General features: G+C 38.4%; 6 protein-coding genes, 2 long non-coding RNA genes and 4 pseudogenes across 22 annotated transcripts; 8 read left to right on the plus strand and 4 right to left on the minus strand.

Moving 5' to 3' along the window:
- The first annotated feature begins 23,840 nt into the window (after window positions 1-23,840).
- Window positions 23,841-25,194, plus strand: LOC126786847 (uncharacterized). Of its 3 annotated transcripts, none has more exons than XM_050512802.1 (2): window positions 23,841-23,988; window positions 24,087-25,194. In XM_050512802.1, exon 2 carries the CDS (start codon window positions 24,169-24,171, stop codon window positions 25,102-25,104), a length of 936 nt encoding a protein of 311 aa, XP_050368759.1. In that variant the 5' UTR covers window positions 23,841-23,988; window positions 24,087-24,168; the 3' UTR covers window positions 25,105-25,194. The 3 variants fall into 3 exon arrangements, with proteins under 3 accessions (XP_050368759.1, XP_050368761.1, XP_050368760.1); XM_050512804.1 differs by having other exon boundaries at window positions 23,895-23,905; XM_050512803.1 differs by having other exon boundaries at window positions 23,935-23,950.
- Window positions 25,195-28,201: 3,007 nt separating this feature from the next.
- LOC126788153 (uncharacterized) lies at window positions 28,202-30,443 on the plus strand. The gene is made up of 2 exons (XR_007671339.1): window positions 28,202-29,897; window positions 30,059-30,443. It is a non-coding gene; the product is annotated as an uncharacterized LOC126788153 (long non-coding RNA).
- A 277-nt stretch (window positions 30,444-30,720) lies between these two features.
- Window positions 30,721-33,578, minus strand: LOC126787420 (heat shock 70 kDa protein 1-like; annotated as a pseudogene).
- A 7,202-nt stretch (window positions 33,579-40,780) lies between these two features.
- On the plus strand, window positions 40,781-41,314 carry LOC126787421 (uncharacterized). Its single transcript, XM_050513313.1, has one exon. It carries the CDS (start codon window positions 40,781-40,783, stop codon window positions 41,312-41,314), a length of 534 nt encoding a protein of 177 aa, XP_050369270.1.
- Window positions 41,315-48,786: 7,472 nt separating this feature from the next.
- Window positions 48,787-51,330, minus strand: LOC126787422 (uncharacterized; annotated as a pseudogene).
- Window positions 51,331-55,306: 3,976 nt separating this feature from the next.
- Window positions 55,307-57,668, minus strand: LOC126787932 (dof zinc finger protein DOF3.6-like). 6 transcript variants are annotated; one of them, XM_050513853.1, is made up of 4 exons: window positions 57,482-57,668; window positions 56,343-57,294; window positions 56,174-56,264; window positions 55,307-55,361 (listed from the first exon to the last, which is right to left on the minus strand). In XM_050513853.1, exons 1-4 carry the CDS (start codon window positions 57,530-57,532, stop codon window positions 55,343-55,345), a joined length of 1,113 nt encoding a protein of 370 aa, XP_050369810.1. In that variant the 5' UTR covers window positions 57,533-57,668; the 3' UTR covers window positions 55,307-55,342. The 6 variants fall into 6 exon arrangements, 5 of the variants coding, with proteins under 5 accessions (XP_050369810.1, XP_050369814.1, XP_050369811.1 ...); XR_007671296.1 differs by having other exon boundaries at window positions 55,323-55,361; window positions 56,174-56,272; XM_050513857.1 differs by lacking the exon at window positions 57,482-57,668 and having other exon boundaries at window positions 56,343-57,440.
- Window positions 57,669-60,643: 2,975 nt separating this feature from the next.
- LOC126788792 (uncharacterized) lies at window positions 60,644-69,516 on the plus strand. 3 transcript variants are annotated; one of them, XR_007671426.1, is made up of 3 exons: window positions 60,644-60,943; window positions 61,418-61,481; window positions 69,283-69,516. It is a non-coding gene; the product is annotated as an uncharacterized LOC126788792 (long non-coding RNA). The 3 variants fall into 3 exon arrangements; XR_007671425.1 differs by lacking the exon at window positions 61,418-61,481 and adding an exon at window positions 67,973-68,036; XR_007671424.1 differs by lacking the exon at window positions 69,283-69,516 and adding an exon at window positions 62,731-62,964.
- Window positions 69,517-72,040: 2,524 nt separating this feature from the next.
- Window positions 72,041-77,037, minus strand: LOC126786673 (U-box domain-containing protein 13). Its single transcript, XM_050512570.1, has 4 exons — window positions 76,664-77,037; window positions 74,909-75,025; window positions 74,107-74,559; window positions 72,041-73,701 (listed from the first exon to the last, which is right to left on the minus strand). Exons 1-4 carry the CDS (start codon window positions 76,934-76,936, stop codon window positions 72,505-72,507), a joined length of 2,040 nt encoding a protein of 679 aa, XP_050368527.1. The 5' UTR covers window positions 76,937-77,037; the 3' UTR covers window positions 72,041-72,504.
- A 5,047-nt stretch (window positions 77,038-82,084) lies between these two features.
- On the plus strand, window positions 82,085-88,300 carry LOC126787423 (uncharacterized; annotated as a pseudogene).
- A 313-nt stretch (window positions 88,301-88,613) lies between these two features.
- On the plus strand, window positions 88,614-94,281 carry LOC126789133 (uncharacterized). Of its 5 annotated transcripts, XM_050515209.1 has the most exons (14): window positions 88,616-89,005; window positions 89,084-89,150; window positions 89,240-89,327; window positions 89,438-89,482; window positions 89,731-89,827; window positions 89,975-90,058; window positions 90,191-90,228; window positions 90,365-90,430; window positions 90,531-90,590; window positions 90,861-90,912; window positions 91,001-91,222; window positions 91,739-92,009; window positions 92,133-92,286; window positions 92,369-94,281. In XM_050515209.1, exons 1-11 carry the CDS (start codon window positions 88,708-88,710, stop codon window positions 91,087-91,089), a joined length of 984 nt encoding a protein of 327 aa, XP_050371166.1. In that variant the 5' UTR covers window positions 88,616-88,707; the 3' UTR covers window positions 91,090-91,222; window positions 91,739-92,009; window positions 92,133-92,286; window positions 92,369-94,281. The 5 variants fall into 5 exon arrangements, with proteins under 5 accessions (XP_050371168.1, XP_050371169.1, XP_050371166.1 ...); XM_050515208.1 differs by having other exon boundaries at window positions 91,001-92,009; XM_050515210.1 differs by having other exon boundaries at window positions 91,001-92,009; window positions 92,172-92,286.
- A 419-nt stretch (window positions 94,282-94,700) lies between these two features.
- On the plus strand, window positions 94,701-96,208 carry LOC126789135 (nucleosome assembly protein 1;2-like; annotated as a pseudogene).
- A 1,079-nt stretch (window positions 96,209-97,287) lies between these two features.
- Window positions 97,288-101,779, plus strand: LOC126789132 (probable disease resistance protein At4g27220). Of its 2 annotated transcripts, XM_050515207.1 has the most exons (4): window positions 97,288-97,867; window positions 97,959-99,188; window positions 99,699-100,859; window positions 101,442-101,777. In XM_050515207.1, the coding sequence occupies exons 1-4, from the start codon at window positions 97,347-97,349 to the stop codon at window positions 101,527-101,529; spliced, it is 3,000 nt and encodes a 999-aa protein (XP_050371164.1). In that variant the 5' UTR covers window positions 97,288-97,346; the 3' UTR covers window positions 101,530-101,777. The 2 variants fall into 2 exon arrangements, with proteins under 2 accessions (XP_050371164.1, XP_050371163.1); XM_050515206.1 differs by having other exon boundaries at window positions 97,959-100,859; window positions 101,442-101,779.
- Window positions 101,780-144,179: the final 42,400 nt, after the last annotated feature.

The raw sequence follows: 144,179 nt of genomic DNA on the forward strand, positions 1-144,179 counted from the left end.
GGAGAAGAAGAAAATACACTGGCGTTCTTGGGAGTGTATGTGTATTCCAAAAGAGAAAGGTGGATTGGGCTTCAAACATTTGTATGCTCATAATTTTGCCATGCTTGCTAAGCAAGGTTGGAGAATAATGCAGAACCCTAATTCCTTAGTGGCACAGATTTATAAGGCGTTGTATCATCTTCACACCTCATTTCTTGAAGCTGATATGGGTGAAAGACCTTCTTATTCATGGAGAAGCATTATGGAGGCTCGACCGATGTTACAAGCAGGCATTACATGGCGTATTGGGCTAGTCGTACCACAGCTATTTGGTTTGATGACTGGATTCCAAGTATCTCTACTAATGAGCTTTCCAGACCACCGGATACGGTTTTTGACTTTGTATCTGACTTCATTGATGAGCATACCAAAAGATGGGATAGGGTTATTGTTTATGCATGTTTTCCTGATGATGTAGCAGAGAAGGTCTTAACTATTCCTCTTAGTAGCAAGTCTCTGGTTGATCGACCTTCTTGGAAGTTTGATAAACGAGGGCATTTTTCAATTAAATCAGCATATAAAGTGGCATGTGACTTGTATTTTGGCCACTTCTTGGCCTTTACTTCGAAGGGGGATCCGTACATTGCTATTTGGAGAGTTTTATGGAGGACTAATGGTCCAAATAAAGTTGCTATCTTTGGGTGGCGAGCAACACATTTTTTACTTTCGGTACGAGCTTCACTAGTTCACAAAGGATACAATGGAGTGTTGGAGTGTGTAGTTTGTGTAGTGTGTATTGTTGGAACATTTTTTGTTTGATTGTCATGTGGCCAAGTCCTTGTTCTCACAGCCACCATTCTCATTTCCGGATTCCAACTTCTCATAGAAAGATTGGTTTCTTGACCATGCTAACTCTCTTACACCGGATCTGTTTAATAGATTTTTGGTGTTGTTATGGTATGTGTGGAAGCATCGTAATGATATTTATTGGAGGGATAAGAGACAGACTAGTCCTCAGTTACTTGCTGCAGCTATGGCATGGTATAATGAGTATTTGAAGGCAAATTCTTTCTCACATCAAAACCAAGTGAACAAAGCCAATCGGCGGCAACACTAGGTTATTCTTGCTACTGGTATAGTCAAGCTCAATACTGATGACTCTTTCTTACCATCGAGCGGCTATGGAGGGGCTGGTGGTGTTATGCGGGATTCTCAAGGTGGGTCCGTTGCTGGTTTTGCTCACCGTTTGGATTTTATCTCGTCGGCATTTCAGTTGGAGCTTATAGCTATTTGGTATGGGATGAATTTTCTTACTACTATAGTAGTATCAAAGACAATTATAGAGTGTGGTTGTATGGCCGTTGTTCAAGCGATTAATTCGTTAGTTCGTGATCTCTCTCCTATGAGTGCTTTAATCTTTGATATTCATAGTATGCTAGCGGAACATGTAGACTTTTGTGTTCAATTTGCTCCTAGGCATACTAATGTTGTAGCTCACAGACTAGCTGGGTTAGGTTTTGACTCAAACGTTCATGTCGAATGGTTTGCTAATGCTACAGATCTTATACTGGATCCCCTTATGTACAATTCCCATTGTATTCAGTAATAAAATTCTTTGTTTCCTAAAAAAAAATGAATAGCACATAAATTATATATCTCTCACATGAAGCTAGTATGTATGTAACCGGCCAATATATATTACCAATCTCTTTAATTGGCTCTTGATCGATGTTGCGTGCATTAATTCCTATATATATATATATATATATATATATATATATATATATATATATATATATATATATATATATATATACAGTCTCTATCCAGAGTGAAGCTTCACTCTGAAATTACAGAGTGAAGTTCCAATTTTGACACACTTTTCGGTCAAAATTTTTCACCATAAGCGATTCAATATTGAGGTATGCTATTTAAGATCATCTCTACAAAATTTCATCTAATTCGGACATCGTTAAGGTATTGAAATTAGATTAAATCAATGAATGAATTAAAATTGTTTAACGTGAACCGTTCGTGTAAATCTCAATTTTGAAAGCTCAAACCATTGTCAAATTGGATGAAACTTTGTAGAGATGATCTTGAATACCATACCTAAATATTGAATCGCTTATAGTGAAAAAATTTGACCAAAAAGTGTGCCAAAATTGGAACTTCACTCTGTAATTTCAGAGTGAAACTTCACTCTGGATAGAGACTATATATATATATATATATATATATAATGCATGCGTGATTATAAGGGTTTGGTACTGATCGATTATAATGCTATGTATACGTACATGTTGTGTATTATATCTGATCGAGCTAAGTTCATTAGACATATACGTACAAACACAGTAGTAACAGTTCTGTATTGGCTATAGTTTCTTTCATGTATATATTATCAGGTAGTGCTCTCTCTCTCTCTCTCTCTCTTCTGGGTATTTGTAAACAGTGTAGACTGTAGAATAGATGATATTCACTATGTTGTTAATCTCTTTTTAATTTCTTAAATCAATTGTGTTTTATGATGAACAGTTGAAAACTCGTCTTTGATTTCTCATAGATTACTTGATAAATTTTCTTAGTATTACCATTTTATGTATAAACCTGAAATTTCTCATGTAAATCTATTAGGTATTGTTCTAAAATTTGGTTTTTGGTCTGGCCTGTTGTGCTGCTTCTCAATCCACTATTTGTTCTTCTTTCTCTAGTTTAAGTTTGTTGCTTCTATTGTGCTGCTTCTCAATCTGTTGTTTGTTCTTCTTTCTCTGGTTTAAGTTTGTTGCTTCTGCATTTGTTATTGCTACTTTAATATTTAGGTCATTGTTAAGAAACATTTTGGCTATCTTTACATGTGAAAAACCCAAGGCATAACAACTCTCCACATGATTTTCCACTCAAAAACGTTGCAGAGCCTCTATCTAAAATCTAGAGAGAGAAATTAGATCTAAAACCTTCATCTCTCTTCCCCCTTCTCTCTTACCTAGATTGAGATCCCTCTAGATCTTGATCTTGGGACTGAGAATTGGGGGAGGGGTTCCTCTTTAGCCTGTTTTGCAATCTTTTTTCATCATTTTCATCTAGCTATTATGATATTTCAGTGATCTTTTGTACCCTATATGGTGATCCTTTCGGTGATCTCTTTTACCCGTTGTGGTTATTAACTGGCTATGTCCATATCGGGAGGACCTCGTTCCTCAATTGCCCTTTCAATTTTACAATTTCGATAATCAATCTCATCCAGATCTATGATTACCCATATCCGATCCATTATGTCTCATCCACCTCTACCCATATTGCTTTAGAGGTTTCCTATGGCTGCAAGTATAAAGTGCATGTCACTTACCTTAGGAATTATGGGTGCTCTTTGGGATTAAGTGTTTCACCCCTGTTCTTCCATCGGTGTTGTCGGTGTTCTTGGTCAACATTCTGGTTCTAGTTATGGTTCTTGGTTCTATCTCGGCAGTTATGATCCTCTGTTGCTTTGTGTGTTTATGGTGGAGAGAATTTGCATATTGGGTCTCATATGATGGGTGTTTTGAGATTCGATTGTCACAGAAACATCAATGCATTCCCGTGTGGTGCTACTTTCGCTACATGATCGACAACTTCCAGTGGTTAACTGTGGTTGTTATGGTTGTATGACTTTTTCTAGGGTTTTTTTTGTATTGTTTGGGTTACAAGAAGGTCATGATTCTTTTGAAAAAAAAGAAGCTTTTAGTTTTCATTGGGTCCTATATATAATGTGTAACACCATACATGAATACACTATTATTAGACTTCCTCTCATTTCGATCACCTTGGCATGACCATTTATTATTCAAACTACATTCCATATATAGCTTTAAGATACCTTAATATTTTGAAATTAATTCTTACATGTAGGCAGTAGTCACAATTATAATCCACATTACACGTTGACGATGTTGTTGAAGATCCTTTTGATTAAAGTCCAAGACTAAAACGAGTTATTATGTTGAGACTTTAGACAATACTGGTATAATGGTTGGTCTTGTGTCATACTTGACATTAACATGCTATTAGACCATGTTCTCTTCTAGTGTCTTCAATAATTCTTGTCATGACCGAAATTTGGTTTGCTTATCTCATCCAATTTAGGCATCTATCAGACTATCATCAAGTGTCCAATGTATGGGTCTTGCCGTCTTGGGTTCCTTATCTCGCACAATCTAGGATTGTTATCAACAACTGTCTTTCGTCTTTCCAAATTTCTAATATAGTAGGAATTGAGGTGAAACTTCATTCCTCGTGACATCTAACATGAGGAGAAGTGTTGGAGATAACTGACATAAGAGAACGACAAATACAATATAACTTACAAGTTAGTGAATCATATTCAATTACATTAATACCCACAACGAGATCCAATAAAAAAATTGTTACAGGTGGTTACATTTTGATCGATGTGACGATAGGTCATGTGCCATGTTTATTACTCATTAATGGATGTAACCGAATCACAATTTAATTATAATTTTCACATAATAGGAAGCCAAAAAAAAAAGTTAACCTGTAGTTATGGTCAGATTTCACAATAATCTGCTTCTATCTCTCAATTCATTATGGTATGTCGTCATGAAAACTACCGTGGGAGTTCCAAATCGAGTCAGACCATGATTCATATATAATTGGAAAGATATGAATGTCTATTTCTCTGTAGGATTTTACAGATCTTGATTTCGATACTCTGATAGAAAGTTACGATCGTTTGAGTGATGAGAGGTCATAGCTGACACCTGCTCGGGTTCATTAGCATTCATGGAGAACTCAAGTTTCATGACACAAATGCATCAATTTTAATACATCAAAGCCAATGATTCATATGAAGATGCAAAAAGTACATGGATTCATACTTTTACAAAAGATATTTCAAGGTTTTCTCATTCCATATCAAGTTAGGAGTCTTAAACCAAGTCTTACAAGGAAACTAAAGTCAAAGATGAGCAAGAATCTTCCCTATATAAAGGAGCACAAATTTCATATGAGATGAGGTCTCAAGAGCACAATATAGACGCCAAAGGAGCATAGACCATCTATCTATCTTCACAATTCCATTCTTTTATGTTTTTTTTTATTATGTTTTTCTTAGTTATAGTTTGTTAAACCTTTTTCTATAATTAGGATGATGTCATATCATGATTTTTTTATGTAGTTTGATGTTTCATTGATGGATTTATAGTTTTTTTTTATGATGAATTCTTAGTCACTATTTAAATTGATGCTTTATGTTCAAGTTTTGTGATTGATCACTTTAGGGCTTTGCATATAGTAATTTAGAAGATGAATTTGAGGCGTACCTGCAATATAATTCAACTTAACTTATTGTGATTAAGAGTTGTGAATTACATTATTGTCGTACCTGAAGTAATGGTTTGCATGATTCTCTTGTTTTCTAGAACGTAATGAGTCATTCATGTTACATTTATGCCGTACATGGATAGATTGCATGCTAGGATATATGACATTTGCCGTACCTGGAGAGTATCATACACTTACGGAAAACTATGGTGTAAGTGCCGTACCTGAGCTTAGATACGAGAATTGTCATCTAGAGATACAAAAGAATCCATTAGTTGCATTAATACATAAATATGATTGTTATTGGTTGATTCTAATACCCTAGGTTCTATCTTGTTTGTTTTTTTATTTATAATTTGTTATTTGAAAACCTAAAATCTATATTTTTAGTTTAGATCAATTAAGTTAGGATTAAATCGATTCTCAATCCCTAGTTGGAACACACTAACGATAATTCGTGCGCTTACGAGTTTTAATTAAAATTTCACAACAATGACAAACTGATGGAGACTGTTAAAATTATATTTGCTCAGATTAAAGTCATCTATTGTATTTAGAATCCCACATTAGAAAACCTACTTTATTTCAAGTTGCATTCAACAAAGCACAACTTTACCTCAAAACTGCTTTTAAATGACCATTAAACCAAGTGGCGTAGCTATGTTAGGGCCCAACCGGGTTCGGACCCTCCCTACGTTTTGCAACATTTCAACTTTGCTTCCATAATTAGCTAGTTAATATTAATTTTGGTTTGATTTTGGCTTAAATTTCTCATTAAAAGCAACCAATTTGAATGATGAGTTAGCTCTATTAAGAAATATTTTTATTAAATTGGTTAGTGTTTATGACTTATTAATTGAAATAGGTTAGAATTGATTTATTTTAATTAATGGATTCACCAAAACAAAAATCGTGAAATAATAAATGAATAAGTCGCCAGTTTTTTTTACTTGTACATTTTTAATTTTTGATACAAGTATTGAAGATGTATATATAGTATAACTTTGCTTCATTCGAAGATGTTCATCTTCTACATTAAAACTAAACCAAAGTTTGAGTCAGGTAATTCAACATATATATATCTATACGGTTTTTATACTATATCTTCGGACCCTCTAAAGGTTCAAATCCTAGCTTTGCCACTGATTATACCATAATAAATGAATGGAATCACGATACCCACTCATTGTGATTGACTCAAACCTAGTTAGGGGATATCCTCAAGGATCCACACTCTCCTAGATAATTTATGACTTAGAACCCAACTCGTTGTCCTTAATTAAAAAACAACCATTGTCCCCGGCCCTTCTCCGAGCTATAGATCAAATTGAAGCAAAGTTGAGCCCTCGTTCCTCTCGGCAGCTGGCTCGAAAACATGTTTTTGTCAATTATCATAGAGATTGATGAAACAAAAAGAGATTCACCTAAGAGATGCTCCCACAATCTTTACGCCTAAAAGATGCTTCCCTGATCTCTAAAGCTCTTGTCAAGCACTCTCGTTGTCGCCTGAAAGACGTTCCTACATACAATACAACAACAAAAATTTCAATTAGCCACCAAATTTTGTCACGACGTCATTTGCCGTCGCCAATAGTCATGAATTTGCGACGGCACTACCACGACGATCACTCCGTAACAAAATTAGATACGACAAGAATTGACAATGGCTAAAAACTAGTAAATTTGTGACGACAATTATCTCCCGTTGCAAAAATAATGACTTTGCGACAGCCGAGTTACGTCGTGGCAATTGGAAATAATGTTTACCACGACAGACAAAAAATGGTGGCAAATTTGATGATGGGTTTGCAACGGCATGGTTCCGCCGTGGCAAATATTATTGACATATAATTGTTTTGTGCTATCAAAGTACTAAAACTAAAAGAACCACAAAGTTGATATGTCACAAATTCTCCATACATATTAATAACTGTTGTGTAAAATTATGAACCCAATCGGCCTTTATATTCACCTCGGTTAAATTGGTTTTCAAAATAAATGGTTACGCTTCCTAAGAGAAGAATTATGAAAAAGGCTTTAACGATCCAAAATTTTTGCACATTTTGAGACACTTGGTTTCCACGACTGATGAAAGCGTTGACGGAACGACAAAATAAGTGTCATGAAATGGAAATATATACGTTTTAGTGATAGTTATTTTAAGTTTATAGTTGACCATGTTGATCGAAACTAAAATGACGACTAAGACATATAAATTTTCTACCATAGTAGTATCTTCTTATAAGGGTCACATCCAACGGTTAATTTTGTGAAATTATTTTTACAATATGTTGGTCACTTTGAAAGATACTACAACCTATAAACATAATAGACATACACGGATTTTGGGTGATCAAAGTAATGAAACTTAAAAATTGATAAATCTAACATTACACATGTATTCAATACGTATTATTAAGTGCCATGTCAAAAATTGAAGTTGCTCGGACATTGCTTTCAATTTGGTCAAAACAATTAATTTAATATTAAATTATTCTCCCCTATGTAGAGCTCCATTATAGGGACACAAATGTTCTGAAATGTTTACCAATGTTGATACATCTCGTCTTCCCGAGTGTGTGAAAATTTTCTGAGAATTTTTTGAAATTCCGAGCTTTTAGTTACAATTTTTATAAACTCTTTAAAGTATAAAAGAATTATACTATATTAATAAGGAGTATATATATATATATATTAATAAAGAAAGTAATATATATATATATATATATATTAAAAACTCTGAAGTATAAATTATAGAGTATAGACTATAGAGTTTAAAGGTTGACTTGGGCAAAGTCGACATTTTTCTTATAAATAGAAAGAGGAGAAATCCTAAATCGCACACACTGTCGAGCTCCTCAGCGCCTCCAGGTATCTCTCTCTCCCTCTCTTCTATCCCTTCATACCACCCGCAACCACCGCCGACCACCGTTTCCCCTCACCACCACCACCAGGATGTCGACCTCTTGAAGCCCCTTCTCAGCTCTCTCTTCCTCCACCACCCACACTCGTTCATCTATATCCACTTTCTCTCTCCTATGACCCATGTTTCTCATCTGTTCTCACAAATCACATACCCCCAAATCGGGCTCACAAATCATTCAGACAAATCTCAGAACTTAAATGGACTTCTCGCCGTCATTTGCTAGCGATCTCTCCACCGCTTCCTCGACCTCGCGGTTGTGACTCTGATAAGACCAATCTCATTGGTGCTCCTCGAGGCCGAGAAGAGATGGTCGAGATGAAAAATCTGAGGTGGGTTCCAAATTCAATTTCAAGACGATTTTGTTCTTCTGTGATACAAGCTTGCTCTTCCTTTACAGATCTAGGAGCTATAATTCTCATTCTTCCCTTTTCGTATGGTTCGTCAAGATGTTTGTGGACTGTGGTGCTAATTGTTCCTCTGTTCAATTTTGTTTTCTTATGTCAATTAAGTATGAGTGTGCCAAAACCTTCGTACTCAAACGCTGCTAAGGTCTCTTAATCTCAATATTATCAGTTATACGCTGCCTCCCTCAAATGTAAGCCACTACTTAAACCCATCTTTCTTCTCTTTCTTTTGTTTATTGTCTTTCCGTAATATTTATTAAGTATGGCCTGACCTTTTATCAAATCGGCTTCGATTCTTAATGGAAAAGCATGCATCTTTTTGTAATGTTGTTGGGTTTCTGTACTTGCATCTCATGTTTGATTCCTAATGTGCTCTCAATTTGAATTTGTGAGCTTTTTCTTCTTCGTCTTTGTGTCAATGAACCAAACTTTGGCATTGTCTCAATTTCTATGAGGAGTCTAGTTGTTATGATTGGGTTGTTCCATGAAGAGGAAGAGACAGAAGATTGAGTTGGTATTTGGCTGTTGTTCCCTATGAGTGACTCTTCTTGATTATATGATGGTTGGATATTTAATGTTTTCGTATTGGTATTTTTTAGACTTAAATCTTGATTTTGTGGAATGCTTTGTGTAGTATATGATTATTAGGAGTTCATGACCGACGGAATGGAATGCTTTGTGTAGTATATCTTTTCTGATTGTGGTGCTCTTCTTGTATGCTTATGATTTTTAATATACCTGTTTGGATTTGCTCATATGAGTGACTCTTCCATTTACAAGAGTCATGTAGTTTGTTGTTCAAAATTTGTTTGCAATGTACTGGCTATTGACATGTTCAATTTTGCACACCACTTGTTTGTATAAATGCCTCATTTAATCTGCTAAATCCTTATGTGCAGTCATTGACATATTATACATTGAATTTTTCATTTGCAAAATAGAAATATGAGACGTTGTATTGTGAAAGCAATGCCAGCTCTTGTCTTAGCCTGCTGAAGTTTCTTCCTTTTGACATTGTATGCAGATCTGTAGATGATTATATATTTAACCCAAGCATTTTGGTGATGTAACTCATTTGGAAAATTCTGCTGTAGGTTTAGTCAGGTGCACACAGGTTTAATTTATTCCACTTGACTTCCTTGAGTTCAGACATTCTGGTCATATCTATATTCAGGGTTCCCACAACGTTAGCATGGTAGCATTTTAGTAATCTTTGTTTCAGTTTAGCTTACTCTTAGCTAAAGGAATGGTCGATGTTGACATGATGACTCTTGTGATTCAAGAGATGAGTAAGGAGTCCCAACTTTAATTAAAACGTTGGTACATGAACGAGATGAGTAAGCTTTTCTATCTTCCTTCACTAATGTGAAAAGATGAAGCAACGCATTAATATGCATGCACCCTTGATAAACTGTTGCTTCCACAATTGTACTTGTGCAAAGCAACGTACATGAGGTTTATTTGCCTTGCACCAAGTATAACATGTTTTTTTTTTTGAAATAATCTTAAGTTACATTTCTTTTTTTCTTTTTTTTTTCTTTTTCTGATACTGTTTGAGGTCTGTTATGAAATTTGAATTTGTTTTTCTAACATGAGTTGATGGTCCTAGAATTAATTTTCCAGGATGGCTGCAATAGATTACACTGTTTATGCTAGGCCATCTACACCAAGGAGGCAAGGACTGAAAACTCAAGTTACAAGTACTTTTATCTTATACCTTTTAAAAAAAACTATATCCACACACCATTCATGTATTGATACGGTTTATTTAGGAGACCAATCTTTTTATGTGTACCTCAGGTCTTGATTCAATCCAGAAGATAAAAGTTTCTACTTTAGTTATACTTATTATGCTTATTATTACCTAGACTGTATTAGTGTACACAATTTTTTGTAATACTCCATGTTGTTGCTACTAGAACAAGCCCTCCCTCTTTTTTTTTTTTTTTTTGAATACATGAACATGTGGCCGAGGGTATCATCATGTAAAGCTTGAAGTAGAGGAAGAGTTGTATTGTACTATCTTGTAAACTCTTTCGTAATAGCTTCATATTTTTTAACATTCATGATATATTTTTAATGATATTTTAATAGGTTTAGTACCAATTTGTAAACCTATTATCTAAAGAAAAGTGAAATTTACACTCCAACAATTACAATCCACACCCAACTTATTTTTTAATAATAATTCATCCCAACTCTTTTTACACTTCCTGAAGTGCCCTCAAAGTTCTCTCTCTACTGTATTTTCAGAAACCACGACATATATTTACTGTTGCTTTTTTCTCCGACAGCAAATTCCGATTGAGCCAAGTCCCGCCTCACTGTATCTCCAACTAACACCCACGAAGTTCAATTTGGGAGAGGCCCAGACAAAATCAAGAGCTTTCAATCATTACAAGGTCAAGCAATACAGAGATCAGAGTTCAAACCCATCCATTTTACGATGACCGAACTCTGAACTTGTCGACATTATCATCCTCGAAGTTTCATACCTTCAATTACGACAGTTAATTTGCCTTTTTGGAAGAAAATTACCTTTAGATGCTCTTGGAATTAAACCAATTTTCTGTGCAAATGATTTCTGGTCTTTTTTCTGAGACGGGTCTTGCTTGGAGACTGAATTTGTAGAAGATTGATCACATGATGCTTGTAGTTGAATACACAGATTATCTAGCTTATATTGTTTTGTAAGTTAATTTGGTTCATCTTCATGGTAGTTGGCATTAGATAAGAACATACATGAAAGTTTCATTCTTCTGTTGGAGATATCCATCGTAGAAAGAAATGTAGAATTTTTTCTAACTTGCTTCTGGAGAAGAAAGCGAGAATGCTGGGAGAAAGAATGGATTTTCAAGGGCATTTCAAGGAGTTAAAAGAGAGAAGAGGAAAAATATTATTATAATATTCAAGAGGAGCGTAGATTTCAATTCTTGGAGTGTAAATTTCACTCCCCTATCTAAAATATGATACCTAGTTGCAAAATTTGCATGTTTTTATTTATTTTTTGAATAAAATTTAGCCTTTCGCTGCAGTGATATTTTATATATATTTAATATATAAAAATTTGCGACGACAATTTACTGTCACCATGTATTAGAAGCATTCGGTGGCGTAACCACATATTTGCGACGAAAATTTTTAGTTGCAAACTATCGCGACATAAAATTTTTACCGTCGCTAAATAAGTTGGCAACGGCTAATTGCCGTAACAGTTGAGTTTTGCCACCCACCTATACGCAACACATCAATTGCCGTAGCGATGCCGTCGCAAATGAGCATTTGCGACGGCAAATCGACTTTTAGCTACAGTTATGTACCGTGGTGAATTAGAAATTTTTTTGTAGTACTGTCACACTGCCTATTAAAGGTACATTGCTGCCCTTCAAAACCTAGGATTTTAAAATTCTCTACCAGATTCTCAGTGGCTCCCATAGTTTCATTCCTTCAAGGCTTCAACTGTGTTATGATTGTTACCCATTTGGGTACAGATAGTGGATTAATTAGACTTTGGTAATCCTTTGGCAATTTTGTGTTTGGCCTAGATTTTCTGGTGATCAGGTATCCAAAAATCTTGAAGGAAGTTCTTAATTGTTTTGATAGAAAAAAGAAAACACAGTTATCCATCTTTGTGGTCGAATCATATTTGTGTTAATGGAAGTATGGAACCATGCATGAAGACTAAATGTAAAGGGGTAATTTCTTTATTCGTGTCGCATATCTAAGCTTTTTTCTTTCCATAAGGATTCATCGATCTCACATATTTGGTTCAAACTTTGATGTTTATATATATTCTTCCATGGCAGCCCATCGCACTACCAAGAACAAAACCCAAAAGAGATTAAAAAGAAGGGAAAAATTCCATCGTTTACATCTGCTGCTGGCATGGCATAACAAATTAATAGCTTTACAGAAGCTTCAGTATCGATCACCAGGTAAAGACAGCTCTGCAGGTTTCGTGGCTGACGAGTGTGTTCTTTGGCTCTGTCCTCTAATCGCGCACTGTACTACGTGGATGACCACCTTCATTGAAGACTGAAGAAGACGGTGATCGATGCCTTCAGTATCTATCCCCATTATTTAATCTGCAGCTACATAAATCATGAGAGATTACATTGAAGATTAGTAAATCGCTATTGATCGCGTTGATTGGACGACAAACGTCTGTCACTTCCATAAGTACTTTGATTTCTTATTCACATTTCTAGGGAACAAGGGAGTAGTTTGGAAATCCAAATATAAGGACTATACGTACATTCGATTCATTTTAGGTAGTGCTACACCCTCAATTTAAGGTATCTCTCATTACATAAGAGATTATATATGTTAAGTTTACTAAGTTTCACTAGGAAAGATGATTAAACATCGGTAATTTCCTCGTCAGACTACTAATTAGGGAAAATTTATAGGAATCATTGTTATAACATGAATTGATTACTTGTAGAGAATAAACTCATCGTAATAGTTTTTATCTTATGAACAACTCACATATCATAACTAGTATTTCATGATCCAAATTCTGCCTCTCACTTAGAGCATCTCCAACAGTTCCTCTTAAAGTTCTTTATTATAGAGGATGAAAACATCAAATCTCTAAAAAAGCCTAAATTTCAACAACTCCTCTATTATATTATATAAAATTAAATACAAATGTGTATAATTAAATTAAAATCAAATTAAATCTCATAATGCTATAATTTATATCATGATCAGAGAAATAGTGATAAATCATTCATTTTTGGGGTTATTTTTTAGGATAGTTGGGGAGTGAATTTTTTTTGTTAAGAAATAAAGTTTAGATATAGTTTTCAAAATTATACGGATTTTGAAAAGGGAGTTTCTATTCATACCTCCCAAAATGGTACTTAGACCTCCATTTGTTTTCTTAGATAATTTTGACTTAGTCAATGCATATGAAATTATCAAAAACAATTCTTAACTTATCTATTCTAAATTACAAATGTAGATAATTATCCTTAATATTTATTGCTAGAAAATCCCAAAATGGGATATCAAATTGCATAAAATGATTTAATTGATTACATTTTTTTTATAAACATCATAAATCAAAAAATTAAATGTAGATGATTAACTTCAAATTGAATGTACACGATTTAATGTATAAACTATATGACTATCTAAAATTTTTCTCATAAACTTTGATTTGAGTCAAAGAACAAAATTCGTTCATTAGAGGTTAAAATATTTCATATACGTTGATGTTAATTCTTGGTAAGTTGCATATATATATATATATATATAAGTGAATGAAAAAAATTAGTCTACCAATTTTATTATAAATTTAGAAAATAAGTGGAAGAGTGAATTAATTCAAGAAGATAGTTTATGTGATTATTATACATTTTTCAAGTTCTTTACAATAAATAAATTTGAAATAGAGTATGAAAAAAAATTAATTAATAGTAGTCTAATTTAATATACCAAATTAGATATGCGGCATTTTAGGAAAACTATGGATGTCTAAATAACATTTTAAGTATCTATAAGAGCAAAATGGAGGTCCATTGAGTAAGGAGGTCTAAATACCGTTTTTAGAGGTATGAATAGAAACTCCCTTTTGAAAATTATACAAATCTAGAGATAGATTTTGTTTCTCTCTCTCTTATCACTTTTTTTAATTGATATTTTCCTTCTATAATAGAGATTATTTTGGTTTTAGAGGAGCCGTTGGAGATACTTTTAGTGGAGTAGTCTCCATTAGACAGATTGATATAGCACACTTCTAATTTTTCAGGTAAAAATTATTATTTTTTAAATACTTAAAATTTAAATAAAAAATAACCCTTTTTTTGAGCTCCGATCAAATGACAACAATTAAGGATGATTCTAGATACACCTCCATATTTACTATATATACCTAATTAATTATTTAAATCTTATTTTACCCCTTCTATAAACTTGATAGGAGCACTTTGTGCTACGTTCTTAATATGTTTTTACCTCCATTTGTACTTTGCTTAGCCCTTATTGTTGTATTATCGAGTCATTGAGTCACAATAGAAGTCTTGGACGGTATTGGATGTGTCTTTGTGCTTAAACGAGTTAAAAATGAAGAATTGGTCTAGAGTCATAGTTTGAGTAGGAATCCTTATAGGACTATGAAACCTAGTTGAATTAGAAGTCTTCATCTTTCTACGTTTTGGTCGCATTGGCGATATCTTGAGAGTCATGTTTGCATTAGGAATCCTTGTTAGACTAGGAAACGTACCATTTTGGAAAGTCCTACTTGAACTCAAACTCTTATTACGAAACTTTCTTAAATGAACTTCCTTGTTTTAATAACTTACTTATTCTAGTAAGTTTCCTTTTTGCAAATTAGAAACTTTTCTAATCTAGTTGAGCTCATCTATTACATGTGTCTTTTTAAGACAACAAATATCTAGATTAGGACATGATTTTTGAAATGTATTATATCTTACTATTGATTTTCTTTTCTTATTTTCAGGTTAGGATTTAAGAGATAATTCAAGACAATTAAATGATGATTCAGCCGTGCAAGATAGGAGATGAAGATAAGGCACGAATTGGAGAAGAAGTAGGAGATCAGTCGTGCTATACAAATCAGAAAAGAACAAGGAATCCGTGTGGCACTTGAAGATGAAGACTCACGGCTTGAATACAAATCCACAATGGAGAAGGAGTCCAGCCATGCAGCCCATGAGAGAAAGAAGGAGAGAAGAGCTTGTTCTACAAGGAAAAGAAGGGCAGCCATTCGATCTAATTAAAGAGAAAAGATCTTAGCCGTGCATATATGGATCAGCCCATCAAAAACCCTAGCAGTCTCTCCTCCTCCTTCCTCTATATAAAGACACAGTCTCCCTTCATAAAATCTATCTCCATTCTCTCACAAACAAAGCCGAATTGCTGCCTAAATACATCCAGAAAATTCAAGCCAAAAACCTTCATCCACATCACCAAACCGTGCTCATCCTCTTGCCTCTCCATAATTGAATTCATCTTTGCTTAATCCTTCAAGGTTTCTAATGTGTGATTCATCCATGGCTTGTAATTTTTATTTAGGTTTTCTGCAATTTTTGAATTTATTGTATGAATTCTTGAATGTTATTTTCGGTTTTATATATGAAGAACATAAATTCAGACTTATTTGGTTTTATGTTTTGATTGTATAAACTCATGAAAGATGTACGAGTCCGTGTATAATAGCTATGGGCAGTAGGGTTTCGAAATTAATTTAGGTTTTATTTCAATTAATTCCTTGAATTCGTACATCTAAATCAATACTTGAGGAAGCCAAGGCCATGGTTCTCCTAGGGTTGCGATTTCATTCACCAAAGTGTTCATTGATTAAATATGCGCTTCGTGTTTCAATTATTGATACTTGTTTAGAGTTGTGATAGTTCTAGGAATTTGCATGCTTAATCAAGATGAGTGACGCCATGTTTGCTTACATGTTTCCAATTCGACTTAATGTGCTTATGTGCTACTTTGTTGTTTAACTAGTACGCTTCGTTATGTTGAACTCTTTTTAGCATATGTTTAGGATTGAACGCTTTGTTGATTCTAAATATTTAAGAATTCTTAACGATTAGATAAACCGCTTCGGACTCTAATTAGAATTGGAATTGAAATGGACTTAGAAATAATCGAAAATACTTGCTGCCTATATGTTGTTATATGCGTGTCATACATGTTTCTTGAGTGGAATTCGTGTTTTGGTTATGTGATGAATGGTTGATCAATTGTATATAAGTAATTTAGGATTTATTTTAAGTTGTAGTTTTAGAATCCAAATCAAATCCCCCCATTAACATGATAAGTTTTGAGGCTCTTTTGATTCCCCGGACTGAACGATCCATGCTTATTCTATACTAACGATGATGTTTTTCAAGATATTTTATAGATGTTCTAACAAAACGCTCTATCAAAACTCTCACCTTAATTTTTTTTTTAAATCTCTCACATTTACAGCTTCACATTTTCAATCTACAACATACTTCTATTCTCCATTGAAGCATATTATATTCTGGGAGTTGAATCAAATTCAATTTAACATTTGTTGTAGTAGAATCGTACAGTGTTAGATTGAAAAATCTTATTTCTAATTTTTCTATTGTGTTCATAATCTTCTTGTTAATTAATTTTATGAAACCAATATGTATTAATTAATAAAAATATGAGATCGTTGTTTTTAATTTGAAGTGATTAAATCTTATGTTGTTACATTGAAACATAAGAAGATGAGAAATTGAGAATGAAAAAAGAAAAATAGAAGGAGGTGTAGATAGATTTAAAAGGGTGAATATAAAAAATTCTAGAAAAAAAAATGATGATAGCGGTTTAGATAATAATTATGAAAGTGTAACTGGAATCACTTAACAACTAATGAATAACTAAGGAATAAAAAAAACTTTACCATCAAATAAATGCATAAAAAACACATAATTGTTCCGGGAGAATTATTATTCTACCCTTGTGTGTGTCTTAGCCTAATAGGTTTCATGTTAAGAGATAGATTAGCATCTCCGTAATAGATTAGGACTCTGAATCCTACGGGATTGGGGTTTTGTAATGCCTATATATAGGCCCCCATATCATTCAATAATACATAATTATTTCATCCTGAAACATGTTATCACGCACTTTGCACCCTTAACTTTTAGAGCCCTAGAAATTTTTTTTCTTCTCTTCTCCTCCGCCGGCCTCTGGCATCTCCTCGCCGGCGCACCTCCTGCTCGCCGCCGCTGCAGCCCCCGTATCGCTACCCCTGCACGCAGGCACGCAGCCCTGCACGCTGCCCCTGCAACATCCCCGCACGCAGCCCTGCATGTAGCCCCTGCACGCAGCCCCGCATTCCCGCAGGGTCTCCTCCGCATTCGCTCCGCAAAAACATCTTTTTGCCCCGCAAGACCCCGCATCAAAGGATTCAAAATTGCTCCTCCCGCATATCTACACGAGAAACGCGAACTTCACAAGCAAACTCTTCGCTCAAGTGAAGCTATGCCCGTCTTCTCTACCCTTTTGGGCCTATGGCCTGTCGAGCACAATAGCCATTTGGGCTTCTTACTATATTTTCTTTTCATTTTCCTTTTTTCTATTTCATTATTTAAATGTTCATTGGCACGTTTTTATTTCTAACGATATTTCACGTGCTCGTATAGGTAAAATCATTGCTCGTCGTACTATGGTGATGACATTCATGCAGAGATGGACGATACTTTTGTCATCTACATACGATTTTGATCGTATCCTCCCAAGATTTTTATGTCATCGGATGAAGATCGAAAAGGAATTCATCAAGCAACTTCATGCATGATGATCGATTTGCAGAGTAAATTAATTATATGCGGTCTATTTGGCAGACCAACAAGTATGTTTTTCTTAAAATTGCTGTTTTTGAACATATATACATAAATTATCGGGCGCTATTAGCCTTTTTCATGTCTTCTTTCCGACATTTCTTATAACGCCGATGAGACCAAAGAGGGATATGATTCCCCTCTTGGTCGACGTTTTTCGTGTGACGGTCCTGAGGGAGTCACGTTATTATTTAAAAGGAAAGATATCGATTTCGTGTGGTCTTTTGAGTGCACCGCTGTTTTGGGTGCGATCATGAGAATCGCCGATATGCATCAATTATTTTGTGACCATATACATCACAACTCTTCTAATTCCGGTTACATACTTAATTAGTTTTGATTATTTGAAACCTATACAACCCTCGTTTTCTCATGGATGCGTCGTCATCACGACTGTTATTTGAATGTTTGAGTTTTCTTAAACTCATGTCTATAAACGATAATCTCAAGGTCTACGTACTCATTTATTTGAGTTGAAATTCATTACTCTGAAGCAGCACTATTTGCTGACAAAAGATAAAAAAAAACACATTCTATGGGACACACTTAAAGTGATTCAATAAACGTCTATGGCGTTGTATTACCAGAGTTGACCTTGAAGCATGCTCCACATCCGAGAAACACATGTCATTTTTGACACCTGTATCTATTTCTTGAGGGAATTTTGGAGATGGAAATGTAACATTCTTCCATTCTCAAATAAGCACATTTTTGAGTCTCAGGCTAAGGCTCCGCCCAATCCGATATGCAAGATTTTGTTGCTACAGACTTTTGATTAGTCAATCTATTTTGACTATGTTTTCTGCTTACTATTTTTCAAGTATGACGTTGGCATTTCCATGATTCTTGCTCGACTTTAACTTAAGTCGTTTATTATAATTGGAAGTTTGTTTATTAAATATTGGTATATTCTATAAAATTTCTCGTATTTCTTGTTTACAAGATGGACTCGTGAGAATTTTATTTGCCTTGGCTTAGCATGCATGGTCAACGTTTGCAACTCACGTGGGGCCGCTTTTGGGTTACATGAGACCCCAATAGCACTACATTGTGATTTTGGAACTAAAAATTTGGAAAATGGACCTCGAAACGTCAAAATTGACGTCGTTTTTCCCGGTTATTTTTCTGGCGTTTCCGGAACATTTTCCGGCGTTTTGCCGGCGTATTCGCCACCTTCCGGCCATTTGCCGGCGTTTCTGGCACCGCTATCCGGTTCCTAACGGCGTTCCCTGTCGGACCTGAAGTTACGGCCTCCATACCAGCCAGCTCCGGCCGCCGCCGGCCGGATTTCCGGCAATCGGTCCCGCTGGCTTCCAGTGAGTTTTTTCGACGATTTTTTCGTCGTTTCTCATCATTTTTCCGGCATATTTCAGGAGTCTTTGCTGCCATGTTTTCCTAGTCCAAATTTCACCCGGTTTTGAGTTATTTTGACATGGTTTTCCAGTTAAATTTCCGGTTTTCTCCAAGTCGTTTTATAGCTCAAATGATTTTATTATTATTGGTGACCACCCGCACCAATTGGATGGTTTTTACCACCCAAATTGATTGGTATTCAACTGCTCCAATACCATGTTTTTCCAACTCTTAAGTTGAAGAATGTAGTTATATTGCCATGTGATACACTCGATGAGATTGCACATTTGTTTCAATCTCCCCTCTTACAATATCCTACGACGTATTGTCTAGAGAAGTTCACCGCGTCGTTGACTCTCTTAATCTTCATTTTGAGAATGTCCCGCTGTGAAATCGAGTGTCTTGCTAATTGCGTAACCACCCACACTATCCTACGGCGCAGGTAGTTATTTTAGGGATCTCGTGCGGAGATTGTGTTCTATATCTTCATGCCTTGCTAAGTTTTAAAGGCCATACATGCCAATGATGGATTTTCATCTTGATATTTGTGTTAAGAATGGAGAGGAATAAATATGTCAGATTTCATTGACAATAGCTTTTTAAAGCTTAGACAGTAGCTTTGTTCGCTTGCAGACATAGCGTTGCCTACATGCAGCAGTAACTTTATGTAACTCAAGATTCTTTGAATCATGGGTTTAGTTTTGTTGTCTTCTCGGTTTTGACATGATCATTTTTGGTTTGAACGAGATATGATGATTTGAGTTTTTTGAAATTCACATGATCATCTATTTTTCATGTTCACGAAGCGATTGGAGGATCACCTTACCCGTGCTCCACATGGTGAGGCTGAGCCTGCCCCTCTCGGCGGCTCCATGGCATTCAGGCCGTCGGTGGCGGCATCCCCTCCTTCACAGGAGCTTGTGATGCCTCCCGTGTTTTCTAATGCCTCCATAAGAATCTCTGATGCCCATCGCTCACTTTACAAAGCTTGTTCTTTTGCTAGATTTCAAGGAAGTCCTTATTTGCTAAGGCTCCAACCGAGAACATTCCATTCTTACGAAGTATTTAAGGTGACATTAGTGGACCCTATCCAACCGAATGCAGACATTTTTCGGTATTTTTATGGTATAGGTTAAGAGCATCGACGCGTTGGTCACACCTCGCTTTGCTTTCCACAAGGAACGCTGCATTTGCTAAGTTTTTTGCTATGATCATCATACTAAGGGCTCACCACCTTTCCCATCCTCTCAAATCTATTTGATTGGATACCGTTGGAGAGTTCACCTCCACGACCTTGATGATTTCGGTTTGCATGTCTACTAGGATCGTCGTTGAACATATTATTCCTCATGTTCATTCACTGTATGATCTAGCAGAGCTCGGACTTGGTTATGGGTACTAACCTGCCGATTTTTGCATAGAGATATGTAATGATGTTGCATGCAGCGACATTTATTCGTTTTAGACCCACAATTTGCCAAGCGTTTAGTGTGTACCAAATGGTTACTGGATACAATCCCAACGTTCTTTTCATTAAACGCCTATTTGGTTAAAGTTGTTTATGTGCCTCTATTATAGTTATCTCAATGGGTCTACTTGAAATGATTAAGTATTCTGGTTGGTTATGATTTATGAATTACCAACACTTATCCGATATTTCCAATCTACAACCGTTGATCTCTATTCTACGATATTAGCAAACGGTCACTTTGATGAGACATACTTCCCGTCGTTAGGGGGAGATATGGAATGCTCCCATTCCGGTTTTAACGCCAGGAATTGACGTGGTGTGGCACTATGTCTCATTAAGATCCCGCACTACTCAAAGTGAGCAAATGTGCAACGCATTATCTACCTCCAGAAAGTCAAAGATTCGATGCTCAATGACTTTACCGATATTGCGAAAACGACGAGATCGCACATAAATGCTGTGATGTGCCGGTAAGGTTGGAACTCTTAGAATATGGGAGAATTTCATATGACCTTGTCCTAACACCGTTGGCACCATCCCTGACAGTGGGAAGGAAGCCGGCGATGGAACCATCGTACACTGTGGTGTTGTCGGCGCCCGTGGTATTGCACCACAAAACAAGGGCGGCAAACGCAAAGATGGACTAGTAAGGGTCATAGCTTCGGTCTTGGCTCCTACCTAGATGAGGGGGAGACTATTATTCTCTGGAATAAAAACCAGAAAGAAGTGAGATGCGTAGGCACAAGTATTTCGCCCATCATCAAGAGATATTCTCTAAACATGTGTATCAACTAAGTTTTTGTGGGACGCTACAGACTCCTTTTGTTGATGATTAGAGAAGAATAGAATTCTCACAAATTGATCGTATACAGCATGCGCGTGTGTTTAATGGATTGATCTCCCATGATTAATGATGTATTCGGTTATGCTCTAGTTGTAAAGCATCAACGATGAGCAACTTGACCGAAGTGGAAAGAATCAATACAAGCTGAACTAGACTTGTTATATTGGTTGTTGTTCGTAAGTGTAATGAGAAAGATGAAGTCATGCGATATATGCAGGACTTATGGCGCAAAGATTGTCTCATTTTCCTAGTATTGACTACGATGAGTTATATTCTCTCGTTATCGACATAATTGCTTTCTGCTACTTGATCAGTAGTAGTGTCCATGAAAACTGATTTGCAGCATATGATAGTGGTCATAGAATATCTGTAAAGGGATTTTGATACAAATATGAGAGTGCCCGAGGGACTTTAAATGCCTACAGACCACGGAGAGCTTATGTAATCAGATTGCGACGTTCGAGAGAATGTAGTACAATCAGTTGCAAGAAATCATACCCATATGTGTTCATATGAAAGCTATTTCTTGATTCTCTCTTCCGTCTAAATATAGATGATGAAGAGATTCAATGAGCTATAGATTCATATATGTAAGTGTTGTTGGGACACTATTGCTTTCATTATGACGTGATTAACTCTGCGCCTATACATTGTCATTGGACTTGCATTGCTACTTTGACATGGGTTTAGTTCTACACTTAGTGAACCAACAAAAATCCTATCCACACCAACGCCGCCAGCAGCTCCAGCAACATCAACGTATTCCTTGGTGTAGCAGTCGACACTGGTAGCATAGAGGATGCGTACGGTTCCATCTCGGACCAAAATCAGTCCTTCATTGGTTCATTCCCCCATTTATTTGAGAAAGACACATTGAATGTGACAAATCAGAATCTGTCCAGTTTCATAGGTCAACTTCAACAAGACAGCTCGCTCGATGAAATATGGTGAAATTGGTACCGTTGGAAAGGTCTATGTGTCTACTTTCCAGGGATACCAACCATTTGTTCATAGCTATCATATTGAGTGAGGTATGGCCGTTTTAGCAAAGTAGGACAGTTATGTCCGGAAATTTGTAAGTCAGTCAACTTCGACAGAGCACTGTGAACTGCTCCGATCGGATTAGGTTGTGAACTTTATTTCATTGGAAAGCCACATGTGTCTACTTTCCAGAACATTTTACGATTCACTGATACCTCTTTTGACGAATAAGTTATGGCCGTTTAAGTGAGTGAATGTCATTCTATCCGAGAATCTGATCTTCATTGCAAACTCTTGTTTCGAGTATCTTGTTTCCTAATATCTAAGTTTGGCTAAGTATAGCATGTATGATCTAAGGATGTGTGGCTAGATTAATGATTAATCATTAGCCCTAAACTACGTTTGAGAAGCATGTAATAAACGTTGTATACGTTGTTCTTTGTACTCCATGATTATGGCACTAATCAGGGGGAGTTGTTCCGTAGACTTCAGGAGGAGTCTACCTCACATGATGGTATCAAATGTAGACGGTGTGTTGTGCTCTTTTTCCATTCGATCAAGCTTTTGTTTTTACCTAAGAGGTTTTTATTTTCCTTGACAAGGTTTTTACCGAGGCAACGATGTGTGCACCATGCAACCTAGACATGCGATACAAGGGAGAGTGTTCTGGGAGAATTACTATTCTACCCTTGTGTGTGTCTTAGCCTAATAGGTTTCATGTTAGGAGATATATTAACATCTCCGTAATAGATTAGGATTCTGAATCCTACGAGATTATGGTTTTGTAATGCCTATATATAGACTCTATATCATTTAATAATATATAATTATTTTATCCTGAAACAATAATATTGATTTTTAAATTAACAATGACTACCGCACATAATGTGATCAGCTTACATTAAGAAACAAAATCACTTTGAAAGATGACACACAGTCACTCCTTTTTTGTTTTTCTTTTTTTCCTTTTTTCTTACCTGCTTTTAAATCAATAAATGGCACACACGCTTTTGCAAACCATGTGAGTCGCTTTCCAACCGTTAAGCCCACGCACATACTCCAATCATATAATATTTCAAGTATCTTCTTCCTTCAATCTTTCTTGGCTCTTATAGCAAAAGCTGCAAAACCCAAAATGCATAAAAATCAAAAGCCTATTTTGTTGCTCAACCATTTCCCTTTTGACTTCTGCCCCAGAATGATGCATAGTTTATAAGCAAAGATTTTACTTTCCATTGGTTCTTCTCTACCCCCTCTTCTGGGTTGTTGACTCTCAAAGACTTTAAGGTCTTCGCGCCGAAATTTCACCAAATCACTCTGATTTTCCTCCTGGTCTGTGCTTCAAGCAACTTTCCATTAAGGATTTTTTGGTGTGTGAAATTCACAAATTACGGTACTTCTTTATAGTTTTCTTATTTTGCGGGGAATATAAATTTGATTACTTTTTCTTGTGGGCTTTGGTTTACAGTGACAAGTGAGAGAATCTATAGCTATGAGGCTATGGTCAGTCTAAGGTTGGTTGTTGTGGGGATGCAAAATTTCAGGGTAAGATGACATCTTTGAGTGGATTAGGAATTGGCTTGAGCTTGGTGTTTGGGTGCCTCCTATTGGCTCTTGTGGCAGAGCTTTACTACTTGCTATGGTGGAAGAAGAGAATCACAAACAGAGAGATTGAAGATGAGAATTACACTAACCAGCCAAAGGTACTCTTCAGTTGCTTTAAGAAGCCCAACCCTCTGCAAACCATAAACAACAACAACATCAATTCTGGGGAGAATGTGAGGAACCCAGATGCAAATTCTGGTGAACCAGATTTGGAACTGGGTTCCAGCAAAGATTTGTTGTTGAAGGCCAATTATGGAGAAGACAGTGTGGAATCAGAGCTCATGAGACTGCACAATCTGGCTGGCCCACCAAGGTTTCTCTTCACAATAAAAGAGGAAGAGAAGGAGGATATGGAATCTGAAGATGCAAAATCTAGAAGAGGTTCCAGAACAAGGAGTTTGAGTGATCTGATCTTGGCTGTGGACAACCCTTTTCTCACTGCCCCTTTGCCTTCTCCACCATTAAAGTCTTCACCTTTGAACCCTCTAGAGTCTTACAAGCACCATGGATTCAACCCTCTATTTGAATCCTCAACAGAAGCTGAGATGAACAGGTTGAGATCTTCACCACCCCCAAAGTTCAAGTTTTTGAGGGATGCAGAGGAGAAGTTGCTGAAGAGATTGATGGAAGAAGCAGAGAAAAGGGCATCTAGAAATTCTGGGCCTGCTCAAAATCAAGATTTTGGTGTAAAAGCTCCATCTTTTTCGACATTGGGGACAGAAGAAAGAGATGGGTCTTTTATAAGACTCATTGTTGGTAAGAACAAGGAGAGTCAGAGAGAGCTTCATTGTGGTTCTCTGCCACAGTTTCCTTCAAGCTCTTCCCAGGTACTCCCACTGGCTTCTTCTCCTCTAGGTCCGTGTGAATTAAATCTCCATTAATTTACTTAGAGATCTTTGTCAATTCTATTCATCTGTTAATTAGTTTTCCAAGATTGTTCATTGTGTTAATCTACGAAAGGTTGAAAGGTCTTTTTTTTTTCTCTGTTCTTCTTAATCTTGTTATTACTATTTCTTACTTCAGTTGTTAAGGTAGGGTAACTTTGAATCATCCGAAGCAGTTTTTTTTCTGAATGAAGAATTATAGACAGAACTGACATCATTCTGCAGAGTGATTTAAGGTGTTTGCTAGTTCAAGTGGGAAACTTGTGGGGTAATCAATTCTTTCCATTATTCCATGTGTCCTGGGGTTTGTTAAATCATAACTCATTATCATGAAAGTACTCTCATTCCTTCAAGGAGATAGTGCTTCATCACTTTTTGATTCTTCATTGGGTTATTTACACAATAAGTATAAAGTTACAAATTTGAATATAGGTACCAGTCACCAGATTGTATGATGTTTGGCATAAAAGGGTCCTGAAATTCTATTATATAAGGGGCCTAGCACTCGGAGGTTATTGCAAGTTTGATCATGGTGGTTAGGTTTGCTTTTACAGAGTGCAGTGAAATTCATTCTTAAGCCAATTTGTCAAAAGTGTACAACGGATGCTAACGACTTTTGCACAATATGGTGCACAGCTATCTGCATTTTGCATTGTTCCGAAAGCAAAACAAGAAAAACTGGATACTAGTGGAATTAGAGCCTTTTCAACTACAGGTTGGAAACTTGGACCACACACCCGCCCACACACTCACATTACTAGCCGGCTGATTCAAGAATTTTTCTTCTGATGAATAACGCGTTCGTTCTCGTATCATGCAAGCTTCATTTGCTTGCGTTCTTGTTCATTCCTGGTCCTGTTTAGGGCATGCTATGAAGCATCTTGCCCACAATCTCAAGAAGACTAACAGAGCACAAAGACTAATGGGTAGTTAAAGAGTTAGCTTGTTAACGTTATGTTGAGTTAGTTGCCATCTAAATTCTCACTGTCCCCATAAGGTCTTGATAGAACTCACAGAAGTTGATCCTATTGTGTGAGCAATATGCATGTGATGGATTGGTATAGATGCTAGAAGGGAAGTAGAGTACATATCATTGAATTGGAGAAGAAGTTCGCGTTATCAAATCTTGAGGTTAGGAGAGTTAGGGGATTAAGGCTGGTATCAATTTATGATTTGCCTTGTTAATCACCAAAAAGAAACTGAGGAAGTGCAAAACCAACTTCAAGTTCCCTAAACAAGAAGTAATGTCATTGTCATCACAAGACTTAGCCTAAAAGGTTGGTCCAGCCTCAAGCATATATCAATTCTCCAGTCTTGAAGATATGAACATGCAGGAGCATCTGGTTTCATTAATATGCAGCTTTGATTTGGCTAATTAACTTTCGTGGTCCTAAAACCTGCTGTCAATTTATTTGGCCCATTTTCGTATAAACCCTTGAGAGTTGTTCATTTCAGGTCATTTTCAATTTCTTCAAGTTTGTATGTAAGAATTTATGAAAAAAGAGCACCTAGCCAACATTATCTATGTCTCTCAAAGCAGACATTTATTATATTGTTAAACTTGGCCAGAAATTTAGGCGTATCTGAGAACTTAGTTATCCTGGTCTCTCATGGTTAGAGAAACAAACAATTGAGAGTTGTTCCATATATAAAATTGAAGGTTTTTTGTCTCACTTGCATATAAGAATCAGGGTGCCTTTGTAGTTTTGCTATTGACGTGAAACACCAGCAATCACAAGAATTAATGAAGGAAGCTAATCAAGCTATATATACCAAATTGCTATTATGTATCAAGTCCAGGAAGTAAGTCGGCGTGGTGTAAATATTAACCAACTCTGGATTTTCCGTTGTCTGTTTCTTTCATGCGTACAAACATGAAGTAAGACGGGTTCAAATTCTTACCACATCTCGTCTCCTGGAATAGAAACAAGAAGTAACATTTACGAATGCTAGGGTGGACCTAGCTTAGAGACTAAATTTTCCACATCCGACAGAGAAAGAAGCCACTAATTTCCACGATATTGAAGTTTAGGAGAAAATATTTACGCTTGATAAGTTGGGTTTGCCAAACTTGATAGGGCATTAGTGAATATCGTGGTTGATTGCCCAACATTTCAAAGTCGGCATTGGATCCAATGGTTTGGTTGTAAACCACATATGGATATAATTGGTTTGTCACGAGAACAATATGGATCAAATAATTGCTTTGGACATCATTGGTTGCGACGCCATTTTTCATTTTTGATGAAGCAATTTGTCCAATTTTGCGATTATCTTGGTTGCAAGAAACAAGTTAGAATATTGCAGGATACAGTGGAGTGCTGTTTGAACTTTTGGATTAGAAAGGGTTCATCCACCAACTTAGTTTCTTTGTGATATGCAGGATATAGACTAGTCCATCAACTTGATTGAGATGTCGAATGGCAATAGAAAATGAAAATTAGTTGTACTACTACGACCCTAGGAGTATACGAGGTATATTTTTGTGCGCTCTCATCACAAGGGGGATAAAAAGCGAGCTTTCTTACTTCTCCTCAAAGTGATAAGATTAGTAAATTAAAACGAAGTTGGTAGTTGATTATCATCAAGAAATGAGATCATGAGTTAACGATTTAATATTCGCCGACTAGTGCTATCTTGCCTCACCACTTTTGCCGGTAGATGCTAATCGATTTCGATGAAGACATGGAGTTTGCATGAATTGTCATGTGTTCACACTTCACACTACGCCAATAATCTATTCATATGACATTCCAGACTGTCTAAAATTTTCTTAAACTCTTCAAACAACAAATAATAGAAGATACGCTGCCTCCAAATTTAAAGTGTAAGAATCTCAAAAAATTTGAACATTTCTCAAATTTGAAGAAGAGGAGTGAAATTTACCCTCCTCATTTACATTTCTCAATTGGGGGTGGAATAATTGAATTTGTCTTAGAAGTTGGAAGGTGGGGATCAGACATACGTAGCCGAACCTGGAAGCCCTTGTCCAGGCCCCAATTGTTGGGTTTATAATTAGGCCCATTCCAATTCAGCTGCGTCTTTTCTTCTGGAAGAAGGACCTCGAGCATCTCTGCAGTGAAGCAAAGTAAAAACCTATTGCCTTTGGCGATTAATCAAGACGATTCGGTAATTCACTCTTCCTTCTTTTCTCAACTCTCATTTCTATGCCGCTGATATTAGGTCTTGGGTTTTCCTTTACAACACTGTACTTAGTTGAAGAGAAACCTTGGATATTGAACGTGCTTCAGTTTTGCTATTAGTAAATCTGACCAGATTTTGCCCTTGTTCAAGTAGTTCTTCAAATTGGTCAAATTAATGCTTGTTGATTTACACTGTAACTCTGGGAGAATCAATGGTTGCTCATTTCCTTTTGCGACTGAGCTTTTGTGAATTTGTTCTGCTTCATATACCAGCCCATATCAGTGCTGGTCTTGCAAGCCTTACAACACTTGCTTAAACTTGTTCTGATGGTTGAACCGAATGCATCTTGTCGGTATTCAAAAGATGGGGCTTGCTTGCTTCTCGTAAAGTGAACTATAAATTAAGTACTGTAATGTTTACAATGTTTATTATGTTGCATTTCAATCATTGCTATACAGGTTCTGCTGGGTTTTGGACATTACATACATTTGGTTCTTTATTCATGGTTTATCAGAATCTATTGCAGTTTCGATCCTTGTGGGGTGCAGTTAGCAAGAAATAAAACATGGGATACTTGTTCATATGTCGCCATGTCGGACAAGAAAACAGATACTGCATCTGAAGAGGCTATGCTTTACTACTAGTCTTATGAATTTCATTGATATTAGTTGTTTCTGTTAGTTGATTTTTGGTCAGAATTATAGAGCTTGCATTTTTGTTAGTTACTTGGTTTTTCGGTTTGATGAGTTGATGCGGATGATAAATTTGTATAATTATTTTATTGAAGAGTTTTAGCAGCTTGTAATAGATCCAATTGTGAAAAATGAGGGTTTCTTAGGGTTAATAAATCTTGCAGACCAAATCCTTTTCCGACAAAAAACATTTTTGTGCATGAGACCTAAGTACCTAACAATTTGAATTCTTTTAATCTATGCCTTGGCTCTGGAATCAATTAGTTTGTAGCTCTCAAAGACCATCCTTTATACCTTTATTCGTGGGGTAGATTGGTAAATTAGATCGGCATCCCTATTCTCCTATGGTTTTGGATTTTGGATTGTGAAGATCTACCGTATTCCATTTTTATTATAGTCTTTTGAATGAGCTATGAGTTCAGTTGAAGTACAAATCAATAAATGATGCTATAGTTGCTAAACCAACATTATTTGGATCAATCTAGAGTTACAATATAGCAGAGTCAGGGTATAGGAATGACTTGCTCAACTTGTTTATCATAAGTCTAAGTCTGTCTTTAGATGGTATGAGGAGACTGATCCTAATACAGGGACAGACTGAATACTTTGTGCTGAGATTTACATTCATGGATGTGCAAACTCAAAATTTTAGGTTTTCTCTTGTATCCTACATGTACACTCGTGCATAAATGTCTGATATGCACCTAGGATTTGTGTCCTGGTTTCACCAATTAAGTAAGCTCGACAGTTTCTTGCTTTCTCACTTATTTGTGTCAATCACAGAATGGGCTGCAAAGCAAGTTCGATATACATTAATACAAAGAAATTTGGTTCTTTTCACAAACATTGCATGAAGGAATGGTAACAGTTCTCAGTTGTTTGGCTCTTAAGAGCAACTGTGATGAGAAGTGTGTACGGCAGAAGGTTGTTTTCAGTATGTGCATGGAGTCTCAGGTACATTTTGAGATCTCTGTTTTAGATTCGGCATGTTCACGAATTCTTTTCCCCCTTTTATTTTCTCATCCTTTTCTATTAGGCTTAAAATCAGTCCCTCTCCTCAATTAGCAAAAGTTTTCCATAGACTTTTACTAAAATGTCTGGCCCCTTTGTTGCAGAGCATAAAAACCAAGTCAATGGGAAGCATCAATTACCACGTGCAAAGGCTTAGCAGGGGAAGGAAATAGTTTGTCTTGTTGAGAATAGCTTAATTTTAATGCTTCATTCTTTGGAGTCATCGAGTGGCAGATGGAAGGTAGGAAAACACTGCTCTATTGTTGCACTTTAGAATTTCAGATAATACTCTATTTTGATGTCAGTGCCTAAGCTTTGAGAAATTATGGATATATTGTTTTGAACAATTCTTCTGTAGTTCAATGATATTTTCAATTAAATTTGTAATAATGTAAACCAGTCAGAGGTTTAAGTTTGATTTTAATGGTCACTTGAACTCTCAGTCCTCTATTTTAAATAACATAATATCTGTAAGAGGGTGTTTAGAGATACCGAAATTGTAATTTAAATGGTGTTGCCAATACTGCGCAGCAAAAGCTGACGACCAATCCAATATGTTGATTTAGCGCTGCGCTAGCTCTGGTGTTTGTTGATAGGATTTAGAATGTAAGAGCTAAAACACACGAGTAATTGACATGACTTGCAATTACAGCTCAGAAGAAACTGAAACTCTTTTGCCCTTCACCTCTGGAATGTAAAACTAAAAAATATATGAATAAAATAAAATCTCTCAGTTCTTCTTATGCCTACGTACTTCAATTCCACTTCAAACGTTAGCCATACCACCGCCACTGCTACCCAATTCAGTAGCCTTTGCCATAATGGAGTCGCAGATGTCTTCGAGTTTTTCCAACTGGTCTTCATATTCATGACATTCAGCATCTTCGTTCCCCTCAAGCCACCAAATGACATTTTCAGCCGCAGTTTTGATTTTCTTCCTGGCCGTTTCAAAAGAGTCCTCAGAAACCTTGTCCCTCATATCCCTTGCATAGATTTCCAATGCAACCTTAGCCTCTACTTTCCTAATGTATTCCTCGTCCTCTAACCTGAAGTTCTCTGCCTTCTCTATCATCTTCTGGATCTCATTCTTAGATAACCCACCCCCGTTATATTTGACTGTGATGTTGTTCTTACCTGATAACTTCTCCACGGCAGAGACATTTAGAATCCCATTGACATCAATCTTGAAGCTAACCATAATCTGAGGCACACCCCTAGGAGCAGGACGGAAGCCTTTTAGCTCAAACGTACCCAAAAACATGTTTTCTTTCACTTTTGTTCTTTCGCCTTCATACACATTAGTCACACATGTTTGTTTATTGGCGACAGTTGTGTACATTTCCTCTTTGGCGGTAGGAATGGTAGTGTTTTTTTGGTATGATAACAGATATGATTTCTCCCCGAACCTCAATACCAAGGGAGAGTGGAGCGGCATCCAACAAGATCAAGTCATTAACCTTCTCAACCTCGCCGTTCATGATCGCCGCTTGCACAGCGACTCAATATGCAACTGCTTCATCAGGATTGATGCTTTTGCAAGGTTCCTTACCATTAAAAAAGTCCTGCAATAGCTGTTGTATCTTTGGAATTCTAGTAGAACCACCAATAAGAACAACATCATGAACAAGCCTCTTGTCCATTTTAGCCTCCGCTAAACACTTCTTCACAGGCTCCAAGCATTTTTCATAGAGATCCTTGTTTAGCTCCTCAAATTCTGCCCTGGTTATTTCAGTGTAATAGTCAATATCCTCAACTAAAGAGTCAATATCAATTGTGGTTTTAGCACTCGAAGAAAGTGTCCTCTTTGTTCTCTCACAGGCTGTCCTCATTCTTCTCAATGCTCTAGGATTGTTGCTAATGTCCATAACGTTCTTCCTCTCAATTTTTTTGACACAATAATTCACCAAGTTATTGTCAAAATCTTCACCTCCTAGATGAGTATCTCCCCCAATAGCTTTGACCTCAAAATCTCCCTCTTTATTGAGACAAGAGAAACATCATAAGTACCACCACCGAGATCGAAAACAAGAACATTCCTTTGACCAACATTCGTGCATCTTTTGTCCAGACCATAGGCAATGGCCGCTGCTGTTGGTTCATTGATGATGCGCATGACATTCAAACCAGCAATTACACCTGCATCCTTTGTGGCCTGTCGCTGATCATTATTGAAGTATGCAGGGACTGTTATAACAACATCTTTTACCATCACTCCAAGGTATGCCTCAGCTAATGACGCATCTTATAGAGAATCATAGCAGATATCTCCTCAGCAGCAAACTACTTCTCCTGCCCCTTGTAGTTGATCACAATCCTTGGCCTGTTCCACATATCTTTACGTACCTTGAAAGGCCATAACTTCATGTCATTCTTGACACAGGCATCACTAAACTTCCGACCAATCAACCGCTTTGCATCTAGAATAGGGCAAACAAAAGCATATAAGATAAATTAAACATTCTAGCTTTGGACTAATAAACTTATACAATCAAAAGAATAGTATATGAAAGCTAAGCCAAAGCACAGAACTTGAAATTATGTACCTACCTCTCATATTAGAAGGGGTACCGCATTAAACAACATTAATAACATTATTGAAACCACCTCAAAACTCACCAAAAACAGTGTTCCTGGGGTTCATGGCGGCCTGATTTCTGGCGGCATCACCAATCAAACGCCGAGTGTCAATAAAAGCAACGTAGGATGGCGTTGTCCTGTTCCCCTGCTCATTGGGTATGATCTCAACGTGATCGTTTTGCCAAACGGCAACGCATGAATATGTTATTCCGAGAATATACTTATTATGCTTATTATTATTAGCGGCGGACCTAGCAGTATGCAGGCTGGGCAAGAAAAATTGGGTCACGTTAAAAAAAAAAATCCTACTGGGATAAAAAATCAGAAACAAACAACCCATAGCCAAATATCAAAATTGGTCGCTTTCTCTATTCTCAGTCGTCTTTTTCTCTCCACTGTCCAACTCTCCCGTCTCTAATACATATCCACCAATGGAAGGAGACCTCTTAGCCCTCTAACCGCAAGTCTCCTCTTAACTTAATTAGGGATTTAGAATTAGAGTTTTCTTTGTGCAATTTTTTCGTTTTTATTTCTTTAATTTTGGGTATTGAGTTATTTTTATTTTTTAATATGAGATTGCTTTTTATAGTGAATCTCAATTTCCAAATCTCATCGCATATTAAACAATCTAAAGTTTCAAATTTATGAAGATTTATGTTTTATATGATTTGAATTCCCAAATCCAGTATCTCTTTTTATATATTCTTTGATAGGTGGTTTATTTATGAAATTATAAATTCAGATATGAATAATGTATTTAATCATTTCGAGTCTATTGAGATCATCAAGCACAAGATATAGCATATAATATTTATAATGAGATTATGTATTTTCATAGGTGTCAAATAACTTTTTTTTATTTGCAATTCTTACATATCTTTTGGAATCTTGATGAATATTATATATGAATTGTATTTTGACTTATATAGTTTTTTCATTTATTCTCCATGAATTATTTTTCCACTCACCTAGGAGGGATTAGATCTGCCACTGTCCGAGATCGATACCAATGGCTGGACATTTGCCTTCTACTGCATGCAATGCCATCGTTAGAGCTTGGTTAAATCAAATACAAGCAGAACTAGTGAGAATCCTGAAAGCTTAGCTTGAGCAAGAAGAAAATAAAGAGAGAATTGAATGTTACTAATTCTATTGTAATTCATATTTCTGGACAACTATAAATTACAGGAGATGATTCAGCTATTTAAGGCTTAGCTAAGCTACTACACGTGTCAATATTACAAGGCATAAACTAAGTCTAATTAGTTCTAATTACTTTGACTAAGTGACTACACTAACACCCTCCCTCAACTTGATGGGAGATTTAGCTAACATCAAGCTGTTACATAAGTAACAATTCTGAGGAGAACACATGCCCTTTGTAAAAATATCAGCTAACGGTTTTGCAGAAGACACAAACTGAAGGGTAATTGAACCATCTTTAACCTTGTCCCTGGTAAAATGCACATCAACTTCAACATGTTTCAACTTGGAATGATGCACAGGGTTAGAAGCTAAGGCTAGAGCAAAAATGTTATCACAGTGAAGTGAGGGAGTACATGACAGAGAGATGCAAATCAACCAGCAAATGCTTGAGCCACTGTGATTCAGAAGTAGTGTTTGCCATGCTTCTGTGTTCAGCTTCTGTAGAAGATCTAGAAACAGTATCATGCTTCTTACTACACCATGAAATAGGAGAATTATTAAACATAATCACAAAACCAGTTGTGGACTTGCGATCATTAGGGTCCTCTTCCCAATCAGCATCACAATATGCTTGCAAACAAAGCTCATTTTGAGAAGAGAAATGTTTGGGATAAAAAAAATACCATAACTCAATGTTCCTTTCACATATCTAAGAATGCGTTTTTCTGCCTGTAGATGGGCTTATGTAGGTTCATGCTTAAACTGACAGACTAAGTTGACACTAAAAGCAATGTCAGGTCTGGTAAAAGTCAAGTATTGAAAGCAACCAACTAAGCTTCTGAAATGATGAATATAACTGGAATCAAGAGAAGGACCAAGATCTTCATATAATTTGACTAACATGGTGTCATGTGAGAATTACACTGATCTAACCCTGCTTTATGAACCAAATCACTAGTTAACATAGCATGATCATTTTGGATAGGATTAATAAGACCATCAACTGGATGTGAACATTGGTTTCAGAAACCTGAGATCTTGGTTGAGAAGAATTTATGTTAAGAACTATGGAAACAGAACCATCTCTAGTTTGAGTCTCAACTTGTAGTAGTCCATTAACTTCCTCAAAATTAATGTTAGTATGAGCATTAGTATCAAATGCTTGTGGAGAAGATGGCACATGAGATAAACCAGATAAAACTGGACTGGAAGTAGTGGCATGAGTAGCTGAAGGAATTGATGGAGAAATATCAGAAGATAAAAACTAACCTGGATTTGATGAGATATGTGGAGATGCAAGGTTGGAATACTATGTTAAGGACTGAGTATGAGTAAAGTAAGGAGGGGGTATTGGAGTTGTGCTGCTAGCATTACTTACAGTAGAGACAACTAAAGAACTAAATTGATTTTGAGCATATGGAAAATCTCCCTCATCAAATATTACATGTCTGAAAATAATATATTTCCCTATAAGTAGATTATAACATATGTAACCCTTATATCCAGTAGCAAAACCCAGAAAAATACACCTAGTTGTTTTGGGTTGCAGCTTGTCTGTTTTAGTAGCTAGAAATGGATAACATGTATAGCCAAAGGTCTTGATAACATCCAAAACAGGTTTAATCTTGTAAAATCTCTCAAAGGGAGAATCCATGAGAAGTACAGAAGATGGAATTCTATTAATCAAGTATGCACTAAGAGCACATATATGATACCAAAATTTGCTTGGTAAAAATGCAGTTTGCAATAAAGTGACTGATGTTTCTGTTGGCATAGGCTTATGCCCGCCATAATCAGCGCAACTATCAACACCCTAAGGCTAATAAATAGCCCAGCCTCACAATACCAGCAGTGAGCCAGCTGCACTAGCCGGGCAATGGGCCGCCCCGCGACGCAAACCGACTACGGACGCACCCCCACGTGCATCCCAGAGAAGGCTCCAGAGAACACCTTAATCGGACTTTGTCCCACACCGGAAGATGAGTGAAGGATCTACCAGAATTCAACTATAAAAGGTCAAACCCTTGACCTCATAAGGTAAGTACACTTAACTACCCACTGTTACTCTGCATAAATTATTACCAACCTGACTTGAGCATCGGAGAGCTGAAGACCACGCCGTCGTAGTCTCCACTTTGACGACTCGTGCTACTTGTGACAGGAAAGGAACGAGGAGCACGGCATACCGCATCAACAAAGAGTGTAGCATATTGTATCAGTGCAATTCACTACGTTAACATTGGCGCCGTCTGTGGAAACGCAACAAAAAGTTCCCGTAAAACACATACAGCATTTAGCGAAGCAACTACACTTTGAAATGAGCACTCCCAACTCTATACCCCCCATTCCGGCCGACGGTCATGTGGAAGACGTATCGGACCTCAGCCTCAACCATCCCCTACCCTCCACAAACGACCCTATCATTCTCACCCTTACACCCGGGATGGTTGCCAGTACTAACGCGACTCCTGATCCCATGATCGCCGCAAGAATGGCAAACATTGCCAATGACCTCGCCGAGTGCCAGCAGCGTGAAGCACTTGAACGCGAGAAGGCTGCGGCTTTGCAGACCGAGCTCGACAGGATGCGAGTGCAGCTTGAGCGGGCCGAACACAGTCGTCAACATGACGAATCATAGCGCGAAGGCAGCGCACAAACAAAAGGACGAGAACAAGTTGACATGAGCATCGGCTTTACCCCCTCCGAACTCGCCAGGAAGCGGCCACCATCGCCACGGCGTATTCGCAACCGTGAAGAGGGAAGCATGAGCGTGACCTCTCGCTCACGACCCCACACAACTGGCCAACACGGATCCCATGCTGGCTCTGATATTATAGCGGCTAGCCACCATAGAGCAGCGGAACGCCGATCCGCGGTGCCAGCCAGTGTTCACGGCCAGGTCTGGTCCCTTCACTACGCGAATAATGAATACTGTACGACATTCACAATCCAAGAGTCCGAAAATTACGCCATACACGGGTGAGGGCAACTCATTCCGGCACATAGATAACTTCAAAAATGTTACCACCAGAAGAGAATTTAATGACGCCACACTCTGCCACATGTTTAGCGAAACACTAGACGAAGATGCCATGAACTGGTTCTTCAAACAGCCGGCGAACTCCATGGATTCTTTCACACAGCTGACTATGACGTTCCTTAATCGGTTCATCCTCATGGCCGGAGCAGCACACACAACAGACGGTCTGTTCCAAGTAAAGCAAGAAAACAGGGAAACGTTAGGCGCTTTTGTCATGCGATGGCTGACGACCACATCCAAATGCAGGAACCTTAACAAAACACTTACCCTGGCCGCATTCAAGGAAGGACTGCAGTATGAAAACTTCCTGTTCCATATCAACGCAGACCCTCGAATGCGCGACGCTACCTACGACAAAATTATGACTGAGGCGGTGCGTTACGCTTAGGTAGAATATGTCACATACGGGGAAAAGCGAACTCCGGTACCATCAGTCAAAAGCAGTGCGCCGCAGTCATCTGTACCTACAAACACAATCCCCTAAACCCTAAACCCTAAACCCTTACAACGCGAGCTTTACCCTGCCACATAAGACCGCGGCAAAGGAAGGAAAAGAGAGTGGCATCAGTCAAACCACCAGGACGAGCGTAACCATGATCGACATAGAGGCTGATATAAGAACAGGAGATTCGGCGGTGAGTGTCGCGACAACAGAGATCCTCGCCAAGTTAACGCGATGGATCGCCGCGGTGACCACACACCACCGAGGGAAGAAACCCTAAAAGACTTCTTCCACAAACATAAGGGACGTTGAGAAAACCGGCAAGGCCACTACGCTCTCAAACCGAAGCAGAAACTGGTAAGTGGTGCAGGTTTCATGAAAATAGAAGACACAACATGAATGATTGCAGAACCCTTCGCACGCTGAGAGCCAACTGCGACACAGGGGCCTAGGCAGCGCATCCAAGGGCATATCATAACGTGGTTGCCACAGTAGAGAACCTACGCCGCATCAATGTGATTAAGGGCGGAGCCCCAATGACAAGCATATCAAACCGCGCAAAAAAGCGCTTCACCTGCAGCAACCACCCAAAGCAAGTGTGCGCCATCACAGGGGGAAACGTTAAAAGGCAGAAGGAAGGATGAAAGCAGATCACCTTCACCGAAGAGGAGGAAATCGACATTTCTCTACCCAATGACGACGCATTCCTCATTAACGCGGTCTTGGGTGGACAGTGGGACGTATGTAAAATGATGATCGATACGGGAGCCGCAATTAATGTCTTATTTAAAGGATGCTACGAGAAGATGGAGCATAGTGGTAAGAAGTTAGTGCAAGACCACGAACCGTTAGTCAGCTTCTCCGGCGACATAACTCAACCCCTAGGCTCAGACTACATGACGGTACGCATTGGGACTGCACCATGCACAGTTTGCGTCGAGGTTGAGTTCATCGTAGTTGATACCTACAGTTCTTACAATGGGATCATCGGTCGGCCTACTCTCAACCGAATGTGAACCTTCATTGCTGGGTACAAGATGCTCATCATATTCTCAACCCCAAATGGAACTAACAGGTCCGGGGATCACAGTCCGTGGCGAAAGATTGCCAAGCATGCGCAGTTAGGCGCACGCGCAACCATCACGAAATCTTGGCGGTACATGTTGCAGCAAACTTAACTGACAAGGTCTTCGACGCGCGCGACGGCGAATTAACAATAAGTAAGGGCAAGAAAAAGACCACACCATACGAAGCCAAGACTCCGGCAAACCTTGAATCTTCCTTGAAAAGCATCGCACCCTTCCCACATCACCCGGAGCGAAAAATCAAGATCGGCGCTACACTTAGCCCCACAGTGGAAAGAGACCCAGCAAACTTTCTAGGAGAGAGCATAGAAGTTTTTGCATGGTCCTACGAGAATATGCCTGGCATCTCTCCTGACATCATCATGTACGAGCTACACATCAAGCCTTCCACATATCCAGTTAAACAAAAGCGTCGTAGCTTCGACGACGAGAAAAGCATGGCAATACACCTGAAAGTCGACAAATTGAAAGGCATGAAGTTAATTAGGGAAGTCCAGTACCCTGAGTGGATTTCAAACTGTGTCATGGTCCGTAAAGCCAACGGCAAATAGCGGATGTGTGTGGATTACAAGAACGTAAATAAGGCATGCCCTAAAGATAGCTTCCCTCTACCTAGAATCGACCAATTAATCGACGCAACAGCAGGTCATGAATTGCTAAACATGATGGATGCCTACTCCGGGTATAATCATATACGCATGAATCCTGCAGATCAGGAAGCTACGACCTTCGTTACTGACACGGGCCTTTATTGTTACAATGTCATGCCCTTTGGGTTAAAGAATGCAGGGGCTACGTATGTTAAAGCATATCGGTCGCGAGATTGAGGTATACGTCGATGACATGTTGGCCAAGAGCGTCAAAGTCGAGGACCACGTAGCCAACCTCCGAACCATATTTAACGTGCTAAAAAAATATAAGATGCGATTAAACCCAGAAAAGTGTTTTTTCGGCGTGACAACAAGTAAGTTCTTGGGCTACATCGTCAATCAACGTGGCATAGAGGCAAACCCGGAGAAGGTACAGGTCATCCTGGACATAGCGCAGCCGGTACTTAAAAAGGATGTGGAAGCCCTTCAAGCCAGACTCGTGGCGTTATCACGATTCATCTTGAGGTTGACTGACAAATGCGAACCATTCTTCAAACTGTTAAGACGCTCCAAGAGCAAACTGATCGAGTGGACACCTGACTGCCAAGAAGCCTTTCAGGGATTAAAAGACTACCTTGCCGCGGTGTCATTATTATCACCCCAGAGCCAGGAGAACCATTGTACCTCTACCTCGCAGTATCTACAACCGCGGTTAGCAGTGCCTTAGTTCACCGAGTAGAGCCATGAACGGTCCAGAAACGAGATACCCAACATTGGAACAGTTAGCCCTTGCGCTTATCGTGGCAGCTCGATGACTGCGCCATTACTTCCAAGCTCACAGTATCCACGTACTTACAAACCAACCCCTTAAACAAGTACTGTAGAATCTAGAACACTCGGGGTGACTCAGCAAATTGGCTATTGAGCTGACAAAATTTGACATCGAATATAAGCCACGACTTGCCATAAAGGGCCAAGCCGTAGCTGATTTTATTGCAGAAATGATCCCCCGAGATACGGCGGAGATAGCACCAGGCGATGACATAACCCACACCACAACTTCCTCATGGAACTTACATGTGGACGGTTCCAGCTGCGCCAAGTCTAGTGGCACATGTATTATCTTAAGCGGACCGGGGGGACTCGAGCTGGAGTACGCTCTCAAATTCAGTTTTGCTGCCTCTAACAATTTAGCAGAATACGAAGCATTGATTGCATGACTACAGCTGACCCTCAGCACTGGGGCAACTTGTATCAACATATTCAGTCACTCTCAACTGGTAATCAATCAAGTCACCGGGTTTTTCACCGCCAAAGATGAGCAATTAGCAGCCTACATGGCATACGTCACGGTGATATTAAAACGATTCGAATTCTATCACATCACCCAAATCCCGAGGGCTAGAAACGCAAGGACAGACTCCTTAGCAAGGCTTGCCACAGCGCAGCCACATCAATGCCGTAAGGATACTAGGGTCGAAGTGCTCCACCATCCCTCCATCTCCCAGACTCTACAGGAGATATGCCAGATAGAACGAAACCAAGACTCGTGGATGGATGAGATCATAGCACTTAAGTATGATGGCAAGTTACCCGAAGACAAGGATGCCGCAAGACAGCTAACGAGACGCGCAATGAGATATCACTTGCGAAATGACACACTCTACCGCCAAGGCCTGCTGAACGCCAGTTTAAGATGCGTCACAACTGAAGAAGGCAAACGGATCTTGCAAGAAATTCACAGTGGCGACTGCGGTAACCACTACGGCAGCAGCACACTAGCTGGAAAAACACTGCGGACAGGATATTACTGACCTACACTTGCCACCGACGGACAAGAGCTCGACAGATCTTGCCATAAATGTCAAATACATGGGCCCATACCACGACAACCCTCAGAACCGCTATCATACATAGTCAGCCCATGGATCAACTGCCTCTGGGGAATGGATCTGATAGGCTTGCTTCCCGTCGGGAAATGTCAATTTAAGTGGGTCATCGTGTGCATCGACTATCACTCCAAATGGATCGAAGCCCCACCCTTGACCGCAATAACAACTGAGAAAGTTCAAGATTTTCTACATCGCAACATCTTCTACCGCCACGATACGCCGGTGTCTATCATCACGGACAATGGCACACAGTTCAATAATGACCACCTCATCACGTGGTGTAAAGCAAGGGGGACTACGCTCAAGTTCGCCTCCGTCGCGCACCCTAAGACTAATGGGCAAGTGGAAGATGCCAACAAATTAATCAAGGGCCTCCTTAGGAAGAAATTGGATGATGCAAATGGGCTTTGGCCCGAGAAGCTCGACGAGGTACTATGGGCAATCCGCACCATGCCAACAAGCCACGGGCGAGACCCATTTCTGCCTAATGTACGGCACAGAAGCAGTACTTCCTATCGAAGTAATCCAGCCAACACAACGGGTTTCGTTATTCAACCCCGAGACCAATTCGGAGAACATGCAACTTGATAAAGATCTCTTGGAAGAAAAATGCATCGCAGCACATCATCATAACATCCTAAACAAACAACGCGTGGCACACTTCTACAACTCTAGAGTGAAGAGCATGACAATTCAGCTCGGTGACTGGGTCCTAAAGAAGGTCTAAACAAAGGTACCCGGGTTACGCCCGAGATGGGACATACCATATAAAGTCGTTGAGATCGTGGCAGCAAACACGTACTGCCTGGAGGACAAGTACGGAGAGAGATTAGCCCACCCTTGGAACATGAAACAGCTTAAGTACTACTACAAGTAAAGGTCCGCGCGTAGCACAACACATAGGGACTTGGACTGTTTTAAGTACTTACGGCACATTGTCAAAGCTATCTTTGTACATACGGCTACGGCCAGACTATCAATGAAATGAGAAATTTTTCAAACCATTGATCCTTACTACGCCAGTATACTAGCGTACCATAGCAATTAAATTCATTCGACAGACTATTTCATTGTACGCGCAATAAAGATAGTATTGAGCATGTAGCCAAAAGTATAAAACAACAATCACACAACGTTTGCTATGACAATCACCTAGGAGACAAAAACTACTTGAAAGACCCAAAGGGCTATAGTTCATTAAGATAATCAGTACGGCACAAGGCCCATCAAAGAAAAAAACTTGAAAAATACAACGAAATAATAAGAGATAAATGATGAAGCATTTCGGGAACGAATGATGTTCTTCCATTATGCCCAGTCTTTAACTCCCATCATGTTCCTCCCCAGCAGCTTGCTACGCTGTTACCGCTCAGGTCGCATCATTGGTTCGCGTAACATCTAATTCTGTCGCTTGCTCCGGTTCACCTTGCGACGATTGTGCATCCTGGCGCTCTGCGAAGGACGAGTAAGAGAAGGAGTCTCCGGATTAGAATCAGACCTGTCAATATATAACAAGATAAAGCAGAAGAAGAAGAGTCATAAATTTCCTTACCATCTTCCTCCTGCACTTCGGCCTCCGCAGCAGAAGAGGGCTGCGAGAAGGGCGGGACCACCTCATGTAGCATCGGCGGCGCTTCCAGCCTATTCTCCCTCTGTCGTACCTTGTAATCCGCTGGGTCTATCATCCCCAGCTCAAGGAACTGTGCAATCATACCCTTCCAAGTACTCCGTCATCTCCGATGATGCTTTGAATGTGGCCACTGCGTTGGCTGCAGCCTCCTCCGCCACGCGGGCTTTCTCCACCTCCGCTTCCTCCTTCGCCCATATGGCTAGTTCTTCTACCTCGACAAGAGCCGACTGCGCCGCATATCTCTCCGCGGCCATCTGCTGCGCCAATGACTCGGCCACCTCCCGACGGGCGACCTCTTGGCAGAGATCTTCTTGCAGGTTCGCCGCATTCTCCACCTTCACCTTGGCATTGCCAAGTCGTTTTCCAGAAGCAATACCCTTGTGGCGTGATTGCTATCTCGTTCAGTCACATCGACGAGTAGATGTCGCTCCTCAAGGACGTCTCGCTCCGTGTCGAGCAGGTTGAACACCATCTTTGCCGTTCTAGTCGCAGTTAGACCAAGCGGGCTACGCAGTTCCAGGCCAGACTCCTCTGGTCGTCGTAATCCCCCGAGCCTGGCACGCTGGCTTAGTAGGATCAGCTTTTCCAAATCCGCGGCGCCCAGCTGGCTTAATGGACTATGCTCCAAAGTCGAAACATCCTCATCGACCCGGGAGTCGGTGAAGGTTATAGGCCCATTATGGGTTGTCTTCTGGTCTTCTGCCTCTTGGGTTGCGGCGCTTCGACCGTCATATCCTCCACGTCTTCATGAGCGGCGGACGACTTCGCTTTTCGCTGAGAGGCAATCGTTTTTTTAGCCTTCTTCTTCTTACCACCCTCTAAGGACTCCACCGGAGTAGCCAACCGCGGATCGGTGTCTATATGACCTACGCCCTCCGCATCACTTCGACGAGGCAAGCCTTGTTCATTCGGCAAGCTCGCGTGGGCCGGTACGGGCAGATCCATGACCTGCGTAGAATCCTCAACTCGCTTCGCGGTCGCGTTCACTCCCTTATTGGCCGCCACCATTTTCTCCGCCATCACGCGCTGCAGCATGGTTACGGCTAAACCTTCGGTATCCTAAGTTACGTTGGGGTCTTCATGCTGCAGGAACCTCGCATAGCAAACACACTCCGATTTCTCAAAGTTTATGTTTACCGAAAGCGTCCTAGCTGCACACACAATCACATATCAGTACGCCAAATAAAATAAAAAAGAGAAAAAAAGTGGAAAACAAGAGCGTAACGACGTCACTCACGATGGCGGCGGAGTAGTCCTTGCTCAAATAACAGATACGGGTTCGTTAACACCTTCAAGTCATGGATCAAATCCTCACCTTGGCACCTCCAAAGATACATCACACGATTGACACGGTCAACTTCGCGCTCCGACAATACTAACCTCCGTCCCGCTGCGCAACAAAAGAACAACAATACGTCAGTAAACAATTATTCCACATAAATTACTTCATAAGAAATTAACACCTGCAGTTAATTGCTTGAAAATGAGAGGGGATACGCTTCTCCAGGAGATATTCTTCCCCGTTAATACGCTCGTATTCCCACCCACTCTCTACAACGAAGCTATTCTTTTGCCAGTTTGCTTCCGAGGAGGGCGAATTCTCCAAAACTTAGAACTAACTGCGTTCGTCCCACCTAACCAACCGCGCAGTCCCTCCATTTCCATTACGTTGGTTGTAATCTATCTTGAAGAAGTGGAGAACCTCCGCCGTAGTGGGAAACCAACATCCCAAAAGGTGGAAGAGTGAGCAAAGGCCAAGAATAACCCGCCACATGTTGTAACTGACTTGCCCAAAGGCCAAGCCGAACTCCGCCACCAAGCACTGCAGTCGTGGATCCAACAGTAATTCGACGCTGAGCCGCAATACTGAGGGACTGACCAGCGTATATCCCTCGGGCAGTAGTGACCCGTACTCATCCAACTCAATGGCTTGAGCCACGAGCGTAGCCGGCAGCTTAAATTCCTCCACGTAGCCAAGTACTGCGGCGGGGTCCGCCCCCTGCGGTTCCTCTACCTCCGCCCTTTGTACTCCACCATCTAACCAACACCTCACATGCGCTGGACTCAACGCCGGGCTTGAAATACTAGTCCCAGAGGCGTTCGCAATACGCTCGCGCACACCCCGGTCTTGGCTCGGAACAGGGCACATCTCACTCTCTCCGACTTCCTCGCGTATCGACTTCATTGTACTTGACGATTCGCTACTCTCGCAAGGACCGTGGCATGATCCTCACAATGTGAATTGCCACAACTGCTTTGCCGCACCAAGTCCAGGTAGTTGGCCTCCAACTCACTTGTACACGATTCAAAGGATCTTTACGCGAACAAACTCCCCTCTGCATGCGCGGAATCGCTGTCAGTTAGTATATTTATCCTAGGCATTACGCCGCAACAAGCAACACCGCAGTCAAAGACGAACACCATAAACCTAGAAGTTAGAGAGTCAATCAGATCTAGCCTAAGAACATCGCAAGGAAGAACATGAAGAACATGAAAATCACGAAGAACACGAAGAACACCAAACCCAGTTTTAGGCCAAACTTATCGACAACCGCCCTCACAAACACCCCACTTAGCCGGAAAACACTTATCCAAAGATCAAACAGACCCAAAACTTATCAATTTCGATGGAAAACCCAAACCCAAAACCAATGCATTACCCCATAACCCAAAAATCACCAGAAAATAACCAAAAGTGCAAACGCATATAGGACATTCCGATCAAAAGATACCTTAAAGAGTGATTTGCACAAATAACCTCGGTAGGATCTCGTCCAAACTTGAAGAATAGGATAGGCAACAAAGGAGGGAACGAGAGAACTGAGAGCTTTTAAAATTCAAAAAAGCTTGGAACTGTCGATAATGACAGTCCCCCTATCCCTTTCACCCTTTTATAGTAACTTCATACCACATCTCGCCCGTTGATTTCTCAAAAATGCTCCCTAACCGTTGATACAGAAACGATTACTCACATCTTAGCCGTTGACCCAAAAGGCATCGCCCCAGATCCCGCCGCATGGCATGAGTTACCGAGACGACACTTCGATAACGCACGCAATAATTGCATGCAATAACTGCTTACACGGCTAACGTCACCTCTTCCCGAAATTGAATCGCCCACGGCACGCTCACCCAATGCCTATACAACACGTACTGCCAACAGTGCGAATCGCATCTCTCTCAGCCCACGTTACAACGCTCAAAAGATAATGCTCAAAGACGTCCTACGCGTAACAATTTACTACGCTATGACGGACGCACACACTCAAAAGATAGCGCTCAAAGACGTCCTACGCGTAACAATTTACTACGCTATGACGGACGCACTATGCTCAAAGATAGCGCTCAAATATGTCCTACTCGTAAAGATTTACTACATTATGACGGACGCACTACGCTTAAAGATAGTGCTCAGACGTCCTACGCGTAAAGATTTACTACGCTAATGACAGACGCACTACGCTTAGAGATAGTGCTCAGACGTCCTACGCGTAAAGATTTACTACACTATGACGGACGCACTATGCTCAACGATAGCGTTCAAAGACGTCCTACGCGTAACGATTTACTACGCTATAATGGACTCACTACACTCAAAGATAGCACTCGAAGATGTCCTACGCGTAAAGATTTACTACGCTATGACTGCCGCACTACGCTCAAAGATAGCACTCAGACGTCCTATGCGTAAAGATTTACTACACTATGACGGACGCACTACGCTAAAAGATAACGCTCAGACGTCCTAGGCGTAATGATTTACTCCGCTATGACACGCACTACGCTCAACAATAGCGTTCAAAGACGTCATCTGCGTAAAGATTTACTACGCTATGACACGCACTACGCTCAACAATAGCGTTCAAAGACGTCATCTGCGTAAAGATTTACTACGCTATGTCAGACACACATTGACCAACCAACACCCCCAGAGGCTCGACATAGTTCATTACACCATCCGCAACTTTGGCATTCCTTAATCGGGACTCCGAGGTGGGTTCGTGAGACCCATCGCTGATTATGGCGAAATGCTCAATTTTAACTCCTCAGTCAAGAAACTGCCTCTCTAGACAAGGAACTTGGGGGGACTTGTTGGCATAGGCTTATACCCGCCATAATCAGCGTAACTATCAACACACTATGGCTATCAAAAACAAACAACCCATTAGCCAAATATCAAAATTGGTCGCGTTCTCTATTCTCAATCGTCTTTTTCTCTCCACTGCCCAACTCCCCCGTCTCTAATACATATCCACCAATGGAAGGAGACCTCTTAGCCCTCTAACCGCAAGTCTCCTCTTAACTTAATTAGGGATTTAGAATTAAAGTTTTCATTGTGCAATTTCTTTCGTTTTTATTTCTTTAATTTTGGGTATTGAGTTATTTTTACTTTTTAATATGAGATTGCTTTTATAGTGAATCTCAATTTCCAAATCTCATCGCATATTAAACAATCTAAAGTTTCAAATTTATGAAAATTTGTGTTTTATATAATTTGAATTCCCAAATCCAGTATCTATTTTTATATATTCTTTTATAGGTGGTTTATTTATGAAATTATAAATTTGGATATGTATACATCACACTTTTGAATCGGGACGAGACGAGGGTTTTTAAGAATACATCACACTCGGGATTAATCCCGGTTGGAACGGGATGAGATCGGGACGGGACGGGACAAATCCCACATTCCTATGAAGTTAAATAAAAACCTATATTTTTACTTTTTCATAACAAAGTAACATTTAATAATGAAATTTTAACAAAAAAAATACATATTATGTTCAAAATATTATAATTTACCATTATTATTTGAGTTGATATAATTTTGGAGTTATTAAGAACAAAAATTAGTTTCATTTTGATACAAATAGATAAGAATTTTTAAGTTTTCATTAAAGGTGGGACGGAACGGGACGAAGCGGGATATAAATTATTCGTCCCACGTCTCATCCCATCATTATGAAACGGGACGGGATCGGGACGGGACGAACGTTTTTAGACCTCCGTCCCGTCCCTATGAATTTCGGGACGGGATCGGGATTTCCGTTTTTTATGCCCACCCTAAGTCCATATATGTAACTGATAAAGAGTTGATACCTTTAATCTACTTTTATCGATCTTTCATCAGCTTTATCTGGATAAATTGATCGATAAACTAGTAAATTCGACCTTAGATCATCATAGCCAGACCTTAAATATTTGTATGTAAATTACCATGCAAACATACATTAATACAATTATAGGCATATATATATATAATAGCCAATTCATTTCTTTGTTCAAAAATAAAAAAATGGCCAATTGATTAATTTTCGGGCATTGATTCTAGGATCAGATAAAAGCAGGCATGTGTTCATATTACTGATCGATGGCTCCAGCTACCAGCTAGCCAGCTAGAGAAAGCACATAGTTATGTTCATATATGGGACGCTGCTTACATTGCCTCGACGGTTAGTACGTCGGATATGAAAGTTAAAGATCATTTAACGAATTCACAGTAATTACCTAGCTCTTATTGTAATTCAAAAGAAATTATAGCTAGCTAGCTAGCTCTTTATACGTAGCTTCTTAAGATATATCTATAATCTATTTATGTCCCAGCCTGGAGAGAAAACCATATAACCTCAGACTTAATTAGTTAGAGACTTGCGAGTTGAACAATCTCTTTTAGTAATGCAGTTTGAACTACATGAGTAGACCGAACTTAACTCAATTAAATCATTTGATTTAAAGAGGATTGATATACTTGCATCCTCCGAGTTTGAGAATTATGGATACTGTACTATGCTTTTCCTCAATTATTGTAATTAATTGATTCATGCAATTTGTAACTCTAAGTGGGCACGCAATTCAGGTCCAACAATGGTCCAAATGTTTCTAATTCACACCATAAACATATCAAGCTCAAAAGTGCACCACTGATTACTACTGGTGGGGCGCCCAAAATATCCTAGTATAACATATCTATCTACGCGCAAATTATCTTTTTTGCATGAGGAAGTATATGATCAACTAGTTTAAGGCTGCAATTTGCTTCCTTTTCCAACCAAATGTCTCCACATGCATATGATATATGAAGATTCAAGGCTAGCTTTATGGCATGAAAATGAGCGAAAGGCCGTACATAGAACTAGTCACATATGAGTCAGTGAGTCTGTTTTTTTTTTTTTGGTTAATAGTGAGAGTCTGGTAAATAAGAATTAGATGGAAGAGAATTAGATTCCCATGACACCACTAAAGAGCCAGGGCCGGATCTGAGCTTTGTGGTGCCCAGGGCGGGTATAAATTTTGTGCCCCCATATGATAAATAATTTGTATAGAACACTCGAATTTTTAGGGGTTTGGAACCCAATGGGCGGCTCATTCCCACGCCGATTTTATTAAATAAAAAGAACATGATATAACAAGAGGGACATAAACAAACAAATCATCTAAAATGATGTCTTCTTGCATTTTTTGAAGCAAAATCATCAATTATCTTCTCATATTCAACATTTGCTAGCATATTTCCTTCGATGGTTAAAATTGCTAACCCATTCAACCTCTCTTGACTCATAGTAGCCCTTAGATAAGACTTCAACAATTTCAGTTTTGAGAAACTTCGTTCCGCGGAAGCTACAGTCACTGGTATAGTCAATAAAACCTTGTAAGCAATCATAACAGTCGGAAACATATCCGCTCTCTTTGCAAACTCCATAATTTCAATGGATGACCAAGGCTTATCTGTTTCATAGGCCTCACTTGGCATCATCTCCTGCAAAATTTGTAACTCCATAAGCAAATATTTCGCATCAATGTCACAAGCCTCACCATTTCTCAAAGCATTTTCAAGATTCAAACAACAACTTCTCAATTCATGTTCATCTAAATAAGCCAACTTTGATGCATCAAACAAAAAACCAAAAATAGATTCAAATGTTTTCATTTGCTCAAACCTGCTTTTTAATTGAGAAAGAGCCATATCCACTAAAACAAGAAAGTAATCAGTTCTAAAGGACTCTAGAGCATATTGTTGTTCCCTTTCAGTGTTTGGAATTTCATCAAAATGTTTTTTTCTGCAAACATGACGTTTTATAGGAAAGACGGGCTTTATTCCCATCAGTAGTGCTATTTCTTTAGCTTCACTCATAGCTGAATTTAACCCATCTTCCCTATACTTTTCAAAATAAGAAACAAGTCCCTCCAGATTCTTCACAGCAACATCAAGAAGCATATCTTTTGATTGTAACTTTTTACTCACCAAGTTGATCTTGTACAAAATGTCATGCCAAATGACCAAACTTAGAACAAAATCAAAACTTGAAAACTCACCATTTATCAAAGAACCAGCATCCCTACACACTTTACCATCATCACTTATTTCAGATAATTTTGTTAAGGCTTCTTTTATTTGGGCAACTTGAGTTTTGATAGCTTTGACACTCTCTATATGACTTTCCCACCGTGTAGTTGACAAGGATTTCAAAGTCAAGTCATCAACATAATCAAGCAAAACACTCCATCGCTTTGTAGAATTAGAGAACACAGTGTAAATTGTTTGACATGTTCCAAAGAAAGTTTTTGCCTTGTGACAAGAGTTTGCCATATCACACAAAACTAAATTAAGACAATGACAACCACATGGCATATAAAAGGCTATAGGATTTATATCAAGCAATCTTTTCTGCACACTTTGGTGTTTCCCTTTCATGTTAGATCCATTATCATAGCCTTGTCCTCGCACACAATCAATATCCAAATCAAGAGATTTTAAAGCTGCTTGTAATTCATTAAAAAGTCCTAAACCAGATGTATCTTCCACATTGAGAAACTCTAAAAAGAACTCTTCTATTTTTATTGTAGGACTCAGCACATCTACACATCTTATGATTAAGGTCATTTGTTCCTTGTGGCTTGCGTCTGGAGTGCAATCAAGGATTACTGAAAAATATCTTGCCTCTTTGATTTTGTTAATGATTGCACTCTTGACATTTGAGGCCAACATACCAATCAACTCATTTTGAATTTTATGGCTTAGATAATGGTAATGAATTTCTTTATCTTGAATGAGGCGAAAATGTTGTTTCATTATAGGATCAAATTCAGCAATCATTTCAAGCATGCCTCAAAAATTTCCATTCGAATCTTCATAAATTTTTTCATTTGTTCCACGAAAAGCCAAGTTATGTTTTGCAAGACATTTGACAACAGCAATTATTCTGATCATAACTTCTCTCCAATGCTCAGTATCTTTTTTAATCAACTCTTGTAACTCTTTATCAATCGTTTGATTCTTTTTCAATCTCATTCGCAACTCAGCCCATGTTTTCAAGTTTATGAGGTGTTCAGAACTGCTTTCATGTTTACTCAATATTTGACTAAGGTGTTTCCAATCTTTTATTCCTTCACTTGCTAACTGACTTCTTGAATGAGCAACTTTGAATAACTTACAACAAAAACAAAAAACTTTATCAAGCTCTTTTGAGTAGATTAACCATTTTCTATCGAAAGAATCACCATTTTCTAATTTTTGAACATAATGCTCTGAGGAAAAATGCCGACCTAAACCATCCTTAGGAAAGTTCATAACAGCTTCTCTAATGGGTCCTTTTTCCACAAGCAAGTCTTTCATTTTTGAATTTAGACTATCCCAAACCCTAGGATCAAATATATTCAAATCAGCCGGTGGTTTTGAAAATTCAGAACAATTGGCTCTAATTTCACCATGGCAAGGATTTTCATTATTTTCCATTTGGTCACTTTCATTTTCATCTAAATCAACAAGTTCATCAGTTACTTCATTCTGATCTTCTACAACTTCTTCATTAACTTCATTATGATTTACAACAGGGTCACTCTGTTGATTCTGATCTTCTACAAGTTCTTCATTAACTTCATTATGATTTACGATAGGGTCATTCTGTTCATTAACTAATTCCTGATCACGATTATCAACTGCATTTTTGTTCTTTTTAAAAATAAAATTATCCATAGCTCCATGTTGGGATCGATCAAGTGCTACTATACTTTTCGATCTTTTTCTTTTTTGAGCACCTGACTTTTGTTTTCGAGGAAACATAACTGATTCATAAAATAAACTCAACCAAGCAGGCAAGCACACAAGCTACTAGCTTGCAAAACATTGAATCATGAATAATTGACTTATTGACAATAAGCACAGAACGATGGAACCTGGAATCAGCTTTTTTTCTCTTCTTTTTTCTTTCTATCGGATCAAGACTGAATTGCAACTCCAAGTTTCAATTACACCTGTATTAATAATTGGAAAAAGTAGTAATAGATTAACAATTGATACCCAAATTTTCAACGAATATCACAATGGAAGATACAATTGCATATTAGATATTTAGATTGAACTATTATTTGATTATAATCCACAAAGCAGTAATCAAATGATCAATTTCAAAAGATGATTCCGATATCAAAACTGACAAAGAGACAAACATTCAATACCTATTTGAATTGTGTCTCAGCCTCTCAGGCTCTCAGCCCACACCGATTGAAACTTGAATCACCGTCAAAGGACAAAAAGAAAGAAAGTAGAAAGATCGGGTAATTTGGGTGAATGGGTGATAGATGAGAATGAGAGATTGGGAGAGGAATAAAACATTGAAGCCTCAAATGTGTACAGAAAATTTTATTGGTTTTAGGGATTGGGAAGAGTAGAAGACGTTTTCGATCGAAAGAATAAGAAATGTTAGAACTTAATTGCAGATTGGAGATTTGGAGCGGATGGAATCGATGAACTCATCAAAAACCAAGAAGAATGGGAAAGGAGGAGAGTCCAGGCTGTCCAGCGTCGGCAGACTTTAAGAATCTGATTTTTTTTAATTAATTAAATATATAATTAATAGGTGCCCCACTCTCTTTGATTAAAAACTTCAAGTGGGCAATCGCACACTTTGCCCGTGTGCAAGGCCGGCCCTGTAAAGAGCTAACGTACCAACAAAAAATCAGGTCTAGTCTTTTCGATCGAATCCGTATGGAAATTATAAGAACGAACAAGTAGAATCTTCCACACGTTTTAGGATAAAACCAGCAGCAGGGAGCACGATAATCGATTTCCATGCAACAATAAAAAACGCCCAAACGAAAAGATTATGATCCCTTTGAAGTTTGAACTAGCTAGCTTCGGTTTTTTAAATGGCCCGACCAGATTTATTATATTTATTTGTAATATATATTTAAAAAATATGATATGGTAATTATTTAGTTAAATATAATAAGAAATATAATTAAATAAATTAATTAATTAACATATATAATAAATAAATATATATAAAATTATTAATATTAAAAATAAATGGACTTTAGTCAGGTTTTTTTATTGAGCTTTTTCGGACTGGACTGAGATTTGGCTTTATAGGCTCCTACGGGTTGGACCGAGATTTTGAAACCTCGGCCTATACCCAGTCTTATACCCATAAGGTCCGGACTTTAACCAGGCCGGACCAGTAATTGGGCCGGATTACCCACGGGTTTTTAGGCCCGCGGGTCAAATGATGACTCTTAGCTCCACCCATGCATATATAAATTACGTACCAAGGTTACATAAAACAGTACGTACATAGATAGATTAGATTCGAAACTAATAAACCAAAATAACGAAAGCAGTTTGAGATGCTATTACTAAGTTGGCTGATTTGGGTTCTTGACTGTTAAATCGTAAATTAAGCCTAGGGCTAATTAATTAGCAGCGGATTACCCCTATATATCAAAGAATATTACTGTTAGGAAGTTGGCTGTAGAAATATATGGCAGTACCGCGGTAGGACCTCCGACCATTAGCATCTGATGGAAAAAGATTGATTGATCGTCGTATCTGTTGCTACCTTATTGGACTACAGAGGCGCCACCATCTCATGCTTTCTAAAATTCAGGAATGTACAAGAACCCCACTCCCATAATATCTTCTGTCCATTATTAGAAACCAATGTAACTCCAGGACTCCGAATTAGAGATTATCTTATATATAAGATGATTCATTTAGTGGTTTGGTCAAATTATATATAAGATGTTTGGTGTTTCCTACCATCTTGCATGTAATAATATCTTTGTGACGTGGGCTAGTTTACAAATTTTGAAACCACAATTGATGGTAGAATTGGCAAGAGGTAGCTGTATGTGGAGTTAGAACCTATATCCACAAGAGCAATGGTTTAATTTGGACGTACTGTTTGAAACCGGCAACGGAAACCTAGCTAGCACCACCGACAGCTCAAATGCATATGCAGCTCACTAGTCAATCGGCTCCGAACTTGTATCGGTGACTGCACTGAAAAGAAGGTCGATCTAGCAGAACGAATTAAAGAAAGAACCGCAAACGAGTAAGTATGGTCCATTTAGAAGAAGCAGAAGATCAGAAGGTGATAAAGAGAGGAATAAAGCGAAAAAGAAAAAAAATTAAAATGCAGGCCCATTTGCTTATTTCAACAAACATAAACGCTATGTAGAGAAAGAGAGACCAGTACTCAAAAGCAGCGAATAGAAAAAACTAACACACAGAGAGAAGACTGATGAGAGAAAAAAAGAGAGAGCATTTCACGCTTGTCCATGAGTGGGTCAATAAAATGAACAAGAATTGATCATCGATCAGCTCTTGGATATCTGAGCCTTCTTATTACTTTGTTTGTCTGTTTGAATTAACTTTTGATTGATTATATTGCTCTCTTAGCTTCTTCCATTATCGATCGTACCTGAATCAGTACTACTGAGAAGGTCCGGTCATGAACAGAAACCATTCCTCTTTTACTTCGTTTGCTTTTCCCTTTGCCACCCCATATTGCATTGCCCATTTTCGACTCACAATAACTGTTATCTCACTTCAGTTCCGATGACCATGATATCATCCACAGAGAAAGGGAAAGAGAAAGAGAGTGTTTATTGTGTATGTGCTTTTATGCGATCTCTGCATTTCTGGTCTGGTTGCTTTATTCGTCCATTGATATAGGCAGCCTTAACCAATTGTTTCTTGCAAAGGCAAAACCCTTATCCGTTTCTTTTTGTAAGATGACACTTTTGGGTTTTATGCATGTATTTATTATAAGTCTGGAGAAAGATCTCAACTGAGTATATGTATGCATTATAAGTTCTTTTTACTAGAGTACGTAATGGTAATTGGGATTGGTTCTCATACTATAAAAATGGCGGTACAATGTGCTTAGATTTGAATCTAAAATTTTTCTGATGGGCATCCGCATCGTTGATGAAGACAGAATCGATCGAATTCTATAACACTCGACAAAACAGAATTGCAGTGCGCCACACATTCTACATCATCTTTTTGACAGCTTCGCGAACACCAGTTCACTTATATGTCCATTACTTCGAAAAACTAACAAGATCTCTGTATATCGGCTCATTCTGCAACATAGCTCATATAGAGAATTGAGTGAATATGTTACTCCATATATATATATATGTGTGCCATTCCACTATACCTGCAAATCACGCTACATTAACGTTATATGCTTAGTTGTCTAGTTTAGAAACTTGATCGGATAACAAATTAAGTTCGAATAGCTAGGCTGAGTACGCAGTTATCGATTTAATCCTTGTAATAAAGAGAAGTTAGGGGGAGCTATGAACTCTTCAAATTGAAGGGTTAAAAGGTCTGTCACTTCTTTTGACCCTAGCTAGGGTTTTGTCATTATGGTTCATGCACAATTCCTTATCAAAATCCTAGAATACTTTGCTCTCTTGGGAGTCTTGGGTTTGGTTGAGAATGGAAGCTGCACGCATGGTTTTCAGTGGGATATTTGGCGTTTTCCTACATTGTTGCTGGCTTTCACTTCTACAGTTCAACTTTCACTTTCACACCCACATGTAAAACAAATGAGTACGTACTTGCACTAGTCTCCTCATCATTCTTATTATTACAAAATCATTAAATCATCTAGCCTAGTACCGTACGTCTTATATGCATGCTGCTCTCTCTCTCTCTCTCTCTCTCTCTCTCTCTCTCTCTCTCTCTCTCAACGGTTTTATTTGGGAAGGTGAAATCTGAAAAAAAAAAAAAATCACATCTCAGTGAATGGAAACTTACGATATCTACGTACGAATACGAGTAAGAAGCTTTCTCTTGGAAATCCAAAATTTGCCACATACGGAGGGGAAATGTGGGAATGGAGTCAGTCTCTCTCTCAAGACTCTCCATGATATCACTTTTCCCTTCATTTATTTTCCAGAGATAAGAGACACCATTGAAGAGGGCATGCATGTTGATGAACTGTGACTTAATTAGGGAAACCCTTTTTCTGACCAATGCTAGCTGGAATTATGTAATTAAAGAATTAATTAACTACTATAGAACAAAGTGAGATCCTAAAGGGGGGGACAATGCATAATGAAATCTGGAACCTCGTTCATAATAAACTTGAGTTTGAAGTTCATATGATAGGAATAAGTGAATAACTAGTCAATTAAAAGCTAAAGAAGCCTATTAAGTATTTGAGTGGCGAAGTTCTTCAATATATAATTTCATATCACATCAAGCAATATACATGACAGTACGGCAAAAACATTTATATGAAAACCAAAATTTGTGCACTTTGTGTGTGTGTGTGTGTGTGTATTATTCATTGCCTGATGAAAAGAACTAAACCATATGAAATGAAATTAAACTGAGCTCATTACTTGTATCAGATACAACAACCATCATAGTATGATACACACATAAGGATCGGACCAATTGCAAATATAATAAAACAAACACCTACAATACAGGATAGTAGGATGCTTGCACATTTAAAAAGTACTCAAGCAAATTGTTAAGAAACATAAAATACAAATTTAGTAGAACAAATCAAGCCTACCCATTTAATTTCTTGGATCGTCCATCGATATCTCCTCTAACGATCAAAATCTGAGATATAGGGTTTCTTGCAAGTGTTTCTCGGATTTGGACTACGTACCTGTCAAGATTAACCCTTAAGGGTTCTTATAAGAGATGACTTGTGGAGGAGTTCGAAGAGTTGAGAGTACCTGATAAATCTGTCCACCCATTTCCACTCCAGAACTGATTGTTGTTGCTGTTGTTATTGTTATTGTTATTCCCTGAGATACCCAAAAAGGGTCTCGTCAAACTCACCCCATGGTTGTGATCTTCAACTTTTAGAGGAGGCACCTGAAGAGTAGTAACCCTAGAATTAGTAGTCCTTAGCTGACTGTCTTGGTCAACTCCTTCAGCAGTGTTTTGAAATGGGTATAAACATGTTGTTGATGATGACTCGAAACCAGTAGTACCCAAGAATGGAATCTGCTGCAAATTACGCCACTGATCCATTCCCAACCCACCGGATAAGTTCATCAAATTATTCCCAGCTCCTATCTGAAACCCCATGAGATCAGTACCCTGAGCTTGAGCTTGCTGGATATCACCGAAGCTGTTTAATCCCATGTTTCCAGCACCACCGTAACGATTAAGATTCTGTATCGACTCCAGGAAGGGAAGTGACTGACCCTGTGCTTGTGACAATTGACTAATCAAACCGCTCGGGTTAGAACCTGTTTGTCTCATCTGCTGATTCTCAGTGGAGCTGGCTGATACCGGAGACTTGGAACGGCCACTGCTGCTGGTTTTGCTCTTTTTGTTTCTCCTGCACCCTCCTCCCACCGGAACATTTCTAAGGGCACCTCCTCTTGTCCAGTAACGGCGGCACGCCTTGCAGAAGTGGCGAGGCTGAGAGAGGCTGTAGTTGTTGAAGTAGCAGAACTTGGTGTTGGTGGACTCGCACCGGGGACACTTGAGTGAGGTCTCTGGCTGTGGTATCTTGGCCAGCCGGGCTCGATCAGCCATGGAATTGGGTCTGATGGAGCCCGTACCACTACCGTCACTACCACCGCCGACATGAGTGCCGAACTGCTGCGGCGGAGGTAGTGGTGGAAGCTGTGGGTGATTCTCTGTACTTCCACTTCCTAAGGGATGATTTGGTTGCTGCAAAAGAAAATTTTAGATCCAAAGAGAGCTATAAATTAGAAAGAAGGAAATATTTCTGGTATATTCATACAAAGATATCACAAAGGAATAGGAATAATTATCTTTGAATTTACTTTTAAAAAATTTTGTTTTCTATTTTGGTGAAGAAGCTATTGATGGAAATTTGGACTGAAATAAGCCTCACCTGGTGCCATTTGGGAGGATCTAAATAGACTGGAATAGATGAGAAAACCATGGTGTTTGATCTTTATTTCTTCTTCTTTTATAAAGTAAATTTGATGGGTCTTTAGGAAATATGGTGGAGAATCACAGGGAGGGAATAGCAGAGCAAATAGAGAAAGAGAAAAGAGAGAAAGCTAGAGGGAGGAAAGCGAGGAAGAGAGAAGAAGGAGAGACTGGCTTAATGGCTTTAGTATATATGATATATTTTGCTTTTATTCTCTCAATTCATTCATTCCCTCCTGCTCGTTCCTTTTGTTTTATTATATTTTTTTAGGGTTTGAGTGGAGGAAATTTCTTCGCATATAAGCTTTCCTTTTAATTAGATGCTGCGGACTGTGATTTAATCATATAATGAAAAAAGCTAGTTGCTGCTCTCACCATGCATGGAATCGAAGGGAGAAGGAGAAAGAGAAAGCAGAGAGAGAGAGAGAGAGAGAGAGAGAGAGAGAGAGAGGAACGTGACCACAGTTTCTAAAAGCAAACTGCATATCGATCTCTATCTAATTGGGTTTAGCTAGCTATTCCAGTGGGATCGTCGCCTCAAGGGTATGGATTTAATGTAAAACTTTGATTTAGGAGTTGTACGGACTCATTTTTGGGGTTTGTTACTTTTAGTTACATGCATGACTCTACTACACTGATTACGTACAATAGCATGTAAAGAGTATGAACAAATGCAATTGGGGTCAAAGCCAAATTTTATCAAAACTAATCGATAAATAATGCGTGCACTACTAAATGGCCATGCAGTGTGTTTGCAGAAATTTACATATGTTCTTCATATACAATAATAGAACCTAGTAAAACTGATTGAGAAGATGAAATAATTAAAACAGAAAAGGCAAATATTGAACTATAAAAGTTTGAGGTTCCAATATATAATTTGATGCAATAGAAAGTCCAAAACGCGTAGAGAATCATATTGGAATGCACATTGATTGGAAAATATCACATAAAACTGTTATTATATTCTTAATAGAGAATATCAAATTGAAGCTAGATGGCATGGGATGATAAACAAAGTGGTAACCAAAAGTTAATAAAAATGAACCATAGAGGATTTGGATGCTGCCCTAAAAGCCATTATTAATGAAATTGTGGGATACAAAAGGGGAACATGGAACCTAAAATGCATCTTATTAAGACCTGATATAGTAATAAAAATCTCTATAAGAAACATGTACTCAACAAACATACTAACTAACAAAAGACGTACTACTCTATTGCGTGCGTATTCATAAGTAGTAAACCTAATCTCTTATTTATAATTCTATAAATAATGACATGTCAAATAACTGTGTTGATAGGATTCTATTTCTTCTAAGCTGTCAATTACGACAGATGATCAATTGCAATACACAGAAAATGTATGACATGCCTCAAATTTTATCATCTTTATTGCCTTTTTAGCTTCACAAAATCTTCAGCTTGTCTCACAACTTTAATGCCTAACTCATATAATTTAAGAAACGATAAAAAGCATGCATCAACTTCCCTTCTATTCATCACAATTTGTCATTGTATAATATTTTAAGCATTACTGAGGTCTGAGGAATAAGGAGCATTTATAAGCTAGAATTTTGATCCTTCTTGCTTTCCTTGGCTACGTACTCTTTTTTCTGTTTAATCACCTTTTCTCAGATGGAGACCCCAAATTGGTACTCTGTTTGTCGCTAAATAATATAGAACTTTTTTTTTCTGTGGGGTTGTGCTAAGGGGATGAAAGTATATATATAGAGGCGGGATCAAGAGCGGATGTCCGCGTAGTGAAGATTCGTCTGTTCTGGCGACGTATAACGACGGCGTGGATGGTGCCGACCGTGCTCCCCCTTCTGGCGCTCATGTTTGTGTCTGTCGTGGGCCAGTGATGGAGCTTCAGTTGACACAAACATGAGCGCCGAGAGGGGAGAATATGGCCGGCACCATCACGTCGTCGTTGCGCATTGCTGGTCATCAGAATCGATGACATCCAAATTTTTGGTGCAATGCGGACGTCCGCTCTCGGAAAACCATAGATCCCTTCGTCTATAAGCAATCCTATCTACAATGATGTTAACGAGTAGTACTTAATTAGACCATAGTTTTGGTTTGAATATGAACTTTGCAACTTAATTGACTACTGATGTAAAACTGAGACTAATGTTAATCGATCTATATATCTTGGTTTTTCAGAAATACATTCGTTAAGAGTGTACCCCAGAAGCGTGGTAAAAAATCGTGAAGAATCAGCAGTAGTACGTATGAGTAGTCTATATTGTCATGTCTCTGAATTCAGCTTCACCTATTTTTCAGTTAGCTTTAAATAAAAGCTCATGCATGTGAATTCCTTAATAATATATGCATGATCGATTGACTAGAAAAATTAATGGAACTTAGGGTGAGGATTCATGCCTTGGAATCAACAACGCGCGCGTTAGATGCATACAAGAGAATAGGCTAGGGTTTCATTTGGGAAAGAAAAAGAGTATAAAATGTTGACGTTGTTGATAGTTGAACGAAAAATTGACACTCGAAGACGAAGAATATATATATATATATATAGCTCAGAACCTACTTCTACAAGATCGAGGAAACCGGCCAATTAAGTCGTGATTTGCTAACACATCATTTCTTCTTCGAGTTCAATATCAGATTAACAGTCGATCATGGAGATCCAATTCTTAAGGTCCCAAATGAATGCATAATGCTCCTTATAAAAATTAAAAAAGAATTTAGTATCATTCAATTACTCTTTAATGATTGTGTAATAACCCGAATTTTTAGAAACTAAATGTCGAGTAATTTCAAGTGTTAAACTTGTGAAATTAATTCAAGATGACAATTGGAGGTTTGCGACATTTCGAAACGAAAACGGAAACGTTCTCGGATCGTTTAATTAGAAAACGTAACGTTACCGCAACGTATAGATCGACTTTTATTCCGTCGCTCGGTTGCGAAAACTTCCTTCACGAAAGTCGTAGAGCTCATCAATACGAGTTCGTGGACACGTCACGCGTTCGAATCGGACGTCGGATGCGAAAGTTATTAACGTCGGAAGTTCGTTTCCGATTTTGGAAATAGTATAAAAGGAAGGAGAGGATATTAAAAATCAGAAAATCAGATTTTTTTAAAAAATCAGCTCGGGTACTGTTCACCCGAGCTCGGGTACTGTTCACCCGACCCAAAAACCTTCTCCGGCCGATTTCTCTACCATCCGACGTCGCCTCATGTCGTGCCACCTATCAAACTGACGGGCTCGACGAGCTCCATCTTTTGGGCTACGCCTTGCACTCCGGCGACAACCACACACGGCGTAGAAACCGCCGGAAGTTACTGCTGTGGCGGCGCCGCCTCCTCCGGCCACCATGGCTCGAGATTCTTGGGGGGTTTTGCTTGTCTCAGTCCCAGCAACATTCCCACAAAAGGAATCGAGCCAAATCGAAGTGTAAGTACCCGAATCAAAATTTCAATTTCTAGGGTTTGTGAATAGTGCCGATTTTGTGTTCTTCGTTGTTTGGACTGTTTAGACTCGGATTTAGACCTTGGTGTCAACTAGGAAGTTGTTGGAAATGTTGTTTAGGTTGTGGTGGTGAAATTTGGTGATGATTGGTGGCGGTCGGTGAACAGTAACGCCGAATGAATAGTGACTGTGAATAGTAACTCCGCATGAATAGTGATATGTAACAGTAACTGTGAATAGTTATCTGTAACAGTAACTGTGAACAGTGTCATGGTAAAACAGCAACTGTGAACAGTGTTTTGGTAAAACAGTAACTGTGAACAGTGGTTTAGTAAAAACAGTGATTAGTAAACATGAACAGTGTTCCGTGAACAATGTTTTATGAACAACATTTAGCTGTACTGAACTCGTCACCTGATATTTTAAGTATCATTTTCTAAGCATTTATCGTGCTATTAGGTGACTGACGAAACGAGTGAGGAAATTACTTTCAGGGTCGTGGAAGTTGCACGCAGGAAAGAAGGTGAATAAAATCTCACTTATTTACGAATCTACCCTTGCGATGATTCCAAGATTTTTGCAAGAGTTTTTAATATTGAATTACGACACGTATACAATATAGTGGATTACGTATATATCGTATAAATGGTAATAAGTACATATATATATAGTTTGCTATATTATATACTGTTATGAATTCATTGGAATTGGTCATTTCGAATGACGAGAATTAAATGTTGAGCATGTGATGTGATTTTTGTACAATATGAGGTGTGATTATTGTACGTGGTTTTAACATGAGTTTGTTAAAATATTTTGTCTTCGGACGAGTTTTGTCTTCGGACGAGTTTTTGTCTTCGGACGTGTTTATGAAATATGACATGTATACGATATAATGGATTATATATATATTGTATAAATGGTAAATATGTACATATATATATATAGTTTGCTATATAATATACTGTTATGATTTTATCGTGGTTTATGTCATTTCGATGACGAGATTTAAATATCGAGCATGTGATTTTGATTTGTACAATATGATGTGAGATTATTGTACGTGATTTTAACATTGAGTTTGTTAAAATGTTGATTTGTCTTCGGACATGATTTTTGGTACAATATGATGTGAGATTATTGTACGTGATTTTAACATTGAGATTGTTAAAATGTTGATTTGTCTTCGGACATGATTTTTGGTACAATATGATGTGAGATTATTGTACATGATTTTTAACATTGAGATTGTTAAAATGTTGATTTTTCTTTGGACGTGATTGGTACAATATGATGTGAGATTATTGTACGTGTTTGGCAAGTCGGAACCTAGCCTTTGGCAGGGCGAAAGTTACGATACAGTTAGAGCTCTAGTCTGTCTGCCTTAGTACTGCATGTGAGGTAACGGGTGGTTATCTGCTCATGGGTACTCAGATTGTTTGGATGTTGGGTAGCGGGTGACTATCCAATATCGGCGGTGTATTACGAGAGGGGTAACAGATGTGTACCAGCGTTCTTGGTACCCGTATTATAAATGCATTTGGGTAACCAGAAGGGTTACTTAATTTCTCATGAGCGCTTCTTTTCATATTTCTTTGGGACAACCAGATGGGCCGTCCATTAACTCATGAGTGCATTTATATTTGTTTGATTTGTGGATTTTCGTATATATATATATTAATATGCGAGTTATATTTTCATTTTACTCATACGAGCTATAAAGCTTACCGGGTTTGTGTTTACAATCCCGGTGCACCAATTCGATGGTGTAGTGGATAACTCCGCAGGTGTAGATTAGCGGGAATTGACGGACCGCTCAGAGGACTTGAAGTTATTTATCTCCAGCTTGTGTGAGGATTTTGTGTGACTATCTTGTGAGTTTGTTGTGAGGATTACGCAATTCCATTTGTTATAATATTGAATTATAATTTGGGTTGTAATAATCGGTTTAACTGAGTTGTATTTTGAACTCAGAGATGATCCGCTGTGGCATTTTAAATGATTTCGATTCGTTGAAATTGTTTGGTGTTTAACGACTTTGAAATTTTGAGTTTTTTAGCTTGAAATTTTGGGATCGTTACAGTTGGTATCAGAGCCTAAGTGCGTATTTGGCGATTCTCTATACCATCCGGGAGCGATGATCCGACTGCAGGCGGGCACCCATCACATGCTCCTCGGTATTGATATGTTGTCGGGTACGCGAGAGTGTTAGGAGCCATACCTTATGGTTTGGTCCTGTAGAGAGTATTGTGACGATACTCCGATGATTCACCTTCATCTGAAATTTCATGATTGTTATTAGTTGGATCTATTTTGTCGAATTCGAGACTTCACATGTATGACTGAGTGTTAATTGTTGAATGGTGATGAATTTGGAAAAATGGCCGTGAACAGGGCCGAGGACGGACGAGAGGTCGCGGCCGAGGTAGGGTTGCCGGCCGAGTCCGCAATGTGGAGAACCTTTACGAGGAGGCTACTCCACGGGCAGAACAGGTTGACCCTGCTGCTGTCGTTAGAGACGACGATAGTCGTGTGTTAAGTCGATCAAGGACTTTAATCGTCTGTCAACGTCTTATTTCATAGAGGCCTGGATCATATGGTAGTGGACCACTGGATCGAGGGCATCATAATCTACTTTGAGATGATTGAGTACCCTGAGAAAGAGAAGAAGATGATATCGACACTTGTTAGTGATAGTTCGGTAGAGGAGATGGTAGGATTGACTCCTACATCTATGAGAAACTCTTTATGTGTCACTTCGCATTTGGAGTGTTCCTCGAATTGGAGACAATGAAAGGCTTGTCCTATTGTGATTGGAAGTGGAGAGTTCTATGCTTATTTGATCGTGATTCCGGATCACACCTATGATGTGATCATAGGAATTGATTGGTTGAGTATGCAGTACACGTTGATTGATTGTTTTGACATGGTGGGTTCATTCGTAGACCCAGGAAACCAGAGTTTCGTATCTTTGACTCGAGGCGGATAATGCCATGAGAGCTTGAGTCATGGCATATGTTGAGTATGTGGATTTGAAGTAGCTATCACAGACATCGTTGTGAGATCAGAGTAAAATGAGACGTTTCAGGAGATACTGTGTTATAGCCCCTATAACGAAGACGCCGTATGGATGGGACAAATGAATTCAAAGACTTAATGACTGGTACGATCAGCTTAGAGAGGCTACAATACTCTCTGAGTTTGACATGCGATCCAGATACTGGAATGCTAACAGGTTTGAGTATATAATTTCCTATCATGGCAGAGAACTATCAAGGAGTCTTGATAGAGAGCGTTGACCCTATATTGAGGGATGTTCAGTGTTTAAATGTTAAGGACTAGATTTTAGTTATGCAACTAATCTAAGTTGAAGCCTAACAAGGTTGAGATATTATGTTCAGGTAAGAGATGTGTAGACCATAGGTTGGAGGTGGTTAACGAAAATTTTCGTGACTAACATCTCTAACGCTATTGGTAACAGAGTGGTAGGGCGTATGATACGTCCATAAAGTGGTAATACAATTATTGAATTGAGATTCACATTTTGTCGACGTGACATTCCAAACTTGTTTTGATTCGGCTATAGACAATTGATGTTACGCATTGTTCTTGGCTGAGCAAGAAATATAAGGTGATAGAGAAATCTCAAGGTGGCGATATGAATTAATTATTTGCTAGATGAGCATTTAAATGAGAACGCTGGTCTTTCAGGATTTAATTATTTTGGTGTTGGGGATTGGAACTTCACAATGCCACAGGTCCAAATGAGACGCAATGGCGGTGAAGTAACTCTATTGAAGGTAAGGTATGAGATGACCTTAGCTTAATGATGTTTTAACAATTTGGTCGTGACAAGTACCTTCTAACTGGTAAAGAAATGGTTGAGGACTAAATTTTCTTTTCAAGTGCAAGTAGCGTTAATGTTGGAGACTTAGAGGTTCTTTTCCTCTATGCATCAGATTGTTTATTGTTGGATAAGGAGAAGTTGACTGAAGTGTTCAACAAGTGATAAATTTTACAATAAAGAGTACCCAATTATATTACTGCTTGCAGAGAAGTTATTTTGGCCGAATGCGTTGGCCATGAGAGTTGTTAATGAAAGTAAAGAAACAACTGTTTAGAGTGGTGGTATAGCGATCATTTTGGGTTAGTTTTGAGGAGATGGTGTACCTAATATCAGGTTCTGTTGAAGTAATTACTAAACTTATTAGTACTACAACGGTGGGAGAAACCAATATCTTAGATGATGCACTGGGGCATTTGTGTGGGACCGTATGTCATGCATTTGAGGCATGTTTGAACCAGGGGGTAAAGTATATCTCAGTTATGGTCGTGTTGGATTTTGCGCTGTAAAAATCACCTAATTTTCATGTTCCACTGTTGGGAGATAAATACCTTCTTTGTCTGAACCCCAAATTGTGGCATACCACTCATGGAAGCAGGAAGCTGTAATTAATTTTCGACGGTAAGTTTTGGTGAGTGTGATAGGATGCGAGATGCGTCACTCTTGTGGTGGCGGTAGAGGTTCTCTACTGCCTTGTGCGTATATTAGTCGATTCTCTGGTGAATTGTTTGAGAGTAATTCTTAATCCAAGGTGGTGTTCTGTGGTGGTTGTGAATTCAATGAGTTAAGATTTCTTTATCGTGTTGCTGATACAAATATGGTACTTGAGTGGGTATCATGCACGACAACTTTTTATGGTTATAATAAGATGATCATGAAAGGGGATTATTTTGTTGATTGGAAGGAATGGTAGGTTCGTTATTCTAACGATGATTTGTGGTGAAGTCATGAAGGTATTGTCGTGATAAAGCACGTTTATTTGAAAATCACTATGTGTGATGTAAGTAGTAGGCATGTGTTAATCATTGATTTGACTCATGTTAGATGTTGGGTTCCACTATCGATGGTTGGGTTCCATTACAAGCATGCTCACTTGGGTGGCTTACATGTGGCTATTAATGTTAGAACATGTGACAGATTGTCTGTTTGGAAGAAGTTTGAGGTATGTGGTGTTTGAAAACTCTAATGGTCCGAGAGACTTGGAAATGTTGGTTTCTAAGACTCGAAAGCGACACAGTGTAAAGAGAGATTATATAGTGTCGATGTGGTAGACCACTCAACCTCGAAATCTCATTCTTAATAGCGTAGTGAGATCTGTCAGAGAAGAGAAGTCACCTATGAGATTCGTTGAACAAGTTGGTGACATTCAAGACGACGATGTCTAGCATGTCTCCTAATGCCCTACCGTGCAATATGTACATTTGAACTTATCCTGCCCTTAAGAGAAGACTATTAGATGGCGCCGTGTGACCATCTAGTTGAAGGGCGCACCTATAGTGGGGTGGTGAGAGTGGACAAGAAGAGAAGTTGACATCGAGGGTACGCTGGACTCTGCGGGAGCAAGGTCATCTATCAGGTTCAGGTACATATGGTATGCTATGTGCCTACGCTAAGGTTGTACATATGCACTCAATGTGTGTTATATAAGTAAATGCAGTTATGACCTATTGGAATTTGGTTGAATAGTGAAGTTCGTTCTAAATTCGCCTTATACCTTAAAGGTCTTGTGTTGCAGAACATCTTGTTTTTGCATTTGATTAGGGATGTTCGAGTCGTGGTTTTTCCTAGATGGGTGTTATCATGCTCATTTTTAGAATTCCTTGCAGACACAATGAAGTTATATAACACCATAACAGAAGAAAAGTGAGATGTGATCGCCTCGTGGAGGCATCATAGAGAGGGAAATTATTGGGGAAGGAATTGTGGAGTCACCATGTTGAGGGCTGGGTACCCTTAGCTGTTGTCGAGTATGGTGTATGAATTTCGGGACGAAATTCCTTTAAGGGGGATAGAATGTAATAACCCGAATTTTTAGAAACTAAATGTCGAGTAATTTCAAGTGTTAAACTTGTGAAATTAATTCAAGATGACAATTGGAGGTTTGCGACATTTCGAAACGAAAACGGAAACGTTCTCGGATCGTTTAATTAGAAAACGTAACGTTACCGCAACGTATAGATCGACTTTTATTCCGTTGCTCGGTTGCGAAAACTTCCTTCACGCAAGTCGTAGAGCTCATCAATACGAGTTCGTGGACACACCACGCGTTCGAATCGGACGTCGGATGCGAAAGTTATTAACGTCGGAAGTTCGTTTCCGATTTTGGAAATAGTATAAAAGAAAGGAGAGGAGATTAAAAATCAGAAAATCAGATTTTTTCAAAAAATCAGCTCGGGTACTGTTCACCCGAGCTCGGGTACTGTTCACCCGACCCAAAAACCTTCTCCGGCCGATTTCTCCACCATCCGACGTCGCCTCGTGTCGTGCCACCTATCAAACTGACGGGCTCGACGAGCTCCATCTTTTGGGCTACGCCTTGCACTCCGGCGACAACCACACACGGCGTAGAAACCGCCGGAAGTTACTGATGTGGCGGCGCCGCCTCCTCCGGCCACCATGGCTCGAGATTCTTGGGGGGTTTTGCTTGTCTCAGTCCCAGCAACATTCCCACAAAAAGAATCGAGCCAAATCGAAGTGTAAGTACCCGAATCAAAATTTCAATTTCTAGGGTTTGTGAATAGTGCCGATTTTGTGTTCTTCGTTGTTTGGACTGTTTAGACTCGGATTTAGTCCTTGGTGTCAACTAGGAAGTTGTTGGAAATGTTGTTTAGGTTGTGGTGGTGAAATTTGGTGATGATTGGTGGCGGTCGGTGAATAGTAACGCCGAATGAATAGTGACTGTGAATAGTAACTCCGCATGAATAGTGGTATGTAACAGTAACTGTGAATAGTGATCTGTAACAGTAACTGTGGACAGTGTCATGGTAAAACAGCAACTGTGAGCAGTGTTTTGGTAAAACAGTAACTGTGAACAGTGGTTTAGTAAAAACAGTGATTAGTAAACATGAACAGTGTTTCGTGAACAATGTTTTATGAACAACATTTAGCTGTACTGAACTCCTCACCTGATATTTTAAGTATCATTTTTTAAGCATTTATCGTGCTATTAGGTGACTGACGAAACGAGTGAGGAAATTACTTTCAGGGTCGTGGAAGTTGCACGCAGGAAAGAAGGTGAGTAAAATCTCACTTATTTACGAATCTACCATTGCGGTGATTCCAAGATTTTTGCAAGAGTTTTTAATATTGAATTACGACACGTATACAATATAGTGGATTACGTATATATCGTATAAATGGTAATAAGTACATATATATATATATAGTTTGCTATATTATATACTGTTATGAATTCATTGGAATTGGTCATTTCGAATGACGAGAATTAAATGTTGAGCATGTGATGTGATTTTTGTACAATATGAGGTGTGATTATTGTACGTGGTTTTAACATGAGTTTGTTAAAATATTTTGTCTTCGGACGAGTTTTGTCTTCGGACGAGTTTTTGTCTTCGGACGTGTTTATGAAATATGACATGTATACGATATAATGGATTATATATATATTGTATAAATGGTAAATATGTACATATATATATAGTTTGCTATATAATATACTGTTATGATTTTATCGTGATTTATGTCATTTCGATGACGAGATTTAAATATCGAGCATGTGATTTTGATTTGTACAATATGATGTGAGATTATTGTACGTGATTTTAACATTGAGTTTGTTAAAATGTTGATTTGTCTTCAGACATGATTTTTGGTACAATATGATGTGAGATTATTGTACGTGATTTTAACATTGAGATTGTTAAAATGTTGATTTGTCTTCGGACATGATTTTTGGTACAATATGATGTGAGATTATTGTACGTGATTTTTAACATTGAGATTGTTAAAATGTTGATTTGTCTTTGGACGTGATTGGTACAATATGATGTGAGATTATTGTACGTGTTTGGCAAGTCGGAACCTAGCCTTTGGCCGGGCGAAAGTTACGATACAGTTAGAGCTCTAGTCGGTCTCCCTTAGTACTGCATGTGAGGTAACGGGTGGTTATCTGCTCATGGGTACTCAGATTGTTTGGATGTTGGGTAGCGGGTGGCTATCCAATATCAGCGGTGTATTACGAGAGGGGTAACAGATGTGTACCAGCGTTCTTGGTACCCGTATTATAAATGCATTTGGGTAACCAGAAGGGTTACTTAATTTCTCATGAGCGCTTCTTTTCATATTTCTTTGGGACAACCAGATGGGCCGTCCATTAACTCATAGTGCATTTATATTTGTTTGATTTGTGGATTTTCGTATATATATTAATATGCGAGTTATATTTTCATTTTACTCATACGAGCTGTAAAGCTTACCGGGTTTGTGTTTACAATCCCGGTGCACCAATTCGATGGTGTAGTGGATAACTCCGCAGGTGTAGATTAGCGGGAATTGACGGACCGCTCAGAGGACTTGAAGTTATTTATCTCCAGCTTGTGTGAGGATTTTGTGTGACTATCTTGTGAGTTTGTTGTGAGGATTACGCAATTCCATTTGTTATAATATTGAATTATAATTTGGGTTGTAATAATCGGTTTAACTGAGTTGTATTTTGAACTCAGAGATGATCCGCTGTGGCATTTTAAATGATTTCGATTCGTTGAAATTGTTTGGTGTTTAACGACTTTGAAATTTTGAGTTTTTTAGCTTGAAATTTTGGGGTCGTTACAGATTGAATACTATTTTAGAAATAGGATCATCTGCTTTAGTTAGACTTCGCAATTCAGCCAATTCTCATGTGTTTGGGGTTCAAAATAAGTTAACGAGCTATCTCCATTTCTGTTTGAGTAGTATAAATGTATGATACGAGTACGTACGTACGTTGAATCGAGGAGACCGGGACGTACATAAACAGACAAACAGGCATGGCTTACTGGTCAGAAAACAATACAAAGATATATATCGAAATGATCCTTTTATAATTATACCACCATGGCAACTATGTATGATAGTAAGGCAGGTAGGCAGTAAGGCAGCTGATGACCATCGATAGCACCAGGATATCCAATTAGCTATCAACTCCCGAAGACACCACCTTATTAGCTTAACTTAAGTTCGATCTATAATCATCTTAGTAATTAAGTCCTGCAATCGTCTATCATTTGATTCATATCACAGCACTCTCCCTTTATGATGTGGCGCGCGTGGTTTTGACTTTTGAGGGGAAGATGCATGTAGTAGTAGTACTTCATGCACCATATTACTTTACTCATGAGTACGTGATTTCACATGATGAAATGATCATTCGGACATAAATACAAAACGATATATCTAGGAACCTGAGAGAAATTGCTTTCATCCAAGTACGTTGAAGTTTCTCATTAGGAACTTTAAACGGTGGAGAGAGTGGAGTACACTTTCAAAACTCAGCAATATATTCCATTCCGAGTAGTAAGTGAGAGGATTCTTCAGGATTTGAATTGGAATCTTGTAAGATTAAATATCATCATGACCTTTCTCATCTTAAAAATGACGATTATACTTTCTTCTATCGATCCATCATCGATCATCACCAATTTGTTTCCTTTTACATCTCATCAAAGAACGTACACATGCATGCATGAACACGTTTGATCAATAATTCCAATCTTTACTACGGAACTATGGCTATAAAGAGGAAGGAGGGGCTTGATCAATTGTTGTCCAGGATACACGTACCATTTATGTGATATGACGCTTTCCAAATCTCCCGACAATGGCAGTTTCTATCATAGCAGAAGCTTGTGGAGACTATTTGCTACAAAACAATGCCGAGTACTTCATTTCCGTAGAACTTACACTCAGGGTAGGCTATGGCTCATATCTATCTATCACCATGCATGCATTCTTGAATGATGATTTTCATTTATTCTTTATTCTCCAAAATAGAAAACGAACAAACAAACTTGAATTCATTCTACAGATAAGAAGACGAACAAACTCATTATCATATTCATATATATATATATATAATTTTTTTTTCGTTTTGTTTTGAGGAGGCTATGCCGACAAGGGTTTCTTGGCTTCTTGGGGGAACATAATCACTCCGAGCTCGAGGGTGGTAAAAGGATAATTCCCCTGGAATTTAAAAAACGGGCAGCCGAGCGTTCTTAGGGTAAGATCAGTAAGGTATTATAAACCCAGAGGTTTATATTTATGCCAACTCCACTAGAGTGATCGTTTCCATTTAACACAAGAAAACTAAAAAATGGTCATGAGTAGTAGTACCGTAGCATTTCGGGAATTCGGGGATCGATGATCTTGTTACTCACATGCATCTCTAGCAGAACACGAAGATGAGGAGAACTGGAGAAGTATGGGAATCTACGTACCATGTATTGGCAAACGAGGCTGGGAGGTTTGCACTTTGCACCAGCTAATATAACTTCAACAATGTATGGGCTATATATGTGGACCGTGGACGTGCCATGTCTGGTAAGAACGTTCATAAATCTGCGTAAATCAGTGGTTCCCTTTAGGAACTGGTACCATCATGAATTTATGCCCGAGCCGTCGGATCGATTTACTAAATTCAGCAAAAATAAATATTATATGGGGAAGTACAAAACCTAGGCTATCAGTTTTAATTTATCTTTTGATACTAGAAGTTTAGAAATGAAAAAACTGTTGCCAGTGTTTTGAATATTATAGATTTTAAAGAGCTTTTACCATTGAAATTTCGTCGAACCATATGTGTACTTCTTTGAGGGAGGCTATTGACGACGAACATTAGTTAGCAAAATTAATTTGTTTAGGAGACTAGTGCCCCGAAGCTGCATCTCTTATCTTATATTTATGCGTACTATTATGCTTCTCAACATCTCTGCATGTCTATTCATCTTCTTTATGATTTGACATGATTTTCTGCGGAAGGTGCATCACATATCCACTTCATGCATCAAGTTCAGAAGAAAAATAAATTGGAACTTGCTTTCTAAATATCTTTAATTCTAATATTAAATTTTGTGGTGATAGTCTTGTTCTTTTCCTCCCTCGTAATCAAACACACTCCATACCTTTATGTTGTGGAACACACTTTTTAAGAATGAAGGATACACCCCAGTCCGAGCCAAGTAAATGTTAAATCGATATTTTTTGAAATTCAGTCTATTATCATTTGAATATTGTAAATAGAGTAGTAATATAAATTTCAATACATTTAAATCGATACAGCTTTTAATAGACTATATTTCTGAGCTCATGCTCACTCTATACTTCAAGAACTGTTTATAACCTGGAGCAGATGCTACTGATTGCAAATTTGCAAACAAGTTCTGCAGAGGTAGTTTGGTTCGAGTCATAAGCACATCTCTTCACTAAAAACTGAAGATGACTACAGTCAACGGGTACATTTCACATAATACATGTCAGCCCTATATATATCAGCCCTTCTTCCTTTCTTTTTACTTTTACCCTCCTAACCCATGACGCTCTTATAATTTTACTGTTCAAAAGTACAGTTATCATCCCACACAAATAAAAAGAATTGACTTAAAGATTACGAAGATGATCTTCCACCTCCCTTGTGATACCATAGCCGCCTCTTTTGATGCTAAAAAGGAACAAAAGAAACCAAGCAAACAAGAAAGAGCAAAATGAACACTCAGCTGTCACTGGCGTTGACAGCAGGCAGTGGCAGTGGCAGTGGCTGCTGGGTCTCAGATTGTGCCAATGGCCGAGGTTCAATCACAGCCTCAACCTCAACCTCGGTCTCAGTTTCAACCTCAGCTTCAGCTTGAGCTTGCTGCTCGATAAACCGATTCATTCTCTCAAGCAACTGTGTAGCCTTTCTCTTGCCTCTGTCTGTGCCATTCTGTTGCAAATCCAATAATGAACTCATAACTCCTAGCTCCTGAGCATCCACTAAATGTTGTGGGTCTCCAGAACAAAGATGCACCATTACCGCAGCTGCATTTTCTCTGTTTCGAGGAGATCCATTCCCAATCACTTCAACCAAAACTGGCACTGCCTCGGCAGCTCCAATGGCGGCTTTCCCTTCAGGGTGGCTAGACAGTATTGCTAGAATGGCCAGTGCTTCATCCACCATTCCCCCTCCAGTTTCTGTCAGCAGCTCCATCAATGTTGAAACTACACCAGCCCTTACTGCTTTCCCCTTGTTCCCCTGATAAATGCACAAGTTAAATAGTGCGGTTGCTGCATCTTTTTTCCCCCTTTGAGTGCCTTCACTCAGCAGTGTAACAAGTGGCGGAATGGCTCCAGAAGCACCAATTCTAACCTTGTTTTCATCCACAACAGAAAGGCTGAATAGTGTTGCCGCTGCATTTTCCCGTGCTTCCATGCCCCCGTGCTTGAGCACATGAACAATACCGGGAACTGCTCCACAAGAAATGATGCTTCCTTTGTTATCCTCACATATTGAAAGGTTGAGAAGCGCTGTCACAGCATGCTCTTGGGTGCGGGAATCAGGAGTTGAAAGCAGCCCTACAAGGAGGGGGATTGCACCAGCTTCAGCAATAGCCACACGATTATCTGCATTACGCTTGGCAAGAAGGCGGATTTCACCAGCAGCAGACCTTTGGACTTCGGGGTTTGCTGATGTTAGTTTGTGAAGAAGATTTTCAATCTTAGTACGTTCCGCGGGCGAGCAGGTGGATGTAGTTTTATTGGGTCGACTGGCCCTTTTTGGCACTTCAATACCATTTGCTTCACACCACTGGGCTATGAGGCTACGTAAAACATAGTTTGGTGTGAGACTGGTGTTCGAGAGAGTCTGCTGTGTTTTCGGACATGTACCATGCCCTTGTTCCAGCCACTTTTCAATACAGGAACGTTCATAAGTCTGCACCAGTGGAAAACAAGATCGTTTAGAATTGATAGTAATGTTCTTGGGCATGGGAGTCTAAATTAAGATCAACAAGAATAACACATGCTCTATTGGCCATCCAGGCCCCCAGCAGATTAGTACTCGGGACTAGGAAGCTTTGGGATTCCCGTTAACAATCCGTACAGAGGGTTAAAAAGAAGAAGGGTATTTATCTCCAAACATGGCAAAAGAACATACAACATGCCAGGCTGATCCAAGATGAATGTGGAACCAGTGGGAGTTTAAAAATTAGAAATGCAGCCCAGTAATGTGCCAACAATTTTCTACAAGAAAGCCCAAGGCATCTAATCTTATTCCCTAAACATGAAGGAAAATAATATGGTTGTAGTTGAGTTCTGAGTATAAGAGAGCAATAAATACCTGCCCCGTTGAAACAATGACTGGATCCTTCATCAATTCCAATGATATTGGACATCGGAAATCATCAGGTATAACTGGGGCCTTGCGATTATTATCAGCAGAAGATTGTCCGCTGGAAGTTGCAATGACATTCTTTTCTGTAGGAGGAGCAGTCATGTTGGGATTTTCTGTTTGTACGAAATCCTTTATCTTTTTCAAAAGCATTGACATTTTCTCAATGCTAGCTCCAGGATCCCCACCACTTGAAGCAACCATCTCGTGCAATGCTAGCGACTCTTGTGTAAGTTCACCAATCCCAGCCAATTGTAACTTTTCAACCAATCGCTTAAAGACTGCTGGATCTGTTGCTGCATCATTTTTATTGTAAAGGTATGAGAGATCCTCATATAGCTCAACATCGGGTATATCAACTCTTCCTTTGGCCCTTCTAAATTGAGCAAGAACAAGCTCAACCTGCAAGACAGATAGAGTTAAAGAATGTATAAATACTTAAACAACATGACAATTAAAGTTAAGTTCAGCTCTGGGGCCTACTCAAATTATTATTGAACCGCATACTTCTATGTAGAATTTACAAGTAATTGCATTTGTTGTGCAAGTGTGCGTTCTTATGATAATTAAGTCTAAACAAAAATATTCCAACCTTCTTAAAATCAAATTTCTGTCAGGTTATATAGATAGCTGACAGACAGGAATTAGAAAGATATACTGTTGAGATGAGACGGAAATAAGACGGCTACTCCAATTAGATGCTTGATTATCTCACACAATGACAGAATTTTTCAACAATGAATATATATACCTGTTCCTTTACTTCATCTGATATATCAAGCTCTTCATAGGAAATACCACTTAAAGTTTGTTCTAAACGAGCTGTCACCTCAAGGAACTTATTCATAGTTTGCTCTCTTTCCAGAACCTACAAGTAGGAAGAATTAGGATAGTGATTGAGATGGAAAAATCAAGGCATGATTTTGATTACATTTCAAAAACCATCCTTATTACTTAAATTTTTAAAAGAAAAATAACTTGGCCATTGAAGAAAACTATCAAAAATCAAACTGTAGGGAACATCCTACAGCCCAGGCAAAGGAAGAAACAATACAATGAGGAACAGGACACTATGACATACATCCTTTATAAAAATTGCGAAGACTAAAGGATGTTACTTACACATGCACAAGTATCCATCATGAATTGTAATGCAAACAAACTTTATATGGAAATTGGAAATTACATATAAGATAGGTTGACTATGAGCGTCTCGAAAGTTCTGATAATATTTAAGTTCAAATCTCAACCACAAACTTAACAAATGTGTGAAGGTGATTAAACACAAAGTCAGAACCTTAAAAAAAAGATGGCATCTTGAATGTTATCATGAAAAGAAGAATAGCAACATTTTGTTTCCCTCTCTTGTCAGTCTTTTTAATAAAAATTTGTGGCAGAATCACCAATGGTACCACAACAGCCAAATCAAGAGTTAAAACATGTGAAATAAATCATACATTTGCTGGACATACAATCAGAAAATACATCGATGTTGCTAAAATTTTCTAGTTATGAAAAACAACAAAATGTAATTCTCTCTCGGACATAACTTATTTTCTCCGAAGTATTGTAAGTTGTAACATCAAACTTTTAAAGTACCACCAAATCACCAATACTAAAAGCAAAGAGCAATCAAAATAAAAGTGTTCTGAGTTGTCACATCAAACCATGAAAGTGCCACCAAAACTAAAAGCAAAGAACAACCAAGCCAGTGTTGTGAGTTGTAACATCAGCGTTCCACCAGATAAATTAAGTGAATACCAAGCAACCAAGGATATTCCACTATTATGTCTATTCTCACTCTTTGCTCTCATTCCAAGAACTACTATTTTTAGCCAACAATTACAATGAAAACCTCTTAACACCAAAGCAAATTAGTGAAATTACCCATCAGAATAGGTGAAGGTCCAAAGACAAACAAAAAGCATTGACCATAACCAGAGACAGAGCTTCACCTCTAATATCACATAAACCTACAATCAATAATTCGCATGAGTCGGACACCGAAAATTCATAAATGAAAGGGACACTCTGAAAACCAAGTACAACGTTTAAATATTTTAATCACGAATCTCTCCTTCTTTGCTACTAATCCAAAAAATTCCACTGCACTCCAAAGACAATGGACAAGGAACATTTTGTCAAATTCAAAAAGGTCAATCATGCATAAAAATAGTTTTTACTATATTTATCCAACAATTTCACCCAAGATTGCTCACCACAATCCAAAAAATTCACCATAAAATTTTCCAAATATCTTTCCTTTATCAATATTCAAAGACTATGGAATCACTAACCGAAACTCAGTCAAAACAGCTGGATAAGAACAAATCAAAATTGATCAACTATCTCAGCTCACCTAATCTGTATAGCTAATTCAATCCATCAATCCGATTCTTTAATTTCGAAAAATAAAATTAAAATAAATCAGAAGCTATAATCAGCCAAAATTTGACTCCAAAAATGCGAAGAGGAAGAAACTGAGAATCGAAATATAAGCACACACCAGGTAAATTTTACTGGTTTCGCTGCCGAATCTGAGCAGCTCCTTGGCCGATTCCAGCGCTGCTCTGAACGAAAGCAAAGCCTTGACAGTCTCCACCGGCACCACCGCCTCCTTCATATCCCGAATCTCCTCGAACATTGGAGTCAACAGTTTCAGCCTCCTCGCCAGATTACAGTACTGCTTCTTCACCGTGCATCTGTAGTCGGAGATCGACGCTATTTCGTTGACTGTGTCAATCAGGCTCTGCACCAGAGCGCCTCTGTCTTCTTCCATCGGTCGTGGTTTGGAGGTCGGATTAGAGAGGGACTTGGTTTTGAAAGAGGGCGGAAATGGGAGCTGGTATTATTGGTCGTCTCTGTTTTAGAGAGAGAGTGTGTGTGGGGTGGTCTTGTTTTTATGTGGCGCGTCTCTGACTCTGAGTGGCCGGGTCTGCTGGACTCGGGGTTTATTTTAACCGTGGTTTGGAAGTTAACTAGGGGTGGACTTGTGGTTGACTTGAGCGGCTTCCACCCGGCTCGGCTCGGCGTGTTTGGTTTTCGTAGAGGGGTTTGGTTGTTTCGGTTTAACTACGGCCGGGGAAATTGTGGCAGCTCTGGGCAGGTGAAATTTCACCCGAAGTTCCGGGGGTTCGGTAGAAAGTGAAAAATGAGCGTTTGGGAAAGAGGTTAAAAGAATGAGAATTTTACAGCCAAATAAAGGAAAGATATATTGAAAGTGAAATGAAGAAATTGAGGTGGGGGTTGAATGAAGGAAGTCAAATAGAGAATCAGATGATCAGATGAAAGTAAAAAGAAGGAAAAAATATCTAATTTACTGTGGAAAGAGAGCTGCTATGTAAGTTCACATCACACAAGTGTCCAACTTGGTAAGAAAGCGTGTGTTTTGTAGTCTAATTCCCTCGTGAGTATGCTCTAATGATTTTTCATAATAGGAAACAAAATGGGTATAACCAAGGGCTGAAAAATTGAAAAATAGTCCCGACATATCGGCTATATTTTCGTTTTTTCTCACTTAATGATATATTTTTGACCAACCAACAGCTTTTCATTCGATATATTCGAAATTTTTCATCGAATATATTCAATATTTCGCGAAATTACCGATATCTAGTGATATTTTATGTGTCACATCACCCCTTCCTTTTAGATTTAAAAATTCAACAAAAAAAACCACTTTTCCTTATTCGAACTTTGGTTACCTCTTTTTAAATCCAATGTGTTTGCCACACTGACCTCACATATTGTCATATATGATAACTTTAATTATTATAACATTTTCCACAAATCTGAAAATAAATTATTTCTATTTTTTATTTGTCTAAAATTTACCAATAATATCAAATTTTGTAAACCTTTAAATATCTGTTATATAATTAGACACAGTTTAATATTTACATCTCCGATGAGTCACTTTTCAATTATTCATTCTTTACATAATATTAGATCATGCATTAGCTGTCTAAAGTAATATTTTGAGAATATTGTAGATAATTGAGCAAACAAACATCTTTCCAAGTTTCGTTTAATATTTTCATGTTTATCTTCAAATTTCCATCAACTCTTTTACAAAAATTGATATTTCATCAATATTTCTATCGAAATTTCCCATTTTTTGAACGGTTGATATTTCCATGATCGTCAATATTTTAGTCTTTGGTACAACTAATCACCTATTGTCAATAGCTCTATGACAACGTTTAGTTCCCTCTTAAGTTATAATTAATGTACATATTAGGAAACCTAATGGGTACAACTAATCACCCATTTTGTTAGTAATTTCAAAGTTGTGTCAATGTTTTAACTTCATCACCTAACACTTAACACTTGAATGTTTTTTTTATCAAATAAATAACTCAAATACTACTACGAGTCTGTTATGAGTTGAACTCTCAATCTCCCACGATAGAGGGGAGACTGATTACTAGACCAAATAGTTTGGGCAACACTTGAATGTTTCGAACAAGTGAGGAAACACTTATATAAAATTTTCATCAATTACAAGAACTAAAGAAAAAGGCTTTCCCAACTTTCCATCCTTCTCTCATATCTGAATATTCGGCGACACACCTCTTTACATGTATTGTTAAGGCTGGGCATAAAATTTGGTATGAAAAAAAAAATGATTAAACTGGATTGATTGGACTAGGCCGGTCTAGGCCTTACTCTTAAATTTAACTTTTTTTCTAGGTAGGGTTGATCCCTATCTTTGTCGGGCCGGTCTCGGGCCTTCTAAAGTTTAGTGTAAAAAAGCCCAAGAGCCTGGACATATATATACTTGTGTCATGACATTAACCCAATAACCTTAAAAAGTCTTTCCCTTTTCGCGGCTTCGTCTCTCATCACAAAAACTCTCTCCAATCTCTCATCTCTAGATTCCCAATCACCATTGATTCTAAACAAACGAGGTGACGACCCACGAGGCGAGAAGTCAAGGACTCGAGGTCGACGACGCGACCCATTGATTCCGAGCAGACCATTAGTCTCTCATCTCTAGTAAGTTATTGAACACTTGACTTGAGTCTTGAACTCGAGATTTCATTAATTGATATGAATGAGTTCTCTGGTTTGATTGTTTCTGTAGGCCGATTGATATGAATCAATGAATATGTGAAATTTGATATTGTCTATTCATAATTCATAATTTCATATTGCAGATTTTCTATTGTCTGCAACTCTGTTCATTGATTGATTCAATTCTTTATGTTGCAGATATGTTAATCTCATCTTATCCTGACAATTCAATTTGTTCATTTTCTGCATCATTGGATTTGGACCATTTGAATTGTGCCTTGTCAGTTGTTGTATTGTGCCCAGCCTTAACTGGAATTGAACTTACATAATACTGTTTTGGGCCCGTTTAAGAATGTCGGCCCGGCTCGGTCCGGTCCCAACCAATTCCTCCAAAGTTTAACAAAAACCATGTTCGGAAAAATGGTCACCAGTCTGGTCCCGGGTTCCGACAAAAAAAGTGACCAGTTCCGGCCTGAGTCCACCTTGTATATTGTAAATTGTTGCTATTGAACTTCAAAACTAACTCATGTCTTAATTTTCATTGTAGAATTACATTTTTTTTGGAAATGATTCTAGAATTACATATATATCCTCACATCTTATTATATATATATATATATATTTTTTTTTTCCAAGGTAAAAGCTGGTGCGACTGCTCTTATTTCATTAAAGAAACGGTTGGATACAATGGGGGACTTATTATATATAGATACCCATGATTGTTATTATTGGACTTCCAAATTTACTCACTTGCTCTTTACTCTTTCTTTATTTTCATTTCTTTAATCACACAAACGATTGAGAGGACATGCGCCTTTCCGATATATACTTATGTAGTTCAATGTACCTTTCATATTTAACACAAAATTAAACAAGCATAGTTATCTATGTATATATCAGCAAATCATGTGTATGTCACTAAGTATCGACTTCTATCTCTTCTCCCGCCCTTCTTTCATTATACATAAAATCTTAGAGGATTTGATGATTAGATTTGTGTCGACCAAACTAAGCTTGGTCTTCTGTTTTGGGTGCGAAAGCCTTTTCTTACCTTACTGGCTGTGTAGTTCAGATGGTCGGCCAAGTGACAATTACCCAACTTTAACATGATGATCTTCTGGAAGCAGTTAAGCAAGCTTGCAGCCTTGCACCATATTTGTAGGCAAATCATGCCGACAAGTCAAGCTAAAGAGAAAAAGGGGGCAACACGGAATGATGATCTAGGAGAATATAATGCTGAAGTCAAGCATGAGAAGCTCTGCTACGTTCCAATTATGTCACATAAAACACAGTGTTCCGATAAACGGTGGGACACTAATTGTTTAGTTTCTTTCTCATAATTGGATAATCTTCTCATACCACACAACTCAAATCCCAATTGTTCTATTATTTGGCCATCACTATGAACTGTCCGACGCAATACAATATTCCGATTGTGATAGATTGATCGATACACTTGCTTTGATTTTTACTTTCATAAATATGTATCCGGATTTAAGAGTAGTTTTGTCCACTATTACCCTGATGATGGTAAGTCGCACGGAATGTGCTTAATAATAAGTATTTAACGATGTTTGTAAAAATTATAGATGTGTTTACGTAAAATATCAAACTTCATATTTTCTTAAAAGTATAAAATTCATATATGCAAAGTTATAGAGTTCAGTTGGCGCGAGATTAGAAGTGACACATGTTGCACAATTTTAACTTAGCAAATTATAAATTGCTCCATGTATGTGTAAATTGATAGAAACTCCTCCATTTTTCTCTTCATTATCGTTCGTTCGTTTCTGTTTGATTCTCAGCCATCCGCCACTGACCTTCTAGCTAGCCTCTAGCTAAAATCACGACCATTTGCATAGTGTAGTTGGTTCTCTGTGGCAAAATTGTAGTAAGCAACTTTAATAACTAAACCACTTCGTCTTTAGATCTGACTCTTTATGAGATTTATTTTCAAAACCTGTATGAAGAGGCCAAATGGTGGTCCTTGACACAATACGTACAGTCAACAACATTTGATATTACAGGCATTAGGAGAATTAAGTAGCATTACGAAAAGTATAACTCTTACGATTTGAACAAATTGACTTGACCAAGTCTTTCGTTTCCTTGTATAAAGCAAGATAACTGGCCAAAGTACACACCATCTAATGTTTTTTTAAATACGTCTTAAGCTTCTTTAATCTAGAAGATCTTAAGCTTCTTGATTAATCTTGCTTACGTTCTTAACACTGCTAGACATTAATATTATGACCGTGTCAAACAAACACCGAGGATAAACTATTACACAGTTTTTCCAAGAGTAGTTGTATATACAATACTTTTAGTATGTGCCACCTTGGTTTGATGCCTCACAAATATATTTTCAGTTCCAAGTATCCATAATGAAATTGCACCCTCATTTTTAAATTAGAGCCTTACTTTTCTCAAACGATGAAATTAAAAACTTCAATTTGCGAAGAAAATCTAAAGAAACTTGTAACAAAAAAAAAACAGAGAAGAAAACTAAAGAAACTGCGAAGGATAGGGCAAATTAAGAAAGTCCACTAGGGTTGAGCATGAGTCACCCAGATATAGATCCCAGACCAAAACCTAACTGAGATTGCTGGCACACGACAAGTCCACCCCTCAAGGGTGACCGGCGCGCCATCCTCGGACGGCTTAGTGAGCCGCCGCCAGGAACCCCGGCCGGAGGCGGGTTCGATCAAGTTGGTCGAGAAAAACTGGAAAAAGTCGCGGGAAGCGGAGGGCCCGCCATGGAGAAAACCGGGGCACATGGTCGACGTGTAGGCAATGATGGCGTGTAGTACCACTAGTACGTTTCCACCGTGGTGATCCTCCCTCGGAGCGGAGAAGCGAATCAGAGCCGTCGGCTTTGTGGGAATCTCACGATTCGGGTGTATCTACGAGAATGCCGGTAAAATATCCACCGCAATCCTCGACAGTGGGCCCCCCGGAGGTGATGCAGGGGTGCATGTGACCCGCCGGAACAGACAGCTCAGACGGGTTTGGTGTTTAGCGCGTAAACGGTGAAGTGTCTCTCTCTCTTTCTCTCTCTGTGTTTATTTCTTTTTCCCGTTGAACTGTGAGAAGCGTATTGCTTCACACGTGGGTGAGGATAGGTGCTACTGATCTTCACTCTTTTGTAATTGTTTGAGTGCACAATGCAGTGAGATGCACGAGGTCACCAACAATGGAAATTGAAAGGAAAAAGAAAACAGAGGGAAAGATATAAATTGTGATGCACGTGAAAACTAAGCTAGTGCTTTGGAACCTTTTTCTTGGTGCAACTTTTGGTCGGAGATGTTCGCATCGTGTTTGTATGATTCTGAAAGCAACTTTCAGTTCAGTTGCATTGCCATGTTGCATGATCTATATATCCAGGTAGCTCAAAGAACACTATGCAATCTTTATAGTTGGATCAGCCAAACACATAATCTTTCAAACCAATCCAGCCCCTAGTAACGAGAATGAAGAAAACAACAATTACACACATCATCAATTTCTTAATTGTCAGCATTACATGTCCCCGTCGCAACTGTGAGTTTCGGGTTTGCAATACAAATCTTTGAGCAATTTCTGATGAGATTGCAAAGGTGTATTGTCAGTGGGACTGAGAACTAAAAGGTTGAAATGAAAAATGACTGGAAGTTAATTGTGGCATGGAGCAATCGTCATTATCGCATTTCTCATATGAATTCTCAATCATCTCATACGTTTAGGGAGGTTAATTAAGTTACTATGTTGCTCTTGTTTGTAGGTTCCTCATTCTCTTGCTTGGCACGTCATTCCAGTCTTAAAGATCTTAATTAATGTTGGTTTATAAGCTTGGTCTTCTCAGTTTTCATTTGCACTCACATGTTTATGCTTGTTTCATTTTTGTTGTATATATTGCTTAGGATGTTATCCCTATGTTTTGTTCTTGACAAGTTTAGCTGAGGTAGAATATCTTTTGCTGTGTGTTTTGCATGTTTTCTCACCCTGAGTTTTAACCAAAGCAGTGAAATAAAAATTTACCTTGAAGTTGAAAACCCTCTTTATATTATGCATATTGTAGAATTTCTAACCAGACTTGGTAATGTGTTGCTATGTTTTCATGCTATCAATCTTGGACCTGTGATAAGTTGAGTTCGAAAAAAGAGAGAGCCTTTAATCAGTTGATTATTATTTGAATGTATATATATTTTGATAGTTGACCATATATCATGTTGATGTTGGTTACATTCGGTACCGATTTGTAATTGTACCTGTTTTAATCAAGAATGTTGGTCATCTTCAGGATTCAGGTTTGCTAACGAGGGTAAGATACTGCAAAACGGTTAGATTGATGGAGAAAATAATGAAGGGAAGTATAATCCTTATATTCTTGGATGATATTTGGGACAGAACAGATTCGTCTAGCATTGGAATACCAAGCCATGATGAGCTTCAAAATTGCGGTTCGAAAATTATATTCACCACGAGGAGATTGAGTGTTTGCCATACCATGGAGAGCCAAGAAATCATTCCTCTCCAAGTCTTATCAGAAGAAGATGCTCGGAACCTATTTAAGAAGAAAGCAAGAACGCCCTTACATGAATCAACTAAATTGTATGGTGTAGCACGCACAGTAGCCAGAGAATGTGCTGGTCTCCCAGTTGCAGTGATAGCAGTTGCCAGGGCACTTGGAGATCAAGATTTAGATGATTGGTGGGAAGCAGCTTATCGTCTAAAGGTAGCCAACTATGAAGATGAGAGGGATGTGTTCAGATGTATAAAGCTAAGCTATTATTACTTGAGAACTGATGATAACAACATTGCCAAGTCATTGTTCTTGCTTTGCTGTCTATTCCCTGAAGATTTTAAAATCAAGGTTAAAGACTTGTTGGTGTATGCTATTGGAATAGGACCTGGTATATTGTAACTACCTTCATCATTAAACTCCTAACCAACCTTAAATCTTTGTTTTTAGATAGTTGCAAGAGGATAGTTAATATCTCTTTGCTTGGAAAGCTGAAAAACCTTGAGATTCTCAGTATGAAAAACCTTGGAGGAATTCGTCATAAACAATTGCCGAAAGAAATCGGGTGCTTGACCAGTCTAAAGAAGTTGGATGTCACCAATGCATGTTTTGAATCTCAAATCTGAAGGTATTAGAAGAATTGTATATGAAATGTGACTTTTGCAACTGGCTGGGGTAGTAGCCTCGTTGCAGGAGGCTTATTTTCTTTTGTTTTTGGCAAGAATGCTAGTTTTGACGAGTTGACAGGCTTGTTGCATTTGAACAATTTGAAAGTTGACATACATGATGTAAAATGCTTGCCTCGAGAGGTTAGCTCCAATCCGTATTGGGTTAACTTTGATATATGTATCGGTGGGAAAGAACATATGGAACAGTCCTACTACGGACGCTTTTTTGAGAGGAAGCTAAATGTGAGGTTGGATGCACAGTGGCATCTCTCTCCGTATCTGACTCTAAACACAAGCATTGAAACTCTGCCGGATTGGTTTATTCACGTGGTGACAAAGAAAACAAAGATGCTAGAGACATAGGGTGCCGAAACTTGGAGAACCTCCTTGTGGAACACGACCATGGGAGACTAAATGTGCTCAAGTTTCTTGCTGTGATTGAGTGCTCAAGACTAAATGGTTCACAATGAACCTGTGTTCGAGAGCTTGATAGATTTGTTTCTTGAAGGGGTCTATGGACTTGAGAAGTTATGCATTGGTAACTTACCACATGGGTCACTGTGCAATCTTAAGTTGTTAAATGTGAGAAATTGCCTGGAATTGGAGGGTGTGCTGTTAACATCAAATTTGTCGCTCATGCTACAAAATCTGGAAACATTACATTGTGAGTACTTGAAGGATGTGACAGGAATTGAAACGAAATATGTGTTTGATTGTGCAATGCTGGAGCCAGAAGAAATCATCTTACCAAAATTGAGAGAGATAACATTATGTTATAATGGAACCTAAAAGGCATATGCTATGGTCATCCTCCTGGTAGAGTCTTCTGTGATCTGAACAGTTTGGCAATTCGTGGCTGCCAGAAACTGAAATATCTGTTTGAATACAAGGTAGCTCAATCTCTTTTCCAATTGGAACTCCTTTGGGTGGAGGAGTGCTCTGACTTGGAAACTGTTACTGAAACAAGCTGGGAGACGAAAATTATGGAGGAGTGGCCTGCGTTTGAAGCAGTTACAGAAGCAAGCTGGTTAACTATCAATAAGCTATGTTTTCCAAAATTGAAAGAAATATATTTGAGTAGTCTTCCACAGCTCACATGGATCCAAGGGAGCTTTGAGTGTCCTCCATTGGAGCACTTGTATGTGTGCAACTGCCCCAGACTTCCTGACATTGTTGCTTCGGACTTCCAAAGCATGAACAATGTCAAAGCCAATGATGAAGGGCATTTTGCGATTATATTTGAAAGGTATGTTCCATTCTCATACGGTTCATTCTTGTTTAATTTATTTTTTTTCTCTTCTGTTTTCTGTTTAATTCTATGTTAACTTCATACTTGTCTTCCTTTGTCTTCTTTTTCACCAAACTTCTTTTCCATAGACATTTGTTCATGATTGTTTTTGGTTTTCTGTTCTATTTCAAACTTCGTACAGTGTTTAGTGTTTACCTTTGTTCCTACAGTAATGCATTGTTTTCATTTGGCAAAGGACTGCGTGTATGATCAGTGCAAACGATAAAAGTATACACTGAAAGTTTGATATGGATTAGCCCCTGGCATCTTAGTGAATTATATTTGTTTTGTGCGAATACAAATCGCAAACATAAGTGTATCAGAAAAAAAAAATCTGTTTAGAGAAAAAAGATTGGTACATATACATTATACTTTTTTTTATTTGGTTTGTACTGTCCTGATGTTGCATTTTAGTTTAGTCTTGCATTAATTTCCTAGTGTTGATTATTTCTAATGCACAGTCAAATGTACTGAGACGCTCATTATACTTCTCTATGATTTTCTTCAGTTTGATTTCAAACTCGCTATCAGATTGTTCCACCGTCAATTCAATCTAGAAGAGATTCCTCAGTTCTTCTCCAAAAACGAAAGTGACTTCTCAGTTGGCTATCAAATGTAACGTTCAGTATACAATGTGGTAGATTGTTACATGACAGACAATTTATATTGATATGGATTCCTGCATGTAATAGGAAGTTCAAGATGTTCTTGTAATGATAAAAAAAAAAGCTCATTCCTCAGTGTTTATATTTGCCATTTGTTGAATATGAGCTCTTGATCAGTCTGTTAAGGCTGCTAAAGTAATCATAGGTCACCTTCTGAATTGGGCTCTTGATCTGTCTGTTAACGCTAAACCCTAGGTCTTCCAATGCAGGTTGCTTGATTTTTCATGTCTTCTGTTGTAATATTTCAAATAATCATCTAGTCTCAGTTTTAGCTTTTACTTGCTCCCCAAGAAACTGACCAGGTTTATAAAGGACTAATAGCGTCATTTACGGACCCGCTTAAATCCACATAATTTACTTGTTTGAACTTTGAACTCATCAGTTAATTGAGACTAGAACAAGGCAACACAGTTACCAGAATCATTATCACCAAATTTTAGCACAATGAAATGTGCAACTAAAAGCGGGACTCATTTTTGTCCTTGTTATAGGCATCAGAAAAATTAGCCTTCTACATGTTGTGACTAGTAAGTATTTTGAAAAGATTAGCTATGGGAAAAAAATGTAGGCAGAAAACTTATGAACACAAAATTATGGAGAAATAAGTTTTCCCTAATTTTGTGTTCATAAGTTTTCTGCATAAATTTATGACATGACTTTGTGTAGATGCACATTTTTGACATGATGACAAGCTATAAATTAAAGGAATTCTACTGTAAAGAAACAAAATAATTGTACCAAGTATATTTCATCTATACTCATATAGACTATAAGATAATGGAGGAAATTAAGAAGTTTCAAATGTTTTTGAGAGAAATATGATGCTTTGGAGGTTTTGGGGTATTGGGGTTTTGAGTTTTCTCTGCAATGATGAAAATGTTGCAAAGCTTGAAGTAGTTGCAGAGGAAGGAAGAAGAAGACGACGAAGAAGATTAGGAGGCAAATATTTCAAAATGCTTCGGTGGCAAATAACTTGTCTGCTTTTAGTTTTCAATACCAAGTGTTTGGGTCTGGATTATAAAACTAGCTTACTTGTAGTCAAATTTCACCTTGTGCTTCAAACACAGCGTTTAGCTAGTACGCCTCCCACCGTTTCGACTTGTTATATATCCACTTGTAAAGGCGTTCAGCTAGTATGCTACACACCGATTCGACTTGTCTTGTAAACGTGATGAGAAGGAATCAATGAAAATCTGAGTTGAAGATACTTTTTCTTATTTCCTTTTCTCTCATGAACCGTGCACTGCATTGGTAAATTGGAGGATGTCAAGGACACAAGGGTGATTGGAGGCTCCAGAGCTCAGTTGTGCCTTCCCTACTCGGCATCTGATTGCTCTGTGAGTGGTACCACTATTCCTAATCTCAGTTTTTTGAATGAAGGTTGTGGACGTGGCTAAATTAGGTGGAATATAATTGATGAGCATTTAGAAAATGGGGAGAATTCGAGTTCTGACAAGAAGGCTAAGATGTATAGTAGAGATGTGAAAGAGCTCAGAGAACTTAGTGGTGTTGTTAGTGTTAAGCTAGATGATATGCAAGGACAATTTTCATGTGAATGCCATGCACTCAATATGAGATCTCATTACATTAGCACCTCCAACTTAAGTCAGCCAAACACATAATCTTACAAACCAATCCATCCAGCAAGTCTGAAACCCTACTAATGGGGATTGAGAAAAACAACAATTACACACATCATCAATTTCTTAATTGTCAGCAATATTATATGTTCCCGTCGCAACTGTAATGTTGGAAGAATAGATGATTCTTTGAGGCTTTCTGATGAGAGGAATAGATTGAAATAAAAGGTTGAAATGAAAAATATATGACTGGAAGTTATTTGTGGCATGGAGTAATTGTCAATATCGCATTTCTCACATGAATTCTCAATCTTCTTATACTTGGGAGGTTAACTAAGTTACTCTGTTGCTCTTCTTTGTAGATTCCTCATTCTGTTGCTTCGTGTGGCGGGATGAGCCACCTCATTCCATTCTTAAAATCCTAATCAATGTTGGTTATATAAGCTTATTTCAACTCACATGTTTATGCTTATTCATTTTTGTTGTATATATTGGTTAGGAACTTAGGATGTTAATGTTATCCTTATGTTTTGTTCTTGACAAGTTTAGCGGAGGTAAAAATATCTCCTGCTGCGTGTTTTGACTGTTTTCTCGCCCTGAGTTTTAACCAAAACAGTGAAATAAACATGAACCTTGAAGTTGAAAACCCTTCGAACTCTTGAAGTGAAAAGAAACTTGCGTAATAATAAGGTGAAGGGAGAGTTAAAAGAGAAGTAAAACTTGCCTCGTAGGCTCAGTTAACATTTTACTGCTAACCCAGGTTTAAATGTTGATCGTTCTTTCTTCTCGATTTTGCTGGAGAAGTCAATTTGAATGAAAAATCCCCAGAACCATGTTTGAATCCCAGAACCAGAGCAACTACCCAAGTCGTTGCAACCTAATTGGTCGTTGCATACTCTCCTGTATCTTCGTCTTCCTCACTCACTTAACCCTCTCTGGGATCCCTCGCTTCTTCTCCACCTTCTCCTTTCTAACCCAACTCGCTCTCTCGGCTCTGCTTCTTCTGCTGCTCCTGGGTTTTGGCGGATGGTGCAGAAGAACGGTTCTTAAAGCGAAAGCTTCTGCCCCGGCTTTCGTCTTCTTCAGCATTCTCTTCGTTTGGGGGTTTTACTTCTCTGTAATCCGACCAGGTAATTTCAATTCACTTCGACAACACTCTGATCAGGTATTTGAGTTTGTGGAAGTGATTTTTATAGTGTTTGTTGTAGTCGTGCCGCGACCAAACGATGTCGTTTTCAACTGTGGAGTTGGGTTCCTGTTTGTTGGTCTCTACAGGTTGGTAACTTTTAGTATTTACTGTGCTACTTTGATCCCAGATTATATAAATTGAAGGCTTGTAGTGATTAATGTTTTGTTGATGGAAGAATCATGACAAGTGACCCTGGCATTGTAAGAAATGGGTCTGCCTCTCCGGACCAGCTTGTGGAGAGATCACTTTCTCAAGTTGATGAGGTTGGGTCAATTTTCAACTTCTTTTGATTGAAGATATAATTTTTTGCCTTAGTTATCAATTTTATTGGTAGTTCGAATGCAGTTGGTTGATGATCTTCTTACTTGTGCAGGAGTTGGAGCTCATGGCAATTGGTTTGGGCCATGGATCAGCACAAGTAATACTTTTTACCCTCTTTATATTATGCATATTGTAGAATTTCTAACTGGACTTGGTAATGTGTTGCTATGTTTTCATGCTATCAATCTTGGACCTCTGATAAGTTGAGATCGAAAAAAAGAGAGAGCCTTAAATCAGTTGATTATTATTTGAATGTATTTACATTTTGACAGTTGACCACATATCATGTCAGTTACATTTGGTACTAATTTGTAATCATACCTGTTATTACTTGGTCATTTTCAGGATTCAGGTTTGTTAATGAGGGTAAGATACTGCAAAATCTGCAAAGCATACATAAAGGATCTTGACCATCATTGTCCTGCTTTCGGAAATTGCATAGGTAATGACAAGATCTTTGTTTAATAGTATTATCCATATTCATAACTGAATATTAGGAATTTGAAATCCACGCTACTCAATGAAAAGATCATATCACATGTACTTTCTTTAGCTGGTGATTACTAATGTTGTTACCATTGCTGTGCAGGTCAAAATAATCACCCCTTTTTCTTAATTCTTCTGTTTGGATTTATTGGTACCGAAGCTTCTTATCTGATGTGCACATCACTCTGTAAGATAATACTCCTCAGGGACTGGTTTTGAACCACTTCACAGAAAATATTTTGATTTCTGTGTAGTATCTTTCGAAACTTGTAGTTGTTAAAATTTTAATTCAGATTTATTTCCTTTATATTTTCCTTAGTTGCAGCAAAATCCGGGATCTTGGATAGACCTTCAGAGGTACATTATTACACCCTGCAATCTAGCCAACTAATGTACATCAGCCTATGTCATGTTACTCAAACAATACGTTATCTATGCATCAACAACTTACAGTCTTACACATACTTATTATTTTTTCTATCCAATTGTGTAGCTTACTCTCTCTGAAAGTTTAGCTATTAGCACAATTCTGTTCATCATTCTCCAACTGTTATGGCAGGTTTGTCTTGCTGATGCTGTATATTTCGTCTGCTCCTTTCTGAAATATCTATTAGGTTGCTTTATTTAGATTCTAATCATTTCCAACGGTTTGTGAGTAGGTAATGTTTGTGATATGGCACATATATTGTGTATGCGCGAACATCAGAACTGATGAGTGGGTCTTCTAAATGAATGATGAACAGATAATAAGTGACAAGATATTGGGTTGATATGGTTTGGGTTGTGGTTGTATGTGAGGTTGTTGACTATGTCCCTTTATTTTAACTACTGATTTTGTAATTGATTTACAATTCACTGGCCTAGAAGTACCAAAACAGTATATGAATTATTTTGTCGATTACTCCCTCGTTTCTTTTTTTCTTGTGAGAGAACTACCCCTCGTTTCAGTATGAAAGATTCTTAACATACTCTGTTGTTTTCTTTTCAAGATAAAATGGAAAAAGTATCCAGAGTTCCAACTTGTTATTCCGCCCGAACCAGGTAAGTATATTTTGCATGAATTCTGGATCAAGATAATTCTCGCAATCTGTATGCTCAGTACAGTGTATGATATCTTTTTACAATCCAGGTCAGAGGTTCACAAATATTAGGTTCTGTAATCCATATGACAAAGGCATGGTACAGAATGTGAAGGAGTTTCTAGCACTAAGAACATAGAAATTGCCAATGCTTGTTACTGCAGAATTCTTGAATGGTCGTCAGTTTTCCATCCATGAAGGAAGCAATCATCCTCTGTTGCTTCTTCTATATACCAGCATTTGGAGTAACATGCATGATGAGCCTTTGGGAGGTATGGATTCATACAAAAGCATTCTATTTGCTTTGATTTAGAAGGGAAACAAATTATAATGTTTGACATATATTAAGCACTCATCCGGCCTTATCAGTTTCACACCAGGTCTCTGATATTAATATATTACCATAATTACAGCAATAATACTTGAAGCTTTGCCTTAAATAATGGATTTAGTGTGATGTTCTTCTTCTTCTTCTTTTATTTTTGGTAGACCATAGTTCACGAAATGAAGTTTTGAACAATAGAGTAGGGTAATAAAAGTAGGCATTCTATACCATACCCCTCTTAAATGCATAGATTATAAAGGGAAAGTAAGTGACACAGTTTAAAGTCTTGCCATTGGAGATGCTATTACCAGTAGTGTAGTTTACGACATAGAAATGCAACACCTGAAATAATAAGAATTCTTATGAAAAAGTTTCAAAGTCTCAAATAGGTAGCAGATTAACTCTGACTCTCTCCATTTGGTTCACCAATTCCTATCGATCCCCTTCTTGTGTCTATTTTCAGCTCAATCTCCTTTTTGTTGCTGGTTTCTGGCTAGTTATTGAGAGTACGTTCTTTGGTGCTTTTTAATGGCTTTGAGAATCCCAAGTGCTTCTGCTCATTAGTGGAAGCATGATGTATTTTCGAGTTTCAGGGGTGAAACTCGTCATGGTGTTGTGTCCCAATTATATGATGAATTGGAAAGCACAGGGATGAACACATTCATGGATGAAGAAGAGCTGGAAGTAGGGAAGGCCATTTCTCCAAATCTGCTAATGGCAATTGAAAATTCAAGGTTTGCTATTGTTGTTCTGTCGCAGAACTATGCTTCTTCTCCTTGGTGTTTGGATGAACTCACAAAGATTCTTCAATCCATGGAAGGAAGGGACATAATTCTGCCAATTTTTTTATCATGTAGATCCTTCTCATGTACGACATCAACTGGGAAGTTTTGCAGAAGCCTTTACTAAGCATGAAGAAAGTTCTAGGCAAAGCAAAGAGAAGTTGGACTAGTGGAGACTTGCTTTGAAAAATGTTTCCGATCTCTCTGGATGGGATACCAAGAATTTGCGGTAAGGAACTAAGGATCATATGCCTGTACTTTTGGAATTACTATTTTCATTATAATTATCTGACCCTTTGATTGCATTTTAGGTCCGAAAGAGAACTTGTTAAACGCATTGTGAAATTTGTCTGCAATAAGGTACTTCAGAAATCTACCAAGCTGTATGATGTATCAAGGACAGTAGCTATACAATGTGGTGGTCTCCCACTTGCATTAATCACAGTTGCTCAGGCACTTGGTGATAAAGACATAGAAAACTGGAAAGAAGCAGCTCAACGACTAGACAGGTCCCAAATTGAGGGAGATGTATACAAATGCATAAAGTTCAGCTATGATTACTTGAGATCTGATGATGCCAAATCAATCTTCTTGCTTTCCTGCCTATTCCGAGGGGACTATGATATCCCATCTGAATACTTGCTCAAATATGCAATCGGTAAAGGGTTGTTTCAAGACGTCAGCATAATCCAAGAAGCTAGAGCTGCAGCGAATTTGGTGATAAAGTCTCTTAAAGCTTTCAGCCTACTTTTGGAAGGTACAAAGGAGGGATGTGTAAGGATGCATGATGTCGTGCGCGTTGTAGCCTTGTCAATTTCGTTTTCTGAAGATGGTCATAAATTTTTGGTGAAAGCTGGTTGTCAATTACAACGTTGGCCAAAGATCATAGCGCATGGAGGCTACTCTGTTATCTCACTGATGAGGAACAAAATTTGCAATCTTCCCAAAGAGACGGCAATGCTCAAAACTCCATATTTTGTTACTACAAAATAATGCTGGTATACGTGTGATCCCAAGTAAGTTTTTTCAGAGTATGAATGGACTGATGGTCCTGGATCTTAGCAGCTCCACCAGTATCTTATCTCTACCCTGGTTGTTGGGTCTCCTCACCATTCTCCAAGGTTTGTATTTGGATTATTGCAATAAGATCATTGACATATCCATATTGGTAAGAAACTTGAAATTCTTAGTATGAAAGAATCTCCTTTTGAGGAGTTGCCAAGAGAAATAGAAGATTTGACCAATCTAAGGGATGCTGGACTTAAGTGGGAGTTTTATTGGTAGAGTTCCATCTGATATAATGTCAAAGTTATTTAAATTAGAAGAATTATACATGCAAGGTAATTTTGGGGACTGGGGGAGAGGACGATACAACACTAGTGCTGGTTTTGATGAATTGACTAGCTTGCAGTATTTAAACATTTTGAAGCTTTGCATATCTGATGCACAAAAATGTTGTACTCAACTTCAATTGGATAGTTTCCGATATATGTAACAGCAGAGAATCACCATCTAGAGACTACTCTTCAAAACCATACATTTCACATGATCTTTCAGGAACTACAATCAACACAGTACCTAAAGTGCTGAGAAAGCAGGATGGTTTATCAAAGTGGTTGCTGAGAAAGCAGAGAAACTACAGTACCTAAAGTGCAAAAGCCTGAAGAACGTTCTTGTGGAACATGACAAAGGGAGGTTATGTGGACTGAAGTATCTAGCTGTAATTGGTCCCCATGAGTGCTTGGGAGTGTTGATGGAAACAATCACACAGGTGCCAAATGTACCTGTGTTCGAGAACTTGGAAGAGTTGCATCTCCTTGGTGTGAGTTTTCTGAAGGAGTTATGTGTTGGTGAATTACCACATGGATCTTTATTCAATCTGAAGTCATAAAAGTGGAATATTGCCATGATTTGATGAATGCACTTTTGCAATCAAATTTGTTGCAAAGACTACAAAATCTGGAAAAACTTCACTGTGAAGATATGATTATCATGGAGTATGTCTTTGGATTTGAAGGGCTGGAGCCAGAGGTTTTAAAGGACTAATGAAATTTATAATTTCATTAGTCCTACTTAAAAACATTTGCCTTTTCTTTTTCCCCAGTTCAGCAGGTTCATACAATTCCGATTATCCCATAATTATATTTCCAAGGACATGCTCGGTTTGCAGATATAATTCGTTTTGCATTTAAACATTTTTTTTTTAAATTCTGATTGTGCAATTGGTAATTTTCCCTTTAACAAATCCCTAATTTTTTTTTTAAACCAAAAATTTATTTTCTTGGTTAACCTTTGTACACTGAGCAATAGTATCCCCAATACCTTTTTTTTTTCTCGGTAATCAACTTTGTGTGAAATGATAAAACAAATTGGAAATCGTCTTTTTCCAGTTCCATTACTTTTCATTAGGGCTGGGACCGGTACGGTTCGGTTCGGGATTCGGCCGATACCGATACCGATAATTTATTCGGTTTCAGTTTGAGATCGTAAATTTGAAACTTAATACCGAACCGACCCCGTACATATCGATTCAGGATGGGTTCAGTTCGATAAAATTGTACACTTTTGCAGTATTTCTATCTATTTATAACTATTAGCTAATGTAAATTAACATTCTAAGTCTTTAAAAGTACAATGTAGACCTAAAAAACTAAAAAAATATATTGAAAATGCATATATTTAATATATTTTATACATTCGGTACGAATTATACATATACTGAACCATACCGTTTATAAAATTCGGTATTAGGTTCGGTATGGGACAAAGACATTTTACCGATTCGTCCCGACCTGTCGGTATTCGGTACGAGACGATCGGTTTCGGTACCAACTCCCACCCCTACTTTTCACCAATTACAGGTATGCATATTTATGGATTCTTGTGATCTCTGATACACTACATTTTCAATCATGTTTATCTTAGCTTGAGTACTGTACTGTGATGTTTTTGTTGCTTATTAGATAATAATCATTAGTTACATTTTGCTTTGTCTGGTTGTGTTGTGTTCTTTTGTGTACGTAATTGCCATGAAAGTGTTTGGTTCAAGAAAGTGTTCAACACTCTTTTCATCAACGTTTGTATGTTGCATTCTGGTTTAGCAAAAGCAAAAATTTCTGACAATGCTTTTGGTTCTACCTTTCTTTTATTTCCTCTCCGTTTCTAAATGGTAACTTATGAATCAGATAATGAGCAAAGACATGGACAACATCATTTTAGCTGGGCAGCATACCAAGGACATCCTCGAGAGCCTGCCTCAGAATGTCAGAGAGCGGGTTGAGGTAATTAAAGAAATTGAGAACCAACATCAAGAATTGGAGGCCGAGTTTTTTAAAGAGCGAGCTTTACTTGAAGCTAAGTATCATAAATTATATTAACCTCTATACAGCAAACGATACTTAATTGTGAATGGTGGTTGCCACTGATGCAGCAGCAGATCAAGAGGACAAAACTACAAAAGAGAGAGGAGTGCCTAATTTCTGGCTCAATGCATTGAAGAACAATGAAGTGCTAGCCGATGAGATTACCGAGTGTGATGAAGGAGCTCTCAAGTATCTCAGAGACATCAAGTGGTTTAAGATACATAATTCCAAGGGGTTCAAACTTGAATTCTACTTTGACACCAATCCATTTTCAAAACTCTGCTTTGGCAAAGACATATCACATGATTGATGATGAACCATACAGTGCAGCAGGGACAGATATTGGATGGTATCCGGGAAAATGCCTGACACCGAAGATTGTTAAAAAGAAAAGTAAGAAGGGATTGAAGAATTCTAAGCCTCTGACTAAAACGGAAAATTGTAAAAGTTTCTTCAATTTCTTCAGTCCACCTCAAGTGTCCAAGGACGATAAAGTTATTGATGAAGGTGCTGCCCAGGAACTCAAAAACCAGAGGAAACAAGACTGATGTCGGGTCAACCATTTGTTATAAGATCATCCCACATGCAGTTTCATGGTTCACTGGAGAAGCTTTGGGAAGATGATTTGGGAGACTTGGAAGTTCCCAACATTCGTGATGAAGTAGTTAGGCCATGATATTGGTTGAAGCATATTAAGAATTTGAAATTCATGTTTAAGTTGCTTTAATATCCATGATATATGTAATTTTGGTTCAAAACGAAAAAAGGATTATCAAGGACTCTTATCAAATTGGCTCATCAAATTCCTTTATTCTAAGCAGAGGTCTTTTTTTGTTTTTGATGTTTCAACCAGAGCTTGTGTTCCCGACAAATGGCCCTCCTTTCAGTTCCACTTCTCTCAAGTAGTTCTCCATGCTGTGATGGGGGTTTGATATATCATGTATGCTGTTAATCCTATTGTATGTGTTTTTAGTCCCTCAGAGAGACCCATAACTACAATACCCTAGTCTTATTGTTGTTGTTTTGTTTTTAATTGTTTTTGATAAGCAAATGAAAGAGCAACAGCAAAGGAAGATCAAAAGGTGGGAAACCTAGGTCAACCGTCAACCCATTTCAATTCACACTCTATGTAGTGGGATCGCATCATTTGAAGTCTTCACTATCTATTATTTCCCTCTAGAGGTGAAAAAATGGGCCGAAAATCTGAACCCAGCACAGCCCGACATGTTAAAAGTCGGTCCGGCTCGGCACCTGCCCATTTTATAATGGGTCAGACTGAGTCGAGATATTTTAGCCCATGTACCCGGTCCAGTCTGGGTCCGTTTTGAGTCCGTCACGGTTCGGACACGATAAATTTATAGGCCGGCCTGTTAAACACATAATTTTATATTATTTATATAAATATTTAAATAATTATCATTATTAAACTTGAATATTAGAACTTTTAAATTAAAATGTTTTGATTATTTGATTATTTTAATTACAATATTTTACAAATATTATCAAAATAGTTAAAAAAAACGTCTTTTTGACATACATAATGTTTTAAAAATAAAATTATAAAATATGTTGTATTATTTTATTTATTTTATTATTCTAAAATAGTTATATAAAACAAATATTTTAATTATATAATATTATTTTATTATATTTGTGTCTTATAATGCTAATGAGCCGAATCCGGCCCGATATAGGCATATGCCATAAATCGGGCCGGACTTGATGTTTAAGCAAATTGATCGGCTTGAGTCCGACACGATAAATAAATGGGCCGGCCCAAATAACACGTCACGATTTCAGTCCGCATAAAATAGACCGTGCGGTCCGGCCCCGCCGTTTGCCACCACTCACTTTCCTCGGTTCTTATCTGTACTGTCTGGTTTCGGCTTCGCTCCTCAGTTATTGACTTTTGTTTGGTTTAACTTCAATGGCCTCGAGCAGCCAAACAGCATCCTCATCCCATCTTCCATCAGCATTCTCATCTCCTCCTGGGTGGAATAAGTACGATGTATTTCTGAGTTTCAGGGGTGAAGACACCCGCAGGACTATCGTCTCCTCTTTATACCACGAACTTCGAAACAGAGAAATTGAAGCGTTTATGGATGACACAGGGCTGATCAGGGGCACGTCTATTTCTCCGATTCTTCTAGCAGCAATCCAAGAATCCAGGTCAGCGATCGTTGTTCTCTCACCAAATTATGCTGATTCTAAATGGTGTTTAGACGAACTGGCAATGATCATTCAATGCATGGAAAATAATAGCACAACAGTGATTCCAATCTTCTATGATGTGCTTCCCCATGATGTGCGACATCAGAGGGGGAGTTTTGCAAAAGCCTTCACTAGGCACTTAGAAAGATTCGCACAAGAAGATGATAAGTTGAACCAGTGGAGAGCTGCTCTGACAAAAGTTGCAGGTCTCTCTGGCTTCGAATCAAACAAATATAGGTGAGATTTTCTTAGCCTTAACAGAGTTATGTATGTCATGTGTTGGGGATCTATATTGGTCTGATGATTATTTGGCTCTTGTTTCTTGTAGTTCTGACTTAGAACTTGTCCGAGACATTGTGGAAACGGTGTGCAATGAATTACGACCTATTGATGTTCAGTGGGCACTGTCGTCTACCGGAGATTTTGTAGCATTTGAAGCAACAAGACGAGCCATGAACAAAGTAATGAGGGCACTTCAAGATGATGAGATCACGGCCATTGGAGTCTTTGGAATGGGAGGCGTTGGCAAGACAAGTATGGTGAAACATGTTGGTGCACAAGCCCGGAAACTTGGTCTTGTTCATCATGTGATTATGGCTGTTGTGTCCCAAGCACCTAATTTGAGAAATATTCAAGGTACACTGGCTGATCTGTTAGGGTTAAAATTGTTAGAGGAGACAGTTTTCGGGAGAGCGGTTAGATTGATGGAGAAAATAATGAAGGGAAGTAGAATCCTTATAATCTTGGATGACATTTGGGAGAGAATAGATTTGTCTAGCATTGGAATACCAAGCCATGATGAGCTTCAAAGGTGCGGTTCGAAAATCATATTCACCACGAGGAGATTGAGTGTTTGCCATACCATGGAGAGCCAAGAAATCATTCCTCTCCAAGTCTTATCAGAAGAAGATGCTTGGAACCTATTTCAGAAGAAAGCAAGAACGCCCTTACATGAATCAACAAACTTGTATGGTGTAGCACGCACAGTAGCAAGAGAATGTGCTGGTCTCCCAATTGCAGTGATAGCAGTTGCCAGGGCACTTGGAGATCAAGATTTAGATGATTGGTGGGAAGCAGCTTATCGTCTAAAGGCTGGTCAGCCGGCCAACTATGAAGATGAGAGGGATGTGTTCAGATGTATAAAGCTAAGCTATGATTACTTGAGACCTGATGATAACAACATTGCCAAGTCATTGTTCTTGCTTTGCTGTCTATTCCCTGAAGATTTTGAAATCAAGGTCGAAGACTTGTTGGTGTATGCTATTGGAATAGGACTATTTCAAGATGCTGAAACAATTAGAGAAGCCAGAGCAAAAGCTCATTTGGTGGTCAAGTACCTTAAAGCTTCTAGCTTGGTTTTGGATAGTGCATACCACGGATTCGTGAAGATGCATGATGTCATTCGAGATGTGGCCATAACAATATCATCCGAGGTTGGCCCAAGATTTTTCGTTAAAGCTGGTTGTGAATTACAGAGTTGGCCTGCAATTCATAATGCACATGAAGGCTACTCTGCGATCTCGCTAATGAGGAATCAAATTCATAAGCTTCCGGAAAGGTTGGTATGTCCAAAACTCCAGCTTTTGTTACTACAAAGTAATGATAATATAAATGAGATCCCAATTCCTTTTTTTCAAAGTCCAAATGAATTGAGGGTTTTAGATATTAGTGAGACTGGTATATTGTTACTACCTTCATCATTAAGTCTCCTAACCAACCTGAAAGCTTTGTATTTAGATAATTGCAAGAGGATAGTTAACATCTCCTTGCTTGGAAAGCTGAAAAACCTTGAAATTCTCAGTATGAAAAACCTTGGAGGAATTCGTCATAAACAATTGCCGAAAGAAATCGGGTGCTTGACCAGTCTAAAGAAGTTGGATGTCACCAATGCATGTTTTGAAACAGTTCCATCTAAAGTATTATCAAATCTGAAGGTATTAGAAGAATTGTACATGAAATGTGATTTTTGCAACTGGGGTAGTAGTCTTGTTGCAGGAGGCTTATTTTCTTTTGTTTTTGGCAAGAATGCTAGTTTTGACGAGTTGACAGGCTTGTTGCATTTGAACAGTTTGAAAGTTGACATACATGATGTAAATTGCCTGCCTCCAGAGGTCAGCTCCAATCCATATTGGGTTAACTTTGATATATGTATCGGTTGGAAAGAACATATGGAACAGTCCTACTACGGGCGCTTTTTTGAGAGGAAGCTAAATGTGAGGTTGGATGCAGAGTGGCATCTCTCTCGGTATCTGACTCTAAACACAAGCATTGAAACTCTGCCGGATTGGTTTATTCACTTGGTGACAGAGAAAACAAAGATGCTAGAGTACATAGGGTGCAGAAACTTGGAGAACCTCCTTGTGGACCACGACCGTGGGAGACTAAAGGTGCTCCAGTTTCTTGCTGTGATTGAGTGCCATATGGATGTGTTGATGAACTCGGTTCACAGTGAACCTGTGTTTGAGAGCTTGATATATTTGTTTCTTGAAGGGCTCTATGGACTTGAGAAGTTATGCATTGGTAACTTAGCACCAGGGTCACTGTGCAATCTTAAGTTGTTAAATGTGAGAAATTGCCTGGAATTGGAGGATGTGCTGTTAACATCAAATTTGCTGCCCATGCTACAAAATCTGGAGACATTACATTGTGAGTACTCAAAGGACGTGAGAGTAACTAAAATGGAATATGTGTTTGATTGTGCAATGCTGGAGCCGGAAGAAATCATCTTACCAAAATTGAGGGAGATAACATTATGTTATATTATGAACCTAAAAGGCATATGCTATGGTCATCCTCCTAGGGGAGTCTTCTGTAATCTGAACAGTTTGGCAATTCGTGGCTGCCAGAAACTGAAATATCTGTTTGAATACAAGGTAGCTCAATCTCTTTTCCAATTGGAACTCCTTTGGGTGGAGGAGTGCTCTGACTTGGAAACTGTTACTGAAACAAGCTGGGAGACGAAAATTATGGAGGAGTGGCCTGAGTTTGAAGCAGTTACAGAAGCAAGCTGGTTAACTATCAATAAGCTATGTTTTCCAAAATTGAAAGAAATATATTTGAGTAGTCTTCCACAGCTCACATGGATCCAAGGGAGCTTTGAGTGTCCTTCGTTGGAACACTTGTATGTGTACAAGTGCCCCAGACTTCCAGACCTTGTTGCTTCTGACTTCCAAAGCAAGAGCCACGTTAAAGCCAATGATGAAGGACATTTTGCGATTATATTTGAAAGGTATGTTCATAAGGTTTATTTTTGTTTTTTGTTTTCTTATGTTTTCTGTTAAATTTTATTTTAACTTCATAGTTCATTTTTGTTATCCTTTGTCTTCTTTTTCACCAAACTTCTTTTCCATAGACATTTGATTATGATTTTTTATGGTTTTCTGTTCCATTTCAAACTTCGTACGGTATTTGTTTTTCGTTGTCCATAGTAATGCATCCTTTTTGTTTCATTTGGCAAGAGACTGCATGTTGATAAGTGCAAGAAGATAAAAGTATATTGAAAGTTTGATGTGGATTAGCTCATGGCATCTTCGTGAATTTTATAGAAAATTTTATTTGTTTTGTGCAAATATAAGTGTATCAGAAAAAAAAAAGCTGTTGAGAAAAAAGAGTTGGTACATATACATTATACTTTCTTTATTTTTTTACTTGATTTATACAATCCTGATGCGCATTTTAGTTTTGTCTTGCATTAATTTCCTAGTGGTTATTATCTCTAATTAGATAAGTGCACACTACGGTCAATATTACTGGGACACTCATTATACTGCTCTATGATTTTCTGCGGTTTGATTTTCAAATTCACTTTCAGATTGTTCCACCGTCAATTCAACCCAGAACAGATTCCTCAGTTCTTCTCCAAAAAAGAAAGTGACTTCTCAGTTGGCTCCTTAATGTAACGTTCAGTATAAATTGTGGTAGATTGTTACATGACAGACAATTTATATTGATATGGATTCCTGCATGTAATAGGAAGTTCAACATGTTATTGTAATGATAAAATGCTCATTTCTCAGTGTCTATATTTGCCATTTGTTGAATATGAGCTCTTGATCTGTCTGTTAAGGCTGCTAAACTAATCATAGGTCTTCCAATGCAGGTTGCTTGATTTTTCATGTCTTCTGTTGTAAGAGTTCAAATAATCCTCTAGTCTCAGTTTTGGCTTTTACTTGTTCCCCAAGAATCTGACCAGGTTTATAAAGGACTGATAGCGTCATTTACAGACCCGCTTAAATCCACATAATTTAATTGTTTAAACTTTGAACTGTGAATTCATCATGTGTCTACCGCCTAGCTTATAATTCTCACTCATAAAGTTCATTCAGAACATCTGTCTCTGTGTACTGGTGAGTTTGGAGAGACATACAAACTTGTTTGGAGCCTTTGATATCGTAGCAACTCATGGACATGAAGTAGACTGAAGTCTGAACTGAACCTTTGGAGCACAGAAACTAACGGATGTGCTTCAACTTCAGTGTGAAGGTCAGGTCAATTGAGACTAGAACAAGGCAACACAGTTACCAGAATAATTATCACCAAGTTTTAGCACAATAAAATGTGCAACTAAAAGCAGACTCATTTTTTTTGTTGTTGTAGGCATCAGAAAAATTAGCCTTCTACATGCAGTGACTTGTAAGTATTTTAAAATTTTAGCTATGGGAAAAAATTTATGCAGAGAACTTATGAACACAAAATTATGGAGAACGGAGAAATGGATTTTGTGGATTTTTGTTTTTTGATACTAAAACCGAACTGGGCTGGCCATATTTTTTTTGTTTAGAACTTATCCCAGCCATGTGTGGACTCTTTGTTTTTGTTGTATGATGTGTGCCCCTTGAAAGTCGAGCGGTTTTATTTCAGGCGAACCAGCTAATAAATTCTGGCCTCCATCCGGCCAACTAGTTTTTACAGGTGGAAGTTGCCAGTATTTCCACCATCCAGCCAGTGTTGACTAACCTTTGTATTTTAGTTGGTCAATTATTTATGGTCCACGCAGGCCAGAATTTCCTGGTTCCTTCAATTTCAGTTAGTCAATATTGGCTGAGCAGTGAGCAACTTGAAGAACCAGAGATGCAACTAGTGTTTAATGTTAGTCTATACACGCCCACTTGAATCAATAATCAAATAACCGGGCCCTTGGGGCTCGGCTTTGTTCTTGTTCTAATTTTACGTTAATTGAGAATACTTATATATCAATGTGCTCGATCATCAAGCTCCCTTGTGAGTCAGGTAATTTGAATGGACTAGTCTTACAGGGTTGTAGATTTACAGGTTTATTTAAAAGGATTCACTGTATGCTAATCTCTCCTGGATTTCTTCCAGTATTATACTTTCCTTTCCTTCAGCTTCTATATCTCTCTTTTTGGTGATCTGTTCCTCAACCCCTGTTCCTTGTTGTAGGGTTTCTGCTGTACGTGCTTCCTTGCCCAGATCTAGTTTCTTGTTTATTTAGAGTATTTTATCTTCCTTTCTATGGTTTCCAATGGCCTGCAGCATACCAAGTGTAATCCAGCGGCCTCTGGATCTTGTAATCCTTGTTCTTCAACTGAGCCATCAGTTTCTCCCTGGAAGTATGATGTGTTTCTAAGTTTCAGAGGGGAGAAGACACTCGCAAGGTTGTTGTATCCCATCTCTACGATGAATTGCAGAACAGGAGTGGAATCAAGACATTCAAGGATGACATACGGCTTGAAGTAGGGGATCCCATGTCACAATTCCGAAATTCAAATGATAAAAATTTAAAATTAAAGTCATGAAAACTCTAAAATAATCTCAAATATATTGAAATCATCTTATAGTAACAATGTATCGAGACTGAGTTCACACGACTCAGTCGACTTGAATAATACATAATCAGTTTATACCTCAAATATTATAACAATTGAAAATGTAATATTAATCTTCACCACAAATAGAAGAAAAAAATCTTCAGTAATCTTTCGAGTAAGCTCTCCAAACCTGATAATCCCCACCTGCAGAACTATCCCTTACACCATTGATTTGGTGCACCGGGATTGTAAACACAAACTCAGTAAGCTTTTCAGCCCGTATGAGTAAACCAACATTATAACATACATCACGTACAAATAAAATGTAACAGATAACATATTAAGACGTGTACTCATGAGGCATTGGGCAGCCCATCTGGTTATCCAATATCATTTTAAAACATGTGTACTCATAAGACCCAGGCAACCCATCTGTTACCCCTCATATAGTACAACGACAGACAGACTAGAACTCTAACTGATCGTAACTGACACCCGGCCAAAACTTGGTTCTCATTTAACGTTTTAACAAGACTCAATGTTAAAACCACGTACAATATAACAATTCACGGATGTTTATGTACTACAACCAAGTGACTCTCGCACAACAATATATATAAAGTCACTCCAATAATCTATTACACTGGAAGGTACATAATCGAAAACAATAAAATTTAATAATTTAAATAAAAACCGTAACATTATATAATATAGCAACTCATATTGTTGACATAGGCTTATGCCCGTCATAATCAGCACAACTATCAACGCACTGAGGCTAATAAATAGCCCGACCTCAGAATACCAGCAGCGAGCCAGCCGCATTAGCTGTGCGATGAGCCGCCCCGCGGCCCAAACCAACTACGGAAGTGCCCTCACGCGCATCTCAAAGAAGACTCAAGAGAACATCTTAATCGGACTTTGTCCCATACCGAAAAATGGGTAAATGATCTACCTCAACTCAACAATAAAATATCAAACCCTTGACCTTATAAGGTAAGTGTACTTAACTACCCAATGTTACTTTGCACAAATTATTACCAATCTGACTTGAGCATCGGAGAATTGAAGATCACGTCACCGTGGTCTCCACTTTGACGACTTGTGCTACTTGTGACAGGAAATGAACCATAAGCACGGTGTATCGCATCAACAAAGAAGTGCAGCGTATTGCATCAATACAGTTCACTACGTTAACACATATATATGTATCGTAATTATCATTTTGTACACATACACAACCCACTATATTATATAGATGTCACAGTTCACTCTTTTTAAATAAATCATAAATATGAGTTACCGCCAAGGGTAGACTTGTCATAGTTAGATTTACTCATATTATTTCCTGCGTGCAACTTCTATGATACCAAGAGTGATTCCCTCACTCGTTTCGTCGGTCACCTAATAGCATAACAAAGTGCTTAGAAAACGACCCGTAAACCAACATGCGATTAGTAATTACTCTAAAAACATTGTTCACGAAAACTTGTTCACGCGCCGCCACATACGGCCGCGCGTGGGGCTCACGCGCCTATGGGTGGCAATGGTATATAAAACTATCCCAACCAATTCGTATACCAACCGTACCAAATACATTGGTATATCAAATACTCGGTACACGGTATATGGTACAGTATACCGTACCAACATTAAAATACGGTACAATAAGTGGTATAGATTTTTCATATACCATGGTATATCGTACTTACCAACTTATATTATATTAAATTATTTAATTAAAAAAAATATATATATATATATATATTTAAATTTCAACCGTAGATTTATTGAAAAATAAATCCAAACCGCATAAATATACTAATCTTAATCTAATCTCTCTGAATTTTATTTCTCAAGTACACTCTTTTTTCGACTTCAATTTCTTTACTTAGTTATGAATGAATCGATTCAATCGAATTCCCAAGTACAAGTGCTTAGATAGCCAGTAGCACCATCACTGCTTACAACATGTAAACATATATCGCCTTTAAACATATCATTTATTTTTTCAATTATTTTGAGAATTTATACTTTAACAATTTGGCTATTTGGAGTTTGGCTTTCTATTTATGACTTTGTATTTGGTAATTTGGTTGAAGTTATATAAGACTTTGGAATTCTATTGTTATTTCACTTATTTGAATTGGGCCTTTAAATTTTTGGGCCTTAAATATATTGGTAGAAGCCCATTACCAACCGTACCAACCGAACCAACCGAGTACCAACCGTACCACTTAATTGGTATACCAACGTTATTGGTTGGTATAAATTGTGGATTTTTCATACCAATTATATATTGGTTGGTATATAGTATTGGAAAATTAAGACTGGTATACCAACCAATCCACCCCTACACGCGCCTCCTAAACAGCCGCACATGACCTCACTCGTAGCCCCCAAAATCCAATGGTTTCCTTCCTACACCGTCCTCGGCCTATTACCTAGTCCCTGCCGCCCTCACCTGCTCCCACGCGCTGCCCTAGACAGCGGCACGTCCACCACCACCACCTCCGTCCAAACTTCATCGAATCAACAAACTTCCAACAACAAATACGTAGATCACAAGGTAGAGATCGTAACCCTACCTGCAGCTAGCTCGGATTCGGCCAGAGAAGGTTGGATCGCCGGAAACTCAGCCACAAGAGATTGGATCAAAGGTTGGAGATCGGGATTGAACCGGCTCGATTCGAGCTTCAAATCACTTGGGATCAGAATCAGAGGTAGGAGGGACTGCAGAAGGAAGTGTCGCAAGCTCTGGCGTCGATCGACGGTTGAGATTACCGAGCTTGTTCCTCGGTGCTCGGTGGTTTGCTCGCCGTGGGTCGTGGCTCAATCAATAGAAAATGGAGAGGCGGAGAGAATGGCACTGGTGGCCCTCTGATCGGTGGCCGGACGGCTGAGATCCGGGCCGGAGAAACTTTATAGAAAAACCGGGGTCAGGGTCGCGGGGCTCGGCCTGATTTCTATTTTTGGTTTTATGATTTAGAGTTTCCAAAAAATGTCATTTTATAGCATTCTAAAATCAAAACCCAAACTTCCGTTGTTAACAACTTTCATATATGACATCCGATTAATGTGTGCCGCGTGTCCTCGAATTTGTATCGACGAGTTCTACAACTTTTGTGAGGAAGTTTTCAGAGATGAGTGACGGGTTAAAAGTCAATTCTTGAGCTACTAAAACGTAACATTTTTCGACCTTAAATTTCCGAAATCACTTTCATTTCGTAAAGACATCGACGAGAATGCGTAAAAATGTGATTTTACTCGAATTACCAAACTTAATAATTTATGAAAAATTAAAGAATTTAAACTAAAAATTCGGGTTATTACATCTCATCTCTCTAAGTCTCTTGAAAGCAATCTAAGAATCAAGATTCGTAGTGGTTGTTATCTCAGAAAACTATGCTTCTTCTGCTGGTGCTTGGATGAACTTAGACACATCTTTCGGTGCATGAAGGGCAAAGACAGAATCCTACCACTTTTTTACCACGTGGATCCCTCTCATGTTCGAAATCAAAGGGGGAGTTTTGAAGCAGCATTCACTATACACGAAAAGAAGTATAAAAAGTACGTGGAAAAGGTGAAAGAGGGGAGAGCTTCTTTAAATAGTGTGGGCAATCTTTATGGGTGGAACTAGCACGGATCCAGATTGAAATGTTACTTGTTAAAATTACAAAAAAATTTGCTCAACGTTTTTTTTAATTTATTAAAAAAATGACAAACACACGTAGAAGGAACGTGCAAACCTTACCCGTAATTTTTAATTTATTAAAAAAATGACAAACACACGTAGAAAGAACGTGCAAACCTTACCCGCAAACTCGTCAATAAAAATTGAACTCTACGAACAACCAAAGCTTCAAACTCCTTGATTATAATATCATTTCATCAGACATCCTAAACAATATATCAAAATAATTCGACAAGTATATTATCAGAAGCAATATATGAATTCACAAGTCCATCTCTTTATGTCTCTTATAAGAGCAATTAGTTTGTGTTGGTATTTATCTCTAGCAGATTACAACTTTACAAGGGGTTACACTCATCGATATATTCCCCGGTCCCTTAATCTTTTCTAGTTTAACTTTTGATCATATAGATATAGAAGTTATAAAGATATATAGAAATTTAGTATCCTAAGTAGCACGGACACGGACACGGACACGGACACGATTCGATACGTAGACACGACATATATAAATGTTTTTGGATACGGACACGTGGTGAACACGTTAATTAAATATTAATTTTAATATATATATATATATTTATTAAAAATAATAATTTATAAATTTGAAAGTATTTAGAATCTTAGATGTATATATATGTCAAATTGTGCATTAAATGATGAAAACATAACTTGTTAGAATGACTAAGGACTTGATAAGTACCTTGAATAACCAAGGTTCGAATCCCACCACAAGCATTCTTATTTTTATCACGCTCTCCTTATATATATTAAAGTGTGCATAAATATAACAAAAACTGAATTTGTTGGAATGATTGAGGAGTTGTTGAGTCCCTTGGATGACCAAGGTTCGAATCTCACCATCAGCACTTTCACTTTTATTATGAGTTGGTTTGTGTCCGCGTGTCCGCTTCAAATACTCGCGTGTCCAATTCTGACACTCGTGTGTTCGAGCCGTGTCCAAAGTCAGTTCGCGTGTCCGTGTCGGACATAGCACGTGTCCGTGCTTCATAATTAGTATCTAATATTCTAAGAAGTTCCAACACAAATCGAACGGTCTAGAGTTACAGACCCTTCACCCTTGATAGGTGATCTAGTTGTATATTCAATATTTTTAATCAATAATCTCTCGTGAAGACATCAACAAACAAACCATTCCTACAAATTAAGGAACCCTAAATATTCATCCCTACAGTTTTAACCAATAAACCCAAATGTCATGTTTTAATTATCTTCTATTCTCTAATCTACCTACCAAATTTCAAATTCTATAATCCATACTTCCATAGTTTAAAGAGCTATACATGTAGCCAAGTAGAGACCAGGAGTGGGGAGACGAGTCAGACGACTTCAATAAGAGAAAAAGGCGTGAAGTGAGAAAGAGAAGGTTGTGCTATTTTTTATTTCTTTTTTTTGAATAGAAGTTCTTTTTTTTTTTTCGGGCTTCAACTTCACATGGGCTCCAGCCCGGTCAAGCCGAGGCTGGATCCGCCCTTGGGTGGAACGCTGAGAAGTTTTCGTAGGCGAGAGAAGCTTAATATATCATTCTTCTTGGGTTTATGATATGTGTGTGATCTTCTATCTGACGTTCCATCTTCCTTTCAGGTCTGAAAGATAATTTGTCAAGCGCATTGTCAAAGATATGCTCAGGAAAGTCGTTCAAATTCCACCACCCTTTGAACCATCTGTACCTACATGACTACCGGATAAGGTGATGCCCGAATAATAACAGTTAAACAAGATGAAGGAACACTATATATATCATTTGAGTTTACTAACTAATTACTTATGTTAAAATTTATGCTGCTAGATATTTGAAGAAGTGGAGAAAAATCACATATCTGTAGGGCCTTATGGATCCGATAAGGACTGTAAACGTTTTGACGATGGGGTGCACTCGACGGTGAGGCAGCTTGTGATACATCATTACCCTGATAAATATTTTGCCAAGGTCATGGCCATCATATTCCGACGATGGGAATTCATTCTGGTCTGAAAGACATGGCAGGGCTATAATCGGTGTTGAGAAAGACAGTGAGTCCATAAGCGCCACAATTTGCCTAGAGATAAGTTATATACTCTGCATTATTTCACAAAGTACCCAGCAGCAATATAGGTCGTGCTTGATTATCCAGAAGAAATCTTGACTTCGATTCATGGGCGCTTTGACAAGCATTGGGGTGCAACCACCATCAGAAGCCTCACTTTCAAGTACGGCCGGCCCTGTGTCTACGAAAGCTTAAGGTGAAAAATATTTCGAGATCCCAATATAAATATTTGAAAAACCATAAATATAAAAATAAAATAAACTTATTTTCTACATGTGAGCTATTGATAAGTCACAAGTTTAAATTTAAACGAATTACGATTATTTTGGGGTTAATCTCTTACATGCTATAAGAAAAACTTAAAAAATGAATGAAAGTTAGATTTTCCTTTTATTATAGTCTCATCTCATTTGTTTAGTTAATATAATAGTAACTTTTCATTATATTTAATAGTAATTAATCCTTTTAACTTTTTTTCTTTATATTTTTTCTTATTTGAGGCTCCCTTAAATGTAGGGTCCTAGGTTTGAGCCTACTTGCTCTTGCGCTAGGGCAAAGGTAACACGAAACTCTGCGGCGGCATACCTGAGTTTCAGATGCTACCGTGCAAAGTTCTACTTTCAACAACAACAAAAGGAGTTACGGACCATTTGGTGGAGTCGAATTAGATTATGAGAATAATTCCTCAATCGAAGTACCAGGGCATAAAATTGTTGGACTACATGGTAAGTTAGTCGACAAAAGAGTTTCATGGTCATACCAGGGACTCTGAGCTAATAAAGTATATAACCTTACACTAAGATATAAATACTTATCATAAATTCAATGTATGCATGAAATAAACAAGTTAATAAAGTAAATGTACTTTAAATTAAAAATAATTAGACAATACTAGTTAGTAGTCAAAATATTAGTAGTCATTTCTCCCATAATAAGAAAGTCTTTGTCCAAAATAGCAATTGTCCTTCAAATAATAGTGTTAAAGTCTGTCACCTTTCCGTATCAATAACTCAATTAATAAATGTCTAAATTAGGCAAGTGAGGAGTCTATGTTCAAAGATTTTTCGTAAGGAATCCAATAGGATAAGTCATACAGTACATTTCAAAGTCATTTAGTCCAAAAAGTTCAAACACAATAGCAGTGCAGAAACCGATCATCAAGTTCATCTTAGATGTTTACGTATTCTACTTGTAATAAAAATTTCATCATTTCTTCTGAAACTTTCCAGATTAAAAGTAGAGGTCTTAAACTTAATTTGATATAAAGTTTGTGGAAAATGGTTAAGAAATGAGTGAGATATACGTTTTTTAAGTCGTGAGTGCTACAAGAGATTTTCAGTTAGTTTATTAACTCTAACTTTGATTAGCCATAACTCCTCAATTTCTATACATTTTTGAGTGATTCAAAAGCCTAAATTAAAGCATTTTTCATAAGATGTTATAAAATACAAAAATATAACTCTTACCAAAACATGAGATTTTCTATTTTATCCTTAGCTATACACTTTGATAAATCTTAAAAGACAAAAGATTATAAGGATATAAGATGTACTTACCTTGAAGTTTCAGGTGTGAAATGAAGATTTTGATGTAGATCCAAAGTTGGATTACTTTAGTAAAGAATGAACTTGTTTAAGAGAGAAAGAGTGAATGCTAGAATTTTAGCTTGAGGAACATTGGCTGGTTGAGTTTTCTACCAACTAAGGGAACTCTAGACTTGCATGATTTCTGATTTTGAAATGTGAAGAAAGCTTGAGGCAGCTCACAAATATAAATAGGCCAAAAAAGAACACAAAAATTTAATTATCAACTACCCTTATTGACTTAAGAGACCAAGAATTAATATGAGTGACTGATAGGAGCACTTTGTGCGACGTTCTTAACATGTTTTTACCTTCGTTTGTACTTTGCTTAGACCTTATTGTTGTACTATTGAATCATTGAGTTCTAGTAAGAGTCTTAAGCGGTATTGGATGCATTTTTTGTGCTTACATGGGTTAAAAACGTAGAATTAGTCTAGAGTCCTAGTTTGAGTAGGAATCCTTATAGGACTAGGAAACCTAGTTGGATTAGGAGTCTTCATCTTTTCTACGTTTTGGTCGCGTTGGCGATATTTTGAGAGTCATTCTTGCACTAGAAATCCTTGTTAGACTAGGAAACGTAGAGCTCATATATTACATGTGTCTTTTTAAGACAACAATTGTCTCGATTATGACATAATTTTCGAAACTAATTATCTCTTACTTATGATTTTATTTTCTTATTTTCAGATTGGATTTAAGAGATAATACTAGAGGAAAACAAGGAGAAGCCCTGCACATGGAGTCCTATCATCAACAAGTCATATAACAATTAAATAGAAGAGATAAAAAAGTGGAGAGAATGAAGAAATTGAGTCATTGTCGTGGGAAGATGAAAAGAAGAATGAAGAAATAAATGTGAAGATTAATTAAGTGAAAAGAAGAGAGATGAAGCCATGCATATGCAACCCAAAAGCTAGAAGATGATCATTTAAGGAATAAAAGAATGGCATGATTTAGGAAATAAAGCCATGCATATGCAACCCGAAATCACCATTGAAGACACACCTCCAAGGTTCCTACAATGTGTGATTCTCGCAACTCTTCTTCATGGGCTTGTTGTTTTTTATTTTCTACAATACTTTGTCTATGAAGATTGTAGTATGATGTTTGTGTGAGATTATTGTTTTGTATTAAGAATCAACATTTTCAGATTGTTTTATTAGATTTTTGGATCTTTGCCGAATTGATGGTTTCTTATAATTATTGAGTTTTCATTTCTATTGTTGTGTTCTAATCATTTTTCTCATACTTTTAGATAATTTTCAGATATGTGTATATGAATTTAGTGCTTGGATGCAGTCCCTAAGATTGTGTTTGAGTGCTAGATTCATCAACCATATTGACACAAATCGAATCATGCCTTAAGTGGGTTCGGTTTGTGTTGATTAAAGTGGTAAAATTCTGGAAATTTGCATGTGAAACCATGGTGGGTAACGCCATACATGAAACATGTCTCCAATAAAGATTTGGTGCTTAAATATAATCTTGTTTGATTTCTACTCTAAGTGTTATTGAATTCGATTGCATGCAAATTTAGATTAGGCCCTGAGTCAATCTAAATGTTAATTGAAATCTTGCATGATTACATGGTCCCCTAAGGCTCTAATTGTATTGGTGTCTAAAAAGTATGTAATTGGTCGAATGAGAATGCATGATAAGTTCGAACTTGTAATTATGTGGTGTAATGGTAAATTTGGTTTAACTTTGTTAAAGAGAAGTCGATCATGTAAATAGTAATTTAAGTTTTATTTCAGTAGTAAGTAATCAATCTCAAACCGCCCATTATTTGTTAACACTAAAAGTTTAGAGTTCTCTTCAATTCCCCGGACTAAACAATCTCTGCTTATTCTATACTAACGATGACATTTTATAGGGTTTATTATAGACGTTTTAATTAACGCTCTATTAGTGATAGCTTAGCTAGTTATGGGGGTTGTTCACCAAAAAAAAAACAAATAGTGTGATTGGGTAAAATATAAAACTTAGCTAGGTTCAAAACATATTGGCATAAGAATTACACATTTATATGTGTTAATTCTAAAAAAGTAAATGAATTTAGTATACTCTTTCATAAGATTTTTAATATATTTTCACAATTTAACACTAATATAATGCATAAAAGATAATACTATTAGTATTAGTCTTAAATTCGATTACAAAGTATCGAGTATACGCAAAAAATATGAGCTAACGTCCTTAAATTGTGGTCTAATACTTACAAAATAAAAATTTCATATTTTTGAAAGTATGAACCTTAGTATCATTGGTTTCTAAAGAGAAATATTAGAAGAAAAATTGAATTAATTCTAAGTTAATATAACTTTAGAGTACTAAGTAATAAATACTAAATTTCGGAGTATTACAATAGGAGTCCATTTACAACCTATTTAGTTTGGAGATGGAAAGAAATACCTAACTTGCTGTAATTTAGAAATTCCGGGTGCAACCAGCAACTGTATAATCTTTCATCTGTAGATGGAACACCTTGACGTAAGGAATTGTTGTTGCTTCGAAGTTGGAATGAGTTATTGAACCCTGCAGGGAAACAGAGATCATCAACGTAGTTATTCCAAAATTGAACGATATAAGCTCACAGGTTTCTACAGTAGTGACTATTGATTATGTTGAGTAGCTTACATTGGAAAACTTGTATGGCTCTGCGTTGCACAACAAAAATCAACTCAAAGCGGTCTCATTCTCATTTAGCCCGCTACGCATATTGTTGTAATTCATTCTCTTTTCAAAGCCTTTTTGGTTGTAAGGAAAAATAAATATTGAAGAAAGTCATTTTGTCTGAGCATTTTGCCAAGCGTGTAGCTAGTTCAATTCTTTTTAACAAGTATTTATGCAGAGCATCTCTAATTTTGCTACTAAATTTGAAATACCAATTAGTTGCTTGGAGATGTCATTCACTCATTTAAATAAGTAACATTTTAGAACATAAATGAATGATGTAGTTTCCTGTCAAGTAGTTGAAATTGTGGTATGCAAATCAAACTAAGGATGAAGAGATTCTAGTTGTGGGCCCTCTTCTCCTTCGGCAATTGACATATTAAAGCATCCGCACTCATAAAAATGTTTGCTCAAGCAAATGGAGGGTTTGGAAGCAAATTTTCTTTCAAGTAAATTGATTTCAAAATTTGCTCAAGCAAATCGTTTTTTCCACTCACCCATTTACAATTTGCTTAAGTAATTCAATTTTGTTTTATTGTGAAATGATTAAAAATATTTTATCGGATATACTTACAACCAATAATAATGTGCACGTGTCGTTATCGACTCGATATTATACAAGATTTCTGATAGATTTTCGACTAATAGAGAATTGACACGTTTCACTGCCACATGTCATTGTCAGGAAAATAATTGGACCAGATTTCCGGTGAGATTCTCAACCAATTGGCTATAGATTGTCTAATATCACTCATTTTATACTCACACTATTGTGAAGAATCAAAACAGATTTAGGATCTTTCTATCTAAACACTTAGCAGCATTTCCTTGTTCATGCACCAATGAATCATTTCAGCTTCCACAATTTTTTCAGGTGGAGACAACATCAACAAAAAGTGGATGACCATATGGAGAAATCATTCGTCAATCAGGTGGTCATAGCGGAAGCATGACACGACGATGTACCAACACGGTCGAGCTCTTCACGTCGCGGTAAAAAACTGAATAAGCCACGTTAGAGGCTATCTAGGGGACACAATCTCATGGAAGATTACTTCATCGATTATCCAGTCTTCGACGCGCAAGACTTTCACCAGAGGTACAAGATGAGCACAGACCGATTCAACACTATCATGATAGACTTCTGCAACCACGACTAATTTGGCACCAAAGAGATGACACCACTGGTTTGCTAGGGCTACTTTCGCAACAAAAGATAACCGGGGCACGACGATGTACCAACATGGTCAACCGCTTCAAGTCGTGGTACAAAACTGAATAAGCCAAGTCAGAGGCTATCTAGGGGATACAATCTCATGGAAGATTACTTCATCGAACGTCCAGTCTTCGACGTGGAAAACTTTCGCCAGAGGTACAAGATGAGCAGAGACCGATTCAACATTATCATGACAGATTCTGCAACCACGACCAATCTTGGCACCAAAGAAAAGACACCACTGGTTTGCTAGGGCTACTTTTTGGGGCTCTACGAATACTGGCGTACGGGTCAGCCGTAGATCAATGTACTGAATTACAAGAATGGGGGAATTAACTACCCTCCATTGTATGAAGGAGTTTTGCAGGCAAGTGGTTCACCTATATGGTCCAAGATACCTTCATAGTCCAACACCGGCAGACCTCACGCAACTACTAGCTATATGCGAATGCCGAAACTTTCCATGTATGATTGAAAGCATCGATTGCATGCACTGGGAGTGGAAAAACTGCCCAATCGCCTATCAAGGGGCATATTCGGGTTGAAAGAATCGCCCAACGGTTATCCTGGAGACCGTGGCCTCCTATGATACGTGGATATGGCACAGTTTCTTTGGGTGTCCTGGAGATAAAAATGACATCAACGTGCTCCACCTATTGAATGTGTTCTCAGAGATCCTTGCCGGAAGAGGTCCAACTACCATCTATGAAGTCCACAGACAGAGGTACTTGACGGCTTATTATCTGGCTAACGAAATATATCCAAGGTACTCTAAATTTGTCAAAATAATTCCCAATCCCCAGACACTGCAAGATAAGCTCTTTGCAAAGAAGCAAGAGGCATACCGAAAAGATGTGGAGAAGGCATTTGGCATCTTGCAATCTCAATGGGCAATTATATGTCATAGTTGTACAATGCACCACAAATCGGTAATGACTATCATCATGTTAGCTTGCATTATATTGCATAACATGATTGTTGAGGAAGAGTACGTGGAGGATGAGGAAGAAGAAGACTTGCAAAACCCATCGAGGGCTTTTCGGGTTTATGATGGGTCGGTGGATATACAAGGGAATTGAGTTCATTTTTAGCCAATCAGTAGAGATGGTGCCAATATACAACGGTTTCACGATCGTGTTGCTGATCTCGAATCCGTTTACATCCATAGAGAGCTCCAGAGAGACTTGTACATTTGGTGGGTCGAAAATGGTGAAATACTCTAAATATGTTTTATTATGTATTTTCATTCCATTTGTATTTAATTATTAAGTTTGTGTGTAATTTAAGTATGTGTTTTAATTTTTTATATATTTCAATGTCATCTAACTAAATAAATTGCATTCTTATTTCTTGAAAATTTAAAGTACATCAAATTTAAATTACAATCCGAATATTATAACTATCATGTAAATAGCATCCGATTTGGGTGATAACAATCCAAATATGTTTCATCGGTAGGTTGATCTTGACTAGCTCCTCCTTTATTAAGGATTTCTAGTTTCCTCTTGGTAAAATACATTTTCGAGATTGAGGTCACAGCCTCCAAATCCATTGTCATGATCCTTGTGTCATTCTCTTGTTTCTTCAATCGTAACTCTTCTTCCCCCCTTACTTCCTTCCGCTTTTGAATGTCTATGTACTCCGCGTAATAATTAAGCTCACTTTCATTATGCGCTAGCCTCTAAGCGTGCCATGATGCTTGGGCACTTGCAATGGTATGCAAAACCTCAACTCGTTGCTCAATAGGAGTCTTACCCTGTTTCTTTTGGCGCCTAGCTTCCTTTGCCGTCTTGGTTCCTATTGGTCTAGGTGGACTCGAGGAAGCTGCCATGTTGCTTTGAGGTGTCTCATTCACTTAGTCGTCATCCAAATCGATGGTTGGAGATTATTCGGTTGCGGAAGGAGTAGCATCGTAACTACTTGCATATGGAGATGGAGTAGTAGGTAGCACCGCAACAAAAGATGAGTGATCCTCAACCACTTTCCAACATTCAAAGTGTGTAAACGTTTTCTTCTTGACATTATAGTAACATGATTGAGTTTGTCGTTCCTAATGAAAAACGTATATTAGGTACATATTTAATTACATAATTTAAACAAATTGGATAAAACAAATAATGTAACCAAATTATATATATAAATAAATAATGTAAAAAATGCTACATATTTAAACAAATTAGATATATAAATTACATAATTTAATTATATATAATCGAATAAAAATTATAATATATAATAAAATAATGTAAACTTACTTCATCCATTAACGAAGTGCCGCTAGCTACACGTTGTCGCGCCGCCGCCAAATATTCGCCCCATTTTTGCAAGAGTAGCTTGAACTTGTTGTAATGAGAAGCGAGCGCGATTCGGGTCCTCGGCTCCTTCAGAGATTTCTCACCCAATTTTGCATATAATCGGCAAAAATTGTCTCCCACAATTTGTCTTTCTTTTGTTTGTTACCATCGTATTCATCAACGCTATGACAGACAAAAGAGATGCACATTTGTAAATCTTAAGAAGAAAGCCAATGGGAGCCTATTGTTTTGGAAAAAAATGCTAAACGAAATGAGGGAGGAGAGGGAGGAAAATGTTAAATTTGTTGTGCACAAATTGGTGTGAGTTGATCAACAATTGAAGTGGTATTTATAGGCAAATTTTTTGGAGAGGTGGGAATTTTTTGGGATTTTAAACTATTTTTTTGGGGTTTATTTCCATTCTGATAAAATAGTAGCCGTTGGTTATGAATTCTGACCGTTGGATCGAAATTGATGATTCAAATGGAAGGCACATATCCATTTAACCGTTGGAGTTTGATGGCCATCCGGTAAGCCACATGTCAGCCATTCCATGGTCCTTTTTATAAAAATAAAAAACCCTTTACAGAAAAAAAAAATTCAACGTGCCCGAAGTCACCCACGTGCCATGGGCTCCGCTAGGCAAACGAGCAAAGATCGGAGCAAATTATGCTCGAGCGATCGATCGAGCAAAGCCTTTCGGTTGACTGGGTGAGCACCAGCAGCTCCGGTGCGAGCTCGGATCTGGGTTTGCTCAAGCAAACCGTCGTGGTCCCACCTCCTGCTTGAGCAGCTCGCCGGTGCAGATGCTCTTATAAAGACTCAAGTTCCGGGCTAGGATTCGACCGGCTAGGACCAACTATATGAGTCAAGTGATTAACTAGAATTGTAAAATGTATCAAAATGGGAAGGTTTGTAGGCTTGGTTTAGTGTTTTCGGCCATTACCAAGCCCACCCAACTGACCTAAGTTCAATTCCCACTACATGAAATTCTACTCCTATTTTCTTTGATTTTTGCTACATTTTTAAATATATTTTACTTCAATGATTTCTTTATGTTCAATGGAATTCCTAGTTAGTATAAAAAAAATTCTTTTTTTAACATTGATTTCTCTTAGTCCATGCAAATTTCTTGTTTGGTAATAGATAATCGAATTGATAGCAACTTAGTTCTATTTTCACGTCAATAATGTATGTATGAAGGTATCCGATGTACAGTACTATAGTTAAATATTTGATATCCGCTAAATTATGCCCGTATTAGCATTGTGTCTATCACTTTTAATTTGTAAAACTTATATCCAAGGTTGTTTTCTCCGGATTTCTGAGTACTATTGATGATTATTTCCCTTTAATTTCCCAGCCTTTGATGATAACAGAGCAAAGCCCTGTTTTGAATTTATTTTTCTAGGATGAATTAAATTATTCAAAATTAACAAAATGTACTTGAAGCACATGGCATGTATCTAGTCTGTTTGAAAATACATGTATTACTAACCCATAAATTTCACAAGATTAACGAATCTAGTGTGTTTGGCCATTGTGTAAGAACTAAGAAGGTATTTATCATGCCCATTTTTGACATGATGGCAAGCTATAAATCAAAGGAATTCTACTGTAAAGTAACATGATCATTGCACCAAATATAGATACGCACAAACGCACACACTAAGATAACGGAGGAAATTAATTTTTATGAGCAATTTTAAGTGTCAACTACACAACCAATCTCTTGAGGCTCAACCGCAATGGTGTCAATGGCCGCTTCTGTGTCAGGGACTTTCCTTTCATTCGTTTTCCTACCACTATGATCATAGGAACCTGTGACGGCCTAGGACGCTTAGGATCTGTCAGTTCGACGGTTTTCGCGCTTGGTGTTATGCTTTTGGTTGGACTGTTTCTGGCATGCGCGGTGTTATCTTATTTTGAAGGTGCGGGATGAGGGATTTAGCTTAGTTACAATTTATAACCTCACCAATAACAAGTCCAAAGACTTCAAATATGCTTAGGGAGGGATGTAATTAAATGGAGTTGTAGAGTTGATGCAGGGCATCAAGCTCCTTTGCTAATAGAAGATTTATTGGCTTGGACGTGTTATCAGTGCGTTAGGGAATGCCATTGCCTATGTGATTATGTATTTATGTTTGACCATTCCCAATAAACCTTTTCCTACGTGGTACTTCGCCCAGAAATGCGTGATTTACGCTTAACGATCGAAAACGTTGGTGAGGACATCACCCCTGTTTTGGGAAAGGGGGCCACTTCAACTTGTTTCTGGGAACTAGACCACAACAGCGTCGGCATAAACGCTTATCCCAGCGGAATTAGCTTCCGGCCTCTTTGCCGAGCGATCGATCAATATAACTTGGCGAGTCCCGGTACGTACAGCTTGTTCAAGCTTTGTAATGTGGGAGGAATAGGGGTCCAAGAGAACTCTTCTCTCGTCAAGTCAAAAGAAACTATTCTGCGATCATCACATACTTGTGATCCTGTCCACCAATGCACAACTCCGTTTGCGCATACCGGCTCGTTGTCTATCCAGCTCAACTCAGAAGGAGGGAGTGAAGATATTTGTCGCCACGAGTTTGTGCCCAATACAAGAACATGTGCAGTCGTAGATTTGCGTAGATGATCAGCGTGAGTAACATATACAATCTTGTAGGCGTTAGTTGAAGGAAATATATTTGAGTAAAGAGGTCAAGGTAGTTCTCCCAAAATTGAAGGAAATATATTTGAGTAAACTTCCACAGTTCTCAAGCTTCTTCAGAAGCTTGAATCAAGAAGCTATTATTCAGCTCCAGTGCCCTTCATTGGAACACTTGTTTGTGTACAAGTGCCCCAAACTTTCAAACCTTGCTGCTTCCGACTTCCAAAGCACGAACCAAGTCGTAGCCAATGACAAACAACATTTTGCGATGATATTTGAAAGGTACGTATGCGATATTTGTGTTGAACTTCACATTATCTGGTTTCATTTTTTCTCCAAATGTTTTCTGAATTAGCTTCCGGCATTTAATTTGGTGAATTACCAAATGTTTTTATTAGTACTATTGTAAAAACGGAAAATACTAGCGTCCACAGTGACGCCGTCATGATCCCAACTAATTCAAGAGCTTCCCACATGGGAAGCATAGTTAATTTCGGTTAGGTGTCACTACAAAAGTGTGCTACGTGTAGCACATTTTGTTGCACACATGAACAAAGTAGGGGATCATAAATGTTACAATCTTACAATTGTAGCAACCTGTACCATGGGTTGGAACGTCTTACATGTTAGTGAGGTCTAAGCTTATACCTAATGTCAATCAGGCTAGCTAACCAACTAGTTCGCAGTTTATAAGTAGAGTTATATATATGCCTTCCGTCTTTTTCACACACTGAAGAAACATACTAGGTTTAGAAGGCATTGGAAGAAGTGAAGAACTGTGCGCTTCGGCCTTGAGGTAACCTCGGACAAGGATCCTCTCCTGAGCTACTTGAGTTTTTAACAAGATAATGGCACGTGTCCATTTTTTTAACAACGGTCTACAAATCCTCCTCTTCCCTTGTCTCAATTTCATCCCTCTTCTCCTTGCGTTTATCTTCTTTTCCAGATTAACAATGGGTTTAAATCGAATATTCATTATACCAGATAATTGGTGTTGAATCTCCTAATCAAATGAGGAATAGCAATAAATAGAGTCAGAGACTCATCTTCAGTTAGCAATAGGTTCCTATGTGATTCCTATGTGAGTGATTCACCCTCTTACTTATGGATTCATTCTCATTAATTTACTTGTTGAACATGCAAATAAATTCATTACCCATGAATGGAAATCGAGCTTCAAGTTACTAAAAACTTGTATTGGGATTTTGAATAAAGCCAAGAACTTTTGGGGTGGGTGACAACGGCGGAACTAAAAATGGAGAATGGGTAGGGCTGGTTTAAGGCATAAAAAACTTTTTTGATAAAAAATTAAATATCTAAAGAATTTGTAAAGAATATGTTATAACTAAAGAAAAATAGTGAGAAAATTGAGGAGATAATAGAAATAAATATAGATTTATTAATAGAAAATAGTAGACAAAACTGTAAAGTAAAAGAATAGAGAAACAAAATTGAAAAAAGAAAGAATTGGGAAGGAAGAGAAAAAAAACAGGGATGAAAAAAAAGAAAAAAAAAGGAGAGGATAGAAATAAATATAGATTTACTAATAAAAAATAGTAGACATAAATGTAAAGTAAAAAAATAGAGAAAAAAAAGAGAAATAAAAGAATTGGGAAGGAGAAGAAAAAATTAGAGATGAAAAAAGAGAAAACAAAAAAAAGTTTGAAAAAGGAAAAAATTGGGAAGGAGAAGAAAAAATTAGAGATGAAAAAAGAGAAAACAAAAAAAGATTGAAAATGAAAGAATTTGGAAGGAGGAGAAAAAAAACAAAAAAAGAGAGAATAGAAATAAATATAGATTTACTAATAAAAAAATAGTAGACAGAAATGTAAAGTAAAAGAATAGAGAAAAAAATTGAAAAATAAAAGAATTGGGAAGGAGAAGAAAAAATTAGAGATGAAAAAAGAGAAAACAAAAAAAAGTTTGAAAAAGGAAATAATTGGGAAGGAAAAGAAAAAATCAGGGATGAAAAAAGAGAAAAATAAAAAGAGGAGAGAATAAAAATAAATATAGATTTACTAATAAAAAATAGTTGACATAAATGTAAAGTAAAATAATAGAGAAAACAAATTGAAAAATAAAAGAATTGGGAAGGAGACGAAAAAACCAAGAATGAAAAAAGAGAAAAACAAAAGGAGGAATGTGAGAATCGAACCCATAACCAACTTCATCTAAGGATATTTATATTTGGTCTTTAGCCAACTCCACCAATTTAAACTTTAATAAAACTAGCACATATACTTGGTACTCAACACAATTTTCGAATGGACTATAACCCTACCAGCCTGCCAAGTGGTTCCGCCCCTGGTGTGTGATCCATTGATGGATCAGTTATTCTACTCTATTGCAGAAGATCTGGGTACATTGGTGAACCAATAAATGAAATATATTTGTTAAACAAAAATAGAAAATGTTGTGATTTTTTCTGCAACAAGTAGGAATGAGGATGAGAGGGAGAGAGGGAGAGAGGCAGTAATGAAGGAAGGAACTTCTCTCTCTCAATCGCTATACTTGTAGAAGTCATGGCTCGTTTCCTACTAAGAAAACACAAGCTGCTTCACATAGACCGTCATATCAAGATATCCACGTGTCATTATCTTGTCAATAGCTCAAGTAGATCAGGATGGAAATAAGCTCAGGAGATGATCCTTGTCCAGTAACCTCTACTTACAAATTAGACCAAAATTTTTATTTTCCTTTTCACTATTATTGCTGCTCTTCTAGTTCGATGAGAATTGAGATCCTCTCCTCATGTCTCTCTCAGTAGGCACATTGACGCTCTTTGGTTCGTCTATGTCTAAACTTTTCTCTTAATAATCTCAAATGAGAATAATCAACACTAACACTTCAATTTACAAACCCAAAATTGGAAACGGATTGTATACACCGGCGAGTTCATCCACTGACGAATCCCCACCGTCGATTTGGACACGTGGATTAATTGTCAAATTGCGCATAGTCACTCGTTTACTTACGCGAGTGAGGGTCGGCTAGACAGAAGCTACTCATCTTCATATCGACGAGAGCCTTCTTTGACGACTGAAGCACGACTAATTCCAAAAGATAGAGCGCCAATATTTCATAATCAGTTTCCGAGACTTCGACTTTACGATATCTACAACTACAACTACTGAAGTGTATTGGGGTTTTATGGATCAAGGCCTTGACATCTTTGGTCAAATAATCAAAGCATGAAAAAGAACAGAACATAAAATTTATGATTGTTGTTTAGAATCTGTTTACCGCACCAATATACCGAAATCCAATTCTTGGATTTCAAGTACTCAGAGAGAGATGGATAACAGGGTATTTAATATTTGGGTTTTACGAAATTCAGAGTTGCAATCAGATTTTGAGTTGCAACACCAATTGCTTTATTCGATGTCCAGAAAAACTTATGCACCAGCTGGTTTTCTGAATTGAATAGCAACACCCAATTGGTTTCTTTGAGATTCGTGTTTGAATTGGCTAGGTTTCATCACTTTTTGATGTAGGATTTTCCATGATATAGCTTTGATTCTTTGCTGGTTTGTAAATTTGGTTATTAGGTTTTGATGTGATCACCTTTTTTGTTGTGATTTTCTGGAAAACAGAAAGAAACTGATAAGAGAAGCAGAGGAGGAGGAAGAACACTGCACGTGGAGACGATGGGGTGCTCTGTGCAAACCAAGCGCGTTGTTTGAACGCGCTATTAACTTATGATGGTGCATGTACTCTGGTGCCTAGAATACACTCCCCCCAAAAATTATAAGCCCGGCAAATTCGATTTTCGAAAAAAAAAATATCGGTTGAAGAGGTAGTTATTAAATTTCATGGTCTGCAAAATCCCAAGCAAAAACCCATCATTCATAGTAACCCAAAACACCACCAGCCGACACTTTGCACACTAAGATTGATACTGGATCTTTGAGAATTTGATGGAGAAAGTCAGAAAGAGATGGAAGAATAAATAAGGAAAATCTGAAAAGTTAAAGATCTTAATTGGTATTTGCTATTTGGTAAATCTCGTCTTTTCTCCTCTATGAAGAGTTAATAGAATTGATCTTGAATTGAGAAAATGAGGATTCTTGGTTTCTTTTTATGTGTTGGACCTGAATAACTTAATTAAACCTGAAACTACTGTAGACACATGAAATTTAATGAAGTAAGTTATCTTAAATCGCATACGTGGCCAAAAGTCAACAAAGTTGGTGCGGATCCAAATAAAACTCGTGTCAGCACATAAACGGATGATCGTAATCAAAGCTACGTGATTTCGACTTAAATCGAAAATTGAATGTTATTGACGATTCGAAATGGTAATCGGACATTTAATTATATTAATAAATTCTTTAACGACTATAATTAAATCAACTATTTTCTGTTTAATTTAGTTATGAAAATAACTAATTTTGAATTAATCGGAAAATACATATTGATTTATTTATACAATTAAAGAAATTTATTATTTTAGTGTCATTAAAATATTCTACAAAATAGAAACCTTGACACTATAAATACCCCATTCAACATGAAGGAGGGAAGGATTTTGAGACTTAGAGAAGAATGAGAAGAAATCACTTCAGCAAGATCACTCTCGACAAGTTCCGAAGTCTCTCAAATCCACGAAGAATCATCAAGCGGCCAAATCGCTCGTTCTTCATCAAATCCAAATCCAACCTCAAGTCCACGAAGAATCATCAAGCGGCCCAATCGCTCGTTCTTCATCAAATCCAAATCCAAATCCAACCTCAAGTCCACGAAGAATCATCAAGCGGCCCAATCGCTCGTTCTTCATCAAATCCAAATCCAAATCCAACCTCAAGTCCACGAAGAATCATCAAGCGGCCAAATCGCTCGTTCTTCATCAAATCCAAATCCAACCTCAAGTCCACGAAGAATCATCAAGCGGTCAAATCGCTGGTTCTTCGTCAAATCCAAATCCAAATCAAACTCAAATTCTCAAGATCAAGTGCACGTCACCCTTGAGCCAAGTCATATACGGAGATAGAATCAGACGAGTTCCCAAAAATTGTAACCCCGCGCTTAATATTCAATAAATCACATTTTTATTTGTACACGTGTCTGCATTCTCTTTTGTTTTCAGATTCTCGTTCTACAAATTGGCACGCCCAGTGGGACATTTTTGGCCTCTCATCTCCTTCTCCGAAGAAATCAAATCCATTTGTGCGATGGCTTCCAAGAACAACCAAGTCGTTCCAACGAAGAAATCCAAGTCCACAAACGCGAGATTAAGCAGAGAGGCCGAGCTGGTCAAGAAGTCCAAGCAAACATCCTCCAAATCAAAGAGTGAACCGATTGCCCTTGTCACCCGGAGCGTGGCTAGAGCTCAACCCACAACGTTCATGATACTTGCTAGTAAGCCTCGTCAACCAGTCATCACCTTGGAGAGCTTGGGAGCAATAGAGCATGCCTCTCAAAGCGGGAAGAAGCAAGTGTCAAAGGACAAGGAGCCAAATGAGAAATCTCTTCTACCCGTTCATGGTGATGGCCTTATCTTAGAAGACGTTTTCTTTGATGACAAATCAAGCACGGCATCATACCATGGAAGTCCCAAAGAAGATGGCTCTATCTTAGAAGACGTTTTCTCTGATGACGAATCAAGCACGGCATCATACCATGGAAGTCCCAAAGAAGATGGCGATAACTTTCATTCTATGACACGTGAATCCTCTTTTGACAATGCGCAGGTCTTGGTGACGGGGGCATCCACAGTCGAAGAGCAACTCTCTAATCTGTTGGAGATGGTTGAAAAGCTCACCCGAATGGTTGAAGAAAAGGATGTGCAAATCGCTGAGCTCTATAACAAGTTGGAAGATCAAAATCATGAGAACTCCACCAAGGGGTCGCCTGGCAGGAGCAAAGTAAATGAAAAGGGAGAAACGTCCAAAAACGATGGCGACTCGCTTGGTTCCTTATCACTTTAGCAATTGCAAGACATCATCACCAACTCAATTCGGGCTCAATATGGAGGTCCTTCTCGTGACTCCATCACTTACTCCAAACCTTACACGAAGAGGATCGACAGCTTAAGGATGCCGCGAGGGTATCAGCCACCAAATTTCCAACAATTTGAAGGTAAAGGAAACCCAAAGCAGCATGTTGCCCACTTCGTGGAGACTTACAGTAATGCCGGGACAGAAGGCGGGTCACCTTGTCAAGCAGTTCGTTCGCTCGTTTAAAGGAAATGCCTTCGAGTGGTATACAGACTTAGAGCCGGAGTATGTTGACAGTTGGGACCAAATGGAGCGCGAGTTCCTTAATCGATTCTATAGTACAAGGCGGACAGTGAGCATGATGGAGCTAACTAACACAAAGCAACGGAAGGATGAACCCGCGATCGGCTACATCAATAGATGGCGCTCACTTAGCCTTGATTCAAGGATCGACTGTCAGAGGTGTCAGCCGTTGAAATGTGCATTCAAGGCATGCACTTTGATTTGTTATACATCTTGCAAGGAATCAAGCCTCGTTCTTTCGAAGAGTTGGCTACTCGAGCCCACGACATGGAGCTAAGCTTGGCAAGTCATAAGGGAAAGAATGAAACCCTGGTCGACCAACGAAAAGACAAAGCCTTCGGAAGCAGATTTGATAAGGTTGTGAAGAAGCTTTCCAAAGAATCAATGGTCATCAATACTGCACCGGTTAAGATCTCTACACGGGATAAAAAGAGTTTAATAAGGTGGAACCTCCTCGAACCTACGATAGGAGTAAACGCACGTTAAAGGAGATGGAGCGAAAGACGTACTCGTTCCCAGACTCTGATGTGGCGGGCATGTTAGAGGATCTGCTCGAAAACAAGGTGATAGAGCTTCCGGAGTGCAAACGTCCAGAAGAAATGCATCGAGTCAATGATCCGAAGTATTGCAAATATCATCGTCTTGTTAGTCACCCTATAGAGAAATGCTTTGTTCTCAAGGATTTGATAATGAACTTCGCCAAGCAAGGGAAGATTGAGTTGGACGTTGACGACATTGCTGAAGTCAATTGCACTACCGTAACATTCGGGTTATTCGAGCCAGTTCCACTCCCTTTTCACCCGATGAAAGCACCGTTTTGTTTCACAAATGAGGCGCGCGAACATAAGAAGACCAAAGAAGTTAAAGAATGTACTGCTTCCACACCTATCCTCCAAGTTGCCTCTAATGTCGATGATGAAGGATGGATATTGGTCACTCGGAGAAGAACTCGCAAAGGTATGATGCCAAACTCACCGGTTGCCCGACCAAGCCATAAGAAATCACCTCCACGACGAGAGGAGAACGGATGAGGACGTTTTGAGATGAAAGTCATTCCATATTTGTGGAAGCCTCTTCGCCGGAACTTGTTAAGAGAACACTTGCCGCCAAAATAACCAAATGTCACTTCAATGACCACAAGTTGTGAAGTCAGCTCCAAAGAAGACGAGAAGCCTGAAGCAAGAGAAATATGTGCAAGTCAAGTGCTAAAAAAGAATGAGGTGTTGAAACAATTGGAGAGTCTACCTTTCCAACTTAGCCTCTCTGACTTGATGCAATTGCCAAAATCAACGAGATGCGCGCTTGTGGAGTTGCTTGTCGACGTAGGAAAACACTCTACAAGCATGAATGAATGTAGCGCGTGTGATGCATATTGTGATACCATTCACTTCACAGATGATGACCTCCAATTGGGCTCTAAGTCACATAATCGGCCTCTTTTTGTGACAGGGTACATGCGAGAGCGGAAGTTGAATCGCATGCTCATAGACGGAGGGTCAGCAGTAAGTATCATGTCCAAGTCAACCATGTCTCAACTCGGCATCAACGTTGATGAGCTGTTAAGGAGTCGTCTCATGATCCAAGGTTTCAACCAAGGAGGACAAAGAGCGATAGGGATGATCAGGCTAGACATGGACATTAGAGAGCTAAAATCAAACACCTTGTTCCATGTCATCGATGCCAAGACCTCGTACAACTTGTTGTTGGGACGACCATGGGTACATGAAATTGGCATCGTGCCATCCACTTTGCACCAATGCTTCAAGTTCTATCGCGGATGTGTGAAAACCGTGGTTGGAGATACCAAACTTTCACAGAAGCCGAATCATACTTTGCGGATTCTAAATTCTGCACAGATGAGGAATCGATGAAAGAGGTCCTTCCGGTCGGAGTACTATCCACGGGGAAAGGCGCTAAAGTTAGGGAGAATGATGTCAAATCAAAAGACATTGAGCTTCACGGTGAAGTGTCGCAAAAAGTCTCATCTGAAGTGGCAACATCGTCTGGAGAAAGAAAAGCCAGCCATGCCTTTCCGGTCCTTCGCTATGTTCCGAAGTCTAGATGAAATGAGGGGGAATCTCCATTTGCGGGGACAAAGTCACAAGAGTGTCCACGAAAATTAGAAGAGGATGATGTGAAATTGTTGAAGGAGGAGTCAACATTGCCATTAATAAATGTGAGCAACCAAAATCCCATGAAGCAGCCATTAAAGGGGTTTGTCAAACCAATTCAAGGTAAGACGGAACATGGATCGGTGCCCAAGAAAAGAACAAGTGAAGGGTTCGATCCTAACGCATACAAGCTGTTAGAAAAGGCCGGATACGAATTTGGTTCATCAAGCAAGAAGGACGACCAAACTGCAGTAAAGATGGCGCATGAGCTCGATGAGCCACAAAAGAAGTTAAGAGAGCAAGGGGCAATAGTTGATTCTTCTAAAGCTGGTCTCGGTTTCACTTCAAGTAAGCCAATCAGAATTTCAGGAAGACGGAGGGCGGAGCGAGCCAATGTGCAACATATTAGTGTCGAGGTAGTTGAAGAGAAGAGTCAAGAGGTTCAGTCAACTCCTCACATTTCGTCGTTCGATCGCATTCGTCCAGGTTCCCGAAAAGCAACATCTGAACGCATTGAAGGATCAATCACAAGGGTGTCGGTTCTAGACCGTGTGAACATGACAACATGTAGAGGTTCAGTCTTCAATCGCATCGGTAGTACAACCACTCGGCCTTCCGTATTCAATAAGATGTCAAGTTCATACAAAGATAAGAAAAAGTCAAACCTCATTCCGCGAAAGCCTGCGTTAAAAAGGATCCAAGCACCTGAGGAACAACATATATGCAAGCGGAAGACAACTTGTAGTCGAGCGGAGAGCAAAAAAATCCGAAGTCTTATCCCGTCACGAATGAAGAGGCATTGTGTGTTGGAAGTGGATTCCACAGATCAACTCAAAGTGAAGCAACATACCATCATATTCACTGGCTAAAAAGGAGATAACAACACCAACAACCTCGATAATGACGGTGAGGATGACATTGTCGAAACCTCTTATCATGTCACGGTGGCAGAAACAGATGCCGTAGAGGAAGACGATCATGAAGATTTTGAAATTGAAGTAGACGAAGCTCCTCCAGAACTTGAAGACGGGGGGCAAGCCACTATGGATGAACTTAAGGAGATTAACTTGGGAACAGAGGAATACCCAAGACCTATTTTTGTGAGTGCGTCTTTAAGTTCTGAAGAAGAAAAAGAACATCTTGATTTGTTGCTCGAGTACAAAGATGTATTTGCTTGGACGTATAAAGAAATGCCCAGCCTAGATCCAAAGGTAGCAGTTCATCGAATTGCTGTCAAACCAAAGGCTCGGCCGACCAAGCAACACAAAGACGCTTTCGAACAGAACTTATTCCTCAAATTGAAGCAGAAGTTGATAAGTTGATTGCCGCGGGCTTCATTAGAGAGGTTCAGTATCCCAAGTGGATAGCAAACATTGTTCCTGTCAAGAAAAAGAATGGACAAATCCGCGTTTGTGTAGACTTTCGTGACCTAAATGAGGCATGTCCAAAAGATGATTTCCCTCTACCAATCATAGAGCTCATGGTGGATGCGACAACCGGGCATGAGGTTTTGTCATTCATGGACGGATCATCAGGTTACAATCAGATAAGGATGGCCTTAGAGGATGAGGAACTCACTGTATTTCGAACTCCCAAAGGAATTTATTGATATAAGGTCATGTCATTCAGGTTAAAAAATGCCGGTGCAACGTACCAACGCGCTATGAAGAAAATTTTCAGTGACATGCTGCACAAGTATGTAGAATGCTATGTTGATGATTTGGTTGTCAAAACAAAGAAAAGAAGTGATTACCTGCAAGATCTACGAAGAGTGTTCGACAGGTTACGCAAGTACCAGTTAAAAATGAATCCTTTGAAATGTGCATTCGGCGTCAGTTCTGGAAAATTTCTTGGATTCATCGTGAAGCACCGAGGCATCGAGGTAGACCAATCCAAAATTAAAGCCATCTAGGAAATGCCAGAGCCAAGAAATTTGCGCGAGTTGAAAGCCTCCAAGGACGACTTGCCTTCATCAGACAGTTCATATCGAACCTGGCGGGCCGCTGCCAACCATTCAGTCGACTCATGAAGAAAGATGTTCCATTTGTATGGGATGAAGCTTGTCGCAATGCCTTTGAGAGCATAAAGGCGAATCCTCCGGTGTTTGGTGCACCTATCGTCGAGAAGCCTCTTATCCTTTACATCGCGGCTCAAGAGAGATCACTTGGGGCCCTTCTTGCCCAAGAAAATGAAGTCAAAAAAGAGAAAGCCTTGTACTACTTAAGTCGGACTCTCACTGAACCTGAGCTAAATTATCCACCGATAGAGAAGATGTGTCTTGCACTCGTCTTCGTTATTCAAAAGTTGATGCATTACATGCAAGCTTACACAATACACTTGGTGGCGCGAGCCGATCTAGTTAAGTTCATATTATCTAAACCAGTTCTAACCGGGCGCATGGCTAAGTGGGCATTATTATTGAACCAATACGACATCGTATATGTGCCCGCTAAAGCAGTGAAAGGACAGGCGCTGGCTGACTTCCTGGCAGACCACCCTATTCCAGCGGATTGGGAAATCTCAGATGAATTCCCGGATGAGGAAGTCTTCCTTGCAGAGGTCCTCCCTACTTGGAAGATGTTTTTTGATGGCTCATCTAGGGCAGACGGAGCAGGGGCTGGAGTTATCTTTGTCTCTCCACAAAAGCAGATATTGCCTTATTCTTTCACTCTTGGGGAATTGTGCTCTAACAATGTCGCAGAGTACCAAGCCTTGATCATGGGATTACAAACAGCGTTAGAAATTGAAATCCAAAGTCTCGAAGTATATGGAGACTGGAAGTTGGTGATTGATCAACTACTCACTAATTACGAGGTCAAGAAGGAAGATTTGGTACCTTATTTCCAACTTGCCACACAACTCTTGAAGGGCTTTGATAATATTACACTCATACATGTGTCACGGAATGAAAATCAAATGGCAGACGCATTGGCAAACTTGGCGGCGACCTTGGCATTGTCTGGAGACGAAATTTTGGACATCCCAATTTGCCAAAGGTGGGTCGTGACAACAAAACCTTCACTCCAGTGTGCCAGTTCTCATGTAGTGTAAGTTCACACCATTGATGTTGAAGACTGGAGGCATCCTTTTATCGACTATCTTGAGCACAACAAGCTTCCCGAAGATTCGAAGCAAAGGTGGAGCATCAAGCGACGAGCACCGCGCTTCCTCTACTACAAAGAAACTTTATATCGGAGGTCGTTTGACGGAGTACTCCTTCGATGCTTGGGAAAAGATGAAGCGGTCAAAGCCATGGAAGAGGTTCATTCTGGAGTGTGTGGAGCACATCAGTCAGGACCAAAGTTACATTTCCAAGTAAGACGACTAGGGTATTATTGGCCTGCCATGGTCAAACATTGTATGGAGTATGCACAAAAATGCCAAGCTTGTCAGTTTCATGCCAACTTCATTCATCAGCCACCTGAGCCGTTGCATCCGACAATTGCTTCGCACCCGTTCGATGTATGGAAAATGGATGCAATCGGACCCATCACTCCGAAATCATCGGCTGGTCATATGTACATTCTGGCAGCCACGGATTCCTTCTCAAAATGGGCAGAAACGATACCGCTGAAAGAAATAAAGAAAGAAAATGTTGTGGACTTCATTACTGGAAGCATTATACAACGCTATGGTATACCGCGATGCATAATCACAGACAACGCCAAGTACTTCTCGAATACCGCAAAGGTGGAGCATCAAGCGACGAGCACCGCGCTTCCTCTACTACAAAGAAACTTTATATCGGAGGTCGTTTGACGGAGTACTCCTTCGATGCTTGGGAAAAGATGAAGCGGTCAAAGCCATGGAAGAGGTTCATTCTGGAGTGTGTGGAGCACATCAGTCAGGACCAAAGTTACATTTCCAAGTAAGACGACTAGGGTATTATTGGCCTGCCATGGTCAAGGATTGTGTGGAGTATGCACAAAAATGCCAAGCTTGTCAGTTTCATGCCAACTTCATTCATCAGCCACCTGAGCCGTTGCATCCGACAATTGCTTCGCACCCGTTCGATGTCTGGGGAATGGATGCAATCGAACCCATCACTCCGAAATCATCGGCTGGTCATATGTACATTCTGGCAGCCACGGATTCCTTCTCAAAATGGGCAGAAACGATACTGCTGAAAGAAATAAAGAAAGAAAATGTTGTGGACTTCATTACTGGAAGCATTATACAACGCTATGGTATACCGCGATGCATCATCACAGACAACGCCAAGTACTTCTCGAATACCGCAACAGAAAATTTGAAAAACTGTCAGCAAGAAGCAGAGGGATTGGCATGAGAAATTGGGCGAAGCTCTCTGGGCTTACAGAACGACGTATCGGACAGCCACAAATGCTACACCTTATTCTCTCGTCTATGGTTTCGAAGCCGTGTTACCATTAGAGAAAGAAATCCCGTCATTGAGAATCGCTTTGCAAGAAGGTCTCACAAATGAAGAAAATGTCAAGTTGCGCCTGCAAGAGTTAGAAGCTTTGGACGAGAAGAGGCTTGACGCACAACAACACCTGGAATGCTACCAAGCTCGGATGTCACACGCCTTCAACAAAGGTGTTCGACCACGGTCATTTCAAGTTGATGATTTAGTCCTTGCTGTTCGAAGACCCATCATTATGACGCATAAGTCTGGCTCCAAATTCAAGTCAAAGTGGGATGGTCCTTACGTCGTCAGAGAAGTTTACACCAATGGAGCTTACAAAATTGTGGCGGAAGACGGTTTGAGGATCGGTCCCATCAACGGCAAGTTCTTGAAAAAGTATTATGCTTGAAAACAAAAGAAAATGCTCCAAGTCCGCACGAGCATAAACTGAGTATGACACAAAAAAACAAAAAAAAATGCTCCAAGTCTGCACCAGCTTTAACTGCATAAGAAAAAAAACAAAGTATGCTCCAAGTCTGCACGAGCTTAAACTGCATAAGACAAAAAAACAAAGTATGCTCCAAGTCCGCACGAGCCTAACTGCACAAGACACCAAAAAAAAAAACAAAGTACGCTCCAAGTCTGCACGAGCCTAAACTGCATAAGACACACACAAAAACGCTCAACGCCTGCATGAGCTTAAACTGCACAAGGCACCCAAAAAAAACTTTTGAACTACGTGATGACTTGATTCCTTCTTTAAAATGATACATAGGCATCTTGAGAAAAACAATCTTAAGTTCAGTCACATAAAAAAAATAAGGGTTTGATTGAAAAAAAAGAAGAAGAAGAAGAGATAAGCAAATCCTGATCATTCAAGTCAGTTGTCACACCCAGGTCAAACCCTTGAAGCTGCTCCGACGTTCTTCAAAACTGGCTCTCTAATCTGGAATCTCTCAGATTTGGGATTTATTCTTTGACTTGAAGCTGCTCCGATGTTCTTCAAAACTAGCTCGAATCTCTCGGATTTGGCACTTCTTCTTTGACTTAAAGATGTTCCGATGTTCTTCAAAACTAGCTTGAATCTCTCGGATTTGGCACTACTTCTTTGACTTGAAGCTGCTCCGACGTTCTTCAAAACTGGCTCGAATCTCTCGGATTTGGCACTTCTTATTTGACTTGAAGCTGCTCCTATGTTCTTCAAAACTAGCTCGAATCTCTCAGATTTGGCACTTCTTCTTTGACTTAAAGCTGCTCCGACGTTCTTCAAAACTGGCTCGAATCTCTCGGATTTGGCACTTCTTATTTGACTTGAATCTGCTCCGACGTTCTACAAATCTTCTGTTCTAGATCAACAAGTCTTGCATCGTGAAGAAAACCCTTGAAAGCCGCCATGGTGAATGTGATGCGTAAAGCCTAACACGCTTTTGTTGACCGCTGTCAAGTCTATGAAATGAGAGCAGTTAAGCGATTAGGTCGTTTACGTTCTTCAAACTCTTGAAAGCCGCCATGGTGAATGTGATGCGTAAAGCCTAACACGCTTTTATTGACTGCTGTCAAGTCTATGAAATGAGAGTAGTCAAGCGATTAGGTCGTTTACGTTCTTCAAATCCGTCAGAAATCAACGCGTAGTAGCCGAATGGCTAGATTGACCGTGACTCTTAGATTGTTGTCAAAATCCTACAAAAAAATGTCAAAGTCAGAAAAAAAAGGGGTCAAAGGCATGACCCAAAAAAAAAAAGGTTAGACAAAAAAAATGGTCAAAAATCAGACCAAAAAAAGAGAGAGTCAAATAAATCGGTCAATGACCACAAAAAAAAAATCAAATGCTGGAGCCGAGCCGAGCCGAGCCGAGAGAGTCAAGTCGGTGTCGAGCCGATTACGAGCCGGAGCCGAGCCGATCGGGAGCCTACCTTCGCATGTGCTAATTTCCTTTCTTTTCACGGCCGACATTTCCTCTTCTTTCTTTTCCCTCTCTTCTTTTTCTTTTCTCTCTCTCCCTCTGCATCTTCTTTCTTTTCCCTCTTTCTTCTTTTTATTTTTTCTCTCTTTTTCTCTCTTTTTCTCCGCATCTTCCTCTTCTTTTTCTTTTCCCTCTCCTTTTCTCTCTCCCTCCGCATCTTCTTCCTTTTCCATCTTTCTTCTTTTTCTTTTCGCTCTTTCTTCTCTCTCTCCCTCCGCATCTTCTTCCTTTTCTTCTTCTTTTTCTCTCTTTCTCTCTCTCCCTTGGCAAAATCAGTCATCTTATTTTCAAAATCTAAAGGAGAGATGCTGTTCTTTGATCCGCCATTTTTGTCACACCAATCACCCTTCTTAATACTACAAAATCCAGCACCTGGAATCCATTGCTTTGCTTTGCTTGTACTGACTGGGCTGAAATGGAGAGAAGCTTCGGGAAGGTTGTCAATGCCAGCAACAGAGACGAAGAGCTTTCTCTTTTTCTAGAGATGCGGCGCTGTGACAAGAACAAAAAAAATAAAAAAATAAAAAGGCAACTTTCTGCTCTTTCTGACCAAGACCGCCGGCGACGAGTTTGATGCTGCTCCTCCGCTACGGCAACGACCAGGAGCAGGACGTCCTCTCCTGCTTCAAGTTCTTCGACCGGCCGCCAGCACAGCTAACGCCACACGCGCGCCACCTTCAACGCCATCTTCAAGATCCTCTCACGCACCAAGCTCATGTCCCTGATGCACGACTTCCTCGGCCTCGATTTGGACATCGTCGGATATCACGTGCTCTTGAACGCCCTGGTGGAGGAGAAGTGCTTCGACGCCGTCCATGTCGTTGCTCAACATATTTCGAGCCACGGATTCGAGAGTGACATCACGCATAACATCATGGTCAAGTGGCTGTGCGGGGAGAAGCTGCTGGATGAGGCGGAGGCGTATTTGAGGAGAGCTGTGATGGAAGGGAGTGGCGATGGCTCTGCACTTGGGATCCTTATTCACGCGGCTGTGTCAGCAGGAGAAAAATTCGACGTTGCTGCTAAGTTGAAAATGGTGGTCCTCTTTATAGAAATGGTGGTCAAGTTGAAAATGAATATGGTTCATATTTAAGTAATAAAGCGTATCTTCATCATTTGGTCTCGGTGGCTAGAAAGCATCTCGGGGATAAAGCAATTTTGTATATTACGGATGGAGGAAAGCATTGAGATGTGCTTTCTCTTTTTGAACGTGCTTGGGAGAATGACTGTCTGGTGAAGCAGAAAAATAGCATGTGATTGTGTGGGTTGTGGAATCTCTAAAGCACATTCCAATGTTTCCAACACAAAAGAAATCAATTTTAATTAAACAAAGGGCATTATCATCTACTAGTAATTCCACTAAAGTTTTCTTGTCGGCAAGAAGATGATATTTGAAGAAGAAAATCATGAAATTGCAAGCTTTAAGTCTTGTAAAGCAAAGTCATCTAATACTCGAGTCAAGGAAAATGATTATTGTTACAAAATTACTAAAGCCTCGAAAGCTAGTTCCACAAATTCTACAAAACAAAGTACATACTTCAAGCTGCGCTTTTGGCACGTGACGACGACATGTCTGCAGCACGACTTGAAGTGTAGGCATTTGTAGACACATGAAATTTAATGAAGTAAATTATCTTCGTTCAATAATTAAATCAACCAAGAGCCCGACAAAATTGCATACGTGGCCAAAAGTCAACAAAGTTGGTGCGGATCCAAATAAAACTCGTGTCAGCACATAAACGGATGATCGTAATCAAAGCTACGTGATTTCGACTTAAATCGAAAATTGAATGTTATTGACGATTCGAAATGGTAATCGGACATTTAATTAAATTAATGAATTTTTTAACGACTATAATTAAATCAACTATTTTCTGTTTAATTTAGTTATGAAAATAACTAATTTTAAATTAATCGGAAAATAAATATTGATTTAATTATACAATTAAAGAAATTTATTATTTTAGTGTCATTAAAATATTCAACAAAATAGAAACCTTGACACTATAAATACCCCATTCAACATGAAGGAGGGAAGGATTTTGAGACTTAGAGAAGAAGGAGAAGAAATCACTTCGGCAAGATCACTCTCGACATGTCCCGAAGTCTCTCAAATCCACGAAGAATCATCAAGCGGCCAAATCGATCGTTCTTCATCAAATCCAAATCCAACTTCAAGTCCACGAAGAATCATCAAGCGGCCCAATCGCTCGTTCTTCATCAAATCCAAATCCAAATCCAACCTCAAGTCCACGAAGAATCATCAAGCGGCCAAATCGCTCGTTCTTCATCAAATCCAAATCCAACCTCAAGTCCACGAAGATCATAAAATCCACGAAGAATCATCAAGCGGCCAAATCGCTCGTTCTTCATCAAATCCAAATCCAACCTCAAGTCCACGAAGAATCATCAAGCGGCCAAATCGCTCGTTCTTCGTCAAATCCAAATCCAAATCCAAATCAAACTCAAATTCTCAAGATCAAGTGCACGTCACCCTTGAGCCAAGTTATATACGGAGATAGAATCAGACGAGTTCCCAAAAATTGTAACCCCGCGCTTGATATTCAATAAATCACATTTTTATTTGTACACGTGTCTGCATTCTCTTTTGTTTTCAGATTCTCGTTCTACAACTACAATTCCACTTCTCCAATCCGAATTTGTTCAACCACTTGATTAAAACAAACTAAAATCTCATCCCGACAATTACTGGTTTCAAGAGAGAGAAAGAGCGCAGAAGAAGAAATGGGTCTGAGAAGAGAATGCGTGAGATAATCCCATGTGGTTGTTGTCCATGTCTCCAAACATAAAATAAGTGAATCTGGCCTTTTGTTAAAATTCAATGGTCTAGATTGATTTATTAGGCAATATTAGGAGGGAGGCCATTAGGAGAGTGGTAAGTAGTTTGGTTGGTGATTTAATGGCTAGCTAATTGATATCTGCCTGTCTCCTATTCTCATATTGGGATTGCGTCTATCACTTTTAATTTGTGAATCTTATATTTACTCATAAAAATGGGTACACACATTTTATTACCCGTGGGTATTTGTGCCATCCTTATTATATCAAGGTTGTTCTCTCCGGATTTCTGATCGAATACTATTGATCATCATTTCCCCTTAATTTCCCAACTTGTGATGATAAGTTGATAACAGAGCAAAGCCCTGTTTGATCATCAAGCGGCCAAATCGCTCGTTTTTCGTCAAATCCAAATCCAAATCCAAATCAAACTCAAATTCTCAAGATCAAGTGCACGTCACCCTTGAGCCAAGTTATATACGGAAATAGAATCAGACGAGTTCCCAAAAATTGTAACCCCGCGCTTGATATTCAATAAATCACATTTTTATTTGTACACGTGTCTGCATTCTCTTTTGTTTTCAGATTCTCGTTCTACAACTACAATTCCACTTCTCCAATCCGAATTTGTTCAACCACTTGATTAAAACAAACTAAAATCTCATCCCGACAATTACTGGTTTCAAGAGAGAGAAAGAGCGCAGAAGAAGAAATGGGTCTGAGAAGAGAATGCGTGAGATAATCCCATGTGGTTGTTGTCCATGTCTCCAAACATAAAATAAGTGAATCTGGCCTTTTGTTAAAATTCAATGGTCTAGATTGATTTATTAGGCAATATTAGGAGGGAGGCCATTAGGAGAGTGGTAAGTAGTTTGGTTGGTGATTTAATGGCTAGCTAATTGATATCTGCCTGTCTCCTATTCTCATATTGGGATTGCGTCTATCACTTTTAATTTGTGAATCTTATATTTACTCATAAAAATGGGTACACACATTTTATTACCCGTGGGTATTTGTGCCATCCTTATTATATCAAGGTTGTTCTCTCCGGATTTCTGATCGAATACTATTGATCATCATTTCCCCTTAATTTCCCAACCTGTGATGATAAGTTGATAACAGAGCAAAGCCCTGTTTGGAATGCTTTCTTCTGGGATGAATTAGATTATTCAAAATTAACAAAATGTACTTGAACCACATGGCATGCATGGGTGTCTGGGCCAGACAAAATAGAAGAATATATATATTATTAGTACATAGAGATGACAAAAGTAATGTTGGTTTAGTTGTAAACTGTCCAATTCATTTTCTTCTATGTCCAAGGTTTGAATTATCTTTATAGCATTTCTCATTTATTTATTTTTTTCATTTAAACCCTACATACATTTTTTTTTCATGATTTTTTTCTTTTCCTTCTCATTTCCTTCACTTTTCTTTCTCTGGTACAAATTATTTTTTTGCTAAATTTGTACTTTTCAATTATATAAATTGTGAAAATGTTTTCTCATTTATATTGTTAAAACAGCAAAAAAGAATTTTCATTTGATGAGTAGAGCAAATATATGTGTATCAAAAAATTACAAAAAAAAAATTACACTTCTAATTAACTTGACAGGTTTCGGATCCTGGATCCGCCACTCAATCTAGTGTGTTTGAAAATACTTGTATTAGTAACTCATACATTTCACATGATTAACGAATCTACTCAATCTAGTGTGTTTGGCCATTGCGTAAGAACTAAGAAGGTATTTAGAGTTACGTGATCAGGACAACAGGTTAAGGACAAAGCTATCATTTAAGGACAAAGGAAAATGAAAGAACAGAGGAAGGCTTTTTGACAGAGGGCTTGCAATCTTTGGCTTGCTTAGTTAATTTAAGATAATCTAGATATTTTCTTTGCGGGTTAACTTCAAGTCTTCAACAATGACAATTGATTGTGGCTCAAAACTCTAAATTGGGACCGATGCGCTTTCTCTAGAGGTTACCTTGCATGACGTGTTTGTTTCCAACAAGGGAACTTTGATTGAAGAATGATGCAACTTTACTATGATGCATTTTCATGTTGTGATTATAGCTTCCACCTTCTGGACTATTTGAACTCCCGATCAAGGAACGTTGTGTTTGTGAATGATGATGCATGATCAATGTTGTATACGAAAAATGAACAACCATAAGAAAGAGAGAGTCATATTAAGATAGCAATTGTCTGAAAATAAATAAGCAGGAGTCGGAGTTCATTGCAATATGAGAAATATATATCAATCGGCTGCAGCCTCTTATAAGGTTTCTCTCTAAATTTAAGTAAATTAGCTGATGCAATCACTGCGCGTGCTTTAATATACACATTGAAGTTCAACTTGCAGAGTGGATGTTTAGCTGTACTATTTTATATCAGAGGGAACCATATACTCTAGATTAACTATGATATCGGAAATAAATTTGCCGACCACCTTTATTTGACTACCCTCATACATACCTTTTAGATTAATAACATATACTCTATATTAACTATGATATAACCAAAGTTATGAGGTTATCTATATTAACTATGATATAACCATAGTTATGAGTGATATTGGGTAACAGATCGGTTGCCCAGTGTTTGTTGGTGTACTGCATGAGGGGTAACAGATGTGTATATGGATCTCATGAGTACCCATGTTTTAAATGATTTTGGGTAACCAGATGGGTTGCCCAGTGCCTGTCAGTGTACTGCATGAGGGGTAACAGATAGATTGCATGGGTCTCATGAGTACCCATGTTTTTAAATGATTTTGGGTAATAGATAGGTTGCCCAATGTCTCATGATTACACGTATTTTTAAATGATATTTGGTAACATATGGGTTGCCCAGTGTCACATGAGTACGTTTGTTTTTAAATGTTATCTATCATATTTCATTTGTATGCGATGTATGTTATACTGTTGGTTTACTCATACGGGCTGAAAAACATGTGGGGATTAGCATATTCTGAGGGCTTATCTGAAGATTTCTTTCTTCTGGTTGTGGTGAGGATTGAGTGAATTTTACATTTCCATTGGTTATAATACTGAGGTATAAACTGATTATGTATTATTCAAGTCGATTGAGTCGTGTTGTGGACTCAGTTTTGATACACTATTATTATAAGATGATTTCAATATATTTGAGATTGTTTTAGAGTTTTCATGCTTCGAATTCGAATTTTTATCATTCGAAATTTCGGGGCTGTGACACCTCTAAATCTCTTACCCAATTACTATCTTAGAGTAGAGATTTTTGTTATTCTATGTTTTGAGTGTGTGCGTGTGTGCGTGTGTGCGTGTATGTTTGCTAAATCTGAAGAACCTATGTAACCGGTAAAAAGCATAATCCTTATTATTCAGTGGAGTACGTGATTCTACGAAATATGTATGTATTTCCTTAAGTCAGTTAAATATGTGAGAGGATTCATATGGTTACTTGTGTATTGGTTCGGATTTGTAGGTTTCATAATTATGTTGAGTAGGTGGGTTTCACAATTCGGTATGGATTTGTATATGTAGAGCATGTGTGGTTTTGTTGTGCATCTAATGTTGAGATAAGAAGTTATATTCTATAGAGCATTAAAATCTACTTAATAGGTAATATGATTTGCATATGTTTAACATGTATACGTAAAGTGGATAATTGTTCAGTATGTAGTGAGATTTGCATCCATAGTGTTGAAATCAGGCAGTTATGGGGATTTCATTATGTTCTTTTAATTATAGTGTGTATGGTTGTTTTGGTTTATGATAGGTGTTTTCAATCTATTGAATAGGTGAGAGAATAAAAAGTATATGAAAAAAATCTTTGATAACATAAAGTGATAGAAAGCTAAATAAACGTTAAGAGATGGAGAAACAAAACCCAAGGCAAATTTTAAGGCTCACTATGACAAATTCAAATAATTAATCGTCTTAAATAAGAAAAAAATCAAAATTCATTCAATCATACGTCTGTTTCACTCTTGTATATTCTATAATTTCTCTAAATTAATGTTGATACCCGATTTTCTCAAATTTCTCTAAAATGAAATTGTAATTTTCATTTAAGATAGATACAATTAAATGTTAACTAATTGTCAAAAAATAATTTTAAGGAGGAGTTTCAATTTCTCAACCTAGAGGGTAAAAATGTGAAACCATTCTAAATGAAAAATATTTGTTATAAAAATATTAGGTTAAAATAATTCATTTGGGGTTAGATTGAAAAACTTTAGGTGTGAGTTTAGATTTAACTGTGGGCTTTAAAATTGGATTTATGTCTAACTATCTCATGTAATTATGGATATCTGTATATGGTCATATCGGCATAACTTGACCTTTTAATTTAACTTGTGGCCTTGTGCCTTGTACTACAATTCCAGGGTTACTGCTGAAAACATATTGTAAATTTTCATTCCTTCGCAATACACTTCATTTCCTGATGAATTCTATTTAGCACATAATTTCCTGTCTGGCAACGTAACTGCAAGCAGTAGCCTATTCATAGACACTTAGTTTGCCTTATTAAATATGTAAGAATCTGAAAGAAATCAAAGAATCGAAGATACTAGATCTATAATACACACTAGTACCAGTAGTATGTAGCGGCCGGTTTTATGAAGGTCTTGCCCTTAAGAGTTCTTCAGTGCTCGAGCTGCCTTGAATCAATCGGTTGATATGGCAGTACTGCAATTAGACTCCTTCCCTCGTGGTTTCTCACGAACTTATCTCGTCTGCAACCTACCGCAGTATGACAATGCCAAATTGGAATCATTACTTGGAATGAGGAAGTCAGAGACAACGATGTGGAGCTTTGTTTATATGGAATCAAGGAAGATGCACAGAAGCAATGGCGAACATTTCCCTCTCAAACGCGTAAATGGCGTAATGAATAAAACCATTAATAATAATTAAAAGAAATTGTCTGAGTATTATTCAAAGTCTTCGAGTTTATTTTACATAACGAGTTTAATCCACCAGCTTGCTGCTTTTTCTTCTACCTCCAATCTCGATCTGTCTCTTTACCTGCATCTGTTCCTACCACTCCAATCCTGTTTAGTTCAAACGTAGTTTTTCTTCTCAATTTCTCATCATCATTTCTTGTTTACTTTCTTCTTCCTCGATTGTTGGTTTAGTTTCAATGGCCTCGAGCAGCCAAACAGCATCCTCATCTCATCATTCATTGGCTGAATCATCTGCTCCTCCGTGGAAGTACGATGTATTTCTGAGTTTCAGGGGTGAAGACACCCGGAGGACTATCGTCTCCACTTTATACCATGAATTGCGAAGCAGAGAAATTGAAACGTTTGTGGATGACACAGGGCTTATCAGTTGGACGTCTATTTCTCCGAGTCTGCAAGCAGCAATCCAAGAATCCAGGTCCGCGAGGGAGTTTTGCTGGAGCCTACATGGCTTCACCAGGCACCAAGAAAGGCTTGCACAAGACGAACACTGCCCAGAAAAGTTGACCAATGGAGAATTGCATTAACAAAAGTTGCCAGTCTCTCTGGGTTGGAATCAAACAAATATAGGTGAGATTTTCTTAATCTCAACAAGAGTTTCAGTTTTCAACTTTTCCAATATCATCCATTTGAATTTGTCTGATGATTGCTTGCATTGACTTCTGTTCCTTGTAGTTATGACCTAGAACTCGTAAGAGACATTGTGGAAACAGTGTGCAGTAAATTACGACCTATTGACATCCAGTGGGCAGTTACATGACTTACATCTACCCGAGTATTTGGACCTAAAATAATACTCCGGTATTATCTACTCTTTAGGCTCGTGGACCGGTTATTTGGAAAAATTCTATCATAAAGCAAGATTACATGTCGTATTAGAATACATTTAGGGGACTAATGCTGTATAGAATCTGAGTTTAATAAGGAAGTTGAATCCAAATCAACTAGGAGGTTCTCAAGACTTGATTCGCAAGAAAGAACAATTTGTGTTCTCTATATAAAGGGGTCGAATGTGCAGAATAACACACACAACGTCAAACAAACTATCGCGCAACCGCATAGTCAAATCTCCCCACGGAGTAAAAGTCCGATTAGCTTCGGCAACCAAGTCTCCCATCGGAGCGGAGCTACCCAGATGTACGTCTCGCGCTGCATGTAGCAAACAAGTCCGATTAACCTCGGCAACTAGAGTCAAGTCCATCGAGTCGCTAGCCTAGCTTCTAGCAAACAAAAAAATCTGCACTAGTCAACAATTCCTTACAGCGAGAGAGTCACGCTATCAACGACATATTATAAGCTCTACTTTTCCCCAAGCGGTCTAAAGTAAGATCGGCCATCTACTTGAGATGTAGTGAAAGGTACCTAGCAACTCCGGTTGTGTATAGGTCATTCGAACTTTAGCGGTTTATCAGCAACTGCGGAGCAATCGTTTGAGAAGAAGACAGTACGTGAGCGCGAGCATCGTCAAACAAAGCAAGAGTTGTACCTAACTCAAAAGTACTGGCACGCCAGCAACAACAGAGAACGAAGGTTAGAACCATCTAGGGTTCGACACCGGGGCTTGCTCATTGTTCTCTGAGGAAGATCTTTTTCCCAGCTCGAACACGGAGATTTTGTAGTATTTGAAGTATCAAGACAAGCCATGAACAAGGTAATGAGGGCACTCAAGGCCGGCCTAATACCAAGGCAAGCAAGGTCTAAGACTTAGGTCTCATAATTTGGAAGGCCTCCTTTTTACATCCCACATATATATATACACACACACACACACAAGCCGTTTCAGGTGCGGATGTCCTCATTCCAGTGCCGGCACGCCGCAACGGCGCGGTGAACCAGCACAGCCGCACTATCCACCTCCCGGCGATTCTGTATGTGCCGGTCGAAGCTCCATCGGCAACCCACGGCGGCCGGAATTTGTAAAAATTACGTTGATGGGCAGATTTCGGCGATTTTGCAATTCTGACCGATGTAGATCGCTGATGGAGCTCCGTCCGGCACAGACATGGCCTTCGGGAGGTAAGGAGTGTGGTTGTCGTAGTCCACCTCGCCGTTGCGTCCTGTCGTCGCCAGAAACGCCAAATTCGTACGGTCTGTATGGTATGAACGTCCACACCTGAAAATCCTCTTATATATATATATATTTAAAAGAAATTCGAGATAGGCAAGAGAAGTCTGCAAAGCAGTGGCACACCCGTGAGA

This window comes from Argentina anserina, chromosome 3 (assembly GCF_933775445.1).
Source record: "Argentina anserina chromosome 3, drPotAnse1.1, whole genome shotgun sequence".
Lineage (NCBI taxonomy): Eukaryota > Viridiplantae > Streptophyta > Magnoliopsida > Rosales > Rosaceae > Argentina > Argentina anserina.

Bases quoted from the DNA above. Each gene is read 5' to 3' on its own strand.
- LOC126789132 (XM_050515206.1), top strand. From the start codon at position 97,347: ATGGCCTCGAGCAGCCAAACAGCATCCTCATCCCATCTTCCATCAGCA. The intron at 97,868-97,958 runs GTGAGATTTTCT...TGTTTCTTGTAG, and splicing joins TTCGAATCAAACAAATATAG to TTCTGACTTAGAACTTGTCC. The intron at 100,860-101,441 runs GTATGTTCATAA...ATTCACTTTCAG, and splicing joins TTTGCGATTATATTTGAAAG to ATTGTTCCACCGTCAATTCA.
- LOC126786847 (XM_050512802.1), top strand. From the start codon at position 24,169: ATGACATCTTTGAGTGGATTAGGAATTGGCTTGAGCTTGGTGTTTGGG.
- LOC126786673 (XM_050512570.1), bottom strand. From the start codon at position 76,936: ATGGAAGAAGACAGAGGCGCTCTGGTGCAGAGCCTGATTGACACAGTC. The intron at 75,026-76,663 runs GTGTGTGCTTAT...TCCTACTTGTAG, and splicing joins AAACCAGTAAAATTTACCTG to GTTCTGGAAAGAGAGCAAAC. The intron at 74,560-74,908 runs GTATATATATTC...TCTGTCTTGCAG, and splicing joins CAGATGAAGTAAAGGAACAG to GTTGAGCTTGTTCTTGCTCA.
- LOC126787421 (XM_050513313.1), top strand. From the start codon at position 40,781: ATGGATCTGATAGGCTTGCTTCCCGTCGGGAAATGTCAATTTAAGTGG.
- LOC126789133 (XM_050515208.1), top strand. From the start codon at position 88,708: ATGTTTGAATCCCAGAACCAGAGCAACTACCCAAGTCGTTGCAACCTA. The intron at 89,006-89,083 runs GTAATTTCAATT...TGTTTGTTGTAG, and splicing joins CTTCTCTGTAATCCGACCAG to TCGTGCCGCGACCAAACGAT. The intron at 90,913-91,000 runs GTAAGTATATTT...TTTACAATCCAG, and splicing joins TGTTATTCCGCCCGAACCAG to GTCAGAGGTTCACAAATATT.
- LOC126787932 (XM_050513853.1), bottom strand. From the start codon at position 57,532: ATGGTTTTCTCATCTATTCCAGTCTATTTAGATCCTCCCAAATGGCAC. The intron at 57,295-57,481 runs GTGAGGCTTATT...TTTCTTTTGCAG, and splicing joins ATCCTCCCAAATGGCACCAG to CAACCAAATCATCCCTTAGG. The intron at 56,265-56,342 runs GTACTCTCAACT...ACAGGTACGTAG, and splicing joins TGGGTGGACAGATTTATCAG to TCCAAATCCGAGAAACACTT.